At 42.2% G+C, this 144,179-nt stretch overlaps 1 protein-coding gene across 1 annotated transcript; it reads left to right on the top strand.

Annotated features, from left to right (window-relative positions):
* The first annotated feature begins 36,260 nt into the window (after positions 1–36,260).
* On the top strand, positions 36,261–141,166 carry CSRNP3 (cysteine and serine rich nuclear protein 3). Its single transcript, XM_030209485.1, has 5 exons — positions 36,261–36,312; positions 78,716–78,886; positions 130,047–130,306; positions 136,373–136,669; positions 138,518–141,166. Exons 1-5 carry the CDS (start codon positions 36,306–36,308, stop codon positions 139,589–139,591), a joined length of 1,809 nt encoding a protein of 602 aa, XP_030065345.1. The 5' UTR covers positions 36,261–36,305; the 3' UTR covers positions 139,592–141,166.
* Positions 141,167–144,179: the final 3,013 nt, after the last annotated feature.

Raw genomic sequence — 144,179 nt, 5'->3', positions numbered from 1 at the left:
GTTCCATCACCCACCCATTCTCCTTCAGTTTTCCTCCAAACCTGTTCTTCCTTCCCAACTCCCACCCAGCTCCCCAATTTAATTTCCCTTCTTTCTTTCATATTGCAGCTGGGAAATAATAGTCTTTCAGAGTCCTGAACTGACAGAAAGTGGATTCATGTTGGAAATTGGCAGTCTGGGAAATGCAGTGAAACAACAGTAAGGGTTTATGTACAGACAGACAGTTAAACAGTGGAACCAACGAAACAAAAAGTCCAGATGTTTGTGGACAGTAGTTTAGAAAGCGGGAAGAACAGGAGGAAAACAGAGGTGAAATGCATTGGGTCTAGGAGCTTGATGGAAAGAATGCAGTTGCAGAGTTTGTTAAGGAACTAAGAAACTGATTAGAAGCCATAGAGAAGCATTCACCTAGTAGTTTGTTCTGGGGAAAGACAGATTTTAGATGGGTATGGGAATTCCCCCTGTCCTGACTTGGAGATGGGAATTCCCCTTATCACATTCTATTTTACAAGACATTCTGTCAGAGTCTCTTGTAAAATAGCTGCAGGACTGCGGTAGAACGAGAGGACATGAAATGAGATTGAAGGGGGGCAGACTCAAGAAAAATGTCAGGAAGTATTTTTTCACGGAGAGAGTAGCGGATGCTTGGAATGCGGGAGGGGTGGAAATGAAAACGGTAACAAAATTCAAACACGCGTGGGATAAACATAAAGGAATCCTGTTCAGAAGGAATGGATCCTAAGGAGCTTAGCCGAGATTGGGTGGCAGAGCCGGTGGCGGGAGGCGGGGATAGTGCTGGGCAGACTTATACGGTCTGTGCCCTGAAGAGCACAGGTACAAATCAAAGTAGGGTATACACAAAAAGTAGCACATATGAGTTTATCTTGTTGGGCAGACCGGATGGACCGTGCAGGTCTTTTTCTGCTGTCATTTAATATGTTACTATGTAAAAGCCCCTCCATGTACAGAGTAAGCAACAATGTTATAATCATAGAAATCCCCCAAAACACACACACATGAAGCAATCTCTGCTCACTCTGGAAAGGGTCACGATCATCATTAGCCTCTCTGTGGCCACCTATGTGCTTTTATAAAACAAGTTCTTAGAATTGTGTTTATACAGAACTGTCCTTAACTGTGCACAGATTCTTTTACCCAAATTTACAGTACGTTTTTCATTTAAGTTGTCTTCTATAAACATGTTCCTTTGTCTGTTTTAGAGTGAGGCTATCTCAGCTCTGGCTATACAAGCTATGGTATTTAGAGGCTCTTTTACTAAACCGTGTTAAGCCCTTAACACCCGGTTTACCCCTCATTAACTGCTGGCACAAAGTCACATTAGGGAACATTCAAAACTCAGATCAAACTAGCCATTTTCTTATATGCCATGAACATTTAATCTGGGAACAATAAACGTGATAAGTGGGATACACTTTCTTCACTGTTATCCCCTCTGGTCAAATTGATACTGACCTTAGTGCAGCCTCCCTCTGAGAGCTACAAAAGTCAGTTTCTTCCTTGAAAGGGTTCCTCTCACATTTCACTCAGCTGTGTCATCATTCACAGGGGCAGTTTTAACTCCTTGATGTAACAGGATCATTCTGCTTTAACTATCAATGGCAGTATTTCTAAGAATGCCACTACCAATGCCAAGCTAAAAAGCCTCTCTATTTTTATTTCCTAACAGCAAGAATTCTAGTTCCGTTATGCACAGCCTGCCACCTCTTCCTGTTACCATGTTCAAATAATGGTTTGAGTACAAGCACACGTCTGATGTTGAGTCTATTTATCCATTTCCTCAGTGCAGCCTTCTTTTGTTGGCAGGTTAGTACAGAATCAGTCTCCCTGACATTCAGTGAACTCTCAGGACAGCTGCTTGATGCTGATTCCAGACTTTGCCATTGCAGCCCTCACAAAACAGGAACAGTGGCAGCCTGTGTCTGGCAGGCTTCCTGGATTATCTGTTTTCTGCCTTGCCATTGAGTGCTGTACAAGCAGTGGCTCTGCACTATGAAATCATGATGCAAACGGATGGTAAGCATCATGATTTCTTAGTGCAGAGAATTTGTACACCTTGCTGTGACAAAGGAATACCCTACCAATCCAACATAAATGCCTGATCTCTGCAACACATCAAAACTAAAGTACGTAATGGACATAACGATTCCCTAATGTGGCTGTGCCACATGATACTTTATATTACCACAATATCACTTTGTATTTGTTTACACCGGAGTCTGCAAACACCTCTCCGGTACTATGTAAGCCACATTGAGCATACAAATAGGTGGGAAAATGTGAGATACAAATGTAACAAATAAAAAAAATAAAATAATACAGTACTACTGTGCTTTTAAAATGTGTAATGGCCAGTTGTTATACTGTTCTTTTTTGACTCTGTCATTTCTCTTTCCAATATTAATTCAGACATAGTACATGCATTTAAAGGTATCTACTCATAGGGTTCTATGCACTAAAATAGTTTTAGCTTGTGCTTTGCAAAAAAATGTCATTTGCAAAAAGGGTGATACATTAACATTTTGTGTGTACAATAAAATTACCTTCAAAGGTGGTTTCTGTATTCTAGTCCTACTATTAGGTTTGTTTGCTGTTTTCAAGTTTATCATATTTATTGTATTTATGTTAAACTGTACCTTCTGTACACCGCCTTGGGTGAATCTCTTCATAAAGGCGGTTAATAAATCCCATGTTACTACTAAACATGAAAATCCAGGGCTGGCACTTCCATTAGGTGAACTAGGCAGTCACTTAAAGCATCAGCCCTCTGGGGGTGGCATAAGAGCAGTGAACACCGTTTTTATATTTACCTAGACCTGAAGCTGAAGGAGGAAGTGTATGTAAGAGTACATTACTTTCCTGGGAGGTGGGGGGAGGGGGGTCAGACCATAGTCTTATTGATCTCATCCTGTTAGCTAGGCCAAACCAATGTACCTAGGTGATCCCAAAAAGTAGATTAAATTTCTCATAGCTCATTTCAAGGGATAAATGATGGCTTTCCCAAATCCACATAGTTAATAATATTTATGTATGCATTTGTACACAATAAAAACAAAAAAGTGAGGACAAGTGTGGAGGCAATCCGAAAAACTTTATTGATTATCAAAAAACGACCTGATACGGCTGTGTTTCAGCATCAAAGCCTGCATCAGGGGTCAAACAAATCTTTTTTTGGTTGTTGCTCAATTAGAGATCAAAAGAAAATGTCGTTTTCCCTGAAACTCAAAGATTAGGAAGTCAATTGTCAACGCCTCCACAGCAAACTTGCCCAAACCTGTGCTAAGGATACCAATTATCAGCGCTAAATAGCTCCAACATTTTTAGCTCGCAGTAGAAATCAGCTGGCGGTAAACACTGAGATGCCCATTAAATTCCTATGGGCGTCTCGGCACTTACCGCTAGCTGATTTCTACCGTGAGCTAAAAACGCTACCATGGCTTAGAAAAAGATCTCCTAGGTTAGAAACCTTAAAGATGACCTCCAACAGGATTCATTCATCAGGGACATATTTACTAAAGTACTCTAAGCTGTTAGCATGGAATTTAGCACATGCTGTTAATGCCAGTCCATGCTAATGGCTATCGCATGCTAAAAACAGCTAGCATGCCAAAAATGCCACACTAACCACGGATTCTATATATGGTGCTTTAAATGGTTGTGTGCAAATTTGAGAACGTGCTCAAGTTGTGTGTGTGCAACTTAATTGAATAACGAGCTAATTAGCTCTGATAATTGGCATCCTAACAAGCAATTTAGCACTAATAGGATTTAATTGGTAGTTACATTTGTATATTTTACATGCGAGTCTGAAAAGGAAACACAGAAATGGAAGGGTCATGAGTGGATCAGGGGCGATCCTAGAATTTACGCACATAGTTATAGAATAAGGGGAATACACTTCCAATTTAGGCATGACGTTTTACATCACATTTCACTTGGAGCAAATGCCACCCTAAAGTTAGGCAGGATTTTACACACCTCACCTAACTTTAAGCATGGCTTATAGAATAGCGCTGAGCGTTATTTTTTTGGCCCTGATTTTAGGCGCCATATATAGAATCTAGCCCTAACTGTTTAGCTCGGGATGAGGCAGAGATTGGGTATGTGCTTCAATTTATTATTATTATTTATTGCATTTGTATCCTACATTTTCCCACCTATTTGTAGGCTCAATGTGGCTTACATTGTTCCGTCATGACAATCGCCATTTCCGGAGTGAGATATACAGTGGTATTACAGTAAAGGTCTTAATTGATATAGTAGATTGAGCAGTCAGGTAAAAGGAGTGCATGCTCGGAATAAGTGATAGGGTGGTATTTACAATTTGTACATGGTAATTAGTGTGTACAGTCAATTGTACAGGTAACACAGGTGCACTTAATATCTTAAGTGCAACTTGTCTAATTGTGAATGCACTTGGCCCACAGTAAGAAACTTTTCCGTGTGGAACTGCAGGCGACATGTTGGCCACTACTACTATTTACTATTTAACATTTCTAGAGCGCTACAAAGTGTACGCAGCGCTGTACAAACACAGAAGAAAGACAGTCCCTGCTCAAAGAGCTTACAATCTAATAGACAAAAAGTAAAGCATTTAAAGTTAAAATATTTAAGCAGTCAAGCACAAGAGAACAGTCACAGAAGGACAGAAGATGTTGAAGGGTGGTCAGTGTGATTAGGTGTAACTCTGGTTGGAGTAGTGGGAGAAGGTGATAGAAGAATAGAAATGGGTGAGGTAAAGTAATGAGTGGGTTGATAGGGAGGTTATATAAGACATGTCACTCTAGGGGTGGGTGGGTAGAGGGGTAGGGTGGGTGGGATTAAGTCTAAAGCAGGAGAAGGTATTCTCTGCAGCCTATCTGTGAGATGGAAAATGCTCTCTGAAGCACCCCTATCATTAATTTATGCTTATGTTTGGTCATTTTACTATTGTTATGCTGTTAATCAAAATTATAAGTTTTATGTTAAACTGTACCTGCTGTACACTGTCTTGGGTGAATATGTTCATAAAGGTGGTTAATAAATACCAACCAATAATTTAAATAATTAAATTAATTTTGTTTTACTCTTTCAAAAAGTACAAAGACTATGGGACACTCAATGAAGTTACATGGAAATACTTTTAAAACAAATAGGAGGAAATAGTTTTCACTCAATGAATAGTTAAGCTCTGGCACTCATTGCCGAAGGATGTAGTAACAGCAGTTAGTGCATCTGGGTTTAAAAAAGGTTTGGACAAGTTACTGGAGTAAAAGTGCATAGTCTGCTATTGAGACAGACATAGGGAAAGCTACTGCTTGTCCCTAGGATAGGTAGCATGGAATCTGCTACTTTTCAGGATTCTACCAGGTACTTGTGACCTGGATTGGCCTTTGATAGAAACAGGATACTGGGCTAGATGGACCATCGGTCTAACGCATTATGGCTATTCTTATGTTTTAAAAATAAAATAAAAAATTTAGGGGCCCTTTAACTAAGCGTGTGCTTCACTGCACTAAAAATGTAATTTTATATTTTAGCACTGGGGGGTGGATCAGGGGCAGAAAGTAGGTGTGTTCTGTGCTAATCCGTTAGCGCAGCTACATTGCTGCATGCTAACTGATTAGCACGTGGTTAGCGGTTGAGCCCTTACCACCTACTAAATAGGTGTAAGTGCTCATGCGCCAATGGCCATGAGCCAATGGGAAAATTAGCGTGTGACCATTAATGGTGGAAATAGCAAAATTGGCCATTTTATCCACGCAGTAAACATGGCCATAGAGTGTGGGAATGACACACGTAAGCATATGCTAAGACCGCTTTTTATTGCAGCGTAGTAAAAGGGCTATTTAGGCTGTTAAAGTGCGGTAAGTACAAAACCTTACTGGTCCCTTCATTTCTCTGCTATTAGCTTATCCTACTTGAGCACTTTGTACCATAACAGGCTTTTTTCCCCAAATGTACAGTACTAGTTTTTGCATCTGTGGAAAGTTTATTTTCAAAGTCTTTCTTGGCCTGACTTATTACTGTTTTATATCTATCTTGCCTGTACCTCATCTCTATTTTCTTCTTTAGGATCTATTTTACATTTTTTTTCAAAGATGGCCTTTTGACATTCTCTGCATTTTGCACCTCACCATTAATGACCATTTGGCATTCACTTTATTTTTCACCTTACCATCTAAGCATGCTGGCAGTCATGGAATGTATTTTATCTAGGCTTCCAAAATTATATTTTTTAAATAATGCAACGCTCACAACCCACCCATTCCACTCCCCCTTTTTAGCTGCACACATTAGAATTTACGCACACCACATTGTAGAATATGCCTAGAAAGTTGTGCACATAAATTCTAATTAAAGCCAATTACTGCCCTAATTGGTTCTTAAGTACCAATTATTGGCACTGATTGACTTGTTAATCAATTCAGTTGTACGCGCAATTTCACCATGCGGCCAAATTAGCGTGCACAACTTAAGGCGCCTTTTATAGAATTTGGGGGTATGAACATATACTGGCAAATATATGTGAAAAAGCCTTTATAAAATCCCCCCAAAATGGGATCTGTTGTAAATAATGCATGTTAATGTGCACTAGTATATGGTAATAGTTCATAGTTCATATTTATTTGACATACCACAAAATGTACCAAAAACGCAATAGTAAATAAATAGTAAATAGTAAATCTAGCCCCCCTGAGTCTGGCCACTTGCATCTTTATTTCCTGCTCCCTCACCCCCCCACCTCCCCTTTTCAGTTTGGAAGAGTAATGAGTCTGTGAAGGTTAAGGGAAGCAGTGGGAAGAACAGATGCCTCCTGCATAAAGTCTTTCCTTTCTGCTGATGGGTGGTATGCCAGAATTGGTAAAGCACTGCAGAAATGGTAGCAAATAAAGACGCGACAAATTAGACAGCTGGCCTTTTTTTCTCATTCCTACAGTCTCCAACTGAACAGGCATCTTTCCATTAAAAAAGATTATCTGTAAGAAAGCAAATGCAAATGAATGACATTTTTGCAGGGGTTTCAAAAATAGATTTCGGTTAGCAAAATATAGTACTCTGCTATTTTGTTTCTGCCTCTAGGCTGCACAAAAGGACATGGTAAAATTACTTCTCACTCACAATTCTTAAAATTAACTAAAAATGGAACCAATATAAATAGAATATAATGCACTATTCTTATTTAAAGCAGCACTACAAGGGAAAGGGGTTTTTTGGTTATGTTTTTTTGGCTCAGCAGTCTCCTTTAACTCCCTTGTGCTTCCAAACTCTATTGGGCGGGCTACAATGCTTTGAGCCTTCATTTGCAACTATCCTGCATTTTCCCCTTGTTTTTATATCCCTTTCTCCCAACTTCACAGCCATCACAGTGACATTCCTTGATATGGGGCCACAGGCCATTATTCTCCCCAGTATGTGGTATGTATACACTAACCTCCAAATTCTATAAATGGAGCTAAAAATTGCATTGGCAAATTTGGTCATGCATCCAATTTGCATATGTAATTTAATTGAATAGTGAGCCAATTAGCGCAGATAATTGGGCCCTAACAGATATTGCTGCTAATTGGCATCAATTTAAATTTACACACACACACATTTACGCGTGGCTCCAAGAAGGGGGCGTAGCCATGGGAGGGTCATGAGCGGACTGGGGCATTCTCACAATTCGTGCACACAGTTATAGAATAAGAGAGATTAACACATAATTTATGCTCATAGATTTACACCAGGATTCAGTTGGTGTAAATGCCCACGCCTACAGGTAGTCACGGATCCTAGTGCTAAATACTATTCCATAAACAGCACCTAACTTTGAGTGTCATTTATGGAACGACACTAAGCGCTATTTTTTTTTCAGCGCCTTTCAGTACCATTTATAGAATTTGACTATACAAAACTAGCAAGTAGCATCTAATCTGCAGAAGGTAAAAAATGCAAGGAGGAAAAAGGACTTCAGTGGCTCAGGTCATGTCTGAAATGGAACTTGGACTAATAACCCGCCTTTCTGCTTCATTAGTTCTGAAAAATCCTCCTGTACTTAGTTGCATGATTTTTTAATTTTTAACAATTTTTTTCTTTTTTTCAATAGAGTCCAATTATAATCAGATTCTCTCAGGTACTTATCTGAAGTGGACACTGCTATGCTCTACAGCATGGCTGTTTCATTCTGGCTGCATCAGGTGCGTTGTTGTCATGGAGCACTTTCAGTACTCCCACCATTCAATATGTTCAGAGAGTAGCAGAGTCCGTTTCAGATAAGTACCTGGGAGAATTATTGTGAAATGCTGATTTTTAAGCACTGATATTATTTTATTGTGTATTGTTTTACATACATTGAATTTTATGTATTAATTTTATGTTTATTCTGTATGGTTTTTATATACACCAAAGCAATAAATATTTAACTTTATTGATCCTGAGGGGTGTCTAGCCCTCCTACGTTCCCTCTTCCTTTGCGTATTACTGGACACGTAAGCTGCACTTTATTTAGAATTAGTGTGATGTGTACACCCATTGGACTAAATTCTATAAATGCCACCTAAATAAGTAGATGTGTGCTCAATGATGAGTACCGATATTTACAGCACCATTCAACAAAAGGCGACATTTATTTCACTGCCTATATTGAATGGGGGTGTAAATATCTGTGCCCAACTCGAGCAGGCATGTAGAATCCGCGCTGATCCGCTGTCACACAAAATTCCATGTGATTAGCTATAGCACAAAATTCCGTACCGATTGTTAAGCGTGAATTACAGCATCCTGCCGATGTCAGTGCATGATGATGTCATCTGCATGGGGACTGAGAAATATGGCAACTGGCAAGAGGCAGCCAAATTGTAGCAATGATAGCACTCTCCTCGTGGCCAGCCTGTTTATGGCCAATGAAAAGAAATCTACTATAATAAAACTCACCCTCAACATTCTGAAGACAACGTTCTGAAGTCACTCAGTCACTCACTGAAGGGTTCATGGATTCATGGTGGTGAAGCCAGAACACTGACCATGTCTCTCTGCCCCGCCCTCGCATGATGGACCAATCAGAAAAAAACACCCTCAACATTCTGAAACACAAAGGACCATCACAACACCGTTTCCCAGGCAACACTAGGCAACGTAAGACAGACCAATCAGAGGAAACTACATGACAATAAGGGAGGAGCATTCCCCAGCAGAATGGCTCATTATCTGTGCAGCACGGAGAGCACAGAACCACCGCTGGAACGAGAGAAGAATATTCCTGCTGTGGGTATGTGCAAAAATAGACCAGGGGAGGGGGGGGGGGGAATTTTTAAATGCCTAATGCCAGTACTGAAGAGTGCCAGAGGGCCTATAGCACAGACTATATTTGGGATCGCTTGACATGGAGTCAGAGGAGCCGGAAAACAACGTACCCGCCAAAAAATACCGACAGACAAAGAACGTGCTCCTCAACCTTCCGCCCATCTAAAACAACACTGCTGCCTCAGCATAACACAAAAAAAAAACATGGAAAAAAAAAACAACACTCAACAAAGGCTGACACCCCCTACAACCACATTTACATTTCACCAACAGAAAGACCCCCCTCCACAAACCTCCTTGACAGACAAAATCACACACACACAATACAACAGAAACACACCCTCAAAGCCACACACCAATCCAACCCACTTTGCCAGCACAGCACAGCACAGCACATTCCCCAACCCCCAAGCAAAAAACAAACAAAAAAAAGACACACATCAACAACCTGCACACACACCGCACCCTCACACACTCACACACACACACACACACACACACACACACACACACAAAATAACTTTGTGAAACATACACACACACACAAAAAAAACCACATGCTAGCGCCCGTTTCATTGGTTTCGGAAACGGGCCTTTTTTACTAGTTCTTTATAATTCCAGGGCACGGGAAGAAGAGCTACAGCTGTTACAGGAGGGAATGGCAGAGGCTGACTGAGCATGCCTCCCTCCCTAGGGAAGTAAGTACAAAATGCAAGCAGGGTACAGTGCAGCTCCTAATTGCAGCACAACAAAGCACTGTTTTGTTCATCACATACCTGTAGTAATGGGGAGTGAAGTGAACAGCTAAGGCGATAGCCACCACTTGTGGGATTTGAACTGGCCACTCCTAAATATCAAGTCACATCTGTTCTAACCACTGGGCTACCTCTTCCAATCTGCAACACTCTCTTTTACAATGAGCAAGCCTCCTTCCCTAGGGTAGTCAGTGCAAAATGTAAGCAAGCAATTATCAGCCGTGACCCCCCCAGCATAACAAACTGTGCTGTTTATCGTGTATCTATGGAAAGTGAAGTAAACCGCTCAGGACGATAGTTACCACTGGTGGGATTTGAACTGGCCACCCCTGCATATCAGCTCACCTGTCCTAACCACTAGAGCACCTCTTCCACAACACATCAGCTCTCTGTACAGATCCATTTGGAGCTGTCAACGTGTAAGATTGTCATTGCTATATATGTCATGTGTCCTGAAGGTAGCATTGTGTAACGTCTGCCACTCAACCTTCCTCTCCCTCCCTCTTTCCACCCTTTGTCTCCATATAGACTGAGGATTTGAGGAAATGTGGCCCTACAGCAGCACAAGCAGAGCTATCTCGGGGGGGGGGGGGGGGGGGTGAGATGGCAGCTGCAGGCACAGGCAAGTGTAACACTGCAGTGTCAAATGCATACACCATTGGCTCCTTTTCTACTTCTCACTCATCCTAAAGAAAATGAGCTACTGAATAAGCTGTCACCCTACCTGAACACTCTAACAGGGTAACTTTAAACAGGAGGTGGTAATGTATAACCAATAGGCAAAGGTTGAACCCTTAACCTCCTTATACCGTACTTAACTCCCAAACGACAATGTTTACACCTTCAAAGAAATGAAGCAAATTGGAGAGGCAAGGCTTCTCTTGCCTGCACCCATGCTGACTCTGTCCAATTAAACCATGTTTTGTCTATGTGTTCCATAATTTTATTTTTCTTATGACAGGTTACAGATCACTAACAACAGATTAGCAATTTCATGTTTGAGTTCTTTCAGTACCCTGGGGTGTATGCCATCTGGTCCAGGTGATTTATCACTCTTTAACTTGTCAATTTGGCTCAGTACAACTTCCAGGTTCACGAGATTTCTTTCAGTTCCTCTGCATCGTCACCCGCTTTGAGGGATAAGGAGTGCAGTTACATTGCCCTGTCTGATCCTTGTGTCACCTGCAAGGGTATCACTTGGGGATTTCTTTGGAACACCTATTATTCTGAGGGCTGCTATGACCCACCATGACACTTATGAGCCACAATACACAGTCACAATGAACCCTTGCCCTCCAATACTATACTCCCACAAAATGATAGAGCAAATACTGACTGAGTAAGAGGTAGTTAGTCCTTTATTAGCCTTCCACAATAACTTTGAACAGAATATGCATTGATACAAGACAACAGAGTCAGTGAAGCTCAACAATGGTATGAGGCAGATAACAATACAGCCTAACTGGTACACTAACACATAATCTAGCTTGAGAATAGAACAATGATGCTTAGCACAAATTGATCCCCCACTAGCCACAACCACAAGATTGTTCCATGGCATAAGGTACAGAGTTAGTACATAAGTACATAAGTAATGCCATACTGGGAAAAGACCAAGGGTCCATCGAGCCCAGCATCTTGTCCACGACAGCGGCCAATCCAGGCCAAGGGCACCTGGCAAGCTTCCCAAACGTACAAACATTCTATACATGTTATTCCTGGGATTTGCAAACATTTGTTTATAAAGGCACCTTCTCTGTCCCTGGTGGATGCAATGTTAGCTTTGTCAAAGCTTAAAACATTACAGGGTTAAGTGAACCAGTCACCAGTTGCACAGGTGGGAATTAAACTCAGTTCTCCCATCTCCTAGGCAGCTGCCCCAACCATTAGGGAACTTTTCCAGCCAGAGCTCCAAATATTTATAATGAGGGACCCTGAGCAATGCATAGGGTAGCTATGCAACATCTGTGGCCAATCACAAACCACCCTGTTATGGGACGTGACGTGCAATACAGACTCCAGCAGATTAGGATACCATTACTAACAATCATGGTGATGGGGGGCATGGTAAACAAAGTAGTTTGGGATTTGTAGCAGCTGATTCTACCCACTGCATATCCTATAATACATCAGAGATCGGCAAAAATCCAGGACTAACCACAAACCTCCCTCCTGGAACAGGTTAATTTGGAAGCTCTGTTACTGCCCCAGCCTAGCATGTGTTATGCTGTGCATCGTTCTGCCCCCCTCACTTACAGTAAACAGGGGGTAAGTGTACCATCTACAATTCTGAAATCAACTGCACACAAACCTAGGTTTCCTTCAGCCAAAGATTTCTACCTAAAGACAACTTATGATATGACTGCTAGCCAGCTCCATATTATTGCAACAAATGATGTAATGAACTCAGATTGATTTGGGGTTATATGTCCTTCAGATGGGCATGTAAGGACCTGGCTATTTCAGAAATATTTGTGCATATTGCATATATATATATATATATATATTTTTTTTACTTGCTATTCTTTTGATTTAATGATTGTATGGTATTTCTTTCATTGCATTTTTGGAGCATTTTCATAATCTTGTTATTGTGCTGTGTTACTTTATTGATGCAATCTTTGATTAGACAGATTTAAAAAAAATCTAAATTAAAACTGAAAACCAGACAACAGGGGTTCATCAAAGATTAAATGGAGAACCATTATTGTGAGAAGTCCTTCAGTTATCTTGCTATATTTTATTTGACGTTCATGAAATATAAAAACAATTCATGCAGCAGTGATTAGTCAGTACAGTATTTATTGTCCATAAATCTCTTTTTTTGTTGTTGTTGGGCATAAAGATTGCCGTCCAATGTTTTTCTGAGTTTGTCTGAACAGCTTGCTTAACAGATGTTCATAGTGTCATTGAAGGTGAAGCAGGTGGGATAGAATGGAAGAGATGTATAAAATGTAGAAAGCAAATCCAGTAAATACATGGACATTTTTCAATACTGTACATACTGTGCTTGTTTGGTTGATAACTGAAGTCAGGGTTTAAGGAAAATATACACCAGTAATCCGTTACATGAAAAATTCAAACCTCATGTGTTTCCAGGGAACAATTTTGAATAATTCACTTAATTGCAAAGTACTCAACCATTTTGTATCCCTCTTCCTTACAGTTGATTTTCAAAGAGAAAGTACTGGGGCAATTTTTCTTTGAAAATTAGCTTCAGGTAGGAGCATCATCCAAGCAACAGCACTGACACTTAGCTAAGGAGCCACTTTCCTTATACTGGGTCAGACCAATAACCCACCTAGCCCAGTATCCTGCTTCCAACAATGGCCAATCCAGGTCACAAGTACCTGGCAGGATACCAAAGAGTAGTGGCTTTCCCTGTATCTACCTTAACAGCAGTTTATGGACTTTTCCTCCAGGAACTTGTCCAAACCCTTTTTAATCCTAGATATGCCATTTGCTTTTACCACATTCTCTAGCAACAAGTTCCAAAACTTAACTATTCGCTGGGTGAAAAAATATGTTTTTCTCCTATTTGTTTTAAGGCTATTACCATGTTACATTATGGAGGGCCTCCTCGTGTTTGTACTTTTTAAAAGATTAAACAATCAATTCACTTCTACTTGTTCTACTCCACTCCGGAATTTATAGACCTTTATTATATCCCTCTCAGCCATAGGAGCCAACTCTGTGGGTGCTTGTGCACCCCCAATATTGAGAGAATTCCTTGTTTGTATCCAAGGAAGGGTTATTTTCACTGGGCTTAGCACCTCCAATAATTTTGAAAAGTCGGCTCCTATGCTCTCAGCCATCTCTTCTCCAGGCTGAAAAGCTCTAACCTTTTAAGCCTTTCCTCATATGAGAAGTATTTATTTCTCTACATGTTGTACAGAACAATAACTTGACTTATCTATTTGTAATGCTATTCCTCTGCTTTTTTTTCTCATCTTACTATATCCACTTTTCTGGCTTCAAGATTTTATTGGTGGGGTTAGGAACGTTCCTGCTATTCATAGTTTCTTCATTCTCCCCATTTCTGTCAGGTCCCAGTAGTTTTCTGCTATTGTAATGTCATAGGTTCAGTATTCAATCTGCAGTGGTAAGCAACTTAGAAGCCACTTCCAGCTGCAGGCTGACATAACCTCGGAGAGTCAATGCCAGGGCATATGCGGCTCCCAGTACTGAATTATCATTGGGCTTTACAGGCAACCAGTGTAAAGTTCTCAATAGGAGAATAGCAAGCAATCAACTAGTTGCACCCAGTATTATCCTTGCCTTCATATTCTGAATAATCTGCAGTCAATGGACTAGCTCACATACAATTTATTATAATAGTCTAAATACAACACAACTATTCATTTAATAATGATCTTAAATAGGGGCTCATTCAACAATCATTGCAATTGGGAGAGCATTCCAATTTTGAAAATGATTTCTTAAGCACATGGGATATCTGGGATTCCTAAGACAGAGAAGGATCCAAAAGAATCCCCAAATTCTCACAGACTGAGCCAGAAGAAAGGTAATAGCCGGATTCATAGGTGTAGTTTGGGGGGAGGCATAGGGAGATGCCCCCCTCAAATGTTTCAGGAACCAATGCTACATTGGCTCCTCTGCCAGTATGACTTTCTTTTTTTTTGCCTCCCCCCCCCCTCCCTCCTCCAAGTATTTAGGCAAGCTATATCTTTCATTGGACTGGGAACAAGAGATTCATTTTCCCCTACAGTCAAAATCTTAGTTACAAATGGCCAGCAATCCCCAATAATGATTTTGAAAGGCCTGTTCCTTATACCTCAAAGTTTTTACTTTCTTTCTTTTTTAAATTTATTTATTTATGCAATTTTACATTTTAGCATTCAAAACAGAATGCATAGGAATACTAGGGCTGCAAGTTAATTGCAGTGAACAGTGCAATTAATGTATTAATTAACTGCAATTGTAAAAGCTGTGATTAAAAAAGATCACATTGCAGTGTCTCCTGTCTCCTCCAAACATCTCTTCTGCTCTCTTCCACTCCCAACCCCTTTCCTTGGCACGACACAGCATCCATCCCCCCACCTGTGATTCAACATTAGCAGCAGCACCACCACCCCGCACCAATCTACCTTAAAAAATAGTCTTCTTTTGGTCCCTGGCAGTGTTCCATATATGCTGCCTGTGGACTGGTCCAATGCGTTCCCTCTGACCCATCCTGCCCATGTAGAAACAGGAAATGATGTCAGAGTAGGTGGGATGGGCCAGTTTGGAAAGCTTCAGAGCAGGCCACAGGCAGAGTATATGCAATGCTGCCACTTTCGGGGATCAGCAGAAGACCACCTCTAAGGTAGACTGGAAGGGAGGGATTGCGAGGGGGCAAATGCTGAACCCCAGGTGGAAGGAGGGAAGTGAGCTACAAACCTGCAAGTAGAACTGGAGGAGCCACTAGTGGAAGCTATGGCTGACGCAGTGAGTTCCAGCAACCACAAGAAGAGCTTGGTGCTACTATTCACCAAGTATGTGTCACTGCTCAAGGGGGTGAGGGAGAGGTGCTAGACAATGGGAGGGAGGGAGGAAGGAAGGAAGGGAAGAGAGAAAGATAATGGATCCTAGGAAAGAAAGATAATGGACCTTGGCGAAGAGGTAAGAGAGGAAAAGAAGAGAAAGGGAGAGATTTTGGATCTGGGGATGAGAGGAAGGGAGACAATCAGTCCTTTAGGGAAGGGAAGGGGGATGGGATTTGATATACCATCTTTCTGTGGTTATAAATTGGTTTATATATTATATACAGGTACTTATTTTGTACCTGGGGCAATGGAGGGTTAAGTGACTTGCCCAGAGTTCGAAGGTATCGCAGTGGGAAATAAATAATTAAATAAATAAAATACCTTTGTGTGATTAATCATGATTAAAAATGTTAATCGAAATGTAGCCCTAAACAATACTCATTTGAAAGATTAAATTAAATAAAGTGATAACTATCAAGCTTTAGCCCATAATTCAGGAACCAAGAGAAAGGAAATTAAAATAAATAAGCTACATAATCAGAGAGGACCTATAGTAAGCAGACAGCAACCGGTTAAGGTACATTATAAGGAACTCAAGTCATGGAAACATTTTGTCTACTACAAGGAAATATGAAGCCTGCTTAAGGTCAAAAAACAAATAGTTATTATCAGCATAGGTTACAAACAATAACATGCAAATTTAAAAATAAAAGTACCTCCTAGTACCAGAATGCTTGACTTTAAAATCAAGAATTCCTTTTGCCTAGTCTGAGTACTCAAATAAATCAGGAACTATATGGACATATGACCCAAAAAACCTGCTCATTTATCTAGCTAAAGTACAGTCTCAAAACAGTGTTCTAGTCTGGTATGTGATTTGTTTTGTATGTTTTATCAACATTAGGTTTTCAGCAATTGGTTAGTGTTACCTACTCACATTAATGGCCATATACTGCATTTGATTTTCTCTGACAACTCTACAGGTAAATCTTTGACTAATACTGAGAATATATGGAGGGGCATGTTCAATAAAATGGCTAAGTCTGATTTTGGATGTTAAATTTGCTAGAAACATCGAAATATTAAGTGGTGAACACAATCATTTTGGAACCTGAAAAACATCCATCTTATTTGCTCAAACATTGCCTTTTTCCTAGTCAATTTTGTGCCCAGTGCGCATTTCTTTTGGGACCATTTTGGAAAATAAAGTGCCAAGAGAAAGATATCCAACAACCAGCCATTGGGATGTATGGGGGCCATCATTCTTAGTAGTGGTCACATAGACATTGCAGTACAGTAATGGGACAGCCTAGGGGGCATTGCAGTGAACGTCACATAAAAGGTCCCAGGTACACATCTCACCATAACCCCTTATATTGTATGGTGAACCCTCCAGGAACAGAAAAATATCTACTGTACCTCACTGTACACCACTACAATCGTTCTCAAGCTTGCAGGTGTCACCTATACATAGGTACAATAGGTATTTTGGAGGGTTCACTATTCCACCACAGGTGGACCAGTTAGAGTGGGATATGGGCCTGGGTCCCCTTCACTACAATCCACTGCCCTGACCACTAGGCTATTCCTGGATCCTGCTTGTTGTTCTACTAGAAATGGTCATCAGATGTGAAGCAGTCATACAGCCTGGTATGTATTGTCACATCTTAGAGGACTGGGGGGGGGGAGTTATGCCTAAATCCTTCCAAAGGTCATTTAGAGCACATTTTGCTCATTTAGTTGTGATTGAAACAGGTCTAGACAAAAATGTCTTAATTTCGTTCCATTATTGCAGAAAAACATCTATCTCTTTGGGCTGCCCATGTCCCACCCAGATCCTGGCCAAAACATGCCCCCATCATGCCCTCTTGAAATTTGGATGCACTGTGGAGCAAAACATCTAAAACTGGGTGTCAAAAATCACAACTTGGACATTTTTGAGAGAAAAATGTCCTTCTGCCATCTTATAACATTTTTTTTTTGTTTTGAAAATGAACATCCTAAGTGTTTTCTATGGATGGATCGTTTTTTGATCTTTCTCAAGACAAATCAAGAACTTAAAAGTAATTCTTCTAAATCAAGTTTTTCATGTAGAGGGAATTTTTCATTAGAAAACCTAGCAAGTAAATCATTTCACTTGCAGTTTTAGACATTGTTGCTTCCACTGATTTAATACATAATTCACTTTTCGAATCATGAAATAAAATTATACCAATAGTAGAACATCATGTCAAAAGGTCAAATTATGCACCTTGGTTTAATGCTGAGGTGAGAGATCAGAAACACCGTATAAGACATATTGAGCATGAATGGCAGAAGATTTGTTTATTTGTGACATATCTCACATTATCCCAAACAAGTTTGAGTTCAATGTGGCTTACAATAAACAGTATAGGATACATAACAAAGAATAATGTATAAGAAAGTAATTTGTTGGAATACAGTATCATAAACATACTGGGATACCTATGAATATTTAACATTTAGAAAATCTATTATGAATGTACATGAAGCAAAGAGAAGGTAAATAAAGTAATGACCAATTCAGGTAATAATTAGTTGTTTGAGATATGGTTGTTCTTGAATAGGAACGATTTGAGGATTTTGTGGAATCTAGTATAATCCTGTATATTTCTTTTTTTGGATGGTCAGGAGTTCCACCATTTGGTTCGTAGGTAAGTGAAGTCTGCAGAGTAGACAGCTTTGTAGATCACTTAATTTGCAATTTGGGAGGTGTAGTCTGAGATAGTTTCTTGCCTCATATTTAGTGTTTCTTTGAGGTAAGTTTATTAATAGTACCATATAGTCTGGAGCTGTGCTATTTAGGATTTGAAACATAAAGGTACATAATTTGAAGGTGATTCTCGCTTTGATGGAAAGCCAGAGTAAATTTGATTGGTAAAGGGGAGGCACTTTCAAAACAAGAGATTTTGATTATGAACCTTAATGCAGTGTTTTGAGCTGTTTGGCGTTTTTTCAACAGGTACTCCTTACAGCCAGCATATATGGCATTACAGTAATAGAATTGGGATAATGTTAATGATTGTACCAATAGTCTGAATGTTTCTGATGAGAAATAGAAATAGAAATATCCATCTAGACCATCTCAAGAGTAATATTATTTAGCAGCTCAACTGTGTCCCGCCCTCGAGGAAATAGGAAGTTATGTCAGAGGCAGGACACAGTGAGGGAAGGGCCGACGACGAGGCAATTTTCTTCTTTTTACAGCAGCGCTGCAGATGCGAGGCGCCATGCTGGGGTGGACAGAGCTGGAACCTGGTTGGCAGGTGGGGACTGCATCGGGGGGGGGGGGGAGGCGGTTCCATGCTAAGGGGGGGTGTGAATGGACGGAGCGGAGCACCCCCCCACCCGTTGACACTCAGGGCGGACTGCCCCCACCGCCCCGCCCCTGCTACGCCACAGGTGGGTAGTGGGTTTTGGGGAGTTTAGGGGGCTCAGCACACAAGGTAAGGGAGTTATGTACCTGAGAGCAATTTATGAAGTCCACTGCAGTGCCTCCTAGGGTGCCTGGTTGGTGTCCTGGAATGTCAGGGGGACCAGTGCACTAGAAATGCTGGCTCCTCCCACGACCAAATGGCTTGCATTGGTCGTTTCTGAGATGGACGTCCTTGGTTTCGATTATCACCGAAAATCAGAAACGACCAAGTCTAGGGACAACCATCTCTCTAAGGATGACCAAATTTCTGGATTTGGTTGTCCCTGACCATATTATCGAAACGAAAGATGGACGTCCATCTTGTTTCGAAAATACGGGTTTCCCCACCCCTGAATGGGGACGTTTTGCGAGGACGTCCAAATTGAAATGAGGAAGTCCCTTTCGATTATGCCCCTTTTTGCTAAAGGTTTTTGTGAAGATTACTATGGGCCTCTTTTACAAAGCCATGCTAATCATTCCTGTGCGGTAAATGACAGGAAGCCCACTCAATTCCTATGGGTTTCCTCTCATTGCCACACGGAAATTGCTAGCACAGCTTTGTAAAAGAAGCCTTAATATTTTTAATATTTTTGAATCAGTTCCTTACCCTCTAGAAACTTTTTTTGCAATAGACTGATCTTTTCTGGACTGATTTTATGCCTATGATAGATAAACAATTACTAAGCTGTTCTAAAAGGGGCCATGTGCTATGATTAGCATATGACTTTCCCCATGCCCCAAGGCCACTTTTAGCGTGGTTGTAAAATGGCAGCATTTCCTACATTAATCAAGCTTCACTAGTTGCCAATAGAGTCACAAATCAAATATAAAATATTTGTCCATAATAATAATGGCCTGGTTTCTTTCACTTCTAGTTTACATACATACACACCAACCTTCCAGACCACTTAGGTTAGCATCAGGTTCTTTCATTTTGTCAGGTTAGATTAGATGAATATTGGAACTCTATTTCTTATAATGTTGGCCCAAATTATAGAACAACTTACCTTGTAATTTGAGATCAATTAAAAGTCTAGAGGCTTTTAAGAAATCTCTCAAAACATTTTTGTTCCAACAAGCCTATGATGGTATTCGGTAAAGGAGTTTCTCCGAGGACAAGCAGGCTGCTTGTTCTCACGACTGGGTGACGTCCGCGGCAGCCCCCACCAACCGGAAGAAGCTTCGCGGGACGGTCGGCACGCAGGCCACGCCCACCGCGCATGCGTGGCCGCCTTCCCGCCCGTGCGCGACCGCTCCCGCCAGTTACTTTTTTTCCGCGACTGAGAGAGTGGTGCGTTTGCCTCTCTCTCTGTTCAGCCGCCGGATTTTCGACCACGTTTACGCGGATCGTCGCTTGGACCGTTCGGTTCCCTCTGTTTTTGTTTGTATTGTTTTAAAAAAAAAAAAAAAAAAAATTTTTTTGCGCGTGTGGAGCACGCGCTCCCCTTTTTCCCTCGCTTTCTAGCGGGGACGCCACGTTGCGGCCTAGTGGCCGCTCGGTCGGTTGATTTTTTCGTGGTGTGATTTTAGCCACCATTGCCGACTTTGACTTCGCCGACGCGATTTTTCCGTCGATGTCCTCGAAGGTCCCGAGTGGATTTAAGAAGTGTGGTCGCTGCGGCCGGCCGATCTCGCAGACCGACACCCACGCTTGGTGCCTCCAGTGCCTCGGGCCGGAGCACAATCTCAAGTCGTGCGCTTTGTGTCTCGGTCTCCGGAAACGGACTCAGGTTGCGAGGCAAGTTCTGCGGGACCGTCTTTTTGGAACTTGCGCCGGCCCCTCGACGTCGACCTCGACGGCATCGGTATCGAAGGCCGGTTCTTCGGTACCGGTATCGATGCCCGAGACATCGGCACCGATGGCAGCGACCCCAGGAGAACAGGTCCCGTTGGCCCGCCGGTCCGCCGGTGAGAGTGGGGTTGAGAGGCCGCGTGGGCAGTCGGCCCCGGTCACTCCCTCAACTCGTGAGCCACGGGACCGAACCCTGTCGGACCCGGTACCTCGAGACCGAGGGGGATCGACCTCCTCCTCCTCCATGCCCTCCGGCGCCGGTGACGTGCACCGGAAAAAAGATAAGAAGCGCCGTCACCGGGAGCCCTCGGTGCACCCTGAAGAGGAGTCGACGCCGAAGCGTCATCGCAGAGAGGAGAGATCTCCGTCGGTGGTGGAGGTACCGACGCGTCGGGGTTCCGGCACCTCGGTGCCGTCTCCTGGCCCCCAGCAGCTTCTGGCACCGACACCCTTACCGGCCCCACCGCCTTTCCCGGCAGCGGGCCTGGACGAGTGCCTCAGAGCCATCCTTCCGGGGATCCTGGAAGGGCTGATGCGCCAGGCTGTGCCGGCGTCGGGGGTGCTTGCGCCCCCGGCGCCGATGACTGTGGCGCCGGCGAGCTCTAGCCCGGCGCCGGGGCTGTCGACACCGCCGCCGCTTGCGGTGCCGGTCTCGACCGCCACGCAGGTGGAGTCCCCGTCGACGTCGATGGAGGGAGCTCCGTCCCCGCCGGCGCGGGAGTCCACCGCTCGACGACACCGAGACCTTGGTGCCTCGACGTCGAGCCGGGCCCGGTACCGGACTCAGCTACATGAGCTAATGTCCGATACCGAGGATGAGGACTCGTGGGGGGAAGAGGAGGACCCGAGATATTTCTCCTCAGAGGAGTCTACGGGCCTTCCCTCGGACCCCACGCCGTCACCGGAGAGGAAGCTCTCACCTCCTGAGAGTCTCTCCTTTGCCTCCTTTGTGCGGGATATGTCTATAAGCATTCCCTTTCCCGTGGTCTCTGTGGAAGAGCCGAGGGCCGAGATGCTCGAGGTCCTCGACTATCCATCACCACCTAGAGAGTCCTCCACGGTACCGCTGCACAATGTCCTGAAGGAGACGCTGCTTCGGAACTGGGTGCGACCACTAACTAACCCCACCATTCCCAAGAAAGCAGAGTCCCAGTACAGGATCCACTCTGACCCAGAGCTCATGCGGCCCCAGTTGCCCCATGACTCAGCGGTCGTGGATTCTGCTCTCAAGAGGGCACGGAGTTCGAGGGATACCGCCTCGGCGCCCCCGGGGCGGGAGTCTCGCACTCTGGACTCATTTGGGAGGAAGGCCTACCAATCCTCCATGCTCGTGACCCGCATCCAATCTTACCTGCTCTATATGAGCATCCACATGCGGACCAATGTGCAACAGCTGGCGGACCTGGTCGATAAGCTCCCGCCGGAGCAGTCCAGGCCTTATCAGGAGGTGGTCAGGCAGCTGAAGGCGTGCAGAAAGTTCCTGTCCAGGGGGATTTTTGACACCTGTGACGTGGCATCTCGTGCTGCGGCCCAAGGTATAGTGATGCGCAGGCTCTCATGGCTGCGCGCCTCTGACCTGGACAACCGCACCCAGCAGAGACTGGCTGACGTCCCTTGCCGGGGGGATAATATTTTTGGCGAGAAGGTCGAGCAGATGGTTGACCAACTGCATCAGCGGGAAACCGCTCTCGACAAGCTCTCCCACCGGGCGCCTTCAGCACCCGCCCCCGCGGGCGGGCGTTTTTCCCGGGCTCGGCAGGCTGCACCCTATTCTTTTGCGAAGCGTAGGTACAACCAGCCGGCCCGAAGGCCTCGTCAGGCACAGGGACAGCCCCAGCGCGCTCGTTCCCGTCAACAGCGTGCGCCTAAGCAGCCCCCTGCGCCTCCACAGCAAAAGCCGGGGACGGGTTTTTGACTGGATCCATGGGAACATAGCCGCCCTACAAGTGTCCGTACCGGACGACCTGCCGGTCGGAGGGAGGTTAAAATTCTTTCACCGAAGGTGGCCTCTCATAACCTCCGACCAGTGGGTTCTCCAAATAGTGCGGTACGGATACGCCCTGAATTTGGCCTCCCTGCCTCCAAATTGTCCTCCGGGAGCTCAGTCTTTCAGCTCCCATCACAAGCAGGTACTTGCAGAGGAACTCTCCGCCCTTCTCAGCGCCAATGCGGTCGAGCCCGTACCACTCGGGCAGGAAGGGCAGGGATTCTATTCCAGGTACTTCCTTGTGGAAAAGAAAACAGGGGGGATGCGTCCCATCCTAGACCTGAGAGGCCTGAACAAATTCCTGGTCAAAGAAAAGTTCAGGATGCTTTCCTTGGGCACCCTTCTGCCAATGATTCAGAAAAACGATTGCCTATGTTCCCTGGATTTAAAGGACGCATACACTCACATCCCGATACTGCCAGCTCACAGGCAGTATCTCAGATTCCGCCTGGGCGCACGGCACTTTCAGTATTGTGTGCTGCCCTTTGGGCTCGCCTCTGCCCCACGAGTGTTTACAAAGTGCCTCGTGGTGGTAGCGGCCTACCTACGCAAGCTGGGAGTGCACGTGTTCCCATATCTCGACGATTGGCTGGTCAAGAACACCTCGGAGGCCGGAGCCCTCCGGTCCATGCAGTGCACTATTCAACTTCTGGAGCTGCTGGGGTTTGTGATAAATTACTCAAAGTCCCATCTCCAGCCAACTCAGTCTCTGGAATTCATAGGAGCGCTGCTGAATTCCCAGACGGCTCAGGCCTACCTTCCCGAAGCGAGGGCCACCAATCTCTTGGCCCTGGCTTCGCAGACCAGAGCGTCTCAGCAGATCACAGCTCGGCAGATGTTGAGACTTCTGGGTCATATGGCCTCCACAGTTCATGTGACTCCCATGGCTCGTCTTCACATGAGATCTGCTCAATGGACCCTAGCTTCCCAGTGGTTCCAAGCCACCGGGAATCTAGAGGATGTCATCCGCCTCTCCACCAGTTGCCGCACTTCACTGCTCTGGTGGACCATACGGACCAATTTGACCCTGGGACGTCCATTCCAAATTCCGCAGCCCACGAAAGTGCTGACGACGGATGCATCTCGCCTGGGGTGGGGAGCCCATGTCGATGGGCTTCACACCCAGGGTCTGTGGTCCCTCCAGGAAAAGGATCTGCAGATCAACCTCCTGGAGCTCCGAGCGATCTGGAACGCACTGAAGGCTTTCAGAGATCGGCTGTCCTGCCAAATTATCCAAATTCGGACAGACAATCAGGTTGCAATGTATTACGTCAACAAGCAGGGGGGCACCGGATCTCGCCCCCTGTGTCAGGAAGCCGTCGGTATGTGGCGTTGGGCGTGTCGGTTCGGCATGCTTCTCCAAGCCACGTACCTGGCAGGCGTAAACAACAGTCTGGCCGACAGACTGAGCAGAGTCATGCAACCGCACGAGTGGTCGCTCCATTCCAGAGTGGTACGCAAGATCTTCCGAGAGTGGGGCACCCCCTCGGTGGATCTTTTCGCCTCTCAGACCAACCACAAGCTGCCTCTGTTCTGTTCCAGACTTCAGACACACGACAGGCTAGCGTCAGATGCCTTTCTCCTTCATTGGGGGACCGGCCTCATGTATGCTTATCCTCCCATACCTTTGGTGGGGAAGACCTTACTGAAGCTCAAGCAAGACCGCGGCACCATGATTCTGATAGCGCCCTTTTGGCCCCGTCAGATCTGGTTCCCTCTTCTTCTGGAGTTGTCCTCAGAAGAACCGTGGAGATTGGAGTGTTTTCCGACTCTCATTTCGCAGAACGACGGAGCGTTGCTGCACCCCAACCTTCAATCCCTGGCTCTCACGGCCTGGATGTTGAGGGCGTAGACTTCACTGCGTTGGGTCTGTCTGAGGGTGTCTCCCGGGTCTTGCTTGCCTCTAGGAAGGATTCCACTAAAAAGAGTTACTTTTTCAAGTGGAGGAGGTTTGTCGTTTGGTGTGAGAGCAAGGCCCTAGAACCTCGCTCTTGCCCTGCGCAGAACCTGCTTGAATACCTTCTGCACTTATCAGAGTCTGGCCTCAAGACCAACTCAGTAAGGAATCACCTTAGTGCGATTAGTGCTTACCATTATCGTGTGGAAGGTAAAGCCATCTCTGGAGAGCCTTTAGTCGTTCGATTCCTGAGAGGCTTGCTTTTGTCAAAGCCCCCTATCAAGCCTCCTACTGTGTCATGGGATCTCAACGTCGTCCTCACCCAGCTGATGAAACCTCCTTTTGAGCCACTGAATACCTGCCATCTGAAGTACTTGACCTGGAAGGTCATTTTCTTGGTGGCAGTTACTTCAGCTCGTAGGGTCAGTGAGCTTCAAGCCCTAGTAGCTCATGCTCCATATACTAAATTTCATCACAACAGAGTAGTGCTCCGCACTCACCCAAAGTTTCTGCCGAAGGTGGTGTCGGAGTTCCATCTTAACCAGTCAATTGTCTGGCCAACATTCTTCCCCAGGCCGCATACCCGCCCTGCTGAACGTCAGTTGCACACATTGGACTGCAAGAGAGCATTGGCCTTCTATCTGGAGCGGACACAGCCCAACAGACAGTCCGCCCAATTGTTTGTTTCTTTCGACCCTAACAGGCTAGGGGTCGCTGTCGGGAAACGCACCATCTCCAATTGGCTAGCAGATTGCATTTCCTTCACTTACGCCCAGGCTGGGCTGACTCTTGAGGGTCATGTCACGGCTCATAGTGTCAGAGCCATGGCAGCGTCGGTGGCCCACTTGAAGTCAGCCACTATTGAAGAGATCTGCAAGGCTGCGACGTGGTCATCTGTCCACACATTCACATCTCATTACTGCCTCCAGCAGGATACCCGACGCGACAGTCGGTTCGGGCAGTCGGTGCTGCAGAATCTGTTTGGGGTGTAAATCCAACTCCACCCTCCAGGACCCGAATTTATTCTGGTCAGGCTGCACTCTCAGTTAGTTGTTCTTCGTAGGTCAATTTCTGTTGTACCCTCGCCGTTGCGAGGTTCAATTGACCTGGGTTATTGTTTTGAGTGAGCCTGAGAGCTAGGGATACCCCAGTCGTGAGAACAAGCAGCCTGCTTGTCCTCGGAGAAAGGGTATGATACATACCTGTAGCAGTTGTTCTCCGAGGACAGCAGGCTGATTGTTCTCACCTACCCTCCCTCCTCCCCTTTGGAGTTGTGTGTTTCATCTTTTGCTAGTCATTCAACTGGCGGGAGCGGTCGCGCACGGGCGGGAAGGCGGCCGCGCATGCGCGGTGGGCGTGGCCTGTGTGCCGACCGTCCCGCGAAGCTTCTTCCGGTTGGTGGGGGCTGCCGCGGACGTCACCCAGTCGTGAGAACAATCAGCCTGCTGTCCTCGGAGAACAACTGCTACAGGTATGTATCATACCCTTTTGTAGCAAGCTGAATTGCTATATAATGATGGCCTAGTTTGTTTTGTGGCATTTATTTGTTCTGTTTAAATTTTATTGTGCATGGCTTTTTTTTTTGGTACCCTGCCTAGAATTTTAGATAGTGCAGGTTTATAGATTTTAAAATTAAATGAAATCTAATTCCAGTGCAAATGAGACAAGCAATGTAGATCTTCCGATCACCAACTCTAATGATGATTCTAGGAATTCAGGACCATAGGATTTTCTTGCAGACATCCCGGAGACTCAGTCACAGGAATGTCTGTACCAGGCAGTGAAAGATATACAGTTCTCAATATAATGGTGAAATGCAAGGGGATCTGGGAAAGTTCAAAAAGTGAAGGTTATTTCTTCTCCCATGATTATCCAAAAAATCCATTCTTCTTAATTGCAATTCATTTTCTTTCACTAATTCCACCTCTGCATATCAGCCAACTGACCCTCTAACCAGTCCAATCAAGTTACTTGGTGTGTCTGCTCTAAAACTTGGCCACAGGGCCATGAACATATAATATCCAAGTGATTAGAAAAGTAAGCAGTTGAAACATGCATGGAATTGTCCAGTACCTTAAGACATTCCCATAATGAGTCCAAGGTGACTGTTGCTGGTTTATTTGGCAAATGAACCACAACCATGAAGGAAGATTGAACTGCAGGTCTCAGGGAGGAGCTTCTCTCTCCAATCAGGGAAGATACCACTAATGCGGGTCCCTCTGTAGCTAGCAGTCCGAATCCACTCTCCAGCACTGAGCATTCTGCTGACCCTCTCACAGAATCACTTTTGGGTTTGGGATGGCCCAGCAAGCACTACGAGGCTTAGAGTCACCCCTTCCAAGCTGCACCTTGTGACGTCCCTGGAGCTGCCAAAAAAATGTCAGCTTGCCTAATTGCGGTCAACTCCAGGTACAGTCTAGAGTGGGCTGGATTATTTTGGGGAGTCCACTAAGTTTAGTGTGATAAACATGCAGTTTGGCTTTCCTTTTTCCAGTCTCAGTCTCAGAACATGCCAGGCTAACCAAGAGTTCCTCAACAAAAGTCTCTTGAGATACCATCTTGGTTCCCAGAGTCAAAGGTTTTTTTTTTTTAATTGTACAACATAGATATAAAACAGTTGCAAAGGTAATCAAAATAAAGTTTGCATACTGTTTAATAAATAAGATATGGAAAAACCTAGAAGGCAGAGAGTCACTATGGTCTGTTGTAAGGAACTGCTGTTACAGAAAGAACGCAATACATTTCAAAGCATGAAAGTGGCAAGAAATGTTATTACAGCTATCAAGAGGTAGGTTCCCCCAATAAAAAGTATATGGCATGTAATCCTGAGAGATAAGGTCCCCAGAAATGAATCCTTAGCAAGTCCTCCTGACAGAGGGTCCCTGCAAAGTAGTCATAACTTTGTAAGAGAATATCACAGCAGATAAATGCCAAAATAGAGGCCAGTGCAGAAAGTGAGTGTAAATTATCTGCATTAAAGCTCAGCACATGGATCCCTAATGCATGCCTAAACGAAAAACAAATTGCCCCCTCCCTGATACAGTAAGCAAACAAAATGCAAACGAGCTGTGCACAAAAATGTGTACTACCATGGGAGAGTATGCCAAATGCATGCACACATGGGTCAATGCTAGCAGCAGCTATATTTGACCCACAAGATTGGCTCCAAGAATTGCATGTGCTTATATCGTCACATGTGCTGGAATGCTATTCTATGCAAACAGTTTTGCATTACTAATACTTACAGGCAATCTTTCATCCATTTGTTAATTCACAACTTGGGCAAGTCACTTAACCCTCCATTGCCCCATGTAAGCCGCATTGAGCCTGCCATGAGTAGGAAAGCGCGGGGTACAAATGTAACAAAAATAAATAAAATTACTATACTTCCATCCTAGATGGACTCCCACAGTATTCAATTAACTTACAATCTGTACAAAACACTGCAATACATATCCTATTTCATCTAAAAGAAAACTGAGCACATCTCTTCCTATCTCTTTCAACTCCACTGGCTCCCCATGAAATACCATTTTCAATTTAAAATTCTTATGTTAACTCATTTTGCTATCTTCACAGGTCTTGCCTTATATCTTGCATCAGCAACAGTCTCCTACAGACCTACCCACCACCTCCAGTTCTCCTGAGTTTCTTCTCACTCTCTCAAGCGTGGCTTGACTCCACCCATCAATAAATTTCTTTTACTTAGCCCCCTCTCTCTAGAACTCTCTCCTGCAAACCCTTCACACCAAGGCAAATATAATTAAAATTTTAAAAGCACTTAAGACTAAATTTTAAAAAGCACTTTGAAGAGGTATTCAACTTAACTTCTTAGATAGCACAGGTAGCCTGGAGAGTGCAGTTGTGACACTGTCCCTCAGAAAAAATTCCCTGTAAGATTTCTGACCTCTATTCCTAATGTAGTCACTTATTGGGTTTGTCCCTCACCTGTTATCCTTTTGGTCCACCTGCTCTTAGAATTCAGTCTTGTATGTCCTCTGACCCCGTTCATTGTCTCGTCTTATCTATATTTGTCCCTGCTATCTCTTTCTGATGAATGGGTTCAATTTCTATGTTATTTATATTTTTAAAGAAATTGTAAACCACTTTGATGTGTTGCAAAAGGTGACATAGCAAAAACATAGTTAACCATAATCCATGTATTTGCAGAAGCGCATTCCAGCACATGAGGACGCATGCACATGCATATGACATCGGGTTGCAAACAGACTTCCTCTCTTTTTGTAAACAATTGAAGACACATTTGTTTGGGAAATTTCTTAGGGTCTGAATTTTCTTAATAGATTGTTACTGCTGCTGTTTTGTTGTGGTAATTTTAAATAACTGTATATCCCAGAAATGTCTAGACATATTCTTTTGTAATCTGCATTGCACCCTTGAATAATTTGTATTGATATTTTTATATGCATGCAAGTCAAAGTACCAATACACAATTTTTGCAAATACCAATTTTGTCAACAGTCTAGCATTTCTTTGTACCAGCACACCTCCCCTCTGACAGCAGCTCCAAAAAGGTTGTGGATCCTGATCTCACAGTAAAGACTCATCACTAGTGCTGACCATAAAAGAATAAACTAACCCTTCATTCCTCCTCAGACCTTGCATTAAGACCCCTTCTTCTGCACACTTCTCTGCATCTGTGCTGAATAGCTAATATCTTCATTACCAAGGGATTTAAATGGGCTGTGCGCTGATGTCTACCCAACGCTTTGTGCATAGTTAGCTCATGTGAAAAATTCATTTTTACATTGGGCGCACACAGAATTCAGCACTTAAACTGAGCTAACCTGTGTGCAAATCCTAGAGTGCTTTATTGCGTTGCCCCCCTCCAACCCATGTTCAACAATTATGCCCCTCATTCCTCTTGCAGTATCTCTCCTTTCCTCCCCCACCCCACCCACAATTCTCCTTCATGCTACTAACCCGGGGGCAGGATGCAGCAAAGGGGAGGATCTGAGTTAGCGGCAGACATCATGTCCGAATCGCTGCTGCTGCCGGGGACCTGTTGAAGCAGAGGGAGAATTATGGGTGGGGTGGGGTAGGGGAGAGAAGGAGAGATACTGCAAGAGGAATGAGGGGCATAATTGTTGAACATGGGTTGGAGGGGGAGGAAGGGAGAGATACTGCAAAGAGATGAAATCTTGTATATGGGGGCTGCGAGATGCTGCATGGAGAGGGGCCAGAGATAGAGAGGTGAAGGAAAGGGAGAGATGGTGCATGGGGGACAGAGGGAAAAATATTGGACATGATGTGTGGTGGGTGGGGAGCAATAGAGACCTGTGTGGTTGGGGAGGGGGTGGAGGCCTGTGTGGCCAGTGGGAGGGATAGACTTGTATGGCTGGGGGTGTGCCATGAACCGAAATAGTTTGGGACCACTTGTCTAGGGGGTAGGACACATTGTCAATGGTAAAATTATTATATACAGCACAGTCAAAGGGGTTGGTTACCACATGAAATTTAGTCTTATCTGTATTTAACTTAAATTTAAATTGAGAAGCCCAGGATTCCAACAAATCAAGACCAAGCCTAATCTTAAGGACAATTTCTGGAACACTAGTCTTGAAAGGGTTATAGATTATGACATCATCTGCATAAATGAAAGTGCAGAACCCCACTGCCTCCAGTCTTTCATCTAACGGAGCCATCATAACATTGATAGTGGTGAGCCCTGTGGCACCCCACAGTCAGGAGACCAGGATGGTGAGAGAGAACCTGACAACTTCACCTGATATGATCTAGATTTTAGGAAGCCACGTATTTTCCCACAGAATCCAAACTGATCAATAGGCCTAAAAGCAACTCATGATAAACAAGGTCAAAGGCACTTGACATATCGAATTGCATCACTAAAAACTTAAAGCCTAAACTGACTGCTTTCCTAAAATCAGATATTAAGGAGGTCAAGACTGTCTCGGTACTATAAAAGGTCCTAAAGTCTGACTGGGATTTATGCAACACCTTAGTCAACAATGGGATAGAAGCGACAGGCCTGTAATTAGTAACATCTCCCAATGAAGCCGAGGTGCTCTTAGGGATTGGGGTAAGTATTATGGAAACTTTCTGCTGATGAAAAATAACCTGAGTCAGCATAAATGAGATATGAACTTGAAGAAGGTCAATGAATCCTGTCAGTGCAGTTTTTAATAAATAATTCGGAAATGCATCCAGAAGGCAATGTGAGTAAGAATATTTTTTGAGAAGGATTTGACAGTCTCATGAGTGGGTGGCAGAAAGGAAGACCACAGTCGGTCAGCTGCAATACCAGCATCCAGACTAGGCTGCTTTATGTAAGATTGAATGCTAATAGTCTCTAGTTGAAGTACAGCCCCCCTAATTTTAGTTACTTTTCGTTTGAAGTACGTGGCTAATTGATTAGCAGAGGGAGTGGCTATAGTGACTGATAAGTTCTTGGTCGACAGAAGTCTATTAAGAAGCCTAAAGAGCTTATGGGTATTTAAGTGGTTGCAACCAATTTGCTCTTTATAGTAGAGGATTTTAGCTTCTACAATCTTTTTCTTATAATCCTTGATAGCCTTCCTCCAAAGCATTTTTTTTCTCAATAGATTTATGTCTGAACCACTTTCTCTCTATTTTTCTACACTGCCTCTTCAGGAGGAGAATATCTTGATTGTACCAGGGTGGCATCCTATGGGTGAGTTTGGGTAAAACTTTGATGGGAGCCATACTATCCAGGGTAAAACTACATAACTCATCCCACTTACACAAGAAATTCTAGCTGTCTGCATGTGGAAGCTATGGACTATCAAAAATTCCAGACCAGAATTTTACAGGATCAATTCTGCCTCTCGATTTAAAAGGAGGAGAGGTGACAGTGGACTGAAAAGATCTAGTAGCTTCCCTCCAGTAAAGAGTGAACTCCAGAGTCTTATGGTCTGACCAAGGGACATGGCACCAGGATGAGTCATCCAGGAAGAAAATTCTCCATATGTACAGTTCTATAAGCTAACAGATCCAGCAGATGACCCCTAATGTGGGAGGATTGGGAATGTGGCAGAAGGAATCACAAGGAGGCAAGAAAATCAAGTAAGCTCTTTGTCTCAACATCTCTAGGGTTATCAAGATGCAAATTAATATCACCTACTAATAATACATTAGCAAACAACACAAATATTTGAGAGGAATTCAGTAAAACAGCTTTCCGAGGTAGACCAGCTTCCTGGAGGGTGATAGAAGAAAACCAGGCGTATGGGTTCCAACAATGCAGGATCACTTGATTTGCAGGCAATAATCTTGAGTTCAGTTGGGACCATAGTTCTATTTTGAAGAAGGCCTTATAAATGATGGTGATTCCATTCCCTCTCCATTTAGCTCTAGTTTGATGAAGGACCTTGTAACCCAGGGGACATAAAGCATTGAGTAAAGGATCATCTGTTGAACGATGCCACATTTCAGAGACCAGCAACATCCCAAACTGTTTCTCCACCAACCAATCCCTAATAACATCAGTTTTAATGACTACTGACCTAGCATTTACATACCCAATTGGAATAGGGAGGGAGGTAGGAGGTGGAGACTGAACTAATTGAAGATAAAGTGATTAAATGGCATCTAGAGAAGGAGGTTCCTTGCCTCGCATGAGCGTGAAAGAACCTTGACTGGATCAAGGTTCTGCAGGCAGCTACTGAGCGATAAATCCTATGAGAGATTATAATAGTGACTGAACATGCAACCTCCAGCACAGAAGAATGAGGACAGAGCAACAGCACACAAATCAATAAGAAGCAGAGCCAAGCAACAAAGTTCACACAACACAGCATGATAAAAATCACACTCACAGATTGTCCAGGGCAGACAAAGTTAGTCAAGAAACGTTTTTTAGTTTAATAAATATACATTTTTCTCATTTATTTAAACTTTATTGCAAATCCTTAGATGTATGTTTTTACAAGGGTTTTGTACTTCCACTCATAATTTAGATGAGCCATTCCCAACCCAGTCCTTGGGGCATACCTAGTCCCATCGGGTTTTGGGGATATCCACAATGAATATTCATGTTTAGATTTGCATATGCAATTGAGGCAGTGCATGCAAATCTATCTCAATTCTTATAAATGCAAGTAAATTGTAACCAACATCTAGAACAGCCATTCCCAACCCAGTGGTCTATGGACTTTTCCTTTAGAAAGCCGTCCAACCCTTTTAAAAATCCCGCTAAGCTAACTGCCTTTTTGCTTGATCTTGAATTAAAAAAAATAGAAGCATTTGAATAATGATGTGCACTTATATTCCAATATCTGACTCATTACACTTACAGATGTTATCAACTGAGCTAAAAGTGATCTGTTGATGAAATATTTCTTAGTATCCACACACCCTATGAACATGGCCAGAAGGATCCCTTTTATTTTAAAGAATAGTTCAGTGGTTCCCAAACCTGGTCCTGGAGGCACCCCCCAGCCAGTCAGGTTTTCAGGATACCCACAATGAATATTCATGAGAGAGATTTGCCTGCAGTGGAGGCAGTGCATGCACACATCTCTCATGAATATTCATTTTGGATATCCTGAAGAAAACCTGATTGGCTGGGGTGCCTCCAGGACCAGGTTTGGGAACCACTGGCAACAGCCAGTTTGCACAAAGGGAACTGTTTGCCTATCACAGGGAGGCACAGTTTTGGAGTCGAGAAATACTGCAGCTCTCCGTTGGTTTCTTGCTTGAGTTGTCTTACATTGTAGGCTTGGCAGTGACTGGCATGTTTCCTAGCAGCGTTCAGACTTACTCTTGGCCCTGTGCCTAAAAAGCACACAGCGGTGACTTTGCAAGCTTTTCCAGGCAGAGGTTTGATACTCTGCTGAGCAACTTTCAGTAGCACCATAATTAATGTTAGCTGATGGTGAAGATGAGCTTAATTACAGTGTAAGAAATTCTCTAATACCAATCTCGAGTGAAAAAAGTATTCTAGGGTTGCATAGTAAATGGAACTGCCTAATTTAAGGTGGTATTTGTACTGTACATACTACTTGGGAGTCTCAGGGACCATAACCTGCCACAAATCGCAGAAAAAGGATTAGGAAGAATTTTGCATTCTTCTGCAGTGCCTCCAAGTTAACCTTTCCGTGCACTTCCCAACTAAAGCAACTACAAGCCCAGAAGTGTTTCCTTCTGATCTGCTAAGGATCATTAATATACACAGCAGCCAAGTCCTTCAACAGATAAGCACTGGCTTGCATTTGAAAATTTCCACTGCATCTGGAAAAGCCTTCTCAGTTCCTTTGGCATGGCAAAATAATGTTATGCAAGAATTTCCATAAGGTGGACTTCAAGCAGCTTTCCAGTGTGTACCTCCGGCTCCTTCCTCATACTGGAGCCCAGCTGATAAAAATATCCGTAGACAGTGGCCGTAGACATGGCCGGCTCTCTCAGACGGCAATCCCATGTGATCCCATAGGCAGCCTCAGTGAGACTGAAGCTGTTCAGCAGGCAGTGCACTAGGTAATGAGTCTTTGTGCCGAGCGGAGCTCTTGTCGTTGAACAATAAAACATACGGTAGCAGCAATAAAACACAGTGCCGGGAAATGTTAAAAAAAAGATTCGGCTGGAAGACAGTGCCGTCAACGAATATGCCACACGTTACAAAAGCAGGTCCCAATTAAAAGTTACACTGCCAAAGAGTGCATGGACTGAGAAGCAGCTCTTTGAACAGGTCAGTTATTTTGTGACTTATTTGTGTCTGTAAAACTTTGATATGAATTCAGTCTGTCTGGTGACGTGTTTCAGAACAGGGATCCAGGTTGACCTAGTAGGCGTCAATTAAGGGTGAAAATTGGAACCAAATCTGGAAAGTAATGATGCACGTTTGTATTGGATAACTGTACTTTTTTTCTGCTCCCTGTTGGTCACCAGAAAGTTAATCCATGCTAAAATGAGGTGGCGAGAAAGTAGAACCAGTGTTAAATATAGCATCACTGGTATTGACAGTAACTAACCTGCTGCACCTTTGATCGAACGACATAGTTGTTCTTTCGAGGCAGAATTTTACAAAGTGTGGTGCGATATTATAGGTTTAGCTGTTTTATGTTGAATTAAGTCCAAATTCGTACAGATGTGATTATTGCAAAATGATTATAAGTAACGGATATTCATTGATCAGGTATACAGAAATATAGATAGATATAAATGTCTAGTTATACATAGATATAAAGATATAATACGTCATATCATGTAATTATTCCCAGATAAAAGGTTCTGAGTGGCTTTGCTATGCCTTCACAAAGTGCAATGTATGTCTGCCTTTCTGCAGACACAAGAACAACAAAAGGGAGAAGGGAAAAAAACCAGTCTGTTGAACATTGTTGCATAGAAATCCTGCAGCCAAACAAAGCAGACTTGATGATTTCTGGGCTCCATCTTTAGTGTTTTTCCAGTAACAGGGACGCTAAACTCTTGCCACAAAGTGCCAGGGGTATTGGGGTACAGTTAGCCTTTCAGTGGGCCACAAATGGGGGTCCTGCATGGTTCTGACAGCAGAAGAGGAAGCAGCAGGTGAATGTTACTGGCTGACAGCTCCTGCCCACTGGAAGGCAGAGCACAGGGAGTTAGGGAGGACCAGTAGACCTCTGCATTGTTTTTCCTACCACTCACCCCCCCCCCCCATTATTTTCCTACTAGCAGATGACTTACCGAGACAGAAATCTTCATTGATTAGCACATCTGAGAAGGCCCCTCCTAAACATGTGACTGTTCCTAGTTTGCCTTTGACTTTTTTTAATCCTGCCTCGAGGAGGATGTTGTCTGTGTATACAAACAAGGATGGAAGTGTAAAGGAAAATCAGCAGCTAATGACTGACCTTTCTTTCTTCTGCTATACATACTGATTAACTTAGAATCCAATCTGACTGGAATTATTTTGATATGGTATTTTCACAGGATGTTGCTCAAACAAAAGAACTTTTGTCATTTTGTCTATCTTTTTTCTTTTTTTCGATGTGTGTGAAATCTGGATTAAGGTGTGTCTCAGCAGTTTCCCTCCAATGTTAATTCATTTGACATTTTCCCCATCACGTCTCCAAATAGCAAAACACAAAACCAGATCATACTGTAAGATGTAGGTAACTGGTGCTCGGTCAAAATGTTTTCAAATCATTAACACTGTCAGATGTCAGGTTTTCAGATGAAAAGTCAGTTTGGCATTTATTCCAGCAAAAGTGCTCTTGAAATTAAACTGCCAATGCTTTGCATAAATTTAAATGAGTGTGTTTTCTATACAAAAATTGTGGATCAGCTCCTAAGGAAGGCTTTTTTTTTTTTCCGCCCCTGGGTTTCAAATGAATAAGAATTAAAACACTCACCGTGTACCTTGCCTTTAATGGCCACAATGTATTCCAGCTCAGCCTGGCTTTTTAAGTTCCCTGGTGATTCAGGTATTCTGGCGAAAGAGCAGAGCTACAATTTCTTACCCAGCATTCCCTCTCAGCTGCTGGCAGGCCTTCACAAGCCTTATGCAAATGAGACAAGCACAGTAGCTCTGACTGCAGACACAAGAGAGGGAGTTCAAAGGTTGCAAGGCTGGTGGAAGGCTGTAACAGTTGACTGGGGGAAAAAAATAACCGGCTTTTATGTGATGGATTAAACTCTTTTTTTGATGAAAGATTCCGAAGACCTGCGGGAACAGTAGAAGATTACTATATGGCTGGTATGGGTGATAGAGAATATAACTTTTGCTTCTATAGATATATCGATTTGGTTGCTTGATCCATTATTTAATTACTGATGAATGAGTTCCATGGAGCATTCTTTTGAGTTGTTAACATGTGCTGCTCGCTATGCTGTTTCTAAATTGTGCAGCCCTAGCATGCATTCCCTGTTTTCCCGTTTCAAAAAGGAAGTGGTCTGAGAAAAAGGTATCTATGATTTAAGAATGTACAATTCCCTGGAAAGTACAGAAATTCCAGTACCTTTCTGTCTTGTATTCTGAGCATTGCAACTGATGCAAGTATTTTAAGCTTTTAAATTCGACATCTTTCCCAGTTCGGCTCCTCTCTAGATTTGCTTCCGATTTGATGCATTTTAGGTAGGGGGTTTGTTTTGCAAAAGGAAAAGGATATTTTTTCTTTCTCTTAAATGAAGAGAGGGATCAGAAAGGAAGCATAGAAGCATGAAAATAAGCATCTATTAATAGCAACATTATCCTGACCTTTTGTTATTATTTTTTTTAACTACGCTTGTTTGTAGTTTTTCTGTATACTCTACTTGGCATGTTACCATGCACTTTGGACAAAAGCATCATTGCAGGACTGCACTTCAGCTCTAGGTTTTTTTTGTCCTTTAAGCTAATTTTTCTATTGGTCGGTTTTCCGTTTCTCATTTGCTCTGTTTAGTTGGCACCAAGTTGTCTTGAACTTATGCTAAACCAATTATGCCTTTTTTTTTCTTTATTTGGCGTTTGTTCAAGGGTAATCTGTTTGCTTTGATTAAAAACGTATGAGAATCCATGCAGTGTGGTTAGCTATTGCTCAGAATAACTGCGTTTCAGAACACACACACACACATATTATATATATATATATCGTAACAATGTTTGTTTTTATTTTACACAGTAAGATTATATGTTTTAATAGTGAACGAAAAGTACTCTTTAAAACATGGGGTGAGATAGATGGGCATTGCATTTTGTATTCTAGGCATGAAAATCGTTAGGGATATTTCTGAATTAACCATAAAAACAGATTTCGTACGAACTGTGAATGTGCAATATTAATAGCATTAATGTTCATCCATCATAAATCATGTACTTAATTGGAAGCTATCTCTGTTTTGAAAGGTAGACTATAGCTCTAAAGTAAAACACAGCTTTAAAAATTTATTATTACTGCACCTGGAACACAATTTTTTTTTTTTGCAGATTTTTTTTCCCCATTATGTTTGCATGAAGCTCTTGCTTTTAAGTACACATTGGGGAGGTAAAATTGTTGGCTCTTTCTACTGTAGTGATAAAGGGGCGGCTAGGTAGATTCTTACTATTATAACCAAACCAATTTGTGCCAGTGGCACGTGTCCTTTCTTTTCGGGAAACGGGAGGCTGGCGATCCATTGAAAATAAAAGCGAGACATCTCGTCATCTTGTGTTCTCTGGAGCTCAGTCTCTGCCCTGCGTTTTGTCTCCCGATGCTCAAGCTTAGAGAAAGAGATTTTATTTTAGAGCAGACCCAACAAATAGGTGCAGTAGATTGCTTTCTTCATGGGATATCTTGGAAGGTCTGCATTATGTGATTAGTCTAATAAGCAAGTGTTTAGCATGCAGGTATGTGGGTGCTAACCCTCTAACACCATAATTACAAATGGTTCACTAAAATAACCTCTCTGTAACTCTATTTAAAAACAAAACAGGTTGGAGGGGGAAAGGAGACCAGGCCTCTTGACTTTATTATTATTTAAGCTTTCAACATTTCACTAATTCCCAAACTAGGTAGTTTGATTAAACAAACCAGACAAACTTACTTAAGAAACATCTGTACCACTTCTCATGGTTAGTCCTATCTTCTGGAAGATATCGACCTTAGGAGAGAGCTGGCAGTGCCAAAATATATTTTACACAGATGCATCTGATTTACTGGGCAGACATCTTCTGTGCTTGCTCACATAAACTGGAAACTTACATTAGCTTTGGGTTTTTAACAGGTGAAATTCTAATTCCCCCTTTGCCCTGCACTCCTTTTAAAGCAGATATCCTGCTGCTGGAGTTGATAATAAATCAAGTTGAAGAGAGACAGCTGTAATCCAATCCAAAATAAGAGAAGCTTTTGAAAGATACTTTTTGTTGACCTTATAGAATTATCCTGCATTTTCTTTTCAAATCAATTAGATACACTTTGATTTCAATTAGACACACTTTGAGCTGTAACGGTATTAAATATGTTAAGAGTTAAAAGATGGTGATGCTATTCATATGCATATAGTTTGTGACTTTTATTGGAGGTTCTTCTGTGGGTGACTATCAATGAAACACAGATAATCAGATTTCACAGAATTTTTCAAAAAATGCATTGTGGGGGAGTAGCCTAGTGGTTTGTGCAGGAGCCTGAAACCTAGGGGAAGAGAGTTTGATTCCCACTGCAGCTCCTTGTGACTCTTGGTAAATCATTTATCCCTCCTTTTACAAAAATAAGTACCTGTGTATAATATGCAAATCACTTTGATTGTAACCTCAGAAAGGCAGTATATCAAGCCCCATCCCTTAGGAAAGGCACCCTAGCAAGTGCACTGAAAGCACTGTGACCAACACACCAGGTTATTGTTAGCCCATATATTTATTATAAGATATTAATAAGGACCCAAACTCATTTTGAGTGATTGGGTGTGCTACTTAATCAAAAAACACATCTATAAAATCTTCTTGCTTTCAGTGAGTTTGAGTTTGCTAGCATACATGAAATTATCATCATTTTTGTGGCAGACGTTCAAAAGAAAATATGTAAACTGCAATTGCTTTGAAGGCAGCCAGGACTATTATTACCTTTTCTCTATAACTAATTGTTCTATTCTGGATACATGACTAAACTTTTTGTCGTGGGGATAAAAGAAAACTGTCACTTTATAGCAGTAGTTTTCAACCCAGTCCTGCAGGCATAACCAGCCAGTCAAATATCCTCAATAAAAAGCATGGAGGAGCAGCCTAGTGGTTAAAACATAGTAACAGTGAGGGGCATAATCGAACGGCGCCGGCCATCTTTGGGGCCCGCTCTGCAAAGGGGCGGTGCCAACCGTATTATCAAAAAAGATGGCTGGCCATCTTTTCTTTCGATAATATGGTTGGGGCTGGCTAAATCTCAACATTTAGGTCAAAAGTTGAAGATTGCCGGGTTTACAGATGGCCGGCTTCAAAACAAGTGGAAAAAAAATCTAAGTGCTCGTCACCAGTGGGATTTGAACCAGTGCTCTAACCACTTGGCCACAGCTCTACTCACTTGGATGTCCCTTCCTTTTGATTATGCCCCTTCAGGTCTCTCTCAGCCAATCACAGACAGGGGTCTCTCTCAGCCACTCACAGACAGCTAAATGCGCTGTGATTGGCTGAGAGAGACCCCTGTCTGTGATTGGCTGAGAGAGACGTGAAGGGGCATAATCAAAAGGGAGGGATAGCCAAGTAAGTGGAGCTGTGGCCAAGTGGTCAGAGCACCGGTCTTGTAATCCAGAGGTGGCCGGTTTAAATCCCACTGGTACTACTGAAAAAGCAGAGCAAAAATAGTTTTGATTTAGGAAGTCCCTGACGAGCACTTTGATTTGTTTTTTGGGTGGGAGGGGATTGGTGACCACTGGGGGAGTAAGGGGAGGTCATCCCCGATTCCCTCCGGTGGTTGTTTGGTCAGTTGGGGCTCCTTTATGAAGCTTGGTCGTGAAAAAAAAGGGACCAAGTAAAGCCGGTGAAATGCTCGTCAAGCCTGGCTTTTTCCCCCCCCCCCATTATCAAGCGAAGCCGGCCATCTCATGAGCACGCCCCTGTCCCGTCTTCACTACCCTACTGACACGTCCCCTTGAAATTTCACCGGCTCCACAATGGAAAACAGTTGAAGTCGGCCAAAATCGGCTTTTGATTATACTGATATGGCCGGTTTCAGGAGATCGCTGGCGATCTCCCGATTTGTGTCGGAAGATCGCCGGCGATCTCTTTCAAAAATAAGCCTGATAGTAACATAGTAGATGATGGCAGAGAAAGACCTGTACGGTCCATCTAGTCTGCCCAACAAGATAAACTCATATGTGCTACTTTATGTGTATACCTGACCTTGATTTGTATCTGCCATTTTCAGGGCACAGACTGTAGAAGTGTGCCCAGCACTAGCCCCTCCTCCCAACCACTAGCCCCGCCTCCCACCACCGGCTCTGCCACCCGATCTCCGCTAAGCTTCTGAGTAGCAGGCTGAGAACCAGGACAGCCACTTTTCAAGTTCCACAGCTCCCACTAAAGCTTCTTGTAGCTTTAGACAAGTCACTTCATTCTCCATTGCTCAGATACAACTTAGATTGTAAGATCGAAAATAGATATTGCTCCTGAATGTAACACCCCATGAGCTTGGATTTGGAAAAGATAAATAATTACATTCAGAAATCCAAATGAATATGCATAAGATAGATTTATATGCAATGAGGCAATGCACACAAATCCATTTCATGCATATTAATTTTGCATATCCTAAAAGCCTGAGAACTGGGATGTAAACCACAGCTTTATAGGATTTCACTGAAAATGTATTTTATTTTATTTTTACAATTTTACAATGAATTACAAGATTACACTCTTGATACAGCAAAGTGTTTATACAAGTCTAAATTCCTATATGGAACTAGTATAAGGAAACTAATAAAGCTAATTTTAACACTCAAGTCCACTATAAGTAGATCCAAGATTTCCAATTACAGGAAAATTTAAAAGAAAATATTAAAGTTAGTCAACATTTAGTACTGGACAGAATAATATTAAATTAAACTCCAACTGTTCTTTTAGAAGATATGAATGATGACAAGTGTGAAGGATCCATGAAAACATACTTAAACGAATTAAGTCAAATTATGCATTTACAAGGAAATCTTAAATAAAATATTCCTCCAAGCTGGAGAATGGCAGGCTTTAATAACAGAAACTGTTTTCGCCTTTTCTGTGTCTCCTTTGAAATATTTGGAAACAAATTTATTTTTAAACCAAGAACATTTTTCTCCCGATTCTTAAAAAACAATCGGAAAAGCCATGATTTATCAGGAGTTAAGGCAACAGTTGCTACCAAAGTGGCTGCTTGGACTTGGTCTGTTTCAGAAGTTTCTAGAAATGCTGACAAGTCTAAAGAATCTTTTCTTTCTTGTTGAGACAGTGCCTTCTGCAGTATATAATACACCTGATTAAATGGTGGCAAACTTGCTTCAGGAATTTCTAAATTTTCGCGAAGATATCTCTTTAACATATCAATAGGTTTTATCATGTTTATTTTAGGAAAATTAATAAATCTCAAGTTATTATTCTTCATAAAATTATCATATAGTTCTGTTTTTCTTCTTAAATTAGTAATATCTTTCAGCATTACTGCTTGTAAGTTTCCCATCACTAACAGTCTTTTCAATATTTACTTGTTTTTCACTTAATGATTTTATGTCCACTTCAGTTTTCAATAATCTCTGTTCAATTACAACAACTTTCTCAGATGTAGCATTTACTTTTTGAGTAACAGTTAATATAAACTGGGAAATCAAATCCCATAAAGAGTCGAGTGTTACCTCTGCCGGTTTCTCCAAAATCTTTAGAGGAGTATCACTCAAATTTTCATAATTCTTCACCGATTCCATATCTTGCAAACCCGGACTGCATTCCTCGAGCGAACTCAACTGATGCTTGGGCTGCCCCTCGAGTTGGAATGGAGCTTCAACCGCGAGATTTCCACTCATTGGAGGAAAAGCCGTCGGTCCGTCAAAGGGTGAGCTAGTCGACTGCGGCTGCGGGGTTGGAGTATGATGGTTGAGACTCAAGGTGACAACCTGTCCCGAAGATGCCGATACCTCCTGCATCGTGCCGGCGCCCTCTAGGGATTCGCCCACCATCTGCAGATTCTGACCCGAGGAACTCACAAATTGGTCCATAGGACCTGAAGGCAAGGAGGAAGGTGGCAGCGAAGCTCGAGCTGTTGCCCTTCCGCGTCTTCAGCATTCTTGGAAAAAAGAAAATGTGAGCTCCTCTCAGTGTCTAGATGCTGGCGGCCATCTTGTATTTTTAAAATTTTCCTTTCACTGAATTTAATAATCTTGTAAGCATTACTATAACCATGTGTAATAAATCATCATTCTCTCTAGGTTTTATCATTTTAAAATGTATTTTACCTGTATGTAATTTGTTGTAAAATGGGTGTGTTTTAGGGCAGTACTCCTCCACTCTCTTTTGGAGGCACACCTAGCCAGTTGGATTTTCTGGATTGCTACAGAGAATAGGCATGAAATAAATGTGCATATATTGGAGATCCATTGTAAGCAGATCTCTCTTGTGCGTATTTACTGTGGTAGTCTCGAAAACTTGACCAGCTAGGGGCCTCTCTTACTAAAATAAAGTAAGGTTTGGCACTTACCGCACTTTGGGGTCCTTTAACAAAGCCACGGTAAAAAGTGGCCTGTGGTATTTTGGGGTGTATGAAATTGCCACACACCAGGCCACTTTTTACCACCACGGGAAAAAGGCCTTTTTAAAAATGGAGCATTAAGTGGCTGTGCACTAATATTAAAATGTACATGCAGCCATTTACTGCCTGAGCTCTTACCACCACCTATTTAAAAGGCGGTAAAGGCTCAAGCACTAACCTGGTGGTACTTGGGCAGTGCTTGGCAATGTGGCCATGCTGCCGATTACCACCGGGGACACCTCTATGGTGGAAAATGATTTTGTACTGCAGGAAACTGCACGCACTAAAATCAGGACTAATCCGGGTGCCTGGGAGTATCCGACGGTAGTGCTGTTTTGGCACATGCTATCTTCACGGTAGCCCTACCGCACCTTCGTAAAAGGGCCCCTTTAAGTGTAAAGCCTATGCAGTAAATGCAGGGGGCTTGCCCTAAATCTTCCCTGCAAATATTTATTGCACAGGGCAGATTGTTACCACACAGGCACCACATTACATGCAGTACCAGTTAGCACGGGAGCACATGTACATCAGATGCTACATGTAACAGTGCAAGCCCACTGAAAATAAATTATTAAAAAAGACACACCAGTCTTGATGGCACACTCCCCCCTTCTCTCCTGATTCCCCCACTCCATTCATATGCCAACACCCCCCCTCCCCACACATACACACCCTTGAACATCCTTGAATGGAAGGATGTCCCCTTGCAGTAGTAGTGCTAGGGGTCATGGCGGTCATTTTGTATCATGACTGCAGCCCAGGTGGAAGAAGAGGTGGACAACTCCCATCCAGCACCACTCGCCATCACTTACAATGCCCACGTAGGTCCCAAGGGAGGGATGGGTGGAGGAAGGGCCAGGCTTTGAAGGGGCCCTTGTGTTCTGATTTAGGATGAGGGAACATTTTCAGGCCAAGGGGATTATACAGGGTATGTTTTTTTTTTTTTGGGGGGGGGGGGATTTGAGACTGAGGGGAATGTTGGGGAGGGGATTGGATACTGGATACTTGTTGAGAGGGAGGTCTGTGACCAAGGGGGATGGCGGAGAGGGAATCAGATAGTGGGAGATTGTCAGGGGAAAGAGACCTAAGACTGAGGAGGATATTGGGTGGGGGGAATCAGACACTGGGCTCTTGTCAGAGGGATCTGAGACCAATAGGGATGTCGGAGAGGGAATCAGATAGTGGGTGCTTGTCAGGGGAAAGAGACCTAAGACTGAGGGGGATATTGGGTGGGGGGAATCAGACACTGGACTCTTGTCAGAGGGATCTGAGACCAATAGGGATGTCAGGAATGGGATTTGATGCCACCACCTATTGTGACATCAGCTGACTTACAAATCTTGAGCTGGTGTTAACTGTGGCTGTGCTATCAGTGGTCAGGACAGCTGGAACATGGTACTGCTGTGTGTGCTAGCGTATATAGCCAACCACTCATCTGCCCATCCATGTCACACCCAGCTCTCGCCCACTCCCAGGTTAGGCAGGTAATGCAGGAGTTTTACCACCCTGGCTTCTTTTTTTAGCACAGAAGACATTAGTGTGAGCCTGTGCTAATGCCTACCATGCAGTTAAACTCACATTAGCTGCTTAATGCAGCTTAGTAAAAGAGTCCTTAGGTGTGTATCCAGGAGAGATTGAGAAACATTGGCTTAGGGTTCTACATATAGAAATGTATTTAATTAAAATGTTTATAATCCACTCCATCTGCAACTCTGGGCAGAGTACAAAGAAATATATGTTACACTAGTAAAAAAGGCCCGTTTCTGACACAAATGAAACGGGTGCTAGCAAGGTTTTCCTCGGAGTGTGTATGTTTGAGAGAGTGTGTATGAGAGTGAGTGTGTGACAGAGAGAGAGTGAGACTGGGTGCGAGTGTGTCTGTGAGAGAGAGAGTGTGTGTGATTCTCCTCTCTCCCCTGCCACCACTGTAGCCACCCAGCGATTCTCCTCTCCCCTGCCCCCCTGCAGCCACCCAGTGATTCTCCTCTCTCCCCTGCCCCCCTCCAGCCACCCAGTGATTCTCCTCTCTCCCTTGCCCCCCTCCAGCCACCCAGCGATTCTCCTCTCTCACCTGCCCCCTTCCAGCCACCCAGAGATTCTCCTCTGTCCCCTGCCCCCCTCCAGCCACCCAGCGATTCTACTCACTCTCCTGCCCCCCTCCAGTCACCCAGTGATTCTCCTCGCTCTCCTGATTACCTCCGTCAAAGCGGCTGCATCATTGAAAGCTCTGCCCGTCTCCAGCCTTCCCTTTGAGTTTGTTCCCTCAGAGTCCCGCCCTCTGGCTGGCTTCCATAACGTTCCGTTCATAACATCTCCTCACATCAGCCAGCCTCCAGCGTTCCCTTCCCTCTCACTGTTCCGCCCTCTGATGTCATTACGTTTTGACGTGAGGGCGGGACAGTGAGGGGGAATGGAACGCTGGAGGCTGGCTGATGTCAGGAGATGGTTACGAACGCAGGTAGACACATTGGAACGTTGCAGGAGCAAATTATTATATAGATTATGCAGTTGATAAAATAAATGATTTTGATGTAATGTATATTTGATTTTCTCTTGTAGAAAGCAAATCTTGGTGTTTTCTGAAGACCCTAGACTATAGGTGTATCAAATCCTAAGAAACATATGGTGTCTTTTACTATCAGTGCATGTTATCTGCCACAGGACCTGTTTTATCCCTCTGGGCCCTGCTGCCATTAACATGCGGTAATCTGTAGTAAAAGTCTCTTACACTGTTCAGAGCGGAAAATAACAGTGTTCAAATTTATGCTTACTCTCTCTTCCACAGAAGTACTGGTAGCAAAGAAAAGAAACTGAATTGAATAGAAAAAAAATCCAAATCAAAGCTAGACAGAGGCACCTGAAAATAGATCTTTCAGAAACATGTTTTTAATGGTGGTCCACAGTATATCATGTATTTTTCACAGAAGGGTTCTATGAGGAAATGTTATTTGATAATGAGCTGATGGAGTAAGGCACTTGTAGGTTGGAAGCACTTCTACCTGACTTAGCTTCCCTTTGTTTCCATGCACCGTCACACATTTGACAGACGTGTAGAACAAATCTGGAGAGGGAGAGAGAGAAAAATGCACAGTTGCATCAGAAGGTAATGATTAGTGTCCAGTTTCTCAGCTGGCTTCCTGGAAGTTAATGTGTAAGGGTCTGATTTACTAAGCATTTTCTTCCATAGACATAGAAACTGAGAGAAACCAAACCAGATCAGGTCATAAATATCCTAAATTAAGAATCTGTGAAATTAAAGCTTAGTATGCTTAATGCCATATAGAAGACTAGATTCAATAAACGATGCCCAAATTTGGGCACCAATTAACAATTACTAGGGATTGTGCCTTTTTTTTGTCGTGGTTCCACTTTACGGAACCAGCTCCTTTTTTTGAGGTGTTTGAAAGCTTGTTTTTTCAGATGGCTTTCGGATTATGTTGAGTAGGTCTTAGGGAATCTGCAGTGAGTTTAACTGCACAGTTCTGGTCACCGCATCTCAAAACAGATATAATGGAATTAGAAAAGGTACAGAGCAGGGCGACGAAAATGATAAAGGGGATGAGATGACTTCCCTATGAGGAAAGGCTAAAGTGGCTATCTTCAGCTTGGAGAAGGGATGGCTGAGGGGAGATATGATAGAGATCTATAAAGTACTGAGTCAAGTGGAACAGGTAGATGTGAAATACTTGTTTAATCTTTCCAAAAATACCAGGACTAGGGGACACGCAAAGAAGCTACTAAGTTGTACATTTAAAAAGAATCGGAGAAAATATTTCTTCACACAATAAGTAATTAACTACTACTACTACTTATCATTTCTATATCTCTACTAGACAGAAAATGTGGTAAAAGCAGTTAGCTTAGCAGTGTTTAAAAAAGGGGGGGTGGCCATGGGCGTAGAATGGGCGGGTCGTGGGTGTTTTTAAAATCTATGCCTAATTTAAATATCGGGATTTACACCAAGTTTTACTTAGCGGAACTGCCCGTGACTTAATTTAGTCATGCAGATGGGAGCTCAGTGTGTTATTCTATAATCAGTGTGGAAATTTAGGCTTATTCTAAAAAGTATGTCAAAATGTAGGTGTTCTTTGTAGATTATGCCTGTTTCGCAATCTCTGCCTCGTGAGGCAGTGAAGAGGCACTTTAGACAATTTGGTGTTAACGTCCCCCCTGAGGAAGCAGAGATTGCGAAACAGGCACCTGTCGGGGCTTATGGGCACGCCAGTCTGATAAGATAAGTGTCACGCAACCACAAAGTTACCTATGCATTGTTATGTTTAAATAAGTAACTGTATGAGTGATTGCAGCATAGGTAGGTTGGGGGAAGAGTCTATGATTAAAAAAACATACACGAGCACAGATTCACCGCGGGAGTGAAGTGACAGTAGCCGTGTTGTGCTATATGAGACTCTACCTCATTTGACCTAAGAAGATTTTGGTGTTACTCTTAGTACACTCTCTACTATATTTTTTGTTTTGTACTATTATTTAAAGAAACAGTAGATGAGAGCCGGTATTTTTTGACAGTATTTAAAGGAAGGCAGGACTTAAATTGGGCTTCACTATGGCCATGGATTCCGCTCCTTAAGAAGCTTGAAGCGAAACAGAAATTTTCTGTAGAGCGCAAGCACTCCCAGCCGCAGTTGTTGCTATAGCCCAGATAAGTGCCGCCGGTTAAATTGTGGTTTAATAAATAATAACAAAATGAAAATATAATACATTCTGGTAAAAAACTATTAGATTTTGGAGGTTTTTTTTAGACTCATGAGGAGCTTTAATATCCACATTGGGAAGGAATTTCTGTTAATAGTGGATACAAGCATTCAATCATTCACTGTTAATCTGATTCAACAGAGAATGTTGAGCATCTGAAGTCTTTTTCCTCCAAGTATAAACTAATTTATGAATAAGAGAGATATACTTGCTTATTTTAGAGTTAAACTTTGGTTTGTCAGCGAGTACCATTGATACTTTGAATTACTATTCTACAATGGCAATTGCAGACTGAATTTCCTTTATAGAATCCGTGCCTAGCACGTTGTATCCTGGAACCTAACTTTAGGTGCCCTTTCTTGAATCTACCCCAGTGTGTATAAGCATGTATACGGAGAGATATCTGATATAAATGAGGATTTAGTGGACACAAGAAAATAATGTGGTTTGCTGACCTTCGTGCACTATTTATCATGTGCTCATTAAAATGAGCCCTTGCCTCAGACGTGTTAACTTCTTAGCCTGCATGCTGTTTCATGGGCTCATCTATCAGAAAACATTGGGCCTTACAGATGAAGGAGATGTGCAGGAGATGACACTGTAAAAGTTTAATCACAGGCCCTTGAACTATATTAACACATCCTCTCACACTCTCTTTGGAAGAAATAGCAACCTTTCTCAACACAAATCCACATTTATTGATAACCTTTTGTGTAGAAAGATATTGTTGTTGTGACACTTGACAAGAAGTTGTTAAACATGGTTTTACATCCCACAATAAACGGTTGTATTTTTTCCAACAGATTCCTATAGAATGATGTGATTATGATGATTATTGCTGCTCTTTGCTATGGGTGGTTCATCCAAAAACCGTTACAGGAATTCTAAGCCTTGAACTAGAACAGTAGTCTGGGTGACAATGGCTTCTTGGAGGTCAACAATTCTTTTTGTTTGGCTACTGAATTATGGAGTTGCTCAGTGTTGGAGCCTTTGCCAGGGAGCTGCCTGATGCATGGCTTTATTCTGAGGCAATTGGCTTTTAGTTCAATTCATCCCATACTTATCTGTTGCCAACTGGCCTGTTCTCCCAGGTCTTGAAGCTCTAGGTATTTATTAACTTCTCAGTCTTATTGGTGGTTATTATTTGTTGTTTTATATTCTTTATCTGTCTGTTTTATGACCTGTTGGTCTTGTTAACATTACTACTGTTAGTTATTTTATATTGATTTGTAAACCACCTAGGCCCATCCTTGGCTACGCCACTGCCTGTCTCAAATGAATGCCATTAGCAGTCAAATCCACCCTAATCATTGGCATAATGCTGACATCATATCATACCTGTGGTTTGAATGTTCTTCCATGCTATTATGGTATAGTTTGTATTGTACCGACATTTATCATGTTTCTGTTATATGATTGTTCTATAGAGCTGTTAAATGTGTTTATTTCTGATACTGTTTCATGGTAGCCCTAATAGTAGGTTTCAATTTGCCATTTCCCAGTTTACTTCATTGATTGTATTTATGCTTATGTTTGGTCACTTTACTATTATGCTGTTAACAAAATTGTAAGTTTAATGTTAAACTGTACTTGCTGTGCACACCTTGGCTGAATCTCTTCATAAAGTGGTTAATAAATCCCAATAAATACATAAAATTAGATTTCTATAGAAGACAGTATATCTGCATGTGTAATGCAGCCAGAATACCATGGCAGTAAGGCGTGAGCTCATTACCACAATTTTTACATATTTTTCATAGGTGACTAAAAATCTTTAGCAAGCATAAATTTTAGTATAACATAATAATCTAGTAAATGACTGCAGATAAAGACCTGAGTAGTCCATCTAGTCTGCCCAACAGTCATACTCATTTTCAATTTGTGATTAAACCAACAATGAATGTGATATAAAATACTTGATCATGATCTTTCTTCAGCATTTCTGGGGCATAGGCTGTAGAAGTCCACCCAGCACTGTCCTTACATTCCACTCCAGCCTTTCCAAATCCGTCTTGTCATTTGCGGGACATATACTGTAAAAGTCTACCTGGCACTGTCCTCATGTTCCAGCTACTGATGTTGCTGTCAAGGCAAAAATAACAGTTTTAACTAGGCTCCTTAGTCCATTCAAAAAGCCTTAAATTTGCCTTTACTTATGTGACAACTGGTCCTATGTTTTAATATTCCTTACAGTAACAAAAACATCTCTCTCACCACTTTAAACTCATCAACAGAAATATTGCTCATTGTCTCCAGTCCTCCTTTTAGGAACATCAGAAAAGGTTTTAATGGCTAATGGGGGCTCTTATTTTGACACCTGATTTCCCATGGTCTAAGGCTCTTAAATACAGTAGCTCCTCGAAAATACTAAGTTTTGTATAAAGAGAGCAGAAAGCACCTGAAAAGATATAAAAAGGTAGTGAAAGGTTATTACAATATAATTAGAAAGATGTCATTCTAGTGGCTCTTCAATATTTAGGTTTCTTAGGGAAAGATTCAGTAAATGGCACTCAAATTTAGGTACTGGGGAGAATCCACACTGAGCACTACTCTATAAGGGGCAGGGCCACCGAGGGGGGGGGGCAGGGGGGGGCAAAATTCAGGCCACCGGTGCTGCAGTCCCCGGTCTCACCTGCCTGCCTCCTCGGCTCCGGGCCCCCTGCATTCGAATCGGCAGTCACAGATCGCCTCCCTTCGGCCCTTCCCTCCCTGTGTCCCACTCTCGCGGAAACTGGAAGTTACACCAGACGAGGGCGGGACACAGGGAGGGAAGGCCAGAAGAGAGGCGATCTGCGACTGCCACTTTGAATGCAGGGGTCCAGAGCCGTGGAGGCAGGCAGGCAGGTGAGGTGGAGGGAGTGACGGGGGGTGGCAGCAGCGGGGTGAGTGATGGGGGTGGTAGTGGAAGGGGGAGCGATGGGGTGGCAGCGGCGGTGGGCGGGGCGGTGGGCGGGGCGGCCTTGCCCCGAGCCTGGCCTTGTCTCTCGGCGGCCCTGATAAGGGGCATTCCACTGTTTATAGAATACCACTTAAGAGTGGATTCCTGCACCCAACTTTGCATGTAAGGGCTTGTGTAAATCCTGGCATGCAAGTTCTAGAACACTGTGCCTAAATATTTGGAATGCCCCTGACCCACCCGTGCCTTTCCGATGGCCACGCTCCCTTTTGGGTTGTTCTCGAGACATTTTGGGCATGCAGTGTTATGTAGCAGATGCGTGTGTGCAAATCCAAATTAGTGTCAGTCAACTCCAATTAGTCAATAACTGGTTGTTAGCACCCAATTGACTAATCAATTTGCAAGCGTATCTGGGCACCACACCCAAATTTGGGCACCCTATGTAGAATCGGGGGGGGGGGGGATTAACGCTAATGGTAATAACACCCAAATCTGCAGTGGAGGAGTACCCTGATGGTTAGTGCAATGGATTGGGATCCTTGGGAACCAGGTTCAATTCCCTCTGGAGCTCCATTTGACCTTGGACAAGTTACTTAGCCCTGCATTGCCCCAGGTACAATATATAACTTAGATCGTGAGCCTATTAGGGACAGTGCAAAGTACCAGTAATAGAAATAGTAAACCACATGATTCACCTCAGGGATCACTTGCAGTATATCAAGTGCTGGAAAAAAACAAGTTCAGGATATATTCATTTTTAGCCCACATACACGGGCATGGCAAATTTTAGAAACCTGCTTTCTTTTCAGAAGCAGGTTTCTAAGATTTGCCATGTCCATGTATGTGTGTGTCTTCCATATTAGCTAATCCATTTGGTGTCCTATCAACACAGAATTTGGAGGACATGTCAAGAGATACTTAAGATTTCTGACTGGATAGTTTTGTTCCAAGGTCGTCACATATGCAGAAGCCTCACATGTATGCATTCTGAAAAAACCCGGCTCCATTATTTCTAGGTGGAACATCTTGTTACTAACACTCAGAAAATGTGTGAAAGTGATTAGCAGGAGGAGAGCTATTAGCCTAGAGAAAAAGCAACAGACAGGGAGAAAGAAAGAAAGAAAGAAAAAGGGGGATCTGTAATTAAAATCCCTTCCTACCCATTAACTATGACTTGCATTATGATTTTCTGCAACAAATTCATACCATTAGTTACAAATGTTAACATAACTAGACAGAAAAGTAAACATGTACTTGTTTTATGAACATTTTCTCCTGCACTTCCATGAGGAAAAAAGTAGATTGATATAGAAGTCAAGTTATTATTATTCAATAATATTGAAAGATGAAAGCAGAGAACAGCAGGCTTACAGTGATGTAGACAGCAAGAGGATTACTTCAAGGTAATCCATAGATCACAGCAACTCTCTACAAAAGTTTGACTTATCCGAGAACATTTAGAAATGAGAGTGACAGTATAAATATATCTATAAAGGATAAATGGTCATGGACTTGATATACTGTCCTTCTGTGGTACAACCAAAGCAGTTTTTAAATTTATTATATGCAGGTACTTTAACAGCATGCACTAAAATATTTGATGGATTCAACCTCATTTAAGACTCAAAGGCCCAGCATAGGAGCAGAGGAGTAGCCTAATGATTAGAGCAGTGGGCTGAGAATTAGGGAAGCCATTTTTAAATTTCACTACAGTTCCTTGTGATCTTGGGAAATTTATCTCAGGTCCAAACTTAGATTGTAAGCCTCCCAAGGACAGGAAAATATCTGCTGTACCTGAACATAACTTGCCTTGAGCTATAACCAAAAAGTAACACAATACCATAGTAGATGAAGGCAGATAAATACCTGCATGGTCATCCAGTTTCCCCAACAAGTAATAACATATGCCTGAGCTAGATTCCCTTCCCTTCTATCTAAGCAAAGGATAAGCTGGGCTTTTTATACTTGTTCCTTCTTGAAATCACATCAAAAACAGAAGAAAGTGGGGATGGACAATGAGTCTTCACAGATGAACTGGGATTCCAGAGATCTCATTTCAAGCAGTTTATTAAAGAAAGCACCTTATATGTTTTGGTGGGAAAGCTACATGCCTCAGGGACCATAAACTCAGGTGTTAGGAGGTTCTGCTGAGACAATGGTGCTCAAAAGCAATGTCAAATCAATGGATGCCACAAGGTAATCAAGAGAGGTGTTTAGGAAGTCACTGTTTCAGTCCTAGAGCTGCTGTCAAAGCCGCAAATGATTCCTATTCAGAAGATGTACAAAAAGAGACTTCATGACCTGAACATGTGTACCCTGAAGGAAAAGAGAACCAAACAAAACTTTTCCAGAAATGGGAAGGTGGTAGAACTAGAGGACATGAATTGAGGTTGAAGAGAGGAAGACTCAGGGATAATGTCAGGAAGTATTTTTTCACGGAGAGGGTGGTAGATACATGGAATGCCCTACCACGGCAGGTAGTGGAGATGAAAACTGTAACAGAATTCAAAAATGTGTGGGATAAACACGTAGGAATCCTGTTTAGAAGGAATCGATCCAAAGAAGTGTAGTGGAAACTATGTGGCAGCACTGGTAATTGGGAAGCAAAGCCAGTATGAGGTGGACTTCTGTGGTCTGTGCCTTGATCATGGCTGGATAGATTTAGTTGGGCTGGAAAGGAGCTTATCAAGGGCTTTGATAACAACTTCAAAAGTTTTTGAACAAGGACAGTGCCGGGAAGACTTTTATGGTCTTTGCCCTGAAAGTAGCATGGACAAATCAAGTTCAGGTGTATATATGTTGTATCACCTTGTATCACCTCATACCTTATGTAATGAGTTTATCTCTTCTGGCAGACTGGATGGGCCATACAGGTCTTTATCTGCTGTCATCATCTACTATGTTATACATGAGTAAAACCACTACCTGAGTAACCTGACACTGCCATTTTTTTTCAGTTGACATTTAACTCACCCTGATTATTTAATCTCTGCTGGTGGGTCTCTGAAGCAAGAAATTTGAAGATACATTTTATTTGTACTCATTTTTACTGCTCCCCATTTGAATGCCTGATACCGTGCTACCTTGTGTGAATGGTTTGGTCGATCTTGGAATCGATTTTATGTATCTTGTGTGCTTTGTTGTAGATGGAATCTGCCCTGTAATTTTAGGGAGTTCCTTACCTACTATTATTTTTTTATATATTGAAAACCATTCTGATTTGCCTTGCAAATAGATGCAACATAGGAAAAATTAATAAACAATAAACATTAACCAGTTAAGTGCCGATATTCAGCTCTTAGCCAGTTCTGTTAGCTGGCCAAATTGGACAGCATAATTAGTAGTCCTATCTATGTCTGGTTTAACTTAACCAATTAATGCTGAATATCAGCACTTAACAGGTTAAGTGCCGGCTGGTCTCACATACCCAGATATTCAATGCTGTTGCCTGGACATGGCCCAGCATTAATATCCAGACATAAAGCCGTTGGTGGTAAAATAATATAGTTGACTGCTGCTAGCTGTATATTTACCCCTTAGTGCTGAAGATCAGTCTTACAGCAAGTTGTGAATCAATTGCAACTGCCAAACGGAAGAAGTGAGTTGCAATAATCCAATCAGCTGATCACAAAAACTGTCTGATGATGTGACCTGTTTATCCATTCTCTCTCCCTCTACACTCTTCCATTCAATCTTGAGTCCTTTCTGTCCTCCAGTACCAGAATCTATGCTCATGAGAGAGATTTGCATGCAGTGGAGGCAGTGCATGCAAATCTCTCTCATGAATATTCATTGTGGATATCCTGAAAACCTGACTTCCTGTGGAGCCCCCAGGACAGGTTTGGGACCCACTGCCCTGGGGAAAGTAGGTATACATAATTACACTTACTCTGAGGTAGCTGTTATTATACTGGAAAGAATAGCACATAGGGCAATCCTGTTCCCTACTTTTTATATAAGTATTCCCCTGGGCAATTTAATAAGAGTCTACTTAAGCATGGAAAACACTGTTCTCTACACTTGAGTGCCTTATAAAATGACCCCTTTATTGTTTTGCATGTTCCCTACCCAGTGGCGTACCAAGGGGGGGCGGTGGGGGCGGTCCGCCCCGGGTGCACGCCGCTGGGGGGTGCCGCAGCATGCGCCTGTCGGCTGCGAGTTCGAATCGCTATGCTAAATTCTCTCGTTCGCTGCAGCTCCCTCCTTCTGCCCTGGAACAGTTCCTGTTCCGGGGCAGAGGGAGGGAGCTGAAGCGAACGAGAGAATTTAGCGTAGCGATTCGAACTCACAGCCGACAGGCGCGTGCCGAGGCACCCCCCCCCCCCAGCGGCGTGCACCCAGGGGGGTGTCATTTCGCCGGGGGGGGGGGGGTGTGCTGCACCCGGGGGGGCACATCAGCGATCCGCCCTGGTTGTCGTCGAGGCTAGGAACGCCACTGTCCCTACCCCTTCTTATCTTTGGTTTTACATCTCTGTTTTCCATCCCACCTCTACTTCCCTCCCAGTCCTTAATCGCTTTTTTTTTACTCCTTGCCTACATACTGGTTTTCTATTTCCCATTCTCTTCCCATTTTCAGCCCATCTTCCCCCTTTGCCTCTATTTACCATCTTCACTTGGAGGAAGGAAAGGTGAGTAGCGGAGTGCCTCAGGAATTGGTGCTGAGGCCAATTCTGTTCAATATGTTTGTGAGTGACATTGCTGAAGGATTAAAAGGTAAGGTTTGCCTTTTTGTGGATGATACCAAGATTTCTAATAGAGTGGACACCCCAGAGGGAGTGGAAACATGAAAAGGGACCTGCAAAAGTTAGAAGAATGGTCTAACATTTGGCAATTAAACTTTAATGCAAAGAACTGCAAAGTGATGCATTTGGGGAGTAGAAACCCAAGGGAGCCATATATCCTAGGAGGTGAGAGGCTGTTATGCACAGCAGGGAGAGGGACCTTGAGGTGATGGACCTTAAAGTGAAAAACCAGTGTGACAAAGTGGTGACCATAGCCAGAAGGATGCTAGGCTGCATCGAGAGAGGAGTAACCAGAAGAAGAAAGCAGGTATTGATGCCCCTGTACAAGTCGCTGGTGAGGCCCCACCTGGAGTATTATGTTCAGTTTTGGAGGCCGTATCTTGCTAAGGATGTAAAAACACTAGCAGTGGTCCAGAGGAAGGTGACAAAAATGATATGGTAAAGACATATAAGAAGAGACTGGAAGACCTGAATATGTATAGCCTAGAGAAAAGAAGAGAGGGGAGATATGATACAGACTTTTAAATACTTGAAAGGTATTACTATAGGAACAAATCTTCCAGAGAAGGGGAAATGGTAGAACTAGAGGACATGAACTGAGGTTGTGGGGTGGTAGACTTAAGAGTAATGCCTTCCCAAGGGAGGTGGTAGAGACAAAAACAGTGATGGAATTCAAAAAGGCATGGGATGAACACAGAGGAAAATAGATAGTATAAAACAAAAATTTTTTTAAAACCTTAAATGGTTATAGGTGGGATGTGTGAGTCATGCTTGGACGACGACTCCAGCTATGAAGAACTAAGGCCGGTGCTGGGCAGACTTTGTAGGTCTGAGTCTTTATATGGCAATCCAGGTTAGGATAGTCTGATAAGGGTGTCAATGACAACTTCAGTAGCTGGAACCAAGGACAGTGTTGGGCAGACCTTTACAGTCTCTGGGTCCCACAGATGACAAGATGTATTTGGATAGGCTGGATTGGGCTTTGATGGCACCAAACCTTAGATTGTGAGCTCTCTAGGGACAGAGAAAGTACCTGCATATAATGTGTACAGCACTGCGTACGTATAGTAGTACTATAGTAGTAGTAGTAACTCCAGAACATAAGGGCAGAATTGGGTTGACTTCTACGGTCTATGTCCCAGAAACACCAAAGGAAATCTCATGATCAAGTATATAATATCACGTTCATTGTTGATTTTAATCATGAATTGATAATGAGTGTGACTGTTGGACAGATTGGATGGACCATTCAGGTCTTTATCTGCCGTCACTTACTATGTTACTATATTACTATGTGCTTAACAGTGAGTCTCCACCCTCTGCCCCCCAATAGTGAATATCTCCACTCTCCGTTACCACCCAAATCAACGAGTCGCTGCTTTACCCTCTAGCCAACAGACAAGTTCCTTAATTGCCCAGTTACTAAATCTATACTCTCTGCATAGTCAATTCTCAGCTCATTGTCTCCCCCATTAACCAAGTTCCTATTTTCCTCCAGTTACCCTCAGATAGTTAAATTCCTGCTTTTCCTCCATCAAATATCCAGATCTATGATCTCTTAGCATGGAGCTTCAAAGTGTACCTCCTGCTACTGCTTTAGCCACTCATCTCCTTATTCCCTCTTCTTAGTCTCCCCCATATGAGTCAAATATCCTCAGTGTCTGCCCTCTCTCGCTTTGTCCCCTCAGCCCATCCAGCACTTGCACCCTTTTTTTCAACCAATCTAGCATCTGCCTTCTCTCCTTCTTTGTCCTACATTTGTGCTGTCACCCCATCCTTGATTTACCTTCTCTTTCTTTCCCCATTCAGTGTCAGTCCTCTATCCCCCCCCCCCCCCCCCCCCCACACACACACAGACACACAAAGAATGTGGGTGAATCCGTCTGTGACAGAAAACATTTTGCACTATGTAATAAGTATTTAAAAGACTTTTAGAAATATACATGGTGTGTACTCTATTCCCACTGACAAGTCCAGCACTCTCCCTTTTAATGAAAATTGCAGGACCCAGGTGCAAAGCTCTGAAAGAAGCAGCTGTGTTTGCAGAATTGTTTTCTATCAGGGTTTCAAGGGCTTAGGCTACTCATTTCCCACTGCTGATTCTAAAGATCAGTGAAAAACTTTACCCTTTACCTGAGCATTCACATATCAGTTCAGTGTATTGGAGGAGAACTGCTGATTCCAATTACAAAAATCCAGGAAACTGAGGTAAAACTTATATTTTAGATCTGAATTTGACACACTTCTTTTTTTGAGGTGACTGCCTAATTAATCAGAGTGGTTTTAGATAATTGGATAAGTTATCCCAGATATTCAAAAATTTAGGAGGGCAGTTACTAACCAGTGGTATAACGCATTATCTTTGCCATTTAATAATTATTGAGGGAGTAATATTCAGCTGGCAGCAATCAGGGTTTTGCTGACCACCGCCAGCTGTTAAGCCTGTATATTCAGTGTCAGGCTATGTCCGAGTTATTGCACTAAATATTCGGTTTTGTGGAGCATAGCCGCTTAAGTCTGATATTCAGCACTTTACCACTTATGGTTTACCACAGGTAGGACTGGGTTTTATGTGATTAGCCTGGCTGGTTAAGTACTGAATATTGGCACTTATCCGGCCAAGTGCCGACTCCTCCCCCCGGAACGCTCCCAAAATAGCCGGTTTGCAGTCGGATGCTAACCGATTATTTTCAGCAGCACTAACCAGTTAAGTGATGCTGAAAATAACCAGTTAGCCCCAAACAGGCGATTTTAACTGGCCAGAAGCCGTTTCTGGCTGTTAAATCTCTTTGAATATCAACCCCTAAAAGGCAAAAGCTTGCATTTAGACTTAATGCACCTTTTGGCAGCATAGCATGAGCAAACTAATAATGAGTTGCAAAGCACCTCTTTATTATGTAGACTTAATACTATACTATAAGTGTTTTATATACCACTTGCATTCCAATTAGGTTCGCTGCGGTGAACAGACCACGGGGACTGAACAATTGAGGAATAAATAAATATCATACAAACAACTCAATTACTTTTAAACAGTTACATTAAGATCCATTTCAAACAAATATGTTTTCAAAGCTTTTCTGAAGTGAGATATGAAGATGAACATTTTATCCCTCTTGGCAGTGCATTCCAAACTCTTGCTGTTGAATTGAAAAAGAATGATCATAAACAGATTTTAAATTATTTATTTATTTGGATTTTGCTCACACTTTTTCTGTAGTATCTCAAGGTGAGTTACAAGCCCACCTTGCCCCTCCCCCATTCTCTATTTCAGTAGATGGCACCCTCATCCTCCCTTTCTCATCTGCTCGCAACCTAGGAGTCATCTTTGATTCCTCCCTCTCCTTTTCCGCTAACATCCAGCAGACGGCCAAAACCTGTCGCTTCTTTATCTACAACATTAGCAAAATTCGCCCCTTCCTCTCTGAATACGCTACCAGAACCCTTATCCAAACCCTTGTCACCTCTCGCTTGGATTATTGCAATTTGCTTCTCACTGGTCTTCCACTCAGCCATTTCTCTCCTCCCAGTCTGTCCAAAATTCTGCGGCACGACTTATTTTCCGCCAAAATCGTTTTACTCACACTAGCCCACTCCTCAAGTCACTTCACTGGCTCCCTGTCCGCTTCCATGTACAGTTCAAACTTCTCTTACTGACCTTTAAATGCATCCATTCTGCAGCCCCCTGTTACCTCTCCTCTCTCATCTCTCCCTACATTCCTCCCTGTAATCTCTGCTCGCTGGGCAAATCTCTCTTGTCGTCCCCCTTCTCCTCCACTGCTAATTCCAGGCTTCGTTCCTTTTCCCTTGCGGCACCTTATGCCTGGAATGGACTTCCTGAGCCTGTACGCCTAGCTCCATCTCTACCTGTTTTCAAATCTATGCTGAAAACCCACCTTTTCACCACTGCTTTTGGCTCCTAACCACTACTCAATTCCCCTATCCTTGTTCCTTCTCACCCAGTACTTTCCTCGCCCTTAATTGTCTTGTCTGTCTGTATTTTTAGACTGTAAGCTCTATCGAGCAGGGACTGTCTCTCTGTGTCAGGTGTTCAGCGCTGCGTGCATCTGGTAGTGCTATACAAATGTTAATAATAATAATAATACAATCAGGTACACTGGGTATTTCTCTGTCCCTGGAGGACTCACAGTCTAAGGGCCCTTTTTACTAAGTGGCGTTAAGACAAAGCGGGCTTTCAGCTCGCTAAATAGGAAGTACATCTGGGCTACCAAAGCAGCCAGGTGGTACTTCCCACCCCTAGCTTGCCGTCATATCCGGCGCTACAAAAATATATTTATTTTTGTAGTCCTGGAGTGTACTGCCCGGTTACTGCCGGGTTAGTGTGGGAGCCCTTGCTGCCACCTCAAAGGGCAGCAGTAAGGATCCCCCCCCCCCCCCCTGAAATGGCTGTGTGACAAGTGCTTTACTTGCTGCATGGCCATTTCCTGCAGGAAAGAGAGACTTCCCTTTTACCCGCTGAGTAAAAGAGGGCCTTGGCGAGCATGAAAAAAACACACAGATGCCAGCGCAGGCCCCCTTTTACCGCAGCTTGGTAATAGGGGCCCTAAGTTTGTACCTGAAGCAATGGAGGGTTAAGAGGCTTGCCCAAGATCACAAGGAGCAGCTGTGGGATTTGAACTGGCCACCTCTGAACATCAAGACAGGTGCTCTAACCTCTAGGCCACTCCTCCAGGAATATTCTTAGGAGAAGGAAAACCTATTTGTAGGGTACAGAAAAAGCAGGAATGACATCCAGATGAAGGAATCAAAAGTAATTCTGTAAGACCCTCTGAATTTTGACCACATAGTGACTTGAAAACCAAACAAGCTAGTTTAAATTTAATGCATTTCTGAACTGATAACCAATGAAGATTTTCCTAAGCAGGGTAAATCTCCCTTTACCAAAAATCAGTCTACCAGCTGTGTTCTGTAACAGCTACAACCGTTTTTATAACTTAAGTGAGACATTTTGGTACAACGAATTGCAATAATCCAATGTGGTATTTGAATCGCCTGTGCCAGAATCCTAAAATTTTGCAAATGCAAAGAAGATGTAATAGCCCCAAGCTGTCATAATCTAAAAAAGAACTTCTTACTCAATGCATTAATTTGTTTGTCAAAGTGCAACATAACAGAAAAAAAAATCATCTGCGTACGATAAAACTATAATCCCCAAATCTGAGAAAAATGTACTCATTGAACTAAGATACAAATTAAAAACAGAAGTGGGGATAACAGAGAACCCTGTGGCACTCCACAACCAGGGTACCAGTAGGATGGCGTGATGTTCTTCCCTCTTACGCAATATGTCCTTTTAGTCATGCAAAACTACAAAACACTTTCTCCGTAACACCTAATTCACTCAACCAGTAAAGTTTGCAGCATTGAAAATCATTAGCTAAATTGAACTGGTTAATTTTAAGACAGGAATTGTTTCCAGCCAGACTTAGGGACCCTTTTACTAGGCAGCACTAAAAAGTGGCCTGCGCTGTTCCCTGCCCAGGTCTTTCCCATGCGCTAAGACACTTTTAGCAGTGCCAGGAAGTGGCCAATTTTTCTATTTCAGCAATAATGGCCACAGGCTAATTTTCCCATTAGCGCATGAGCACTTACTGACATCTATTTTGTAGGTGGTAAGGGCTCACACGCTAACCACACACTAATCGGTTTGCGCATGGCAATGTAGGTGCACTGATCAATGTAGAACACACCTACCCTCCATCCCCAGACCCACCCCCAGCGCAAATTTTTTTTTTATTTTTGGTGCGTGGGTATTGTGCACTCATGCAAAAATTACTGTGGGACACCTGAGCTCACCCCGCAGTAGTACATTTTAACCTGCTTACCGCAGCTTAGTAAAAGAGCCCCTTAACCTTTTACTAAGCTGCATTAAGTGCTAATGCGCGCTTAGCACAGGAAAAATGGATTGCATTGTATGATGATTGTCCAAATTGTATGTTTATGATTTTCTGTATTTTATTTTGATTATGAATTGTAACATTATGTAACATAGTAAATGATGGCAGATAATTGTAGACCACTTTGGGCAACTCTAGAGTATTGGGGAGGAAGTCTATAAATATTTTAACCAAAATGATACTATCGATTTCAGAATAAAACACATTTAAAAAGAAAATCCGCATCAAGTATAACTTTTACATGTATGTGCCGATCTAGCAACGTATGCGTGTCAAATGCCATATTTCACAAGACTCACATACAAGAGGGGCCAAATAAGGAGCTAAGTAAAATAATTCTTTCTTTGGAGGGGGAAGGGATTTTTTCAATTCATGCTAGACACCACATAGGTAAGTACAGTTGCCATCTCAATCACTAGGGGAGGGAGACCCCAGGGGCAGACTGGCAGTGGTCTGAGACCCCGGGCAATAAGGTCATGGGCCCCTAACCACCTATGAAAAGTGATTAAACAAAATGGAAGCTAAGGGAGAATGGGCCCCTACTGCCTTGGGCCCTTGGGCAATACCCTATTGTCCCAATAGTCAGTGCAGCCATGCCCCATATTTAGACAAACAGGTAGCTGACACTTTCATGTGCCTCAGAGCATGTGTAAATGTCAACGGAGACATTTTAAAAAATATGTGTGTATTGCTATTGTAAAATGGGAAATGCATGTATAGTTCTTTTGGCCCAGAACTTGCCCATTAAAATCTATACATCCCACAAAATCTATTGATGCAAATAGCAGCACTGAAAAATTGGTATTTACAAGTGCAAAAGAGAGAGAGGATATACTGGATAGGGTGAGAGAGAGAGAGAGAGAGAGAGATACTGGTTGGGAAAGGAAAAGGTAATAGTGAATTGGAGGGCTGGGGTGAAGGAAAGAAAGCTGTGGGTAGGAGCTTGTGAAGGAGCCATTTTAATGAAGTTTGTGAATGTAGTACATCAAAGTGAAATTTATGAGTGCAGCACTTGATTTCAAGTGGGATTAAATTAGAGGTTTATCAAGTGTGCCAAATAAATAAATAAATATGCAAATTGTTAGTTTGTTTGAACTCCGGAAGCAGGTAACTTTGTTTGCCGAAAAATCTAGGTGTCAGAACTAATGGACTTCTTAGCTTTATTTTTTGTGGAAGAACATATGTTTGTGGGTGTCGGGTGATGGAATTCCCTCCTGAGCAGTGTTGTTATGGATAAGTAGTCTCTTGATTTTATACAAATACATATCAGTGGTATTACTATATGAAGTGTGTGTGTTGTGCATTCATGGAAATTGTCAGCATTCACAAATTGGGAGGTAAATGATTTGATTATACTCTGTCTGGTCTGGATTCTATTGAGGGATTGATTCCCTGATAAAAGTCCTTTGATTCTGACTTTAGTGACCTTTGAAAATTTTGATATGTCTCATTTAAATATCTACATATGTTATATATTTGCTATATAAGTTGGAATATACTGAAATATACTTATGCGCTCTATTTAAACAATTTTTCTTCATACTTAAATCGAGCGCATAAGTATATTTCAATTCTGTCCATTGTTCCTTTTTGAATATGTGTTTCCCATTCTCTTGTTAGTTTGGTTCTATTGTGAGATGGGAAATGTTTCCCCTTAGATATATTTTGATTTATTTACAAATGCATGAATAAATAGTACCATTTAGGGGTAAAGTTATCAACATGGGCTACTGTTAAGATGGGTTATTTTGTTAACCCAGGTAACTACTAACTAGGTCTCATTGCATAAAATGGGATCTGTGCTGAAACAGCATGGGCTAGGGTAAAATGACCCACCTTAATGGTATCCCGTGTTGATAAGCATGCCCCTTATTCGTGTAGATGCCACACAACTGTTCTAAAATGATATCCAATGTCTTATTGTGGCTTGGGAACTGGTTAAAAGATAGAAAGTAGGACTAATCAGTTTTCTCAGTGAAGAAACATTAATTGTAGCATGTCCCAGGGATCTGTACTGGGACCGTTGTTTTTAACATATAAATGATCTGGAAAAGGAAACAAATGATATGATCAAATTCACAAATAGCACAAAATTATTCAAAGTTGTTAGACCAGTAGTGTACTGTGTAGAATTGCAGTTATGGAAATGGGGGACTGAGCATCTAAATGGGTAATACATTTGATTATACTGCATTTCTGTGGTATAATCAAAGTGGTTTACATATATTATATGCAGGTACTTCTCCTGTCTCTAGAGGGCTGACAATCTAAATTTTTGTACCCGGGGCAGTGGATGGTTAAGAGGTCCTTTTACTAAGCTGCATTAGGCGCTAATGCTCACTTAATGCAGGCTAAAATGGCGTACTGTGAGATGTGCTCAGGGCAGGCTTCCTGTGGCATAGGAGCCGGCTCTGTGGGTGCTGTGGGTGCTTGAGCACCCCCAATATTGAGCAAATTCCTTGACTGTGTCCAGGGAGAGGTCATTTCTATTTGGTTTAGCACCCCCAATAATTTTGAAAAGTTGGCTCCCCTGTCCTGTGGTAACTGCCAAATATGTGTACGCTAACCACATGCGTGTCAGAGGGTGCAGAGTGGGCATTCCTGCATTAAACAGCTCATCAACATTACCATGCACTAACGTAGTACAACAATATCGAATATGGCCATCGATAGAAAAAATAGAAAATCAGCCATTTTATGACTGCAGTAAAAATGGCCTCAACACACAGGAAAGACCCGCATAAGAATACGTTGCATGTACATCTCTCTCATGAATGTGCATTGTGGCTATCCTGGAACCATGATGTCTGAGGAATTCCCCAGGACTGGTTTGGGACCCACTACACTAAGCAGCAATTTATATCCTGTAAGAAATTTGCCTCCCTAGCATTTCATGAAGTGATATTTATCCACAAAACAGCAGAAAAAGGACTGGAAATAGTCAAAGAAGAAACAGATCATTCCCGGCACAGGCAGCTCCTTGTGACTCTGGGCAAGTCACTTAACCCTCCATTGCCCCATGTAAGCCGCATTGAGCCTGCCATGAGTGGGAAAGCGCGGGGTACAAATGTAACTAAAATAAATAAAATAAATCTAGAGGTAATCATCTGAAATGATCTCCAAGTAGCCAAATATTAAAGCACCTAGGAAAGCTAGCGGCCATCTGTGCAAAAGCACTTATCCATGTAGCAGCACCTGTTACCCAGGCATTATCTGGATGATGATACTGAATATCTTTGCAGACCGTGAGGGCAGTCCTACATTTACTTGGTTAGTTATCTAGATAGCAGGCTGAATATCTCTGCCATATGGATACTGCTAGGCCAGCCCAAGGGTATCTGACAACCTAGGTCAGGGGTAGGCAACTCCGGCCCTTGAGAGCCACAGGCAGGTCAGGTTTTCAGGATATCCACAATGAATATGCAGGAGATAGATTTGCAAGCACTGCCTCTTTGGTATGCAAATCTATCTCCTGCATATTCATTGTGGATATCCTGAAAACCTGACCTGCCTGCGGCTCTTGAGGACTGGAATTGCCTACCTCTGCCCTAGGTGAATCTTCAGCTGTCCAACCCCCTAACCCCTCCCCTGGGGTGGCTCAAAGCCCTATCCCCCTGTAATTCCTTCTCATCCCTAATTTTCCTACCCCCCCCCCCATAGTCTAGCATCCCACTTTCTCTCTTTACCCTCACCCTAAATGACCACCACACCCCTAAGTTGCCAGCATGACTCCCTCCCCTCCCCAGGTGGCCAGCATTCCACTTTCCCCTCCATTTTCCCTCAGATGGCCAGCATCCCATTTTCCACTTTGTACACCCCCCTCAGCATCTCCTCATCCCTTTCCTAACACCAGCCCCCCCCCCCCCACTTTGTCCTGCAGCTGTCACCTCTTCCCTGCCACTGACCTGCTGCTCTACCTTTCCAAGACCCATGCCAAATCTGAAAGCAGACTCAGCCATAAAATACAGACCCACACTGAAGCACTGCAGCATCCCACCACCCTCTGACACAGAAGTTCCTGTCAATGGGAGAGCAAGGTGCCTGTGTTTAAAGGCTCTGCATTGGTGCTGAATCTGCTTTCAACTTTGGCCTGGGTCCAGGAGAGGTAGGCCAGCAGCAGCAGAGACAGGGAAGAGGGGAGAGATGCTGGACAGAGACTGGGGGTTGGGTAAAATAGAGCAGATGCAGCTCTCTTGGCACCCTTTTCTCCCCTAAATTCAACCACTCTTGGCATACTCCTAGCCTATCTTGTGGCAGGGCCAGCCCTGAGGTACCACCAGCATTGACTGCCCTATCCAGATATTCAGCGCCTGTGCTGAATATCTAGACTTATTTCGGCTATGGCAGATAGCATTTAAAATATACAGCGTCTACCCTGGCTGAATATTGCATAAATTGCAATCAGTAGCATAAGTATCCTTAGCAGGAAAAGTGAGGTAATAATGTTTATCTATAAGTCACCATTGAGATTTCTCTCTGAGTAACATATTCATTTCTGAAAGTTATACTTTAGTGAAGATATTGAGAGAATAAAGTAGTTTAGAAAGGGGCTACTAAAATAATATAATGCCTGCAACCCTACAAAGTGGGGCTACAGAGAGCAGGGAAAGAGGAATGTAATAAAAACATTCACATACTAGACATTTCAGTAAAATATAAGAGAGTAACACATCCAATAGAAAAGGAAATTCAAGGACAAGAGTTCATGTTCTGAAGTTGCAGGGAGGAAAGGAATGGAAAATAAAAATAAAGGAATGAAAAACAAAAAATGAGGATGTTATAATGCCTTTGTATCACTCCATGGTGCGACCACACCTCGAATATTGAGTTCAATTTTGGTCACCGCATCTCAAAAAAGATATAGTAGAATTAGAAAAGGTACAGAGAAGGGTGACGAAAATGATAAAGGGGATGGGATGACTTCCTTATGAGGAAAGACTAAAGCAGCTAGGGCTCTTCAGCTTGGAGAAAAGACGGCTGAGAGGAGATATGATAGAGGTCTATAAAATAATGAGTGGAGTGGAATGGGTAGACATGAATCACTTGTTTACACTTTCCAAAAATGCTAGGACTAAGGGGTCATGCAATGAAGTAGTAGTAAATTTAAAACTCAATGTGTAATTAAACTCTGGAATTCATTGCCAGAGAATGTAATAAAAACAGTTAGCTTAGCGGGGTTTAAAAAAGGTTTGGATGGATGATTTTTTTGGGATCAAGATGGTGACGTGAGCGGAAGTCGGGTTCACCAGCTCCTGAATTGCTCACTGATGATCTGGCAAGTGAGAAGTTTCTCTGACCTAGCGATGGGGAAGAGAAAAGGAAAGATAGCGGTTCCTACCTCCGGGGTCCCACAATCAATTTCCTCCACATGCCAAACGACTTTGGATAACTTCAGGATCAGGGTCCCTGGAGAACAGTCACCCACTTCAATTAACTCGGCCCCGTCGAGGGCTGAGTGCAGCATTGAGGGAGTTACGCTCACCCCTCCCTCTCACACTGCACCCCCACGACCCGGAACCGATTTGTTACATGCGGGGTTACAGCCTTTGGACGCCGTGGAATCTTCCGGCTCTTCAGTGTTTGTTGCAGGAGGACCCGCGAGTACCTCTACCCCGGGCAAAGGAATATCGATGCAGGACTCGGTTCGAGGATCTGCACTAAATGCCCTGGAGATCAGCACCTTGAGTACTGGACTATTAGAGAGACCTGCAGTGGTAACTATGAATGCCTTATGGGACGCTATTCAGGGTGTGAACAATACCTTGCTTTTGCTACCCAAAACCCTGAAAACCATGAACAATCTAACCAGCTTCCGCAAAGCTCTGAAAACACACCTCTTTAACAAAGCTTACAATAACCACCCTCAATGATACAATTCATGCCTCAAATTACCCAAACACACCTAAAACATTTCTCATACAACCTACCCAACATCAGCCCATCTATCACCTCTCTTACTTCAGCTTCTGACCAACTGTATTTAAATCATGTACTGACTTTATCATAACCTCACTCTGTAAGCCACATTGAGCCTGCAAAAAGGTGGGATAATGTGGGGTACAAATGCAATAAATAAATAAAATAAATAAATACTTCATTTAAAAATGAAATAACTGATTTAAAGAAATCTAATCACTTAATGTCTGAACAAATTCAGGAGCAGAAAGTTAAATCTCAAAAAACATTTCAGAGGGGATTCCAGAGGAGGCATATCCTCCTATAACGAGAACCCAGTATATCACAGGGATATCTTCATTGCCTAAAGATAAAGCCCAAGCTGCTCCTTCTACTGATTTGAATCTGACAGAATTCCTGGAATCCTCCCTTGAATTTATTTCTGAACGCACTACATTGCTGGTGACATTTGCACTTGAACTTGACCGTAATAACATCTTAAGGTCATACTTCAGGCATATACAGTAAATGATTTATTCATGGGACATAAAATTCAAGTTTTCCCTGATCTGGCGCGAGCTACTCAAAGGAAAAGAAAGGAATTTTTGATGTATAAAGCTAGGGTTCTAAAGTTAGGTGGTACTTTTATCTTGAAATTCCCTTGTAAGTGTTGTATTACCTTGAATTTGATAAACTACCTTTTCTTTAACCCCAAGAAATTATTATATTTCATTGAAGCAAAGGAAAGGAATGTTCCACCCTTGGAACAGAACCCATAATGATCTCCCATCCGCTCTTTATTGTTATAAATCTGGGGTTTTTTTCCTATGTTAGAATTTCTTAGTTCTTGATCCAAAAATTTGTGGACAAATGTTGAAAAAGAAAATTCTTCTTGTGTTATATTCTGGGTAATGTATTACTCTATAGTATTTTATTTTCTGTATTTCATCACATTTATGTTGTATAGATATAAATGCAAAATCTAATAAATAAAGAATTAAAAAAAAGGTTTGGATGGCTTCCTAAAGGAAAAGTCCATAGACTATTATTAAATAAACTTGGGGAAAATCCACTGCTTATTTCTAGAATAAGCAGCATAAAATGAATTCTACTGTTTTGGGACCTTGCCAGGTACTTGTGACCTGGATTGGCCACTGTTGAAAACAGGATGCTGGGCTTGATGGACCTTCGGTCTGTCCCACTATGGCAATACATATGTACTTATGTGATAGAAAGCTACTTCTTTATTGAGATGGTAGTAGAAGGATGCCTTCCAAGTAGAGGTAGACGCAATCAAACTCATGACAGAATTCAAAGCTGCTTAAGACAGATACATCAAGTTCCATCTTTAAATGTGAAGCAGAAAACTCTTACACAAAAATGTGCCTTGTCAAGCTGTTGACACCTTAAAGTGGAAACTCCTTTCCAATATCTCTTCAGTGGCACACTGCATAAGCCACATGCTCTTTATCTGCCTTCATGTTTCTCTGTTTCTATGCTGAGAGGTTATCAATAGAAATCAAACAAAATAAAACATGGAAAAGAAAATAAGATGATACCTTTTTATTGGACATAACTTAATACATTTCTTGATTAGTTTTCGAAGGTTGCCCTTCTTCGTCAGATCGGAAATAAGCAAATGTGCTAGCTGACAGTGTATATAAGTGAAAACATTCAAGCATTACTATGACAGTCTGACAGGGTGGGAGGATGGGGGTGGGTAGGAGGTATGCATGGGGACATCAAAGCATATCATTGATATTCTAACAGGGTGGGTGTGGATAGGTGAGGGGAGGGTGATCAACAGAGACATACAGCTTTATGGTTTATAATGGGCTAGGAACCCCAGATCCTTGTTAAGTCCTTTCTGTTGGGTGTTAAAATACTCATGACAGAATTCAAAGATGCTTAAGACAGATACATCAAGTTCCATCTTTAAATGTGAAGCAGAAAACTCTTACACAAAAATGTGCCTTGTCAAGCTGTTGACACCTTAAAGTGGAAACTCCTTTCCAATATTTCTTCAGTGGCACACTGCATAAGCCACATGCTCTTTAATGCTGAGAGGAAATTTCACAAGGGGATCAAGCAGATGATATTTAATCAGATTATGCAATAGGGTTTGATTGTTTTATATTCTGTTACCAATAATTTATCTTTTTCTTAAACTGCTTATTGTCTAATGGTTTAACCTGTCCTCCACTTAGAAAATTGTAATAGGCTTATTATAAATATTTTAAAATAAATACATATATAAGAACAAAGGTTCAGAGAGAGCAGTGTGGAAACAGCATACCTTTCACTCCCTCATGAGCAGAAGTAAGGGAAGAAGAGGCGATAACTAATGTGTACACAAGCTGCTAATAAAGGAAATGTGTCCTAGTAACACTGCAAGCCATGGGGTAGCCGGGTGACTATCAGAAACCTACTGCTCCACAGAAACAGAGCAAGTTAATACCAGTTTGAGGATGTTCATTTGGGGGAGAGGTGGTCCATATGTAAAGGGCTTTTTATTTTTCATTATAAAACTGTCCCATAATGTACTTTTTGACAGAAAGGGTGGCGGATGCATGGAATAGCCTCCCAGCAGAGGTGGTGGAGACAAGAAAGCATGGGACAAACAGAGAAGAGGGAATTGTAGAGCTTACGAATTGGTATAGATGGACATAGGTGCCACCAATATCCCTGTGCCTAGGGAAAGGACATTTTTATAAGTTGAGCACCCTCAGTAAATTTGAAAGGTTGGCTCCGTGGATGGGCAGACTTGATCGGCCACATTCCGCCCAATATTTAAAATAAAATGGCCACTAAAATGGCACTTACAGTGGTGGAAATAAGTATTTGATCCCTTGCTGATTTTGTAAGTTTGCCCACTGACAAAGACATGAGCAGCCCATAATTGAAGGGTAGGTTATTGGTAACAGTGAGAGATAGCACATCACAAATTAAATCCGGAAAATCACATTGTGGAAAGTATATGAATTTATTTGCATTCTGCAGAGGGAAATAAGTATTTGATCCCCCACCAACCAGTAAGAGATCTGGCCCCTACAGACCAGGTAGATGCTCCAAATCAACTCGTTACCTGCATGACAGACAGCTGTCGGCAATGGTCACCTGTATGAAAGACACCTGTCCACAGACTCAGTGAATCAGTCAGACTCTAACCTCTACAAAATGGCCAAGAGCAAGGAGCTGTCTAAGGATGTCAGGGACAAGATCATACACCTGCACAAGGCTGGAATGGGCTACAAAACCATCAGTAAGACGCTGGGCGAGAAGGAGACAACTGTTGGTGCCATAGTAAGAAAATGGAAGAAGTACAAAATGACTGTCAATCGACAAAGATCTGGGGCTCCACGCAAAATCTCACCTCGTGGGGTATCCTTGATCATGAGGAAGGTTAGAAATCAGCCTACAACTACAAGGGGGGAACTTGTCAATGATCTCAAGGCAGCTGGGACCACTGTCACCACGAAAACCATTGGTAACACATTACGACATAACGGATTGCAATCCTGCAGTGCCCGCAAGGTCCCCCTGCTCCGGAAGGCACATGTGACGGCCCGTCTGAAGTTTGCCAGTGAACACCTGGATGATGCTGAGAGTGATTGGGAGAAGGTGCTGTGGTCAGATGAGACAAAAATTGAGCTCTTTGGCATGAACTCAACTCGCCGTGTTTGGAGGAAGAGAAATGCTGCTTATGACCCAAAGAACACCGTCCCCACTGTCAAGCATGGAGGTGGAAATGTTATGTTTTGGGGGTGTTTCTCTGCTAAGGGCACAGGACTACTTCACCGCATCAATGGGAGAATGGATGGGGCCATGTACCGTACAATTCTGAGTGACAACCTCCTTCCCTCCGCCAGGGCCTTAAAAATGGGTCGTGGCTGGGTCTTCCAGCACGACAATGACCCAAAACATACAGCCAAGGCAACAAAGGAGTGGCTCAGGAAGAAGCACATTAGGGTCATGGAGTGGCCTAGCCAGTCACCAGACCTTAATCCCATTGAAAACTTATGGAGGGAGCTGAAGCTGCGAGTTGCCAAGCGACAGCCCAGAACTCTTAATGATTTAGAGATGATCTGCAAAGAGGAGTGGACCAAAATTCCTCCTGACATGTGTGCAAACCTCATCATCAACTACAGAAGACGTCTGACCGCTGTGCTTGCCAACAAGGGTTTTGCCACCAAGTATTAGTTCTTGTTTGCCAGAGGGATTAAATACTTATTTCCCTCTGCAGAATGCAAATAAATTCATATACTTTCCACAATGTGATTTTCCGGATTTAATTTGTGATGTGCTATCTCTCACTGTTACTAATAACCTACCCTTCAATTATGGGCTGCTCATGTCTTTGTCAGTGGGCAAACTTACAAAATCAGCAAGGGATCAAATACTTATTTCCACCACTGTAGGTGGGTATCCAGCAATATTCAATGCCGAATAGCTGGCTATCAGGCACTGAATTTCACTGGGTAGCAGCTTAAAGATAGCCGATTATATCGCACGATATAACCAGCTATTCCCCAATTTTTAAAAGCAGACTGGCCAAGTTTGGCGGCCATATTTGGCCACCGCATTAGGTAGAATAACTTTGGCCAGTCTGACTTTAACCGGCCAGCGCTGAATATCAGCTTGGCAGGTGAAAGTCGGACCAGCCAAAGTTAAACTGGATATTCAATGCCACTGACCGGAAATAGCCTGGCACTGAATAGCTGGATTTAGTGGGGACCGCAGGAGACAGCCCAGCTATCTCCCCTGGTCTGAATTTCAGGTGTATTGTCTTTATCTGCTGTCATTTTCTATTTATATGTACATTGAAGTATTGCATGGATTTATTTGGGCACCAAGTTTAGGCATTCCTGGAGTCACAGTTTGGGCAGAGCAGGAATGGAGTTGTGATGTCCCCATATTTTATAAAATACATGAGTATGCTTGTATGCACACGCCAACTTTGGAATAGGTTTAAATATATATGCTGACATTTGTATGCTTTTGGGATGGGATCTGGGTCCCTATTTTATACAAGCACAAGGCACCTATGTTGTCTTTATAAAACAAACTTCAAATGCAGACTTCTGTGCTTCTCCCATGGGTACTTGTTATAACATCAGTTTCATACATTCCAAAAAGATTACACAGACATTTTTTTTTTATTTAAGTGTTTATGTACCACCTAGACCTAAGCATTTGACAATTCTTTACAGATACTAGCACTTTCCCAAATGTGCTCATATTCTAAGTAATATATTAAACCTGGGGCAATGGAGGGCTAAGTGACTTTCCCAGGGTCACTGCAGTGGGAATTGAACCCAGTTCCCCAGGATCCCAACCCACTGCTGACCATTAGGCAGCAGTGGGAATTGAACCTAGTTTCCCAGATCTGCAGCCTGCTGCACAGACCATTAGGTCACTCCTCCACTCATAGGCTGCGAGATGTTAGGAAACAACCGTCATAGCTTTGATAGATGTTTTGATTATTTCAAAATTAGTGTGAGAGTATGGCTGTGGATTAAGTATGCTTATTTACTCAGGATAGTCAAGAACACAAAAGAAAGACCAAAAAAAACCCCTGACTTGGAGAAGAAACATTCTGTAAGCAGTCAAGCTGCTCTGACTGGCAGCTGAAATAAATCATAGCATGTAGATCACAAGTATACTTGATCATTTTTATATGCCCTAAGCTACTGTGTTATTTTTTATTTATTTTATGCATTTTTCTTTCTTGTCATTTGTTACACCACCCTTCTTACTCTGTTACCATGTTATTAAATAGTAATGTCAAAAGCTTTATCGTCTTATATAATGTCTGAGTATTTTTTGTTATCTGAAATAAGTATATTATTATTATTGTTATTGTATATCAGCATGAAAATGACTGTATAATTAAAGGAAAACAATGTTCTTAACCTATGGTTGGTTTATTTTTGCTTGGTTTGTTGTAAGTCAGAAGGGTTACAATTCGGCTTCAAATAAATCCTGTTTTTCTGCATGTTTTCTGTGGACTGCTTGGCAGATAAAGATGATTAGCTGCAGATGGTCAATTTAGGGGCTTCCCATAGACACAGAGATATTCACCATTTTAGTTCATGTGCTTAACAGGAAGAAACCCATTAGCAGAGGAGAATGCTCTAGAACAGGAGGTTACAGCTCCAGGAGTGATAGGCTCATTAGCTGTATTTAAAAAACGGTTTCTCAGAGAATGAGTTGTGGTCTGGTGTGTCCATGCAGAAACAATAATGGAATTGAAAAAAAATGTGAGATAGGCAAAAAAGAAAGGGGTTAATCACAATTTCAAGAATAAGGAATAATTAAATAAGACAAGGATTATCAATAATAAAGCTGTTTGTTTCAAAGACGAAAGGGCATAGTTATCAATGTGGGCTACTGTTAAGACATGTTATCTTAGCACAGGTCCCATTTTATGCAATAAAGATGGACTTAGGAGGAAATTCATCAAGCGGCATTAGGGCCTTAACCTACATTAACCACCAGATTCTATAAATCGCACCTAACGTTCTGCGCCAAATTCCAAGCGTATTCTGTAACAGCGCATGTAACTTAATTGGCTTAACAAGCTAATCAGCATTTTAAACATCACTTAAGCAATAATGAGCACTAATTGTCAATAATTAGAACCTAAACACATAACTCGCTAAGCGTATTCTGTAACGCACAGCACCTCAATTCTAATGCATGGAGCCAAAAAGGGGCATGGTTACAGGCAGGGAAATGGGCATTCCAAAATTTACACGCACCGCCTCCTGCGCCTAAATCTATGCACTGGTATTTATGTCACGTTTCCCTTGGTGTAAATGGAATGCGCATAGTTCTAGGCACTGGGATATATACCACGTCTAAATCTAGGCACTGCTTATAGAATACGCTTATGCGGAAATTCATTCTTCAGGTGCCATATATATAGACTCTATCCCTAAATGCTAAGAAACCCATTTTATACCTATTGACTTCATAGCATTTAGTGCACATTAAGGCCCCATGCACACGTGAAGGCCCTATCGCTGCTTGATGAATCTCCCGCTTCGTTTCCAACAATTGGGGTTAACAGTAAAATAACATCATACTTGAACGTGTGGCTCTGTTCTTCTCAATCATAAGAAGCAGTCATTGAAGTTATGGTTTGAAATAGTGTAATTACATTGCTATTGCTATTCTAGAATTGTTTGCAAGCTAAGGCTCCAGCTAAAAAGCTATCCTCTATAGACACAGAACTCCAGGGAGATTTGCATCAAGTAAGACCTATGCCTTCTGCAGACAGTTTAGCTGTTTATTGTGATAAGAAAATTTCAGATTTGCAACAACATTTTAATTCACTTTCTCATACATCTGATAGTTTAAAAGACTGATTTGGACATTATACATCAGGCTCATTGGACTTTCACGTATAACTTGCCTATATTGACATCACATTCTAAATTATTTGCTTCAATAAATGTGACTTACTATGATTTAGACCCTTGTCCTTCTCAATGGTTAAAAGTTTCTATGCATGATTTGTTACTACTAGGCTTATTAATGATTAATCAGATTCTAGGTGTGGTACCCTTGAGAAGAAGAAGGCCTAATTAAGACCTATTTTGAAAAATTCTACTCTGGACTATATGACTATGTATAATTATAGAAAGTACAATCTCTTCCCCCACACACGTGAGTATATTAAACATTAATATCAAAACGTATCAAAAAATGCACAAATGGGAGGAAAAAGCCTCAACAGACTCCAAATAAATGCTCTTATAACAGCAATGGAGTTCTTACTGACATCACTGGCTGAAAAAACCTCCCAAAGCACCAAAATGTTTAACTGAATATTTTTCAAAATTGCAAACACACTTAACTTAAATGTAGTATGATGCTTTCTACTGCTGTTCCATGGCCAATGGTGGCCAGTGTTTCCACTTGCTGCATCAGGGTCCATGGAGCAAATACTTCAAAAAAGAAAAAAGGAATTAGAGCACAGTAAGTTACCTCAAAAATATAAAAACAAATACCCAAATACAGGAACTCCAAACCCATGGCGGTTGTTTAACAGTTTATTCACAGTCTCGTGTTTAGCTACAATTAAAGCACAAATGGATTTTCCAGTTAAGGACATTAGAACCACAGGAGTTGAATTCTAAGATCGAGTGGTGTCATTTTCATTAAATTGCAATGCAAAAGCATAGTATTTGAATGATTGTGATGTGATTGGTAGAGTTTTTTCTCAGCGTCTGATGTCACCTTATAACTATGGGAGCCATTTTGAGACTGTGAATAATCTGTGGAAGAACAGCCACTGGTTTGAAGTTCCTGTATGTTGGTATTTGTTTAAGAATGTTTATTTGGAGTCTGAAGGCTTTTTCCTTCCATTTGTGAATTTTTTTGATATTAATATTTAATATACTCACATGTGTAAGGGAAGAGATTGTATGTTTTTTATATGGACAAATATTGTTTCTCCTAAAAAAAATTCCTATTTGGTCTATAGTGTATAATTATAGACCTGTTTCTAATCTGTTCTTTCTGAATAAGCTTATGTAAAAGGAAGTAGTAGATCAATTAACCTCATTCATTGAGTGAAGCAATGTTTTACATCCTGGACAATTGGGTTTTCTTGCTGGCTATAGTACAGAAACAGCATTGGGGGCTTTTATGAATGAGGGTTACTGTACATTCGAGGCAGGAAAAATTGGTTTGGCTGTATCATTGGATTTAAGCTCTGCATTTGATTTGGTTGATCATTGTTTATTATTAGAGAGGCTGAGATCATTGGAACTTGGAGGTACAGCATTGGAGTGGTTTTCATTGTTCTTATCTAAACGGACTTTTGAAGTTATGATAGGATCTAATAAATCAGCATCATATGAGCCTAGGTCAGAGGTTCCACAGGGATCAGATTTATCCCTGATTTTGTTTAATATTAGTCCTCTTCTTATGCTAATTCAGGAGTTTTGTATTGGTTTTTGTGTATATGCGGATGATATTTTGTTATTTAAGGTCTGTCCACATGGTTTAGATTTTACGAATTACAAAATTGTCTTTCAATTGTTAGTAATTGGTTACAGGCATATAAGCTTGTTTGAAACACTTCAAAGACAACTGCTTGTTGATTAACTGGTCATTTAGAATCTCCATCTGTAGTTCCAACTCTTTTTGAGGCTCCAGTCAATTAAATATCTGGTAGTTATTGTAGATTCTCATCTTACATTTTATGAACAAGTTAGTAGTGTGATGTTTGAAAGGGTTTTTTTTCTATTCGTCTTAAGACTCTTAGATCATTGCTTAATTAGTCATCATTACATGCATTGATACATGCCTTTGTTATTTCTAAATTGGATTATGCCATGTAGTTTATGTGGGATTATCAGCATCTAACCTTAAGCGGTTATGGACTCTTCAAAATGCAGCCATATGCTTGCTTGGTAAGGCAAGTAAATTTGATAGAGTGACTCCTCTATATTTGCAATACCATTGCTTACCAGTTCAATATAGATCCCAATTTAAGTTGTTGACTCTTGCTCACAAAGCATGGTAAACCAAGATTCCATCATATCTAGCATAGTACCTTAGGTTCCAGGAAGGGCACTTAGATCAACTATGGCACATAAATTTGTGATGCCACCTCGTTCTAAAGCATGATGGGAGTCTACTAGAGAAAAGGCATTTTTCTAATTAGTTTCTCCCTGTGGAATCAATTTCCTATTGATATAAGAGCAGAAAGTTCCCCTAAAAACTTCAAAAAATTAATAAAGACATATTATTTTATGCAGACTTTTGGGTTAGAAGAATACTATGGGGCTCATTTTCAAAAGAAAAAAAAGACATCCAAAAAGTGTCATAAAGCACCATTTGGACATGTTTCTTCTCAAAACGTCCAAATTGGTATTTTTGAAACCTATTTTGCAGATGTGTATCTATGCAATTCGTCTACAATATGTCCAAATCACAAGGGGGCATGTCAGGGGCATTTTGAAGGCAGGATTGGTTGTGCCTAACACTCGGACGTTTTACAGCCATAATGGAACAAAACAAAACCATACAGGTCTAGACCTGTTTTCAGAATGAATAAGGCACAAAACGGTGCCCTAAATGACCAGATGACCACTAGAGGAAATCAGGGGTGACCCCCCCCCAGTGCCCCCAATGGTCACTGACTCCCCTCCCACCCCCAAAAATGTGAATAAAAGTATTACTTACCTGTCTCTATGAGAGCCTCAGATGTTAAAGTAAGGTCTATTAAAGCAGCATGCAGGTCCCTGGAATAGCGTAGTGGTCAATGCAGTGCACTGTGGGGGAGCCAGGTCCCTATCTCCCTCTACCTGTCACACTTGTGGTGGAAACGGTGACCTCCCTCCAAAGTCACCAAAGCCCTACTGTACCCACATATAGGTGTCCCCTTCACCCATAAGGGCTATTGTAATGGTGTACAGTGGGGGACAGAGTGTTTTGGGTGGGTTTTGGAGGGCTCAGGGGACAAGATAAGGGAGCAATGGTGAGATATGCACCTGGGAGCATTTTCTTGAAGTGAACATTGCTCTGCTGGCATGTCTGGGGGATCAGTCTACTAAAAATGCTGGCTCCTCCTCAGGGGCGTAGCCAGACTTCGGCAGAGAGGCGTGCAGAGCCTGAGGTGAGGGGGTACATTTTAGCTCCCCTCCCTGGTGCTGCTGATCCCCCCACCACTTTTGACCCCCCCAGCACCACCGCCACCACCTTTGACCCTCCTGCCGCCGACCCTTTCGACCCCCCTTCCCACTGCCGCCAACCCTCCCCTGCCGCCAATGGCATCGTTGGGTACCTTTGCTGGTGGGGTTCTCCAACCCCCGCCAGCCGAAGTCCTCTTCAGCGCCAGTCTCCGGTGCAGCCGCGTTGCTGATCTGCAGTGCAAGGATTCTGTTTCTGTGAGTCTGTCTGACATCCTGCACATTCCTAAGTGCAGGACGTCAGACTCACAGAAACAGAATCCTTGCACTGCAGATCAGCAATGCAGCCGCGCTGGAGACCAGCGCTGAAGAGGACTTTGGCAGCAGTGGGAAGGGGGGTCAAAAGGGTCAGCAGCAGGGGGGCAGGGCCAAATCTATGGAGGTCCATGCCCCCGTGGCCCCACGTAGCTACGCCCCTGCTCCTCCTACAACCCAATGGCATGAATCTCTACATTTTGCACTTATTTGGTTTTCTTTTTTCGACAATGGACCAAAAAACAAAACATCCAAAGCATAAAACCTTGTTCAAAACAGTATTTTCAAAAATGACCTTATTTCCTATTTGGATTTTGGATGTAATGTGCAAAATGCCCCTCTATGGTTGTTAGGTTTTAATTGAATAGAATTATTGTGATATTTATTATTTATTTTTGTATCTGGGTATCTCAGTGCTGCAGATTTGTTTCCTAGGAGGTTTTATTTTTAAAGTTTTACTTGATTATTATGTTTGGTCTTGTGTGTATGGCTTTTCTTTATAAATAATTGGAGTTCCTTCTTATTATTTTTATTATTGTTACATTGTAAACTGCTTTGATATGTTCTGTGTTTAGCAGTATAGCAGATTTGAAATAAATCATAAATCATATTGCATTTAAGTATACAGAAAGGTCAGCAAACATGATGATTCTTTTGGATTAACCTAATATATTTGTAAATAGCTTTTAATATTTAGCCCCTTTATTGGGTTTGCAAACTGTCAAGTTATGTACAAATAGCACTATGAAACATTACCTTCGAGACCTTGCTTGTGTGGCCTGGTGTGAAATGCTTCATTGCTTTGTTTCCTGCTATAGGTGCATATGACAGCATTGCAGCTATGAGTGGAATTTTAAAGAGGAAGTTTGAAGAAGTGGATGGTTCTTCACCCTGCTCTTCTGTACAGGAATCAGATGAAGACGTTTCTAGCAGTGAAAGTGCAGACAGCAGTGACAGTGTTAATCCATCTACCTCAAACCACTTTACTCGTAAGTAACCGCCATGTGATCCACAGAAATAAATAATATGGTAAGAGCCCTATATTTAGGGCTAAATTTAAAGGGTACTTACCACATTACCATGCATGTTATTTACTGTGGGTCACATTTCATGTAGTGGGAGCATTTTAATAGGTCTTAAGTGCATTAGCACGCGCTAACACAGTAATGCACTTTACAAAATCTAGCCGTTAACTCACTATGCAGTCACTAATATCTTTAGAATGTTTTGTATTTAGGGTAAAATGCATTTAACAAAAATAGTGGATTTTCATTGAGCTAGCAAAGGTAAGTCATTTGAAAGTAATGTACACCATTGAACATGAGTTAATGCTTTCTTGATTGGGTGAGATAGGTTTAACAGGGCAAGTGAGAAACTGGCTTTAGTCTTTCCTGCAATAGAGATGGCTTAAGGTGGTGAATGATGGAGGTGAGTCAGCCTGCAGGTTATCAGAGTACAGCATCCCACAAGGCTCTGTATTTTCATCTATGCTGTGTACGATTTACATTTTACCTCTGATCTCTCTCTCAAATTCACTAAGGGGTCCTTTTACCAAGCTGCGGTAAAAGGGGTCTGTGCTGGTATCAGTGTGTGTTTTTGACGCATGCTGAGGCCTTCTTTTACTGCAGCGGGTAAAAGGCTGTCTTTTTTTTTTAAAGAAATGGCCGTGCGGCAAGTGAACCATGGTAACTCGTGCCGGAAGTGGTGCATGCTGGGGTAGCAACTACTGTCAGGCTGCTGCAGTAGCCCGGTGGTAGTTCTGGATTAATGAGCGGTAAGTCTGCATTGGGCTTACCGCAGCTTTGTAAGAGACCCCCTAAGGACCCTGTTTACTAAGCCACACTAGCATTTTTAGCACGTGCTAACCATGTAGATACCCATAATATTCCTATGGGCATCTACACGGTTAGTGTGCACTAATTTTTAGCATGCGCTAAAAATGCTAGCGCACCTTAGTAAACAGGGTCCTAAATTTGATAAGTATGTTCTTTGCTGATTACATTCATTTTCAAGTGCCAGAAGCAGGGGCATAGCCAAAGTTCGGCGGGGGGGGGGGGGGGGGGGGGGGGGTCCAGAGCACGAGGTGAGGGGGCAGGACATCAGACTCAAACAAAACAAAGCCTTGCTCCGGAAGAAGAGGACCTCGGCTGGCGGGGGTTGGAGTCCCCCGCCAGCAAAGGTAGGTGACGGCGGGGGAGGGTTGGCGATGGGGGGGTTGAGACGGTCGGCGGCAGGAGGGTCCAGGGCCAAATCTACGGGGGCCCAGGCCCCCGTGGCCTCACGTAGCTATGCCAAAAGTTGCGACCAGTGCCATTGAGGAGTGATTAATTGTGTGTTAACTGCTACTAGAAATTAGATGCAGGATAATAAATTAGCAATTAAGGGGCCATTTTAATAAAGTGGGTCAAGCACTTAACGCAGATCTAACACCTGAAAACAGACTACCGTGCGACCGCATTAACAGGTTTTGTAGTAATTTGCCTGTTACCACATGTTAAACCATGCATTACTGAATTTTTCTGTCAGGGGACATGGCGTGGGTGGAGAGAGGGTGTGAAAGGGTTAACCGGCTAACATGTTACATTTATCGCGTGCTAATTGGTTAATACAGAGTTAACGCGGGAGCACTTAGCATATCCTAAATAAGAGGTGGTAAGTGGTCCCATATTAACTCTCAGCAGGTACTGCAAACTAATGGAAACAATAATGCAATAAAGAATCCTGAGAATGCCCCTACTTGATGCAACATTAGTCCTGGGCTTGCCACATGTTAAAATCCTGTTTTAAAGGGAAGGGGAATGGGACTTGATATACTGCCTTTCTGTGGTTTTTGCAACTACATTCAAAGTGGTTTACGTGGAGAGGCATTTTCGAACGGGGACTACCATCTCTAAGGGTGCCCATCTCTGAGGACGTCCTCGGGAAGGGGCGGGGCAACCCGTATTATCAAAACAAGATGGGTGTCCATCTTTCGTTTCGATAATACGGTTGGGGACACCCAAATTTAACATTTAGGTCGACCTTAGAGATGGTCGACCTAAATGTTGAGATCGCCGACCTTAGAGATGGGCGACCTAGGTTTTCGCTGATAATGGAAACAGAGGACGCCCATTTCAAAAATGACCAAATCCAAGGCATGCCAGGACACCAACCGGGCACCCTAGGGGGCACTGCAGTGGACTTCACAAATTGCTCCCAAGTCCATAGCTCCCTTCCCTTGTGTGCTGAACACCCAACCCCCCCCCAAACCCACTCCCCATAACTGTACACCACTGCCATAACCCTTATGGGAGCAGGGGGGCACCTACATGTGGGTACAGTGGGTTTGGGGGGGGGTTTAGAGGGCTCAACATTTACCACCACAAGTGTAAGAGCTAGGGGGGGATGGGCCTGGGTCTGCCTGCCTGAAGTGCTTTGCACCCACTAAAACTGCTCCAGGGACCTGTATACTGCTGTCATGGAGCAGGGTATGACATTTGAGGCTGGCATAGAGGCTGGAAAAAAATGTTTTTTTAATTTTTTGGGGGGTGGGAGAGGGTTGGTGACCACTGGGGGAGTAAGGGGAGGTGATCCTCGATTCCCTCCGGTAGTCATCTTGTCAGTTCGGGCACCTTTTTGAGACTTGGTCGTGAAAAAAAAGGGACCAAATAAAGTCGGCCAAATGCTCGTCAGGGACGCCCTTCTTTTTTCCATTATCGGCCGAGGACGCCCATCTGTTAAGCACACCCCCATCCCGCCTTCGGTACACTGCCAACACGCCCCCGTGAACTTTGGTCGTCCCCGCCACGGAAAGCAGTTGAGGATGCCCAAAATCGGCTTTCGATTATGCCGATTTGGACGACCCTGAGAGAAGGACGCCCATCTCCCGTTTTGCTTCGGAAGATGGGCGCCCTTCTCTTTCGAAAATTCACCTGATAGTATATGGGGGTTAAGTGACTTGCCCAGAGTCACAAGGAGCTGCAATAGGAATCAAACCCAATTCCCAAGGATCAAAGTCTGCTGCACTAACCACTAGGCTACTCTAATATTTAATGCTAGCAAAAGGGCCCCTAATTTAAAGAAAACTGAGGTTGTGGGTAAGGCATTCCTTACCTCCATGTACCTCCTAAAAATCCAATAGATAAAGCTGATGCCTCATGCCTTTTTTGCAAAATTTGATAGTATTAGTAGATGAATGTTTGTTAATGAAAATGCAATTGGGAAGTATATTTTGATCTGCATTTTTAAATTTGAATCTGGTGATATGAATTTGGCAGTTATTGTCGGCTGCAGACTCACATTATCCTTCAATTGATGGTGCTAACTACCTTAGACTATTGCAATGGGATTTATTTGGGTTTGCCATCTGTGTATTTGTGTTCATTACAACTCATTTGAAATGTGGTAGCCTGTCTGATAACAGGCTGCTGTAGGCAGGAATTTATCAGTCTCTCTCTGATTATACCCTATTGGTTGCCCATTAAACATTGTACCAAATTTAAAATCTGTTGGCTGTCCAAATGGCAGCTGAATTTCGCTACTGTCCAGCTAATGCCTGCAAATCACCACTCTGTTCTAATGTTCAGTGGCACCCATTATCCAGATACTACTGCTGAATAATCAATGTTTTTGCATGTTGCAGGCAGCATCAGGGCCTCAGAGAGGAGGGGGGCAGAGGGGACAAGATTTTCTGGGCCCAGGCTCCAAGGAGGGCTCGGCTCCAGCAATCAAAAGAGACTGCTCTACCGTCCACAGGTCCTTCTTCCTGCTGCGTCCTGCCGTTGTGTAAACAGGAACTTACTTCACAGGAAGCAGGATGTAGCCAGCAGAGCACTCTCTCGTTCGCTGCTGCAGGAGGGAGGTGGCGGTGACGGTGGGGGAGCAATGGCAGCAGTGGTGAGGCACCGGCGGGGCCTTGAAGATTGTTTGCCCTGGGCCCAGCTTTGTCTCTCAGCGGCCCTGGCCAGTGTTATAAATATAACACTGCCTGCCACAGGCTCATTATTAGGGGGCATGGCTCTATAAGTCAGCTTTTAGTCTGAGTGGCCCACAGACTTGGAATCACATTTTCAAAAGGAAGCTTTCAGCGAAGCTCACTTTTGAAAATCCAACTAATAGGGACCATAAAGTTTACAAGCACAAACTTCTTGCTAGGAAAGAAACATGGGGGTCCTTTTACTAAGCCATGTAAGTGTCTACGTGCGCCCAATGTGTGCCAAAATGGAGTTACCGCCCGGCTACTGCGTGGCTCTTGCAGTAATTTCAATCAGTGCTGATAATTGCCAATAAGCAATTATTGACACTAATTGGCATTAGTTAGAATTTACGCAGACAATTGTCTAGGCATATTCTGTAACGAGATGCATGTAAATTCTAAGCAGCATAGTTGAAAAGGAGGTCTGGCCATGAGCGTGGAATAGGTGGGTTGTAGGTGTTACAGAAATCTATGTGTGTTGTTATAGAATATACCCAGTCTGCACCTAATTTAGTTGTTGAGATTTACACCAAGTTTTACTTGGTGTAACTGCCTACGACTAAATTTAGTCGTGCAGATGAGCGCTTGGCATATTCTATAATCTGCGTGGAAATTTAGGTTTATTCTATAAAGTATGCCTAGATTTAGGCGTACTTTATAGAAAATGCCTAGACGTATTTTTTTTCACATGGATTTTCCAGGCACCATTTATAGAATCTAGTCCTATCTGGATAGTGGCCAGCACTGAATTTCTAGATAAGGCAGTCAGTACTGGAGCTTATCTGGATAGTGGCAAATATTCAGTTCGCTATTTAGATAACTTATCCAGATAACTTAGGAGAGCCTTCTATATCAGACTGAATATTGCCACTATCCGAATAAGTCCCAGGACCACCCTGTCTCTGCCCATGCCCCACCATGGCACTATCCACATGAAGGGCAATTTTATAACTGGCATCCATTGACATTCCCCCTGCATGTTTAAATATACACTTACTCATGAAGAAGCTAGCATGGAGCTTGAGCGCTATTCTGTAAAGGCATGCGAAAGTGGCATAGGGCTAGATTCTATATATGGCACCTGAAAAATCCACGTAAAAAATATACCCAGGCATATTCTATAAATATGCCTAAATTTACATGTACTTTATAGAATAAGCCTAAATTTCTATGCAGATTATAAAATACACCGAATGCCCATCCGTGCAACTAAATTTAGTCATGGAGAGTTATCCAAGTAAAACTTGGTGTAAATGCTGACACCTAAATTAGGCATGGACTGGGTGTATACTATAACAACGTGTACAAATTTGACCCACCCCTTCCACACCCATGACTATGCCACCTTTTCAGCTATGCAACTTAGAATTTACGCATATCACGTTGCAGAATACGCTTAGACAGTTGTGTGGGTAAATTTTAATTAATACCAATTAGTGTCAGCTGATTGGCTTGTTAACTAATTATGTTGCACATGCAAATCCAGAATATGACCGGATTTGCGCATGTAACTTAAGTCACGCTACATAGAATCCAGTGGATAGTGTGTGAATGCAAGGGGGTTATATATTGGATGGAGCATAAATGGAACATGGGCGGAGCTTCCACTTTCACATGTAACTTACAGAATACAGTCAGTTACACATGTCACTGCCACATTTATGTGACCATGGTTACACCAGGTCTATGGCTGGTATTACTGCAGCTGTGTAAATATTAGACATGCCAGTACCGGGTTAGGTTTGTATTCTTTACTTTAAAAGCTCTTTTCTTTATGGGACTCTGACTCTAATTGATGTACTGCTCACAGAAATATACAGCTTTTTAAGATAAGTACTGTAAATACAATTTTGCTGAATCAGTCTTCTTTGTCACCCTATTACACAAGTTCTTTGAGTGGTTATTACCTTTTTTTTCTTAAGAAATTGTGCAGTGATTTTTTTTTCACTTCTGGTGTTGGTGATGGTGTTTTATGACTCGTAACCATGCCCCCATCCCGCCTTCCGTACCCTGCTGAAACGCCCCCTTTAACTTTGGCCGGCCCTGCGATGGAAAGCAATTGAAGCCGGCCAAAATTGGCTTTCAATTATACCGATTTGTGTCGGAAGATGGCTGGCTTTCTCCTTCGAAAATAAGCAGGATAATTATTCTTTAAAAAACATTGCTGACACAGAACAAACAGACAGATGAACAAATGTTTACAGAAATTAGGAAAGCTGGCAAACTGGACAACATTATAATGGTGATTTCAATTACCCCAATATTGACTAGATAAATGTTACATCAGGAAATGCTAGGGTGGTAAAATTCTTAGATGTAATAAATGGCTGCTTCTTGAAGCACTGGTCCAAGAACTGACAAGAAGGTTCAAATCTAGTCCTTAGTGGAATGCAGGGCATGGTACAAGAGGTAACGGCGTTTGATCCACTGGGAAACAGTGATCATAACGTTCAAATTTGAGCTGATATCTGGAGTGAAGTCACTAAAAAATTCTACTGTAGCAGAATTCCATTTTCAAAAGGATGACTATGACAAAATGAGGAAAATTGTTAAAAAGAAGCTGAAAGGGTCGGTTGCAAAGGTTAGGACTTTAAATCAGGCATGGACATTGTTGAAAAATACAATGGAAGCCCAGACCAGATGTATTCCACATATTAACAAAGGTGGAAAGAAAAGCAAACAACAGCCAGTGAAAGAGCCAAAAGAGCATCCTTCAAAGAATGGAAAAAGGATCTGAATGAAGAAAATAAGAAGCAACATAAGCAGTGTCAAGCTAGATGCAAAGCACTGATACAGAAGGCTAAAAGAGAATATGAAGAAAAACTTGCCGCAGAAACAAAAACTCATAGTCACACCTTTTTCAGGCACATCAGAATCAGAAAGCCTGTGATGGAATCCGTGGGACCATTAAATCATGAAGGAGCAAAAGGGGCACTCAGGGAGGACCATAGCGGAGAGATTGAATGAATTCTTTGCTTTGGTCTTTATGGAAGAAGATGTAAGGGCTTACCTGTACTAGAAATGGCTTTCAAAATGACAATGTGGAGGAACTGAAAGAAATCTCAGTGAACCTGGAAAATGTAGAGTACTGAACAAACTCAAACATGAAATTGCAGATCTGTTGTTAATGAAATCATCTGTACTATGTGAAAATTGGAGGGTGGCCAATATAATACCGATTTTTTAAAAAGTGTTCCAGGGGTGATCTAGGAAATTACAGACTGGTAAGCCTGACTTCAGTGCCGGGGAAAATAGTGGAAGCTATTATAAAGAATAAAGTTACGGAACAGGTAGACAAACATGGTTTAATGGGACAGAGACAGCATGGGTTCAGCCAAGGGAAGTCTTGCCTCACCAATTTACTTCATTTCTTTAAAGGCGTAAATAAACATGTGGATAAAGGGTGCTGGTTATGTAGTGTATCTAGATTTTCAGAAAACTTATGACAAAGTTCCTCATGAGAGTCTCCTGAGAAAATTTTACAGTCATGGGATAGGAGGCAAGAAAGTACCTTCTTGTCACTGTGTTCACCAGGGATGGACTGACCATTGCGACAATAAGGCAGTGCCCGAGGCCCCATAACAGTAGGGGGGCCCACTTTCCTCTAGCTTCCATCTAGTTGGTAATCATTTTTGATAGGTGATTAGGGCCCCATGACCCTTAGTGCCCAAGGGCCCAGATCACTCTCAGTCCGCCCCTGCTGTACACTCTTATGCACATAGACCATGGATTAATTTTATAAAAGTCATTATCCAGGGTTTACACACGCTGGATAACATGGACTTAATGCAAGAGCAGTTAGTGCCTCCTAAATAGAAGGTGTTAAATGCTCCCATGTGCTAATGGCAAAAAATAATATTTAAAAAGCCCTAAATACTATTGCAGAAAATCAGGGCTTAATGTATAGGAAAGTCCCATGTTAAAATGTTTTTAAGTCCAGAATGTCTTTGTTTTAGTAAAAGGTAGGATTATTTTTCCCTACAAACTTCATTTTCCACTTCTCTACGTTAAATTTCATGTCATTTAGATGCCCATTCCTCAGTCTTACAAGGTCCCTTCTGCAATTTCTTACAGTCTGTGTTTCAAATATTTTGGAATTTGTGTGTTATCTGTAAATTTGAGTGACCCCCCTTTTCTAGACCATTAATTAATGTAAATAACACTAGTAGCAGTACAGGTCCCTGGGGCATGCCACTATTCACCTCTCTCTATTGGGAACATTGATCATCATGAATAGAGAAAAAAAATGAAACTGGAACTCTATAAAAACTAAGCAATAGAAGAATGATGAGCTGTGCCCCAACTCCTCCAACACTACATCCTTTTGCCTCTGGACAGACAGTCACACAGTTGCTTACCAGGGCCGCCAAGAGGGGGGGCGGAGGGGGCAAAATTCCCTGGGCCCGGGCCTCCAAGGGGGGCCAGGCGCCGGGGTCTTTCTCTCCTGACGGGACCCGGGTGATCATGCCCCAACAGGAGCAAAAGAGAGAAAACTCTGGCGCCAGGCCCCCCTTGGAGGCTGGGGAGGACTGGGAGGGTGAGTAGTAGTAATGTACTCACTCTGCTGCTCCCCAGTATCTCTCCACACTCGTCCTTCCCTACACCCCTTCCCGTGCACTCCGTTCCCTGGATAAATCCTTCTTATCTGTTCCCTTCTCCGCTACTGCCAACTCCAGACTTCGCTCCTTCTGTCTTGCTGCGCCCTATGCCTGGAACAGACTTCCTGAACCCCTACGTCTTGCCCCATCCTTGACCATCTTTAAATCTAGATTGAAAGCCCACCTCTTTAACATTGCATTTGACTCGTAACCACTTGTATCCACTCGCCTCCACCTACCCTCCTCTCCTCTTTTCTCTTCACATTAATTGATTTGTTTGCTTTATTTTTTGTCTACTAGATTGTAAGCTCTTTGAGCAGGGACTGTCTTTTTTCTATGTTTGTGCAGCACTGTGTACGCTTTGTAGCGCTATAGAAATGCTAAATAGTAGTAGTAGTAGTAGGAACAGACACAGCAGGTTGCTTTTCTTCACAGTCTGCCACAGTGCCTCCCCCTGCAGATGCTTTTCCCCTCAGGCCGTGCATGCATGACCTGAGAGAAAAAGCAGCCTCAGGGGAAGGCCACGCGGCAGAAGAAAGAAGAGCAGCGCTGGATGATGTATTCTTATGCTGGTGGGGCCTTGGGATCCCCGCCAGCCAAGGTACCAAATAGGGCAGGCAGGCGGCAGCAGCTATCGGGGAGGATGGGGCAGTGGATCCTGGGGGGGGGGGGGGGCGGCAGTGGTGGTGTTGATCCTAGGGGGGGGGCGGTGGCGGCGAAGATCCTTGGGGGGGGGGGGGGCGGCCTTGCCCCGGGCCCGGCTTATTCTCTCAGTGGTCCTGTTGCTTACTTCTGCTACTGACACTGCCCCTGGTCAATCTTTTTTTTTTTTTTGTTACATTTGTACCCCGCGCTTTCCCACTCATGGCAGGCTCAATGCGGCTTACATGGGGCAATGGAGGGTTAAGTGACTTGCCCAGAGTCACAAGGAGCTGCCTGTGCCGGGAATCGAACTCAGTTGTAAATTTCCAACACAATACACAGGAATTGGCAGCAGATGTAAAAAGAAAAAGACCCCCCATTCAAGTCCTAGTCCTTGTAAATTGTTTTTTCAGTATTGAAGAAGAGCTTGTGTCATTTTTGAGGATGAGTTGTCAAATAGCAAGAAAATAAGTTTCAGACTTGCAGATGCCAAGATCAATAATACCTACCAGAAGTATGTATTTGGTGACATATAATAATACTGCATTCTGTATTTCAGCAATGGTGATACAAAGCTATTTTGAGCAACTCAGCTCTTTTCTTGAACATATCCTTACACACTTTTGGAAAAAGGCCAAACATCTAGCTATTCAAACAAGAAAAATAAAATGTTTTAAGAAAGAAACACTTTAGTGACACATTGTGCATGATGAATGATATATCATATATGATTTTTGTTTACGAGAAACTCTGCAAAACTTTTATGGATGAGCCACCGGGTTTGCATTTGACCCATTTTCTTCCTCTAAATGTCACATATATTCTTAATTTGCCCCATTCTATAAATGACTAGTTTTGGAGGGGAAAAAGCCAAGTTATTCATGTCAGAAAGCTTATATTCTACTGGTTTGTTAATTACCCAGCATTTTATTTATTGAGGTTTCTGGAGAGGGTCTTTCTAGTCCATACAAGAGAGAACGCTTGAGTGATAACAAAGCAGGTTTTGTGCACATTGCCCTGGAACAATTCTTCCTTTTCAGCTTGCTGGTCTTGGGCTTGAGATTCCTGCTTTGACCTCGACACATTCAGTAGTTTTTACTTTGCTCTCAGCCAATCACCCATGTGAAACAAGAGGATTAAAACGGATGAGCACTTTATTACTTCCAGATGTTCAGAGACTTCCACATTCTGCTTGTAGAATTTTTAAGCATGGGATGTAGACAAGTAGAAAAAAAAACCAAGTTATTTCTTTACATTGCCTGAGCCTTTTCTATTGGCCAAGATTGACTCAATGTAATTAGCTGTTGAAACCCTCAATTGAGCACATTGGTGAAACAATTTGCTAAACAAAACTACATCCCATATAGGACCTGTAAACATCTTTAAACTAGATATTGAAAGATGCTTAGAATAATGTTGATATAATGCATTATAATTCTTTATTGTCAAATATAGCTAACATAATTACTTTTAAATCATTTATTTATAATTTTTCATTTTACAAGGGTCACTTGCAAACAGTAATACAGAGATGATTGTACATTAATATAATATTAGAGGAAAACAATCTCAACTAGATAAATGAATTATATACAATCTTTCTCTTTCTTAGACCACAAAATAAATAGGGAGAGTGAAACAAGACAAGGAGATCAATTAAACAACAGTAAACAAAGAAAATGTGGTATTAACCTGATTATCCCCAGTTATTATTTATCTGAATCATTATTCCACATTGATCGTCTGGTTGGCTTCTTCAAACCCAAGACGGTGTATAGTCAATTAATTTTGTTGGAAACATACTTATTGTCCAATATTAGTAGAAATAATACACCTGATTTCATTTTTTCTCTTTTAAAACCAGAAATTATTTAACAATACAAACACTTGAATCTCTAATCCAATTCCCACTGATTAAGGTAATCCCAGTTTCACAGGCTTCACTCCTTTTGAATTAATATACTAAGAGGAATCATTTCAGAGGAAAAAACTTTAGGAGTCATACCCGGAACTCTAGGAAAACAACAATCTTGATATTAATCGTCTGTAATAATATTCATTTTGTTCAAATTTTTCTGGTCTATTATCATTTTCAAAATCTTAACCGTTTCCTACTCCTGTAGAACTTCATTTGCTGTATCAATTTTTCATTCTCAAAGGATTTGATTCGATTATCCATGTGGCTCACTAATAAGATTATATCTGAAGCAAAATTATTTACTACCACCATTAGGTCCTGGAGCGCCTTCCAGATGATATTCAATGTAACCTCCACGGGAGCCAAAAACTCCAAGCTGATAGCTCTTACGGGTTTAGGAGTGGCATCGCAGACACGGGTTCAGCTGTAAACGACTTCCGTTTCAGCATACACTCCTAACTCACTCCTCCACTCCTTTGGACATGGTGGTTAAATGACTCAGGAGCGATTAAGTTGTTTCCAGGTCCAAGAGCATCGACGCTCCTTCGCTGGTGCTAATCAAAGGACTCATCAACCCAGTCATCTGTGGGCAGCTCGTCGCGCAGCGGTCCCACACTTTCTGCACAGGGGACAAAACGCTGGTCATCGGCAGCTGACCCCCCATTGTTCCCTTCCTCTCAGTTAAGGTAACTGCAAATGCAGAGAGGAAATTCCAAGTAAACAAAGACAGAATTTCAGAGGACAGCTGGGCCATTGAGCGCATGAGCTTCAGGTCACCATCTTTCCACTCTCCCTAGTTTGGGACACTCTTTGTCTGGTTTCTCCTCAGAGGCCTGTCTGATATGGGTAACCCTTCCACATAGCCCTCTGAGTCATTGAAACACAGAAGCCCCTCCACCACTACAAGGTGGTGTCCCTTCGGAGGGGTAACATAATTACTTTTAAACAAAATTCTGTTTATTACTCGGAGGCCAACAAAGCTGGCAAACTGCTTGCGTCTTATCTTAAAGGCAAGAGAACTAAGGAGCGTATATCTGTTATCCGGTCATCTGTGGGTTCCTCCTTGACCTCCTCTTCTCAAATCCTTGAGGCTTTTGAATCCTTTCACTCGTCGCTTTACTCTTCAGAAGTCGCAGCTAATGACTTTGAAATTTCCAGTTTTCTGTCATCATTACATTTGCCTCATCTCTCAGAGCAACATATCCACCTACTTAGTCAACCCATCTCTCATGATGAGATCATCTCTGCAATCAAAAATCTTCCTCTAGCCAAAGCACCTGGCCCAGATGGTCTCCCAGCGGAGTTCTACAAGTCCTTCTCTTCTTGCATATCAACTCATTTAAAGACATATTTTCATGCTTTAATCGCATCATCTTCTGTAGGTCATTTTCTAGATGCTAACATTGTTGTACTACCTAAGCCTAATAGAGATTGCACTCTTGTACAAAACTATAGGCCAATCTCACTTTTAAATATGGATTACAAAATTTATGCCAAATTACTGTGCCGTAGAATAGAAAACATTGTTCACTCATTGATACATAGAGATCAGGCTGGTTTCATTAAATCTCGATATGGTGCTGATAGTACTAGACTGCTGTGTCATGTCATCCACTTTGCCCGGTCAAAGGATTATACTATCCTATCTGTTTCTTTAGAAGCTGAAAAAGCCTTTGACCGTGTAGAATGGAAATATTTGTTTAGTGTTCTTGGGCAGTTTGGTTTCCCCGGACCTTTTTCTTCGAATGTTACATTTACTGTACTCATCACCCTCGGCACGAATTGTAATTAATGGAGAATTCTCTAAATCATTTGTTTTGCATAGAGGCACCAGACAGGGTTGCCCCATTTCTCCATTGTTATTTAACCTAGCCCTGGAACCCTTTTTAGTGGCTGTTCGCAATTCTAAAAGTATAACCGGCATTTCTCTGAGTAGTGAGGAGTTTAAATGCTCAGCTTACGCAGATGATATATTGCTGTATCTCACTAACCCACAATCATCTTTGAATGCTCTCATCAGCTTAATTTCCAAATTCTCAAAGATTTCTGGTTATAAGATTAACTGGGACAAAACAGAGTTGATGCCTTTGAATGATGCCTGCATCCCTTTTTCCTCTTAAGTGGACAATCTCCTCTCTTAAGTACCTGAGTGTCTTTTTTGACAGAGACCTCTCAGCTACTATTAAAATTAATGCTGATAAATTACTTACTAAAACTGAGGCCTCCTTAACAGCATGGTCCCCACTTAATCTAACTTGGTGGGGAAGACTGGATACTATTAAAATGATGGTAGTACCTAAGATCACGTATGCTTTGAGTATGATACCTCTTCTGTTCCATTGCTTCTTTTATAGTAAGCTGGAGAAACTTCTCTCTAATTTTCTATGGAACCTTAAAGTTCCCAGAATCTCTCTACACAAATTAAAACTGCCTAAGTCCGAGTCTGGTTCCCTGACCTTCTGCTATATCACAAAGCTTTTATTATGCGTCAAGGCATGGAGTGGATTTCCCCTTTAAATGCTGTCTCCCTGCCCAGATGACTAGTATTTGAGAAATCCACTATTGACCCACTTTTGCATTTTCACTTAATTGGCATGCGTCTCTCTAAAAATATTGCCTCTAATCCGATCATCAGTGCCACTTATAAACTATTGTCATCCCTTGGACCACTACAACGCGCATGCCTATATGGAATAATTCTAAGTTCCAAATTGGTAAAAAGCAAGTTTCTTGGTCCCAGTGGCAGTGCATAGGTATATGGTCCCTTAGTGATTTTATTGACATTAAAACTCAGACGTGGAAATCTTTCATGAATATGAAAACTGAATTTTCACTGTCAGATTCACTGTTTTATCAATGGTTGCAGATTAGCTCTATGCTTAAAAAAAAAGCAACCTGCAATTTCAATATATGCCTCAAACCCCAGAACTTGCTGACATAAATTTGCAGCTGCAGCATTCAGGCCACGTTGCTTCCCGTATATATAAGTACTACTACTACTACTTATCATTTCTATAGCGCTACTAGACGTATGCAGCACTGTACACTTGAACATGAAGAGACAGGCCCTGCTCGACAGAGCTTACAATCTAATAAGTATCTCCTAAGTAAGCTTCCTGTTGAATGCTCAGGTCTTCGTAGGTGTTGGGAGGAAGATATCCAGCAACCTATTTCAGATAAGCTATGAGAGCAGATATGGAGCTCTTTGTTCAAATCAGGGGCGTCGCTGCTATGGGGCCACGGGGGCCAGGGCCCCCATAGTTTGGCCCTGGACCCCCCTACCGTTGACCTCCCGCCCGCTCGCCTGCCCGCTCGCTTGCTGTCGCCTACCTGGGCTGGCAGGGACTCTATCCCCCGCCAGCCAAAGTCTTCTTCCTTCTTTTCAGGTTTCTGAGTCTGACGTCCTGCACGTTGTACGTGCAGGACGTCAGACTCAGAAACCTGAAAGGAAGGAAGAAGATGTCAGCTGGTGGTGGATGGGGTCCCTGCCAGCCCAGGTAGGCGACGGCGAGCGAGCGGGCAGGTGAGCAGGCGTGGGGGTTGAGAGGGTTGGCGGAGAGGGGGGGTTTCGGCAATGATGATGGCGGTGGCGCTGGGTGGGGCTAAAATGTGCCCCCTCACCTCGGCTCTGGCCCCCCTACCGCTGAAGGTCAGATACGCCCCTGGTTCAAATGCTCCAAATCTTCAGCAATTTTGCAATCTCTGTACTTCTCTATGCATAGGTCTTTGTGGATGCCCCTTAAGTTGATCCCTCTAACTCAAATCTATGTTGGTCCTTTCTATCTCAACAGGGTCATTTTAAACACCTTATATTTGACTTATCTCTTTGACAAGATATACCACAAAGATCAACACATGTAAAAATCTCCAAATATATCCAAAAATGTCTTATAATGTCTTCTGCTTTACCACTATCATGCATTCCACTACCATACAACCCAAATCCTTCTGTAAAACCAAATGTATATTCTCTTCTTATTTCCAGTATCCATGATGTATTGTAAGCCACATTGAGCCTGCAAAGAGGTGGGATAATGTGGGATACAAATGCAATAAATAAATATATTCATCCAAGGGTACTAGAAAGACATATGGCTGTTAATGGTAGATATGGTCCACCTCTCTGTCCCATAAGCTTATAAACATGTAATACTTAAAGGTCTGTGTTTTAAAAGCACTTTAAAACCTAACGAATGTATCCTTATTAACACTATGCTATCTCTAGCTTTAACAGTAATTTTCTTGCATTGGAAGTCCTTATATCAAGCTACTTACCAAGAGTGGTGAAATTTGCTACTTCAAACTTATAAGTATGAAGCTTATTATGCCAATAAAGCATTTCGTTTTGCATGAGAAAAAATGGTTTCCGCTTGTATCCTATCTTAAAACTGATTAGTGTAAAATGCTACGCCCGTGAGTTTATTTCATGCATTTCATATGCTCTTCGGTCTGTGCATAGCATGTACTCTGTAGCATATTTTCCCTTTTTTTTTCTTTATTGACTTTTTATCAAATTTGTACAATGTTACAGTGTTTTCCTGTTTTAAATTGTATTGTATTGAAAATTAATAAAAAAGAATAATAATAATAAAAAAAGAATAATGTTGATAAACTTAAAAAATATTTTTCACAATAAATATACAGTATAATATATAGCTAAATATTTAGATGGAAACAAACTAAAAATAACATTCTAAAATTACAACTATGTACATTTTTTATATATTTTACTCCTGGTGGATCCTACGCAAAAACTTTGAAAATTCTACACAAAATTGTTTTTTAAATTCTGCACACAATATTTTAAAATTCTGCAAAGTTTATTTGTAGTGTTTTGCGTAGCATTCTCCTATCTTAAGGCCTGAAATCCCTTCCAGCCTTTCCTTTCTCAAGCTTCAGCCTCCTCAGTTCCCTCTCTCACTCCAACTGCAGTTCTGTCTCCCTCTAAATCCCAACATGACCCCATACTTCTTTATGCCCCTAAAGTCTTCTCCCACATGCAATACTCCAATCTCTCATTCTTTCTACTCACCTTCCTAGCTTTTTCATTTTCAGATGAGTGACATGTCTTTTTTTTTCTTTTTTAATTTGTTTTTATTAAAAAATAATAATAAGTGAACATTCTTGTACCAGAGATACAATGCGGCACACACACACAAAAATAGTGCATGCTTTTCTGCCAGTTAGTTTTCTTTAAGAGGTGATTTGCATGTGTTCCTGCTACCTGAAAGGAAGTGATTTCTTATAGCATGTGTGCTGAGTTGAGCACCTCCAATCACTGTGAAAGATAGAGATGCAAATTGAAGTTACAAAGACTCCGCTGTACAACATAAAGATAAACCAATCAGTTTGTATTTTTTTTGCTGCTGCACCACAGTGCAGAATGAAAATTACACCAAAAACTGATGCACAGCTGTAACTAGTATGTTGCCATTTTTCCCAATATGTTTTATACAGAATCTTAATTTGGACATAAACTAAACTTGGAACTGAAGGCTTTTCCCATACACTTTGACCTTTTGTTAGGAAAAGCGGTATATCAAATTCTACAATAAACAATACGTAGAATACTTTTGGAAGCTTTTTAGTTTCATTTTCCTCCACAGTACAAGAGAAAAAATATGCAGATTAGAGGAATAGGATTTCCCTAATCAAATAAGATCCATCAACCTTCTAGGATTGTTAACGACAATCATCCATTACAATGGTGCATACCATAGCTTGCATTCCTTCACATTTTTATGAAAAACATGAAAAGAAGCACAAAAGAAATAAGGCTTTTACTGAAATGGTGTAAAATAAAAATAGGATACAAAGATCCTTCTCTAAGCTGTTTTCTTTGGGGTTAATTTCAAAACCGTGTGCATGGCTCAAAAGTATGCACATACATGCCGCTTTGCTGAATTCACCAAATTTTTAAACTGGAACTATGTACCTATTTCCATTTTTTTTTAATTATCCCAGGATGGTATACCTCTTATTGGGGCATATAATTTTTCTAGTTAAAATACTGATGTATGTTTGAATTTTCAAAAGTATGTGCATAATGGCAAACCTCACCTTCAAGAAACACCTGTTCAAATAGTGGGTAAACTTAGGGATACAGGTTATCACAGTTCCCTCTAAGCTGAAGTGAGGGACAGGCAAGCTCTGCAGGAGTCCAGCGAACCTGCCTGTACCTAAGGACTAACATCATAATATTGAAGCATCAACCCCCCCCCCCCCCCCCACCCCTACTGGCAGCAATGCAGATGGAAGTCTCTCACTCAGTTTAGAGGGAACAGTGCTAGTTATACATTGTAAGCTTATTTTCTGAGGTGTTCATTTTTTTCTAATTCTTGGAGTGGCAGATGATCAAAAGCAAATGTGGGCTGTAGAGGTCAATAGCGCCCTACAAGCGCCCACGTTGGCTTCCAGCCGATGATCAGAGCTGGCCAGCGCATTAAACAATGTGCTCGCAAGCTCTGCTCACTTATTGCATGCAAATGAATGCAAACGAGGGTCTCCCGCATTCCTCCCTAATGGTCAGTGGGCAGCGCACCAAACAAGGGTACTGCTCCTCCTGCAAATCCTATGCCAGCTCGGAGCTGACATTATGGTTTTCCAGCAAGGGAGGAATGGGAGAGACCCAGAGCTGTCAAACCTAAACCCAGCCCCCACCAAACACAAGGCCTAGAAGTCCAGTGGGCCTCCAGGCCCCTCCACCCCCAAAACACAACAACACTGGTAGTCCATTAGCTTCCCCCTCCCACTCCCCCACATTGAACAAAAATGTCCTGAGGATCCAGTGGGACCACTAGATTCTCTCCCACCAACCCACCCCACATTGACCAAAAATGCCCTGGTGGTCATGTGGGACTACTATCCCTCCCTCCCTCCCTCCCTCCCTCTTCCACCCGCAACCAATCTCGTCGTAGTAGTAGTTGGATGAGAGAGGGACTAGCAGTCTCTCCCTCCTCTTTGGGCTCCTTCTCAAAATGGCAGCACCCAACTGTTTGGAACAGCGCAAGGCTTCTGATCATCAGCCTGTGAGAGTAGGGACCTTTTAGAGCTGGTGTCTCAAAGAATGTTTTTTCCCTGCTGTGATTTGAATGGTGTGCACAGGGGAAAATGCACTCATCTACACTAATACACATTTTAAGAGGCACCTATGAGTGCCTTCATAAGATCTTTCAGATGTTGTGACTCCTGACACAGGCATTATTGCCAAAACACAGACCCGTGCCAAGTCTCTTGGTGAATGTTATATGGTTTCTAACCACATTAAACTGATGACAAGAGAATAAATTATTTCTTCAAACTTTGGAAGAGTTGTCTTCTTTTGTTGGAAAGAATGTTTCACCATCCAGTTAGACTGTGTTTTTCTCCACTCATAGGCAAGCCAGTCTTTGCCTCGTAAACTTGTTACAGCTATTCTGATTCTCATTGGTTGAATGCTCACATTACTGCACTTCCTTAAAGTGGTACTGGGATTTTTTTTTGTAAAGATGGCACTAGTCTCTGCTCGAAAAGCTAAAAATATGTGTTGTGCCTGGTCATCATACTCCCCCCGTTCTGATCATCCTCCCCACCAATGGCATGTACCATAGCTCTAATTCTTCACATTTTAATTAAAAATCCCCCCCTCTCCCTCATTCCTTTAGGATTACCACCTTGCCAATCCCCAACCCATCCATGTCCATCTCAATAACAGACTATAGACTTTTCCTCCAGGAACTTGTCCAATTTTGTCCAAAAATGTTTAGACTGGGCAACTCTGCAACCCTTAACAATTCACTTGTTCTAAGCTGTAGCTGCTCATATAATATGAATCTGAAAAGTGTATGAGCTACCAGACAGCTCCAGGTCATCAATGGCAACCTGATCCATTTCTTCTGTACTCCCACTGCATGCAATTAAGATAAAGCCAGGACTGACTCAGCCTATCCCTGACTGACCTGGATCCATTATGCAGATTTGTATTTTATAGTATTAATTTGATCCCATACTCCTTGCCAGTTCATAGCAGCAATTGGCACTTCTTGTGATTTTGCTTCTGTTGCATACTGTTGGTTTAAGACCATCTAATATTCATGCTCTGTGTATAGAGTTGTGACTGAGGTGAGGTATTCTGCTGAAATGTAGCTTATGTGTAGAAAAGCTTGTTTGTTCTCTTAGGCATCCATGGTTTACATCATGATTATTGCAGTTGTCTGGGTCTTGCTACACATCTGAGTAAGTGGAACTGACCTTTCAACCATCTTGCTGTGGTTTTGGCAAGACCTGGACAACTGCAACAATCAAAATCCTGTTTGTTCTGTTTTCCCAATAAGAGATACATTGATATTCTAAGGACTGGTAATAGCAGTTAGCATATCTGGGTTTAAAAAAGGTTTGGAAAAGTTCCTGGAGGAAAAGTTCATATTTAATTAGATGGACATGAGGGAAGCCACTGCTTGCCCCACGATTTGTAGCATGAAATGTTGCTTTTGATTGGGTTTCTGCCAGGTATTTGTGACCTGGATTGGCCACTGTTGGAAGCAGGATACTGAGCTAGATGGACCATTGGTCGACCCAGTATGGCTATTCTTATGGTCTTATTTGCAATGCCTTATGGCGTTTGCAGGTGTGGCCACTTGCCCACTAAGGTTGTCTCTGTATGAGTTCCAATGCCTTTTTATTCTAGAAAAAAAGCACTGTTTGAGAGTATGTCCACAACTAAGCTTATATTCAAATCTCATAAACAGGTCAGTTCTGTTAGTAAAGCCCTGCCTTTGAAAATGATCCTCATTGTGTCACTGTAGCATTGGGCACATGTGTGACATATAAAAATGATGTCCTGATATTCAAAGTGATTTAAGAGGGTAGGAAAGGCACCGGCCTGCTTAAATCACTCTCAGCGGGCTGGCTGCTAATATTCAATGGCACTTAACCAACCGTCTTGGAATCGGACAGGAGAGGGGCATTATGGGGCTGAAGTTAGGGCTAAGCCAACAGCAGTATTCAGTGTCAGTGCCCGCATAGCTAAGCGGGCAGACAGAACTGCCCCCGCAAAAGTCCTAACTATGTCTTTCTCATAGAAACATCCAGTTTTGGACGTCCTTAACTACCCATTGCAGAACCGTCCAAAATTTGGACGTCCTCAACTGCCCTCTCTGGCAGGTTTGCTGTAGGGGGGAATGGGGACCTGCCAGCATGCAAATACATGCTGGACAGGTCTCACCATTCCTCCCCAATGATCTGCAAACCCTAACGCCAGCTCGGAGCTGGTGTAGGGTTTGTCGCGGCCAGCAACCCAATCTTTGGCGCGCTGGTTGCTGATCATTGGTGATGTATGCATTAAGTGCTGATTAGCATGCATTTGCAAGCTACTTGCGCTAAGAGCCCTCGAGCGCGTTGTTTCACGCGCTCGAGGGCTCTGATCATGGGGCGGTAGCAAACACCGGCGCTAGTATGGTGCTAACAGTCTCTAGCACCAGCGTTTGCTTTTGATAATCTGCCTGTAAGTGGGTTATGGGTAAGGATAGCGCTTGCAGTTGGTACATGGTAAGTTACCATGCCTGTCACAGCTGCATCAACCATAATATGATTTAACTTCAACAGTCCCCATCCCCCGACACCGCCTCTAGTTCTTACCAGTGGGTGGTGTCATGGTGTCTAGGTGGGCATCAGGAGCAACCTCCATGTGCACTCCCTATTTGGTGACATGACCCTCTAGTGGTAGTACCTCAAGACAACCACTGGGGGTCATAGGCACCATTCTAAACCCAAGCCAGCAACAGGGAAGTAGCATTCAATGAATACTCTTGTCCTGAACTAGACACTATGGAAACTTTGTTAAGAGATATCTTACAGGAATATCAGTGAGGGGCTATTGGGGGTGGGAAGGTACTGTTCTGTACCTGTGACCTTTCATTGTATTGCTGATAGCACAATTGCAGTCACTCTTATCAGCAATGTACTCAGCCCTGTGTGACAACTGCATGGGCAGACGCTGGCCACACACACAACCTTTGCAGTTACCATGCATTGATTTTTGCAACTAATGTATAGTAACTGTAAACTTTTTTCACACTTTGTTAAAACAGGCCCCTAAATTTAATTAATATTTATCAAAATGTCTATTTTATTTAGGTCAAACAGCTACTATATGGCTGTAGTTTGAATAAAATGCTGCAATAGTTATTATATAAAATCCTTTTATGTGTATAGTACCCCATCAAAGATGGTGGTCATAAATGGAAAAGTGAAGAAAACTAATGGGCTGAGATCTGAAATCATATTTTGTTGATAAGATGTGGAATTTATTGGCACTTTTCATTATTTCTTGCTTCTTAATTTATGTACTGTTCACTTTCAAACTTGGTTATGAAAGTTCTCAGGAAACTGGCCACCTCAATGCCATCTGTGTAGATGTGGTAGGCAGACTGTTTTTCAGTTGCTGGAACTTTGTGATTAGTGAGTCTTTGCAGACATGCAAAATATTGCAGATTTGGTCCATATTCTAAACTGTCATCTTTGAGTAGACAAGTCAAACTTGTTAATGTAGTTTTGCAAAAACCTTCATCATCTTCAAGCCTTTTTCCTTAAATGGGGAACTTTTCAGACTGGGTATCTTGTAGGCCCATGCAGAGATTTCTATTGAAAATTTGGGCTGGCAGGCATCACGCTTACAAAAGTGTCTGGGGACTCTGCTTTTGCCTTATGGCAAAATAAGCATGTGGAAAATCCCTGCATAAACTTTCCCTTCTCTGTCCTAACAACACCCCCAGGACAACACCCATCCCCCATCGTTTCACTGTACATGTACTATAAAAGGGCACACTTAGGACAAGGCAATTTTCACCAACAGAGGCTTATCTGGGTATTTTCTTTCTCACACAGGCAAATCCCTGTGTAAATTGTCTCTAATGGAGCATGTACATCTCTAGTGAAAAAAGCAAGCACACTGAAATCCATTGTGCCCTGCAGACATCCTGCTTATGAATTATTTATTTCATATTAGCAAAGATTTATTTTACAAAATGTGTCATCACCTATCTGAAATTGCTGCTTAACTTTCACAGAATTAGATAACAAAACATGCTGACTTCTTGTCAATTTGGCTTCTCTTTTTTTCTACTTTCTTCTGGGTCTATGAAGATTCCATCTGAAACACAAACAGGTTTGTGAAAGAAGGAGACCATGAAGGTTCCCCGACCAAGAGCCAAATGTTCTCATTGAAATGATTATGGTTTGAAGCAGGTTGGAGTCCAAAAACACCAAAGTAGGGACGTCAAACAGCCTTCCAAACAAATCCAGGAGAAGACCACAAAAATAAACACAAAAGCCAACCTTTATTCAAACATCAAGTTAAACCAGGACTCGAAACGGAGCCGTGTTTCAGCTTGAAATGCCTGCATCAGGATTTAAAGCTTCTTAGTCACTCCTCTGTAAAATTATTGCTGGTAATGCAGTGAAAATACTAGCAGGCATTACAACAACTCAACTTAAGTTACTGCTTTTTTTTGTCACAGCAAAAGTTTTGGACCTTATTGGTCTTTTATTATCTCTTATTATCTTTGTTGTTTAATACGATACCTATACGATCACTACCTTACTTTACATTGTTTAACTGTATTTTACTGAACTGTAGTCTGCCCTAAGTTATTCCTGTTCCGGGGCAGAGAGAGCAAGGAACCAATGGAGCCGACGCAGCTCCCAGCGACGTGGACTCGGGGGCGGATCGGCCCTCCCACCCGTCCCTCGCTTCTAAAGCAAGCAAGCAAGAAAGAATGCACTCCGGGGGGGGTGCACGCCGAGGGGGGCGCCGTGCTGCACCCGGGGGGGTGTGCAGCGGCAACCTGCCCCGGGTGTCAGCCGCCCGGCACTGATATGGGGTATAAATGTGTTAAATAAATAAACAAGAAGGAGCAACGTGTGTGTACATTGGGTTCACTGGTTCTCTCCAGAGACCCTGTGCAGAACTCAGCGTCCCTCACAGCCCTTAATGCAAGTTGGTAACCTATCCTTAAGGATGATCATCTGAGAAGACAATGCTATAAAAGTGAAAAACAACATAGTATGAGAGTTAAATGAAAAGTAATGCCTCCACCTCCTTACCTTTTGTTTAAATGGATAAAAAAAAAACAAAAATACTGCTTTGAAACTTGCACTTTTATTACACGTACTTACTTTTCTACATTGTTGCCGCCATTCGCCACACATTTCTGCTTAACGATGAACACGTTTTTGAAAGCACTTTTTGTTAAATTGCATGGCACTGAGGGGGTCTTTTACTAAGGTGAGCTAGTGTTTATAGCTCATCCTAAAAATCAGCAGGTGCTAAATGCTGAAATGCCTATGTCTGGGCTGTATGGCAGATAGGGTAAGCTTGCGAGACCCATCTTCACAATTACCTATGTGGTGTTTCGTGCTACGTGAGACCTTGCAGCTATTGGTGAAGAAGGGCATATTATTTTAGGTCTGGGAACTCTTCTGGGTCGATTGTGTGTGCGCACTGGCATGCTGTAAGACAGGTTTGTCCAACTTTTTTTTTTTTTTTTATCAGGGACCACATTTAATATTTTTTAACATTCGGAGAACCAAGACACGCATGTTTGCACATAAGCATACTCACACACTCTTCCTCTCCCATGTCCCCCTGTCTTTACCCAGTCTCTCTCTCTGTCTCTCTCTCATATGCTATTCCCCCCCCCCCCCCCCCCTTCACAGACAGGGTTTAACTTAGAATTAGCAGCACTGAAAAGAAAAGAACTCTTCAAACCATCACCAAGTGACTTCTTTCAAAATATATTATATATTTTTAAATGTCGATGTACATAGAAATGAGCAAAGTGCTGAACACACAACTAAAGAAAACTAGAAAATAAAGTACTTTCAAAGCATAACTACTCTTAGAACTACTTTAGCACTAATGCAGGCTTGTCTCTCAAATGTTCCCCCCTCCCCCTTCTCCCATTCTCTATCTGCCTTCACTGTACGGAATAGGAAAAAAAGAGCCGAAAAAAATGAGCAATCCCCTGTTTTTGTTTGGACTTATGGTGCCTTACTTGGATTCAGCTGCAGATTCCTCCAGCAGGATCCCTGCTTCCCTCCCGTGATTCTTCTAACCATGAGCTTAAACCACATTGTGTGGAAACTCGGGCTGGTCTTGCAGTATCAAGTCTCATGAGACTTGAAACCACAGGATCAACCCAAACTTACGGTGCCACATGGCTAAAGCTCATGGTTAGATGAGTCATGGCATGGAACCTACCAAAGGAACAGTGGCGTAGGAAGGGGGGGGCGGTGGGGCGGTCCGCCCCGGGTGCACACCGCTGGGGGGATGTCGGCTCCGCTGGTTCCCTGCTCTCTCTGCCCCAGAACAGGTTACTTCCTGTTCCGGGGCAGAGAGAGGAGGGAACCAGCGGAGCCGACGCAGCTCCCAGCGACAACGTGCACTCGGGGCAGAGCGCCAGTGGTAAGAATGCGCTCCGAGGGAGGGGGTTCGCGCGCCAAGGGGGGGTGCGCCGTGCTGCACCCGGGGGGGGGGTGCACCATGCTGCACCCAGAGGGGGGGTGCGCAGCGGTGACCTGCCCTGGGTATCAGCCGCCCTCGCTATGCCACTGCAAAGGAATCTGTGTTTTCACTGCGTTTCTGTGGGACAGAAAAATTATGCTGGTGGGCTGGATGTTGGCCATGAGCTGTGGGTTGTAAAGCCTGCTCTGAGACACGAGTTGGATCTTCTGAGGCAATGTGGTTAATCTGGCACTTTCTACCATCCTTCCCAATAGATGCTTCAAAGGCCTTGCCTCTTTTTTTGTTGCAGCATTTCCAGTACAACACCCAGATGAGACTTTTGTTTGCAGCGGCAGCAGCTTCCACAGCAGCATTGACTGCAGTTGTTGCAGCAGCATGAGCATCAGCAGTCTGTTCATCTTCTGTTCTGATTCTCTCTGACTTTAGTATGGCCTCTTGATTGCTATTAAAAAAAAAAAAAAAAATAGAGGCACACGCCTTTTCTGCTTCTGCTTCAGCACATATCCTTGTAGCAGCTGCTCTTGTTGCGGACTGGTTTGAGTACACTGACTTAGCAATCTTGAGGATCTTGATATACGACTAAAAGCACTTTAATGTTGGGATATTTTGATATTACCTTGTAATTTATAACACATATACATATACAATTAATGTAAACATGCACACACAACTGTAGGTATAGAACAAACAGTTAAATGGTCAAATATAAACATAAATACAATCAAGGAGGTAAAACTGAAGATAAGCAATTTGAATCTTAATAATAGGAATAACATGATACAGTATCAGAAATATACACATTAAACCTGCAGATTAGAACACTCATATAGAAACACGACAGCAGATAAAGGCCATATGACCCATCCAGTCTGCCCATCCTTTGTAACCCCTAACTCTTCTTTTTCCTAAGCGATCCCACATGCTTATCCCACGCCTTTTTAAATTCTAGAACAATCCTCGACTCCACAACCTCCACCGGGAGGCCATTCCATGCCTCCACCACCCTTTCTCCTTAGATTACCCCGAAGCCTATTCCCTCTCAACTTTGTCATATGTCCCCTCATTCCAGAGCTCTCCTTCAGTTGAAAAAGGCACTCTTCCTGTACATAAATGCCCTTGAGATATTTAAACGTCTTTATCATGTCTCCTCTCTCTCTCTCTCCTCTCTTCCAGCGTATACATGTTGAGGTTCATAAGCCTGTCCCTATAATTTTTGAGTTCAAGACCGCTTACTAATTTTGTAGCCGCCCTCAGGACCGACTCCATCCTTTTTATATCTTTCCATAGGTGCGGTCTCCAGAACTGTATGCAGTACTCTAAATGGGGCCTCAATAGAGACTTATCCAATGGCACTATCACCTCCTATATCATATAACAGAAATATGATGTTAAATGATAAATGTTAGCAGAGTACAAATGGTACAACATAATAAGCAGCATGGAAGAATATTCTTATAACAGAGATACAATATTTATGATGTCAGCACAATACAAATGAACACCATTAATAGACATACAGCATTCAGATAACATAGATAAGATGCTTATAATGTCAGTATGATATACTAACATATCTTAATAGGCATCTGAGAGGTAAGTGCAGTTACATAAGTACATAAGTAATGCCATACTGGGAAAAGACCAAGGGTCCATCGAGCCCAGCATCCTGTCCACGACAGCGGCCAATCCAGGCCAAGGGCACCTGCCAAGCTTCCCAAACGTACAAACATTCTATACATGTTATTCCTGGAATTTTGGAGTTTTCCAAGTCCGTTTAGTAGCGGTTTATGGACTTGTCCTTTAGGAAACCGTCCAACCCCTTTTTAAACTCTGCTAAGCTAACCGCCTTCACCACTTTCTCCGGCAACGAATTCCAGAGTTTAATTACACGTTGGGTGAAGAAACATTTTCTCCGATTTGTTTTAAATTTACTACACTGTAGTTTCATCGCATGCCCCCTAGTCCTAGTATTTTTGGAAAGCGTGAACAGACGCTTCACATCCACCTGTTCCAATCCACTCATTATTTTATATACCTCTATCATGTCTCCCCTCAGCCGTCTCTTCTCCAAGCTGTATAACCCTAGCCTCCTTAGTCTTTCTTCATAGGGAAGTCGTCCCATCCCCGCTATCATTTTAGTCGCCCTTCGCTGCACCTTTTCCAATTCTACTATATAGACAGATAATATGGGTAGAACAAATAGTATAAATAGATGGGTGCATAAATTGAAGTCTAATTATATGGTATGTGGAATGGATCTTAGTTACAAGGTGTTAGCAAGCTAGTCCAGATGTTGAGTGAGTGGATAATTAGTCACCACATGTATTAAAGGCTTGGGAGACCCAGGATATCACCTGCTTCTTGTAGTCAAGGTAGTCTTTAATTAGGTGTAGCCCCTCTGGAACTGAATTCAAGATTGTGGGAGTTAAAAGCTTGCTGGTTGGTATCACATTGTGCAATTTCTTTTGATGAGGGAACAGATAGTCCTGCTCCTCGAGGAGACCATAGAAGCCTCAAAGTCATCTAGAAGGCTAACTTAATCTTTAAGTATTCTGGCCTAGAGAGTTTTAAATTTGACACTGTGTGGTACTGGTAGCCACTTGCAACCCTCTGCAGCATTTTGAATTAGTTGCAGGCATTACAGTAGTTTAAGCATGACATTATCATACATGGACTACTGTGATGACTTGTCTTTTCTATATAAGGAGAGAATGTTAAAGTTACTACAAATGATTGAATCAGTTTTTAAAGGTTCTTTAAATTTGATGGATCAAAGTAATTAATGGGTCTAGTATCCCAAGATTCCTGACCTGAGATTTTAGGGATGTTCGTACTTCCCAAATAGCAATTTGAAGTGAAAAACCTACCTGCTTATGTTAGAAACCCATAGAATCTCTGTTTTGCATGAATTCAGGCAGAGTTTGTTGCTTTTTTGTTCATTCCTAAGTTGTTCTTAGGCAGTCACTTTAGTCAAAGCTGTTGGTAGATCTGGCTCGATGAGTATGAGTAAATGCATTTCAGCAGTATAGATGTACAATTTGTGTTATTTAACCAAAACAGCTCAGTAAGAAGCTTGACATACAGTAAATATCAAATAAAATAGGTGACAGTATGGATCCCTATCAAATCCCACAGTTTAGTGTCCAAGGTGATGACATGCTGTTGTTAAACCATGCAAATACTATACCACTGATACCTGTTTTGTTTCTGTTAGCTGCATAAGCATGATACAATGGTCCACAAAGGCTGCTGAGAAATTCAGCAGCACTAGAATTAAGGTGTATCCTCTGTCACACTGTCTGTGGAGACAGTCAAGCAGGGATAGAAGAATTGTCTCTGTTCCATACGGAAGTCTGAGGACAGATTGAAATGGGACTAGCGCAGTCGTTCCCAAACCTGGTTCTGGAGGTACCCCAGCCAGTCAGGGTTTCAGAATATCCATACCAAATATTCATGAGAGAGATTTCACAAGAGAGATTTGCATGCACTGCCTCCACTGCATGCAAATCTCTCTCATGAATATTCATTGTGGATATCCTGACAACCCGACTGGCTGGGGTGCCTCCAGAACCAGGTTAGGGAACCACTGGACTAGCCAGTTTCTTTCATTTAGCCAATCAATGGATTGAATACAGGCTGTCTATTCTAGAATTTTTCCAGGTAAGGGATGTTGGATACATATTACACCATTGAATACAGGAATAATTTGAAACATCTAGATTAGACCTTTCAAATTATTTTCCTCGTTTTACTCATAATTGACTTAAATATTTTTGTCCTTTTGCCTTTCTGCTTCTTGTTTGTTATTTGTTCCAGTTTAGGTGAGCTAAGTTTCCTTTATCTATCAGTACTTTTTATTTTACTTCTGGTGTTCTGCTCTGCTGTTTATTCTATTATTTCCCCTGGTTAGAGCAATAGGCATCTAGATACAAATATTTATGTATTTATTTCTGTACATTTATTATGCTGTCAAATTGTCATAAGACATCAAGGCAGTTTACGATTCAGTAGTTTAGCAGAATAACAAAGACCTGACAATGACCCAAAAAGACAGGAATAAGCTGGAGGGGAAGGAGGGGTAACACAGCAATAATTAACCAGTAATAAATGACAAACAGCAGGCAATACTAGGGGGAAACATAGAGAAAGAAACCATGGGAAGCTTAAAGAGCATTAAGGTCAGGATAATTAGCCATGGAGGAAAAGGCCTCTTTAAAGAACAGGGTCTTAAGAACTGTTTTAAATTTGAGATAAGAGGAAATTAGGTAGAGTTCAGATGGAAGACTGTTCCAAAAGGATGGAGTCATTCAACAAAATACTATGTCATGAAAAGTCACTGAGCAGGTCAGGAGGATATATTTAGTGGCGCTATCATCCTCTGATCACTGTGGCACTAACTGGTTAATGCTGGTGGAGTCTGGGTGGAGCAGGGAATTATACAGACACCAGGGATCTTCAATAGCAGTGCCCACATACTAACTAGACAAGCAGTCCTAACTTTGCCCGGCTAGCTATATGGGATGGCTCTGAATCTCGACTCTGAGTACTGCTGAGCACCTGGATAGGGTCTGACCTTGAATATCTAGGTCTAATTTACATGGTGATGGTCAGCGTTTATAAAATCGCTCATTACCATAGGCTGAATATTGACTCTTGTACTTTTCAGATCCTGCCAAACCATGCTCCTTTCAAGAATGAATATATGAATATACAGTAATTGGCAGCTTTTCTACTGTTGTTACTTCTCCTCATTTTTTGAAGCATGGTGCAAGACATGAATTTATTCTTGTGGATCTGCTGGGTGCTGCCTTGAGACCTGATCTGGCCACTGTTGAAGAAAGAATGCTAAGCCTGTTATTTTGCAGCTGCAGCATTGGCTTTAACCATTCTAAAATCTCCATAGTAACACAGTAGACGGTGGCAGAAAAAAAATTCAGTCTATCCAGTCTGCCCAGTTATTCTGTCCACATCGTTAATATTGTACCTACGTCGTCCTCCTCCTTCCAGCGGCATCAGGTTTCTCTATTTTGTTCAAGCAGTAGTGTGTCAAAAAGATAGTCATCAGAGGAAGGACATCTTTGGATTACTAGTAAAAGATGGTGTATCGGTACAGGATAATCTATGCAGTACAGAAGGAAGGAATCCACCTATAAGGCTAAAGAAGGCATTTCCACATTCAGCAAATTTACAGAACACAAGCATATGGTATTATTTCAGTTCAGGGTCTGCATCCGAGCATACTCAAATTGGCACTGTGAGGGCAATTCTATAAGGAAGATGCCAACAATTAGGCACCAAGAACATATGTAAATGACTAGAATACAGGCACATACATAAATATGCATTCATATATGTGCATAAATGCCAATATTCCTGCTATGTATTATTCTATAGCATGGCATCTAAATGCTCATGCTTTTGAAGGTGGGCATACACATGGGTGGAACATGGGGGGGGGGCAGTGGCATAGCCCCAGGGGGCCTTGGGGACCTGGGCCCCCTCACCTTTTGGCTCAGGTCCCTCCAAAATTGCAGCACCAGATGAATAGCTGGCAGGGATGCCCAAGCCCCGCCAGCTGAAGAGATTCGCTGGCTGAGCCCTCATCCTTGCTGTCTCAACAACAAGGAAGCTGGCGGGGTGCTTTCATCCATGGATGCTGACACTTCCATGTATGCTCAGTTTTAAGCTTAGTTCTGAGCACGCACAGATGTGGTCATCCGTGGCTAAAACACCCCAATGACTTCCTCACTGCTGAGGCAGCAAGGGCAGAGGCGTTGAACCTTTTTCTATTTGATAGATAGGATCTCAACCAGGCACGTATTATAAAGATCATCTAACAGGGATAGGAGGGCTGTCTCCATTCCATAACTGGGTCTGAATCCAGATTGACTCTGATCTAGCCAGTTCCTCTTTTCTTGCCAATCACTGAGCTGATTGCAGACTGTCCATTCTAGAAGTTTTCCTAGAAATGGGATGTTAGATGCTGGCCTGTAACTTTTGAGTTTATCCTGGTCAATTTTGTTCTTCTTTAGTAGAGGGCACACCACTGCCCTTTTTAATGCTGTTGGAACTGACCATTACAAAGGGAGGAGTTCATGATTTTTGTTGCTCCTTCTATGAGGTCCCTGTTTGCTTGCTTGCAGCACTACATTTGATGGGTATGGGTCGAGGGAACAGGTGGTTGATCAAAGGCCTTCTCAAGACCTTCCTCTGTTATCGAGTTAAAAGTGTCTCACACTTTTATACCCTTGGTTAACTGGCAGAAAACTGGATGACCCTCACCTGTAAATCCTGGTGAATTCCGTTGGCAAAGTATAAAGCAAAATCACTGCAGCTCAGTTTTGACTGGGCAGACTGGGACTATTGTGGGGGATGCTATTACTATGTTTGAATTGGCAAATTATTCAGTGCATTGAGAGAAATATTGTTTTTTGGCTGCCTTTAAGGCTTGGCAGTACTTGTCATGTTTCTTACAGTTTAGCTTGTCCTCATGCAGATGAGATCTATGCCATTTCCTTTTCATTTTCTGTCCTTGGTGCTTAAGGTAGACTGGTGCAAGAGAGGGGTGATGTTGAAGTGGGGGGGGGGGGGGGGGGAGGAAGATGCCAGATTGTGCTGAGGGCAGGGATTGGGAGAGGAAGAGAGCAGAAAAGATATTTGGAGGAAACAGGAGACACTGCAACGTGATTACATTTTAAAATCTCGATTAATAATTAATACCTTAATTGCAGAGTTAACTGTAATTAACTTGCAGCCCTAGTAAATACTACTGCTACTTATCATTTCTATAGCGCTACTAGACGTACGCAGCGCTGTACACTTGAAATTATATTATCATTTCTTTGTTCTCCTGTACCTCAAATATCCTATAAATGTATAATGAAATTTCAAAGGACATTTATTTTTTCTGATTCCAAATGGTTAAATAATTTTCTTAAGGATAAATCACTCCTGAAATGACATTAGTCCTGAGCTATAAATAATACACATAGGACCAAATTCTATAAATACTGCCAAAAAAATAACGTACTAAGTGCTATTCTATAAACTGTACTGAAAGTTAAGCACTGCTTATTGAATACGCTTAGGGCTAGATCTATATATGGCACCTGAAAAATCCATGCTGAAAAAAATATGCCTAGGTGTATTTTATAAAGTACGCCTAAATGTAGGTGTACTTTATAGAATAAGCCTAAATTTGTGGTGGATTTAGAATACACCCAAGTACCTATCCGCATGACTAAATTTAGTCACAGGCAGTTACGCCAAATAAAGTCTGTATAGATGCTGATGCCTAAATTAGACATGGACTGGGTGTATTCTATAACAACGCACATAGATTTGACAAATGCCCAGGACCCACCCATGCCACGCCCATGGTCATGCCCCCTTTTCAACTATGTGACTTAGAAGTTACACGAACCACATTGCAGAATAGGCTTAGACAGTTGTGAGTGTAAATTCTAATTAATGCCAATTAGTGTCAATAATTGCTTAAGTGGTAATTATCGGTGTTGATTAGCTTGTTAACTAAGTTGCACATGCAGATCCAGAATATGACCAGATTTGCGTGCGCAGCTTAAGTTGCACTATATAGAATCCAGGGGTTAGTGACTAACTTTGAATGCGAGGATTTACACCAAGTAAACCCTGGTGTAAATCTTCGTGTCTAAATTAGGCGCAGATCTCCCTTATCCTGTGACAGTATGCATTAATTCTAGGAATGCCCTGATCTGCCCATGACCCTCCCATGGCCACACACACTTTCCAGAGCCACGCATAAAATTTACATGTGTATCCACGCAGCTACAAATGCACATATACATTTCAATTAAGGTCAATGAGTGCCGATAATTGATTATTATCACCCAATTATTAGCAGTAATTGGCTCACTATTCAATTAAATTGCATGTGCACCTATATTTGCATGCACAGTTTTAAACACCATTTATAGAATTTGGGGGAATAATACATAATAAACTACATTTGTACATGCTAGTGACTAAAACTCCTTGTAATTAGGTTAACCTTATTTTTACTTATGTAAAAGACGCATAAGCCTTTGAAGATTTATCTTACTTTGTGTGACATGAATTTTACTCTGGTGGCCTTGTGGAATCGCTGTGTGGGAAAGTCATGAGTCAAGTGAAGTATGGTCGTAATCCTCCTCGTAAGTGCAGCTCCACCTTTTAGTGAACCCAGAATATATCAGATTCTATTGAAATTTATTTATTTTATTTATTTATTAGGATTTATTTACCGCCTTTTTGAAGGAATTCACTCAAGGCGGTGTACAGTAAGAATAGATCAAGCATGAGCAATAGACAATTACAGCAGTAAAAATATTCAAAACCAATACAAAGTATGGCATGGTGTACATGTCAAATTATGTTCAAAACAGTCATATTTGTAGCATTTTTGTATAATACAATACCTCGCCTTGATGTGAAATGAAAAAGTGAAGCATCAAATTTGAGTAAATATATATAAATAGGAACATAGGTTACGGAGAATTTAAGCACAATCAATTTTCCTCCTGTCATTTCAATAAACTTTTTAAACAAACTGTCTGATGAATGAAGTTTTTATCCAACCATTAGCGCTTTCCCTATCTCCAAAAACATTTTCTAGGTGCTGGTAATGAATTTCAGTGCCCTCTTGGTCCTGAGAGTGCTGGTATTCCCACTGAACAGCCATATGGTTCCCATTTATTTTATTGTGCCTGAGGCAGGGGGAGAATAGCTGAGAAAGCAGAGAAAAGCGCTTACTCCTGGAATGCAGCCAGAACTAAGATTATTTCTGTACGGTGACAGCAGAACTATTCCTTCTTTATTACAAAACTGTATTTTGAAACATTATATATAGGCTTAAGATGTCATTCATGATGGGATTTTTGTTAAACTCTAACACACGTTTTCTCCTCCCTGGAAGGATGTCATGCTAACTGAACAGAGATTTTGTTTCCCAATACAGAATTCATATATTTACATGTGTTTATCAGTTCCTGTCTTTGTGAAGAAATTGCAAAGCTGGGATAGTTGGCACATCTAACACTGACTTTGGACATTTTGCACAAAATGTCCAAAATCCAAATAGGAAAGAGGGCCATTAAAAAAAAAAAAGGAAAACGTCTATTATTTTTTTGTTCAAAAATACCATTTCAAACAAGTTTTGTGCTTTGTACTTTTTTTTGACCATTTTTGAAAAAAAAAAATGTCTAAGTGAAAGACGTTGAAAATCAAGCCATTGGAACGTAGGATGGGCCAGCATTTTTAGCAGACTGGTCCCCCAGACATCCTAGGAGAGCAATGGGACACCCCTATAGGAGGCACTGCAGTGGACATCAAATAAATGCTCCCAGGTACATATCTCACCATTGCTCCCTTATTTTGTCTACTGAGCCCCCCCCCCCCCCCAAAACCCACTGCCCCCAACTGTACATCACTACAATAGCTCTTATGGGTGAAAGGGGAACCTATATGTGGGTACAGTAGGGTTTGGGTGAGTTTGGGAAGGCTCACATTTTCCACCACAAGTGTAGCAGGTAGAGGGAAGTATGGGCCTGGATCCATTTGTCTACAATGCACTGCACCCACCACTAGACTACTTCAGAGACTTGCATGCTGCTCTAATGGATCTGAGGCTGTTATAGAGGTTGGTACACGGTGCAGCTGGGGGGTGGGAGGGAGTGACCAATGGGGAAGTAAGGGGAGGTTATCCCTGATTTCCTCCCATGGTCATTTAGGGCACCTTTTTGTGCCTTATTCATTATAAAACCAGGTCTAGCTCCAAACATCTTAGTTTTAGTCCTGGACGGTTTTGTTTTGTTGCATTATGGCTGAAAAACATCCAAGTCTTAAGAATGCTCAAACCCCATCCCCCACCCTTAACATGCCCCTTACACTCCACCTTGAGATTTGGACACACTGCAGACGAACAGCATAGAAAATGTCTAAAAATAGGTTTTGAAAATACCAATCTAGGATGTTTGTTCAGGTCCTGAAATGTACAGGTGGGTTGCAGAACATTTTACACTGTTAAGTAATTTCTATTCTATCTTCATCCTTTTGTACCTTTCAGTCACGCTTGACTCCTGCTGAGGAACTCCCCATGTGGTTTTCTGTGCATGATACAAGAGTGGTTTACTATTGCCTTCTCCTGAAGCATAAAGGATTGAGTAACTTGCCCGAGGCCATAAGATCTGAACCTGGGTCTTCTTCTCTAGCCATTAGAGAAAGGAGATGGGATTTGATATACCACATTTCTGTGGTTACAACCAAAGTGGTTTGCATATTATATACAGGTACTTATTTTGTACCTGGGGCAATGGAGGGTTAAGTGACTTGCCCAGCATCACAAGAAGCTGCAGTGGGAATCAAACCCAGTTTCTCAGGTTCTCCAGCCACTGCACTAACCATTAGGCTACTCCTCCACTCATTATTCCATCTCAGACCACACAACTATCTAACCTTTGCTGTCTATGGTTTGATTTTGATAGCTTACATGGTAACATAGTAAGTGATGGCGGATAAAGACCTGAACAGTCCATCCAGTCTCCCCAACAGTCACACTCATTATCAATTCATGATTAAATCAACAATGAACGTGATATGGTCTTTCTTCGTTTTTTCTGGGACATAGACCATAGAAGTCCACCTGGCTCTGTCCTTACGTTCCAACTACTGGAGTTGCCGTCAAAATCCACTCCAGCCTATCTGAATCCAGCTTGTCTTTTGCATAAATGTCTGCCCAGCACTGTCCTCGGTTCTGGCTACTGAAGTTGCGGCTGAAGCCCTTTCCAGCCCATCTTAAACTGGATTGCCATATACAGAACACAGACCTACAAAGTCTGCCTAGCACCAGCCTTAGTTCTTTACAGCCGGAGTCGCCATCAAAGTGTCACTCACACATCCACACACATGCAGCCATTTAAGGGTAACTGGAGGAAAGATAATGGAACAGGGTAGGGGGAATGGATATGGGATAGGAGAAAAGGAAAGAACATTGGAAAAGAGCAGAGAGAGTGGCTAATCTGTCACTTTCTTATTCTCTGGTCTCATCTGTTCTTTTTTTTTTTTTTTCCCTCTCTGGTGTTATCTTCGTTTTTATTTACTCTTACAGCTCTTCTCCTCCATCTTTGTTTCTTTTCTTCAGCAGTGGATATTTTAACACTCTTTCTACCCCTGATTCCTTCTAGCCGTCCTCATCATTTCTCCTGTTCTTTTTCTCTCCTCATGAGCTCTCTCTTCCATTTATTATCTTCCTTCATCATTTTAGTCCGCTATTTTCTCCATTCTCCCTTGAGTACCTTCTTCTTTCTTGTTCTCTCACCAAAGTAATTTCTCTTTCTCCTCTCTGGTGCCTTCTGCCCTAATTTTTCATCAACCTCTGCTACCTGCTCCTTCCCCAATTCTACTACTACTACTACTGATCATTTCTATAGCGCTACTAAGATGTACGCAGCACTGTACACATTATATGCAGGTATTTTCTCTGTCCCTAGAAGGCTCACAATCTAAGTTTTTGTACCTGGGGCAATGGAGGGTTAAATGACTTGCCCAAGGTCACAAGGAACTGCAGTGGGAATCTAACCCAGGTTGCCAGGATCAAACCTGCTGCACTAACCATTAGGCTGATGCTGCTCACCCTTACCTCCAGTGGAATTCTCCTCCTTTTTTTCCCTTTACATATAGTTTTCTAGCCCCAGCCCATCATACAGTTCCCTTCTGCCCCAGTTTTATGTCACTCCTCCCCAGTTTAGTCATCCCATCCTTAACCACTCTCTGTCCTTTTCCAATGCTTTTTCCTTTTCTCCCACCCCAGATCCATTCCCTCTACATTGTTCCATTATCCTTCCACCAGTTACCTCTCACTAGTTCCAATGCCCCCTCCTCTTGCCCTTGTTCTATTGCATCATTCCCTCCTTAGTTCCACTGCCCCTACTAGTCCCTAGTCACCTCTTCCTTAGTTCCACTGCCCTTATGCCAGCAGCTCTGCAGCTCATCTGTTTCTTCTCTGCTTAGGAATTGGACCTGCCTCAGTCATTTCTGTCTCCTTTCTGCTAGGTGGAAGAGGGTTGGAGCATCTGCTCCTCCTTGGCACAGACTAAAGGGCTCTCCCTCACTGCCTCTTGCCAGCAACAGAAGTGACATTTAATAGCGCCTCAACTTCATGTGTCTCATGAGACTTATTCCATCTAGCACAGGAAGCTGACACATTATTAAGTGCTGCTCCTGCTGCCAACATGGAGGGAGGGATCATGAAGACAGGGGTTAAAGAGTCCTGTGCCTCTGTCCCCACCGAAGTTGGAAAGCAACCAGGGAAAAAGAGGGAAGCCAAAGCACACAATATGAAGCAACAGAAAAAAAGCACTAAGGGCACTCAGAACTGGAACAGCAAGTAAATCTTTATTAAAAGACAAAACACGGGCCATGTTTTGGTATCAGCGCCTGCGTCAAGGGTTTGCATAGTTTACATACTGCAAGACTATCTACAATAAAAGTCCAAAAGATCTCTGTTCCAAATTAGTCACCAGTTCTTTCAAAACTGCATCAAAAGAACGATTCTCAACAGCGTTGCTACAGTGGCTTACATACAGACCGCGCAGTCTGGCAGCAAGCTACTGTAGCGATGCTGTTGAGAATCGTTCTTTTGATGCAGTTTTGAAAGAACTGGTGACTAATTCAGAATGGAGATCTTTTGGACTTTTATCGTGGATAGTCTTAGTGAACTGTGCCGACCCCTGACGTAGGCGCTTTTTGTCAGGTCTTTTAATAAAAATTCACTTGCTATTTCAGTTCTGAACGCCCCAGTGCATGTTTTCTGGTTTGTTCCCACTGGAGTTGGAGCCAGGGCTGCCAAGAGACTGAACCGGGTCCGGGGTAGGGCCGCCACCGGGCCTGGGGCAGGGTTGCCATCCCCCCGATTGCTGCTGCCCCCCCCCCCCTGTTCGCTGCCACTGCTGAAATAACTTGGCTAGCGAGGATCCCAGGACCCACCAGCAGAAGACTTCTTCTTCCTCTAGCGCTGACTGACTGCCCCTGCTGCAGGTTTTCCTCTCAGGGCATGCTCGGTTTCAAAATCGAGCATGCGCACCTGAAAGGAAAATGGGCAGAAGAGCAGCACTGGAGGAAGCTACGGGTCCTCCTCAGCCTCCAAGGGGGGCCCGGTGCCGGAGTTTTCTCTTTCCTGCGCCTGTCGGGATGTGATCACTCGGGTCCCGTCAGGAGCAGGAGAGAGAGAGAGACCCCGGCATCAGGCCCCCCTTGGAGGCCCGGGGAATTTTGCCCCCCCCCCCCTCGGTGGCCCTGGTTGGAACCAGGAGGCTGTTGTACACTGTGGAGCTAGGGTCACAGGTTTAACATAGGGGTCAATCCTTGAAAACTGGGGACATCTGGTAACCTTACCTCCTTCTCTGCTGGCTTCAGCCTGAAATCTGAACATGTAAAGTCAGTGGGTCATACAAGACTACAGTACCCTGTGTGGTTCACACTTCAGAAAGCAGAGACAGGTAAGAAGTGCTGTTCTTGTTCTAATGGAAGGAGAGTACTGTGGATCAGTGGCGTAGCCACAGGTGGGCCTGAGTGGGCCAGGGCCCACCCACTTAGAGCTCAGGCCCACCCAACAGTAGCACATGTTTAGCGGTAGCTGGTGGAGACCCCAAGCTCTGCCAGCTGAAGACTTTCCCCTGATAGTAACAAAATTCTCCACAATATTGGCACCTGCGCATGCTCAGTTTTCAGTGCATGCCTGCTGCAGACTGCCAAGGTGGAAAGAAGCATTTTCCTGCCAGCTGAGATATTTTTTTTGGGGGGGGGAGAACATTTGGTGCCCACCCACTTCTTACCTAGGCCCACCCAAAATCTGTAGTCTGGCTACACCCCTGCTGTGGATGAGTGTGGAGACAGAGAAAGCACAAGTTGGAGCAGTGGAAGTTGGGCAGAGAAAAAGGCACAATTGTAAGTGGGGCAGAAGAGAAAGAAAAAGGCACAACTGTGTATGGGAGGAAAGGTAACAAATAGGATGGAATAGTGAGGGAGAGATTTGGAACCAAGAAGAATTGAAATGTAATAATGATGTATGCATTTTATTGGTATTTTTTTGTATTTTATTTTGTATATTTTTATTGTAAACCACATTGATTTAAGCAGTCTATAAACGTTAAACATAAATTAAATAAATAACTAATAAACCTTTTCTCTCTGAGATATATTATTCAAGAATGCACCTTTTCCTAGTTAAAAAATAAAATCCCTTTCCTAAAATTGTTTGAGAGCTTTTATTAGGGGTTCCTTGGGAATTTTTTTGGCATTTGATCTGTCCAAATGGACTAAAACTTTAGGACTAGGACTAGGGGGCATGCGATGAAGCTACAAAGTAGTAAATGTAATACAAATCAGAGAAAAAGTTTCTTCACTCAATGTGTAATTAAACTCTGGAATTTGTTGCCACAGAATGTGGTAAAGGCGGTTAGCTTAGCGGGGTTTAAAAGCGGTCTGGGCGGCTTCCTAAAGGAAATGTCCATAGACCATTATTAAATTGACTTGGGGAAAATCCACTGCTTATTTCTGGGATAAGCATCATAACACCTCTGATTTGGCAATAGCCTATCAGTGCATTGTAAGCCACTTTGCGCCTGCAAAACTGTGGGGGAAAAGTGGGGTATAAATGTACAAAAATAAATAAATAAATAAATAAAATGTATTGAACTTTTTTGGGATCTTGCCAGGTATTTGTGACCTGGATTGGCCACTGTTGGAAACAGGATGCTGGGCTTGATGGATCTTTGGCCTGTCCCACTGTGTCAATACTTATGTACGTAAATAAATAAGAATCATATTTTTGAGTTGGGAAAGAGAACTGTGCCGGGGAGAGGGAGGAAGAAAGAACTGCACATGTTTAAACTGGCCCTCATCCGAGTATATAGGTGTTTTCCCAATTAACAACTGTTCTTCTATACCACTGATATTTAATGTTTAAACTTTTAACTTAGGCACACTGAACTATGCCACTGATTTCAGTGGCACAATGTTTGAACCCTATTTTGGTTCTCCAGTGGCTCAGTTTGCTTGATAGGTGCTTAAAATGGTTCTGTTTCTCAAACTGTATATGTATGTCAAGTCCTTTCCAAGCCTTCTTATAAACAATTGAATGAAAGCCTTGGGCAAGCATTTCAAATTCCAAAACTATTACACATGCTTAGCATCATTCATAAATCTGGTGTCTCACTTTCAATAGTCTTGCAAAGCAGCCGCGAGCCTTAAAACTCCAGCCCCATGGTTTGCGATCCATAACATAAGCAAGCATGATATTATTAGTCTGCAAAGGGATTATATTCTCTGGAAACATAACTTCTGTTTATTCTCTTGTATACTGTGTCCAGTTAACATTATTGCTGTTGCTGTATACTATTCACTGCACATGCTGACATGCATTCTGCAAAACTCTTGACTTCTGCAAATGACCAAATTTCAGGAGAAACCTGACCCAAGGCATTTTTACTCCTGCTAGGTTAAAAAGATAATTGGACCAGCCTGGGGAATATTTAGCTCAGTCTCGCAAAGATTTCCTCCTATGAATCATTTTTGCATATGTCAGAATTGTGCAGACTAACACTGCATACTTCATTTTCTGCAGCATCTAGCCTACCTAAAACAGATGTGAGTATATAATACTGTTATCATTCTACTTCCTCAAAGGGTAATATTACAACATGATGCCTTGGCTGTCAAGGCACATATGTTGTGCATGTTTTATAACTGCAAGATGTGCACCTATATACCTTTATAAAATTACCCCAGGGAAAGCAGGCAAACAAATTTACACCTGCACTGAGGCCAGTATAATTTTTGTGTGTGTGTGTGTGTGATCTCTATTCTCAAGAATGCTTGTACATATCGTCATTCACCTATTTTTGATACCTGCAATTTTATCTTTTACCTACTTAAGCAGGTAAAAGATCGTCTACATGCTCAAAAGGCTTATACCATTACCCTCTAAAGAAATAACATTATTTTAAACAGAGTTGCTTTTGAGATTTTGCCAGGAAACCATTGCCTTTTTTGTTACGGTCTCTCTGCCCCTTGATGGAATCTTGCAGGAATGGGCTGCTAGAATTCTTTGAATGGATCCTGCCTGAACTTAACCAATGTTAGAAGCACCACAACTGGCAGCATCAGTGAGCTTTAATTAAGCAGCATTTTTCATAAATGTGGAGGAGGACAAAATGTCAGGCTTTGAAGATGGAGGAAAGCAGATTCTGGAGAACGATGACGAAATTCTACTTTCCAGAAAACATTGGAGGACTGATAGCAGCAAGTCATCCTCCAAGGCACAAAACAAGGGATTGACTTTCCCCAGCTGTATCTCACCTGACCCTTCAAGGGAGGGAAGGACCTTTAAGGGTTCTAGATAACTTGCAATATAGATGAGTCAGGGTCTAACCTTTCCTGCTTGACTTTGTGTCTGGTCACACCAACACATTCTCTAAGTAGAGATGATCATGTAATTGTATACAAAATGTTGATTACATTATATACCAGAATCCCATAAAGTATCTTTGCATGCAATGACTGGAGAGTGCCGAGTCATTCCCTACTTTACATTAGTTCTTCTAGAGGCATGAGGGTTCCAATTGTGCATACCCAGTTCTGACCTTGAATAACTTGATTGAGCCTGTCCAATATCATTCTTCCAGCAGAAAGGACAGTTACTTGAGAGGTGGCCTAGAGTACCTATAGAGACTGCAGTAACAGAACAGAATAGTGATGGAATTCAAGTAGAGTGCAATACAATGGGCCATAGAGTCGTAGTAAGCATGCTTGACTAGACAGATTTTGTGGCTTGAGGGCAGAATTTACTAAGCTATGGTTAAATATGATATTTTAATGCAGCTTAGTTTACCTTGGGAGTCACCAAACTGCAGTAACTCAGTATGACAGGTTAGTGACTCCCACAGTAAATGGATAATGCAACTTGCAATAGTGGCCCCATCCCCAAACACAGACTCTCACTACCCTTGCATGTATCTTTCCAAACCATAGTACAAGGCTCTCTACCGTCTGGTGTTTTGTATGCATTTTCAAGCTTTGAATGCTTTGCATCTCATTATTATATAGTCTGTGGTGACTTCTATTAACATGCTGTTTAATGTGTGCTAAGAGTCAAATACCATATCCTATTCCCTTAATGCACATTAACAATAACTCTCCCCCCCCCCCCCCCCCCCCCCCCAAGTCAGTGCTCACTAAATTCCCAGGTTGTAACCCCAAATGCTGTTGTGATCCAAAGTCAGAGAAGATCTGCCCTAAGTGGATGGAACCTGGTAACAACTACTGTGTTATAGAAATGGCCCATAGAATAATTAATGAATGAAAATGCTAGCATACAAATAAAACTGCCTGTACAGATGTATTAAATACAGCTATTCTGTTGTTAAATTTCAACACAACTTTTTTGTCAGCTGGATTGAATACAGTTGAAACAGTGCCATAACAAATTTCATCGTATCTTGCCTGATTTAAGAAAAAAAAGTTAATAAAAGCATTGGCAGTACAGAGCCCAATACTTGGCAAAATAAAGTTTTTATTCTTTGCCTTAGGGTTTTGTAATCCAAGCACATTCTTAGAGATGTCATGCTGTGTTGTATTTTGTAGAATGTTCTAGGCCCTCTGAAGTTCTGACATGAGCTACAGAGGATTCTCTGCATATTCATGAAATGCATATTCTTCATATCATGAGAAACATAAGGCAATATATCAAAATCCCATTACCCATTACATGGTGCTGTCTGCTAGCTGCCTGAGGTATTAGAAGCAGCAAATGCTGTTGCTTATGACTGAGGAAATATGTGAAAACATAGACTTGGGATGTAAGACGAAAGCAATTGCTATAAACTTTTCCTAATAGGAATCTTTTACTTAGGAGGTAGCCTTGCTATTTGACTAAATTTCAGATCACTGAACTCCCACCCTTAGCTTATGCCATACACGTGATCTGCGCCTAACTTAGGCACAGGTTTTTAGGCCTGGTTTTAGGTGGCCTAAATGGGTGTGCCTAAATTTTAGTTGCAAGAACTGTGCTTGAGCATATTCAATAAACTATGTCTAACTTTAGGTGTAGTTTATAGAATTACGCTGACCGTGTGGTTTTATGGTGCTGATTTTTAAAGCTCCATATATAGAATTTCCCCCATGACAACTAGATCTTTTTCCTGAGTGGGTGACTCCTAATGTGGAACCTAGCATCAAGTAGCTATAATTCTTCCCAATATGCATCACTTTTCCCTTGGCCATATTACATTTCATCTGTTATTTTGATGCCCAGTCTTCCAGTCTTGAAAGATCCTGCTGTAATTTCTCATAGTCCTTATGAGAAATTGTGTGGCATTTACAAATCTGATCATGTTACTCATCATTCCTGTTTCCAGATCATTTATAAAATATGTTGAAAAAGTATCGGCCCTGGTACAAAGCCTTGTGCCACTCCACTATTCACCTTCCTCCATTGAGAGAATTGGCTATTTCTCCTTACTTTCTGTTTTCTATATTATAACCAGTCCCCAATCCACAGAAGAACGTCACCTTCTATCACGTAGCTTTTTAATTTCCTTAGGAGTCTCTCATGAAGGATTTTCCCGTAAGCCTTCTGAAATCCTAGATATACTACATCAGCTGGATCACCTTTATTCATATGCTTATTCATACCTTTAAAAAAAATGTAGCAAATTGGGGAAGCAAAAATCCCCTTGGCTAAGTCCATGTTGGTTCTATCCCATTAATTTATGTTTATCTATATGTAATTTTGTTATTTTTAATGGTTACTACCATTATGCCCATCTCTGATGTTAGTCTTACTGGCCTTTATTTTCCCAGATCACCCCTGGAACCCTTTTTAAGAATTAGCATTACAGTGGCCACTCTCCAATATTTTGGACAGCGTGCTCTTTCTTTCTGTCTGTACTGTTCATGTATCTTTGGGGGTTGGTTGTTTTTTGTTTTGTTTTTTTAATTTAATAAGGTCAAGGTGTAAAATAAGAAATTCATAAAACAAATGTATTTTTATTTAAAGACTAGTAAAAGAGGCCCGTTTCAAAGCAAATGAAACGGGCGCTAGCAAGGTTTTCATCGCCAACACCCCCCTCCCTGGCCAACCCCTTCGTTGTTCTGTCATTGCTCCGCCCCCAACGTGATGACGTTTGACGTGAGGGCGGGGCCCGGAGCGATTTCCCACCCCCACCCCGCCTCCCTCCCAACCCCTTCGTTGTTCTGCCATTGCTCCGCCCTTGAGGGCAGGGCCCGGAGTGATTTTGGTGGCTTCACCACCACGAACCTTCGAACCTTTTTGAAGGAAGTCAGGGCTTGGCTTCACTGACGTCAGTGTCCTCAGAACGTTGAGGGTGAGTTTTATTATAGTAGATGAAAGAAATTGAGGCTGCCAGTTAAATATTTTAAGAGTGACATGATGATAATATTTTTATGGGAAGAAAATTATAAGACTGATGTCTTGTTTATGAATTCATTGTAAATGTGTAAAAGTTTTATACTGATTTAATATTTTGTGTATGTTTATATTGTTATCCACCTAATATTTTGAATAGAGCAGATTACACAATTTTTAAATAAAATAAATCAGTTTATACAATCCTGAAACTTCAGGTTGCAGAACTATCTTGTGTGCAGTAGATCATCTTCAGCTTGGAAAAAGAGTTCTGTTAAAGGATTTAGGGGTCCTTTTACTAAGCAACATTAAAAAGTGGCCTGCACTAGCCCCAAATGTGGGTCTTTTCCACGTGCTAAGGCCACTTTTAGCAGTGATGGTAAATGGTTGATTTGTAATATTTCTCCAATAAATGTTAGCATATGGCCATTAGCACATCAGCATCTAATTATGTAGGCAGTAAGAGCTCATGCATTAATCCTGCACTAATCAGCTAGGGCCTTTTTTATACTAAGGTGCGCTAGCGATTTTAGCACACGCTAATATTTAGGACACGCTAAACATTAACGATGTCCATGGACATCGCTAAAGTTTAACATGCTCTAAATATTAGCATGCACTAAAAACATTAGCACAACTTAGTAAAAGACTTCCTTAGCACATGACAGTGTCCACAAACTAACCACTAAACATAGCCATGCACACTCTCTGCCCCAAACATGCCCCCAGTGCTACAAAATAAATTTTATTTTTTTAGCACATGGGTAGTGCATGCACATGCAAACATTACCACGGGATGCCTGAGCACACCCCGCAATAGGTCATTTTAAGGTGTAATAATCACATGTTAGGGCTTGCTGCAGCTTAGTAAACACCTCAGTGTAAGTCTATCAGACTGCTGCATGCTACAGACTCATGGAAATACAGTAGTGTGTGGGTCTTGCTATGCTTAATACCAATTGTATCTTTCTGTAAATCGCACAAGCATCACAGTACTCTAGACACCAGAACAACTTTCCTGGCCTGGCTTAAACAGCATAGAAAGAAACAGAAAGGCAACTGCTGTTCAAGGTCCTAGAATTGTGCAGCTGGAATCGTTGCTCTTCATGCCTCCTGTGATGCAAACGTTTCTTTTTTTTTTTTGTATGGGCTAAGTATATCTTGGTCACTCTAAATTTGAGAACTTACTATTTAAGGGGCCCTTTCCCAAAGGCACATTGTCGCCTGCATGCATCCAACACTTGTCAAATTGGCACTACCACCTGACTACAGCATTCCCTGGGTGATAATTCCATTTTTGGTGCTCACCCAAAACACGCAGTAGAAAATACCGCAGGGCGCTTACCTGGTGGTAATTGGCAGTTGGCGCACGCTGGGCTTACCACCTTGTTAGCGTGTGATACCTTACCGCTAAGTCAATGGGTGGCATTAAGATCTCAGGCTGAAAATGAAAGCGCACTGGTTTTCATTTTGTCACACTTCCATTTTCCTGCACATTAAAAAAGTCCATTTTTTTCCAGTCGAGCTCAGGAAATGGAACAGCGCAGGCCACTTTTGGGCATTCCTTAGTAAAAGGACCACTAACCACATAATCGAAAGAGAAAAACGCCCATATTCTGACCTAAATTGGAAGATGGACGTCTTTCTCTTGCGGGCGCCCAAATCGGTATAATTGAAAGCCGATTTTGGCTGTCTTCAACTGCACTCCGTCGCAGGAACGAATAAAGTTGATGGAGGCGTGGTGAAGGCGGGACTTGGGCGTGGTTATCAGCCGAGGAGAGATGGGCGTCTTTAGCTGATAATAAAAAAAAGGCGTTTTTACCGCGATTTTGGGTCACTTTTTGGACCCTTTTTTTCACGAACAAGTCCCAAAAAAGTGACCCAACTAACCAGATGACCACTGGAGGGAATAGGGGAATCACCTGCCCTATTTACGCCTAGCAAGTTGTGCGTGTAAATTCTAATTAATGCCAATTAGTATCAATAATTGTTTGTTAAGTGGCAATTATCAGCACTGATTGGCGCATGCAATTTAAGTAATTAAGCTGTATGCACAAATCCAGAATACACCTGGACTTGCATATACAATTTCGGTCATGCTATACAGACTCCAGGGGATATTTCATAAACGATGTGTATAAATGTTAACCTCTGCCCAACCCTGCCACTAGGAATGATGCCTTCATTCAGTCCGGGTAAACTTAATGCACATGTAGGTTCTAGGCACATAGGTTTAGGCACATGGGGGTAAACTGGATGATAAGCTAGTGGTCTATAACAGAGTTTCGCACAAAATCTGTTATAGAATGCAGTACATTGATATAAACACAGAAGAAAACAGTCCTCGCAAACACAAAGACAAATCAACCACAGTGAGGATCACTCAAATATACAATCTGAAGACGATGTTTTAAAAAGTCCAATTTTATTCTGTTGCTCAATAAGCACGATAAAGTTCAAAATAATCAAGGAGACTCGACACAGATAATTTATAATAACATAAAGACTCCTGAGGCAGGCCGCTTGACCGAAACACAGCCGTGTCTAGTCTCCTTGATTACCTTGGCTTATAATGAAACAGTAGCAGCATTCTATGCTACCAATCTCAATAGCAGACTATGAACTTTTCCTCCAGGAACTGTCCAAACCTTTTCTATTTTTTATTCAAAATTTTTGAGCAAATAAGCACTCAAGAAACAATTAGTCCACATCCCAAGAGGAGAAGAAGGAACATATAGAAATAATGGAGTCCTTTTACTAAGGTGCTCCAAAAAAATGGCCTGCGCTGGGGTAGATGCATGTATTGGATGTGCGCAGGTCCATTTTTTAGCATGCCTACAAAAAAAGGCCTTCTTTTGGGGGGCCGAAAATGGATGTGCGGCAAAATAAAAAATTGGCGCGCATCCATTTTGGGCCTGAGACCTTACCACCACCCATTGACCTAGCAGTAAAGTCTCACAAATTAACCGGGCAGTAATGGTCTACACACATACAATGCCGATTACTGCCTGGTTAGTGCCACATGCAGGAAATTTTTACAGCATGCCTAATGGACACACGTAAAAAATTAACTTACGGCCCAGGCCACACGGTTGCCTGGTGGTAGTTCATATTTAGTAACTTTTATTAGATTTTAAGGGTAACAAACATCCAAATTCAATACAAAGTACAATGTTTTATAACTTCCATTCCATAAGAGAAACTATATGATAACAGGCATTTAACTGGATAAAAAAATTAAATAATGTTGTAGTTCAAAAGCTTGAATTGAGTGAATACACAAGTATACAGATAAATAAGCTTATATACACTTTAATGGAAGTTATAGGAAAATGAATAGTAATTTGGAAGAATAAAAGGGGGGGATTTAGATATTATGGTCAGGTGGCTATTTAGTTGGGTTTGATTCAAAGATTAAATGGAGAAGAGTATCTTGATGTTCATTACATGACCAGCATAAGTTATCTTTTGACAGACCTGCAACCTTCATTTTTTGAGGAGTCCATAAGACTCTATGATGTAGAAAAAAAAGAGATTGAAAGAAGGTTGATGAAGAAATGGGTTTACTTGTTTTAGCCCAAAAAGTACTCCATTGATGATTAGTAAGAGAACAATGTAAATCAGATTCCCATACTGAACGAAGACCTGTCTTTTCTTTAAAGGTTGATTTAATTAGAAATTTATAAAGTTGAGATGCAACATGTCCTTTCTGTTGAGCTATGATGATAAATTGAAATAGGGAAGGTTGAAGTGTGCATAGTAAACTTGGATAACGATTGGACATCATAAAATGTTGTAACTGTATCCAACGAAATTGTTGATTTGGATACACCCCAAATTGTGTTTCTAACATTGGGAAAGATTTCAATTTATTATCAATCAAGATTTGATCAAGGGACCAGATTCCTTTATTCATCCATTCCTTCCAGAGTATTGACTTATTATTAAAATCGTTGAATTATTCCAGATCATTGAATGAATATTAAGATCATATGAAACTTCCATTAGTTTGTCCAACTGTTAAAGACAAGTAAAGGAACAGGAGATTATGGATACCCTTTAGAGTATCTAATAAACTAAAAGGTATATGATGATGTAGACAAAATGGTTTCCAAAGTTCCTTTTCAATTTGTAACCATATTGGAATATGTTCAGTGTCACTCAGTAGCCATCGAGATGCTTGTTGTAAAATAAAATACTTATGATATGTAAAAAAGTCAGGAAAAGAGACTCCTGCTTTACCTTTCAAATTTTTGAGTGTAGTAAGCGCTATTTTCAAAATCTTATTTGCCCATAGAAATTGACTGAGAATTTTGTCCAATTGTTTATAAATGTTTTTGGTGACTAGAACAGGGCTGATGCTTAGAATAAAATTAATTTTTGGTGCAATTATTATCTTGATAGTGTCTAGACGACCCCACCAAGAAAGATGAAATGGAGACCAAGATTTGAGATGGATTGTATTACATCAAAAATGTTTTTGGCGTTAATTTCTATAATTTCTTCAAGAGATGAATTTAATTGTATACCTAGTTATTTTAGACCTTTGGATGACCAAATCAGCCCAAAAGGAACTGCTATATTTGGAGTAGCATAAATATTAAGTGGTAAAATTTCAGTTTTCTGAATATTAATTTTGTAACCAGAAAAAGTAGAGTATGTTTCTACAAGATTGAAGAAGTGAACAAGAGATTGTTCAGGATTCTTGAGAAAAAGCATGATATCATCCGCATATGCCGAAGCTTTAATCTCCTGTGATCTATTTTAACTCCAGTTATCGAAGATGAGGATTGAAGGGCTAATAAAAAAGGCTCTAAAGCAATATTAAAAGCATTGGTGAAAGTGAGCATCTTATCGAGTTTCTCTCTCGAGTATAACTGGGTTCAGAGAGAAAATTATTAGCTATGATTTGCGCTGAGGGAGAATTATATAGGATCTTAATTTTGTTGACAAACTCCTCATGATTTCCAATCCATTGTAAGACATGAAAAAGATACCACCATTCGACTCTGTCAACTGCTTTTCAGCATCTATTGATAGAGCAACTATGGGGTTTGGATCCAATTTAGCATAAATAGAAACATGGTGGAAATAGAGCATTATCGGTTATTATCGTTGAGGCATAAACCAACTTGATTGGGGTGAATAATTTTAGATATTACTTTAGTCTATTTGCTAAAAGTTTTGCATACATTTTATAGTCAGGTACCGCAAACAGTTCAAGCTTCTCTTACTAACCTACAAATGCACTCATTCTGCAGCCCCTCCTTACCTCTCTACCCTCATCTCCCCTTATGTTCCTACCCGTAACCTCCGCTCTCAAGACAAATCCCTCCTTTCAGTACCCTTCTCCACCACCGCAAACTCCAGGCTCCGCCCTTTCTGTCTCGCCTCACCCCATGCTTAGAATAAACTCCCTGAGCCCATACGCCAGGCCCCCTCCCTACCCATCTTCAAATCCTTACTCAAAGCCCACCTCTTCAATGTCGCCTTCGGCACCTAACCACTATACCTCTACGCAGGAAATCTAGACTGCCCCAACTTGACATTTCGTCCTTTAGATTGTAAGCTCTTTTGAGCAGGGTCTGTCCTTCTTTGTTAAACTGTACAGCGCTGCGTAACCCTAATAGTGCTCTAGAAATGTTAAGTAGTAGTAGTAGTAAGTAAAGATATGGGCAGTAGTTCAAAATTGACGCTCATACATGCCTATGTGGCTTAGTAAAAGGGCCCCAATATTTATTTGTGAATTAAACAAAATGTGTATTATGCAGTAGGAAACAAAGAACATAAGAATAGCCGTACCTTGATCAGGTCTATCTAGCTCAGCATCCTTTTCCAACAGTGGCCAAGCCAGGTTACAAGTACTTAGCAGAAACCCAAATAGTAGCAAAACTCCATGCTCTTTAGGTTTATTGTCCTCCTTTTTTCTTGTTAAAACTTTTCTTAAACTGTTTGAGCTCTTGTGATCCCCCTTTTTGTGGACTAGGGATATAGAGTGAGGAGTATGTTGTTTGTTCTAGATGTATTACTTTTTTTAAAATAAAACTCATGATTGTTTTCATAAAGGAAATGATTCCTGTCTGTATATTTTTAAAATGCAATAAAGAATAAAATAATAAAAAAAAGCACCCTCCCTGTGTAATACAGAATTGTGGCCCTCCTAGTACACCCATTTCCCTACTGTTGTGACTTCAATCCATGTTTTCAGCAAAGAATAAAAAATATTCCATGTAACAGAATAAATTAAATCTAAATTCTCTATACGTTATATTTATTTATTTGTTACATTTGTATTCCACCTTTTCCCACTTATTAATAGACTCAAAGTGGCTTACATAGTTCCGGAGAGGTGGTTACAGACTCCGGTGTGAAAAAATATAGTATAGGGGTACTATTACAGTGACAAGTACAGTAAAGAAGTATCGGTAAATAGGTTGGGGTGATTCAGACAAAATATTAGGGTGTGATCATGCATCGGGGTAGAAAACTGTCCGTTTCCTGATTACAATGCCATATTTCATTGTTCGGTGTTTAAATCAACATCTTAGTTCTTTTCTTTGTTAGTCCTCTCATGCTAACTGCTCATCTCATTGTAGCTTATAGGGAAAAGGCAAGGTTTCCTACAGAGCTTGATCATTGTTCGTTTTCCCAGCTCCAGATAACCCACAGAATAGAATTTAAGTTGGAAATCAAATCCGCATTCTTTGCAAGATGTTGACATATTGTGTCATCGAACAAATAAACACACTCACCTTACATTTTTTGATGAGAATGTGTGAAAGTGAATTTACCTGAGCACAGGCATCATAAAAACCAGCCAACAGGTAACAGGTCAAGAGCCCTCCCTTTAGTATAAAAGCTGACGATACATACTTGTCTTCTAAACCAAATTCCCAACTTGTTAAGCACAGCTTCTTTCTTTCTCCTACACATTTAGGGCCCTATTTACTAAGGTGTGCTAGCGTTTTTAGCACGTGCACAAAATTAGCGCATGCTAAAAGCACTAACGCACCTCTAGCGTAGCTTAGTATACAGGGCCCAGATTGAAAAGCTATCATTGCATGGATATTCATGGATTTATTTTTGCTTTGATTCTAGCATGTTCAATCCTGAAGAGGGAGAAGCGCCTGAGGACGAAAAATGTTCGTTTTAACTGTGTTACAGTGTATTACTTCACGAGGAGACAAGGCTTCACCAGTGTCCCCAGCCAGGGTGGCAGCACCTTGGGCATGTCCAGCCGTCACAACAGTATTCGCCAGTACACCCTTGGAGAGTTTGCCATGGAGCAGAAAAGGCTCCACAGAGAGATGTTGAGGGACCACCTAAGAGAAGAAAAACTGAACTCGTTAAAATTGAAGGTAACTTTTCTCCTCCTATTGGATTTCATTACATCAGGCAATACAGTAGTAGCAAAAAGCCAAGACAAATTAGTTCAGTTTTTGTATTTGGTTTCCAAGCTTTGGATATTACTTGGGATTGTGTTATCACAAAGAAACCATGAGCAGATTTTTTAAATATGTATTTATTTATTTAGGGTCCTGTTTACTAAGCTGCGCTGTAGGCACGCTAGCGTTTTTAGCGTGCTCTAATGCTAGAGATACCCATAGGAATATATGGGTGTCTCTAGCATTAAAAACGCTAGTGCACCTTAGTAAACAGGGCCCTTAATTTCTTTATTTATTGAGATTTATTAACCGCCTTTATGAATAGATTCACCCAAGGTGGTGTACAACAGTACAGTTTAACATACAACTTACAATTTTGTTAACAGCATAACAATAGTAAAAATGACCAAATATAAGCATAAATATAATAAATGTAACTCTGCACATAATTACAGTATTGCTTAGAGGGGGCTCCTTTTTACTCCTACTGAAACTTCTTTACTTTTATTTTACTTTGTTTTACTTTTACTACTTGTATTCCGCAAATACCCAAATGCGTTCAATGTGGATAACAACAGAAGAATATCAGCGAACTAACAAATACCATCATATATATGAAATGGTCTTACAGTGTTACAGTAGACAACATGATCTACAGGCAATTCAAGAAAAGAATTTCTGAAAGAAATACGCTTTCAATGCTTTACAAAAAGCAAAGTAATTATGGGGCCCTTTTACTAAGCCGCGTAGGTGCCTATGCACCCAATGTGCACTGATTTAGAACTACCACCCAGCTACCACATGGCCTGGGTGGTAATTTCATTTTTTACATGCGTCCAGTAGGCACGCCAGAAATTTTCAGGCACGCGGTGCTAACTGGGTAGAAATCGGCAGTGTACGCACATTGATGATTGCTGCCTGGTTAATACGCGAGACCTTACCGCTAAGTCAATAGATGGCGGTAAGGTCTCAGGCCCAAAATGGATGCGCGCCAATTTTTATTTTGCTGCACGTCCATTTTCAGCAAAAAAAAGCCTTTTTTGCAGGTGCGCTGAAAAATGGACCTGCACGCGTCCAATACACACGTCTACACCTGCGCAGGCCACTTTTCGGCGTACCTCAGTAAAAGGACCCCTATATATTTTTCACAGGTGAAGTGGAATAGAGTTCCAAATAGCTGGAGCTTGATGTAAAAGACTTGAAGAAAAAATAATTTTATTTTTCAACCTACTCAGATTAGGGAAATTAAGTAGGTGATTATCACACAAGCTCTACTTTTAGCAGAGATTTGTGCCCAGTTAGACAGATAATCTGGTGCAACCCTAAAAAGGATCTTAAAGATCATAGTACAAATTTAAGAATGAATACATGCCTCTACAGGCAACCAATGAAGTGCCACCAATAAAGGGGTATTCTATCATTTTTATGGGCACAAAAAAAAAAAATCAAGCGAGCTTCTGTATTCTGAACTAATTGAATTTTTTTTAAAGGTTCTTTTGACATCCCACATAGATGCTGTTGCTATAATCTAAAATGGACAAAAGTAGACTTTGGCCTACTAGTCGGAATATATCAGTATCCAACAGGTTACAAATTCCCTTCAATTTTTTCATCAAAAGAAAAGATCTCTTAACAAGGGAATTCACCTGAGCTTCAGATTTTTAGATTGTTTAATAGGTAGATTCTTTATTTCATAAGCCTCCTTGAAAATATAACAGACAATCCTTTAACTAAGGGCTCCTTTTACTAATCACTGTGGTGATTCACAGGCGGCAAATGCAATGAAGCCCAAAGGAACTGCATTTGCTGCGCCCGGAATCACTACCACAGCTTAGTAAAAGAAGCCCTAAGTGCAAGCAGTTATGTATGTCTTGGGCACATAAGTGAACAGAAAAGTGTCACGCAACATAAAAGCACTACATGCTATTCTATAAGGACATGGGTAAGTGTTATAGGGCAGCATTCTATATATGGCACTCAAAAATAGGCAGGAATAAACAGGAGACAAAACCACTGCACAATCAAATCAAACAACCCAAAAGCAGTAGCGATCCAAAGAATGACAAAAAGTCAAGAGTTCATTCAATAATGGACTATTTCCATTAAAGTTTTTATTGGATGAACTCTTTGACTTTTCATCATTCCTTGGATTGCTGCTGCATTTGGGTTGTTTACTCAGAAATGGGTGCCAAAAAAAAAAAAAAATCAGTGCTCATCCCCTAATTCTATAAAAGTCTCCAAAACTTGTATACACAAATTTGTGCATTCGCCCAATTAGCATACACAATTTAATTGCATGAGCCAATTAGTGCCAATAATTGGCTTTTTAACAAGCAATTATTGGTACTAATTGAAATCAATTAACATGTATACATGTAAATTTAGGCGTGTCATCGATGCCTACATTTTACACACATCCTAGAAAAGGGGGCTCATAAATGGGAGGGTCATGGGAAAATCAGGCAGAGCATGGTTATGGATTCAAAAGTGCAATTATAGAATAAGGGGGTTCCACTTGTAAATTTAGGCGGGGGCATTTGCACCACATTTTCGCTGATGCAAATGGATGTACCTAAATTTATGCATGACCCCTGCATGTAAGCGCTATTCTCTAAACTGCACCTAACTTTAGGCGTGGCTTATAGAATAGCACTTAAGCGGGTTTTTTGGCACCGATTTTTTAGGTGTGATTTATAGAATTCATTCCTAAGCGCTATTCTATAAAGGATGCCTGCCCTTTATAGAACAATGCTTAATGCCAATTCTCGTGCTCTTACTTTAGGCACCAGACTTATGCATGCTGAAACCTGGAATAAATGCTGGCACCCAAGTGGGAGCGCGCTGACTCATTATTCTGTAACTAAGCGTGTGACTTTCTGGAACACTCCAGACATGCCCTTGCCCCTCCCCATGACCATGCCCCCTTTTGAGATACACACTATGGGAGTTGAGCACCCTCCCTTATAGAATAGCGCGCAGCTAGATGCACACAAAAATTTTATGTGTGCTAATTAACATCAATGATTGGTTGTTGGCACCTAAATATTGATGGTTCAGAGCTTGTTATTCAATTAATTTGCACATGCATCTCAGGCGTGCACACAAATCTGGGCGTGTAAATCTGGACACAATATACAGATTTCAGGGGATAGTGTATAACTGCAAGGGGACATGAATATAGGCAGAATATGGGACAGGCATGAGCGAAACTGTCATTTGTGCGCACAATTTACACTTACGACTGCTATCAACATGGCATAAATGGGCATGCCTATATTTAGGCACAACAATGTGGGTTTACGCTAATTTTCAGTAAAGGCATCTGGGCCCCCAGATGCCGTTTTAGAATAGATGCTTCTCATTCAGCCTTGGGAATGCCCAATTATAGAATTGCTCCCATAGGCCTAGATTCAGTAAATGGCACCCAAATTTGGGCACCGATAACATTCACGTGGAGTACTATTCTATAAAAAGGCTCTGAGTTGCAGGCTATTACAAATAGCACAAAGTGCTGGGATCCACCCCCAACTTTGGGTGTGAGGATTTATACCAACTGAAACCTGGTAAAATCCTTGTACCTAAATTAGGCATGGATCTGCAATATGCCATAACACTGCGCAAATTGCAGGAACACTCCCTGACCTGCTTATGCCCCTCCCATGGCTATGCCCCCTTTTCAGATCCACATTTAAGAATACACCAGTGCATATTTATAGAATACCGACTAGATGTCCATGTAAATTCAAATTGTTTCCAATTAGCATCAATAATTGATTTTTAGCGACCAATTTTGGTGCTAATTACCACATTATTCAAATTAATTATACATGCAAATTGGGCATGCACCCAAATTTGCACACACAGGGTACTGACATAAAATATTTCTTTTAACATTCTATACCAGTTATTTACATAAATTAAATTTATATAACTACTCTAGTTGCCAATTCTTCTCATTTGTCTGTAAGTATAAAGAATTTGCAAAACATGTGGAGGGGCATAATCGAATGGGGGCGCCCAAGTTTTCCTGAGGATGTCCTTGCAGGACGTCCCCACGAAGGGGTGGGGAAACCCGTATTATCAAAACAAGATGGGCGTCCATCTTTCATTTCGATAATACAGTCGGGGACGCCCAAATCTCAACATTTAGTTTGACCTTAGAGATGGTCTTCCCCGGTTTTTGGCGATAATGGAAACCGAGGACGCCCATCTCAGAAACTACCAAATCCAAGCCATTTGTAGTGCACTGGTCCTCCTCACATGCCAGGACACCAACCGGGCACCCTAGGGGGGCACTGCAGTGGACTTCAGAAAAAGCTCCCAGGTGCATAGCTCCATTACCTTGTGTGCTGAGCCCCTCAACCCCCCCCCCCCCAAACCCACTCCCCACAACTGTACACCACTACCATAGGGATGAAGGGAGGCACCTAGATGTGGGTACAGTGGGTTTCTGGTGGGTTTGGAGGGCTCGCTGTTTCCTCCACAAGTGTAACAGGTAGGGTGGAGATGGGCCTGGGTCCACCTGCCTGAAGTGCACTGCAGTACCCACTAAAACTGCTCCAGGGACCTGCATACTACTGACATGGAGCTGGGTATGATATTTGAGGCTGGCATAGAGGCTGGAAAAAATATTTTTTAAATTTGTTTTGAGGGTGAGAGGGGGTTAGTGACCACTGGGGGAGTAAGGGGAGGTCATCCCCGATTCCCTCCGGTGGTTATCTGGTCATTTAGAGCACATTTTTGTGGCTTGGTCATATAACAAAGGACCAAGTAAAGTCACCCAAGCGTTCGTCAGGGACGCCCTTCTTTTTTCCATTATCGGCCAAGGATGCCCATGTGTTAAGCACGCCCCAATCTCGCCTTTGCTATGCTTCCGACATGCCCCTGTGAACTTTGGTCATCCCCGTGACGGAAAGCAGTTGAGGACGCCCAAAATCGGCTTTCGATTATGCCAATTTGGACAACCCTGTGAGAAGGACGCCCATCTTCTAATTTGTGTCGAAAGATGGGCACCCTTCTCTTCCGAAAATAAGCCTAAACGTGATATAAGTTTAGTGGGACAATATCCAAATAAACAGGACTTTGTACATGGATCATATTTCTGATTTTAATTTGTTTAAATAGTTGGTACCTTTGTAAGCATTAGGCCCCAAATCCTTTTCAAGATTCAAATCAATTATTTTCCCATCTGTCAACCAGGTTGTCAGTATGGGAGCAGTTTTATAAAGCTTATTTTGTGTTTAAATCCTGTTTAACACACAGGAACGGGTTTTCATAAAATTGTGTGGATGAATACACTTGTAAAAAATAGGCAAATGGAAAGAGTCCATGTAATTTCTACATAGGATCTGTGCAAGGCATTCCCAGGGGAATAGTTTGGGTAGAGCAGAGATTAAGTTGCAGTGTGCATACATATCTTATAAAATACAAGGGTATACATATAGATTACACATACACATTTGCCTCTGCTTCAGAACAGGTGTACACGTGTGCATCAGTATTTGGGTGCTCTCAGGAGTGAATCTGGGAGCTTATGTTGCCTTTATAAAATAGACCTTTTCAGGACCTCTCACACTGACATCCTGTTATATGAAGCTCAGAGGCGTAGGTAGGTGGGGCACCAGGGGAGCGACCACTCCCCCAAACAGACTTCTGACAGTGCCAGCACCTATTTTTCAGTAGTCCATCATGCCTACGTAGTGCACACACCTACACAGTCCACTCTCTGCTCCTTTTGACGTCACAATCTAGCTACACTTTTGATGAAGCTAAACCCCCCCCCCCCCAAAAAAAAAAAAAAAACACGCACGCACACACACACACGTGACTATCTAACCAAATGCTTAGAAGGTATAATAGCAGGATCCATTTTGGAAAATATATCTCTTGGGTTGTTTAGCTATTCAATCAAACACTTACCAGCATTTTCCTGCTTGCAATGTTAAACAAAAAAAGAACAACTTACTGCATTTACATGTGGTGGAATTGAGTGAGCCCCTAAATTCACTTCAAATCTCTTGTTCACATTCTGGATTACAGATGACCAAGAACGGTACAGTGGAGGATGACAAAGCCACAGTCCTCACATTGGATGACATTTCGGATGAGGACCTTGATTTAGACAACACAGAGGTCGACGAGTACTTTTTTTTGCAACCCCTGCCAACAAAGAAACGGAGGGCACTGCTGCGAGCTTCTGGAGTCAAAAAGATTGATGTGGAAGAAAAGCACGAACTGCGGGCTATCCGTCTATCGAGGGAAGATTGTGGCTGTGAATGCAGAATATTTTGTGATCCAGAAACTTGCACTTGCAGTCTTGCAGGCATAAAATGCCAGGTAAACAGCAATATTCCTGCAATCCTTAAAACAGTACAGAGAAAACTAGTCATTATGAAATCATGCAATGCATGAAATTTATCGGCAAGCACAAAAGAACAAAAAACCTCTCCACAGGATAGTGCAAGCAAGCAAACACAGCAAAGGTGACACAAAAGGTCCAATGGGCTCAGAGAGTTCACATCAGACATTTAATTCAACAAAATATGCAATGGACTCGACACGAATCGTGTTTCAGCCATGAGAGCCTGCCTCAGGAGTTCCTGTATAGTGCACAAGTGGAACTTCTCTACGTGCTATGGCGTCTAAAAGAAATAGCCTAATATTTAGTGTACCAGCCACTGCACAGGCACTGTTATGCAACTTAAGTGTGCATAACAGTGCCTGTTTGGTGTTTGATACACTAAATATTAGGCTATTTCTTTTAGATGCCATAGCATGTAGAGAAGTTCCACTTGTGCACTATATAGGGACTCATGAGGCAGGCCCTCACGGCCAAACTACGATTCGTGTCGAGTCCATTGCATATTTTGTTGAATTAAACTTCTGATGCGTACTTTCTGAGTCCGTTAGATGTTTTTATATCATGCATAAAATTTATGCTATCAGAACTAGCTGCATGATTTAACATCACCATAGGGCATCAGTCTGGGTGGATTTGATATCCAAATATAACAATGGGGGAGCTGTATTTTTGTTAACCAGTTGAGATGACTATCTTCTGCTAATAGAGGAAACCTGGAGGGGCATTTTTGATAATGCATCTAAGTCCGATTTTGGGACGTTTTGTGAAAAACATCCAAATATCAAGTAATTGAGTGATTTCGAACCAGAAAAATGTCTATTTTTTGTTTCAAAAATCACCGTTTTCTAGACGCTTTTATGCTCAATACCATCTTTCTTTAGGTACCACACAATACCAAGCCACTGGGATGGCTGGGGGGCAACGTTTTTAGTAGACTGGCCAAGCAGGCATCCCAGCAGAGCAGTGCTCTTCACATAAAATGTCCCAGGTATAACTTTCACTGTAACCCCATTACGTTGCATTGTGAGCCCTCCAGGAACATAAAAAAGCCTACTGTACCTCACTGTGCACCACTACAATAACCCTCAAGCTTGCAGGTGTCAACTATATGTAGGTACAGCAGGTATTTAGTGGTTTGTAGAGGGCTCACACTTTTCATAAAAAGTGTGCCAGTTATAGTGTGATATGGCCCTGGGTCCCCTTCTCTACAGTCCACTGCACTGACCACTAACCTACTCCTCGGACCAGCTTGCTGCTCTAATAGGAATGGCCATCATATCTGAAGCAGTTATAGAGCTTGCTATGTACTATCATCTTTGAGGGGTGGGAGGGGGGCAAATGACCACTAATGGATTAAGGAGGAGTCATGCTTTACTCTCACCAGTGGTCATCTGGTCATTTAGGCACCTTTTTTTAACTTGGTCATGCTTGAACCAGGTCTAGCCAAAACTATTTCACTTTGTAACTTGGTCGTGCTTGAAACAAGTCTAGCCAAAACCATGTCAATTTTTTATCCAGACATTTTAGTTTTGTTCCATTATGGCAGATAGACATCTAACTTTTGGAAATGCCCAAGTCCCGCTCAAAACACGCTCCAACACGCCCCCTTGAAATTTGGACAAACTGCATAGAAAAATGTCTCAAATCAGAGTTTTGAAAATCACAACTTAGACGTTTTTGTGAGAAAAACATCCTTCTGTCGCTTTATGATGTTTTTCAGATGTTTTTCGAAAATGAGCACCCTGATGTTGCAGGAGATGTATGGTTGTAATGTTTCTGGTATAAATGTATGACTAATGTAGATATTCTTGACTTTTATTAAGGTGGATCGTATGGCTTTCCCATGTGGTTGTACTAAAGAAGGCTGCAGTAACACAGCAGGCAGAATTGAATTTAATCCCATTCGGGTGCGGACTCACTTTTTACACACAATAATGAAGCTTGAAATAGAAAAAAATCGAGAGCAGCAAACCTCTGCGGTAAATGGTTGCCATGAAGAATTAAGTGCTCACAGTATTTCTCTGACTCAGCCCGCACATCCGGTAGAATATACGCTTGCAGAGAACTTTGAGATTGGAACTAAACCTCAGACTACAATGATGCACTTTCAGTCAGCTGAAGATTTTGACTGCCAAGGGGAAGATGAAGAGGAGGAGGAGGAGGAAGACGATGGCAGCAGTTTTTGTAGCGCAGTTACTGATTCCAGCACACAAAGTTTGGCACCCAGCGACTCAGATGACGATGATGATGAGGAGGAGGATGAGGATGAGGATGAGGAGGAGGAGGAAGATGAAGAAAAAGCTGAAGAGTTTATAGAAGGAATGGCTAACCATACGGAGGTCGTTCCCTTGCCTTCTGTCCTTTGTTATTCCGATGGCACAGCAGTACATGAAAACTACTCTAAAAACGCACCGTATTATACAAATTCTTCACCTCTGTACTATCAAATAGAGAACCGTCCCACTGCTTCTGCTAACCAGATCTCTGAGGCATTCCCAGAGAGGAGCAGTGTCAAAAACAATAGCCTTTCTCTGGTGCCTTTCAGCATCGCTACAGAACAATTTCTTGACTACACAAGGCAACCAGAAGAAAGTTTCACCACCAGTCCTCACTTCCCAGCTCCAAATCCCTCTGTAATAGTGTGCTGCTCCTCTACGGAGGGAGATAACAGTGTTCCCTGTCATAGTTTATACTCTGAACGCACGACAAGTCATTCTCAGATGGAATTTCACTCCTATTTAAAAAGCCCTTCTCAGGATGGATGTGTTTCCAGTTTAAATGGAAGCAGTCATCACCTATCAGAGCATCTCACCGAGACTTCTCTAGACCTTTCAGGAACCAATAAACTGCACAAAGAGTGCATCAAATCATCGGTAGTGGAAACAGTACCAGTTTAGTGATCACATCAATTGAAGTTTAACTTCTTCTATTTAAGTCTACTGCGACCAATATGTATTTCCTAAAATAATTGTATTTTTGACATGTGGGCGGAAAAAAAAGACACCTATGTTTCGGCTCAAAGCTCAGTTTGTTCATCTTTCATTTCTTATTTTCTTTCAATAATAGAAAATGCCAACTTTTTTTTAAGTATATATTTCAAAATAAGCCAGTCATTCAAGTATGTGAAAACTGCCAAACCAGCTAGGTCAGCTCTTCATATTTCCGAGTATTGGGTCAGTTCAAGATAGCCATCTGGTATATTAAATAATCAAAATCAGAAGCCTAGTTTTTACCATATCAGAAGAAATTCTCATGTAAAAGTGATTTTATTTGTGAGAAAAATACAAGTTTACTTGTTCCGTATGTGATTTATTTATGGACGTTCCGTGTATGTTTAGTGTTTATATTTTGAGACAAATGAACAGAATGTTCATTTCTAAGAAAGCGAAGATTCAGAGTTAATTCTGCCGAGCATGCCCACATAAATTGCATCTGTAACACCATATAGAAGGTTTTGTATGTGATACGCTTAGACAAATCTTTAATTGCATTGTTTAAATATATTAGAATTATTTTTCATATCTCGACAAAGTCTATAAATATAGGTATATTAATATTAATTGCTATTAATATTAATAATAGGCTGACTATTACAGTGGTAACCAGCATGAAGTTCCTCCCTCACACGGAATTATTTTCTTAAATGTGAGATCTCACAGAAACCTGAGGAATTCTGAGCAAGGAGAAACTTCGCCATGGTCATCAGTGTATGCTTTTTTGTCGTCTGGGAAAATCTTGCACTAGTGTTTGAATCAATGTTTTCCCAGTTACTCCTAAAAGGAGGTTCCTGGACTGTGCAAGGAAGCATCTTTTTGAAGGACAACTGACTAACTATGGAATGCTTGCAGAAACTTTTAACCCTTCACTTACATACGTATGCACTTTAGTGCCCCTTGGCAGTACATTGCGCTTCTGAAATTTGATCGTTTTCATTTAGGGAAGCGTGCAGGTCCTTTTGAATTTACAGACCCATATACCACTTGGGGGCATCTTACAATTCTGCAGAACGAAAGAGATACAGTGATTCTTAGGCTAGTTCAGAAATGCGGTACCTAAATGAAGCAAAGACCTGACAGTAAAGCCAAAGAGTCTTGCTACCAGAATTTTAAGTAACACATGGAAGTAGTATCAGGTTTTAATAACTACTTATAGCCCTCTTAGCACAGTAACTATTCTAAATACCTTTTAGAACTATTTCCAAACATATCAGCAGCCTGATATGGCACTGTTATCCATATGCTGTGTGCAATGACAGAAAAACCTGAGGTTGCATCATTCTACAATCTCTCTTATTTTGTAGTCTGTAGGAAAACTGAAGATGGATTTTCTGATGTTTTTCTTTACCCTATCTCATGTTCTTTTAGCACCAAAAAACAGTTAAAAAGAAAAAAAGAAACACACGCTCCAGTATTTGTGTTTGCTAAAAACAGTTCCTGGAAATATTTATATGTACATTTTTAAATGCAATCTAACACTCCTTTATCTGTTTCAGTATTTTGTTGTCTTTATATTGCTATGAAGTATATGTTATGTACCTGTTTGACTTGTAAATTTGCCTTGTTGGTGAACTTTCTGCATCTGCTTCTTCATTTTTAGATCTTTCAGGTGTAAATGTCTGGGATATGATGCAGTGGTGTAGCTACGGGGGCCTGGGCCCCCCCAAAAAAACTGGATCTGTGCCCCTGGTTTGGATGGTGGGGGTCCCCAACCCTCACCAGCTGAAGCGTTTTTTTTCCAGCGTTGGTCTCCTGAACCGCTGCATTTCATGCCCTGCTCTCTTCCCCTCACATCCGGCACGCATGTTTAGTGAAACTGATCATGCTCAATTTCATTTTAAAACCAGAATGCCAGACATGACATAAGGGGAAGAGAGAGCAGGAAAGGAAATGTGGCGGAGCTAGAGACCAGCGCTAGAAAACGCGCATCAGCTGGTGGGGGTTGGGGACCCCCACCAGGCATGGTATATGCGGCAGTGGAGGTGGCGGTGCTTCAGCTGGCAGGGGTTGGGTATCCTCGCCAGCCAAGGAATGTGTAGCAGCAGTGGGTGAATGGAGGGTGGCAGTGGGTGGGGGCGGCAAGGTGGCAGGGAGGAGGGACCAAAATGTGCCCCCTCGGGGTCTGGCCCCCTCCCACCTCAAAGTCTGGCTATGCCCCTGATATGATGCAAAAATATATTAACACACCTTAGCAACATACTTACATAGAAAGAACATCCTGGAATGAGGTTATAGCAAGATGTATTAAAGGGCTTTTCCAGTTTTGGAGGTCATTTTATAAAACCTAAGTCTGGGTAAAGGAAAAAATAATGAATAATTTTTTCTGTACCCAAACTTAGGGACTTTCCAATTTCAGCAGTAATTTTACACAGTAAGGGCTAGATTCTATATATGGAAGCAAAACAAATCAGTGCTGAAAAAGTGCTAGTCTATAAACCATGCTTAAAGTTAGGCACAGTTTATAGAATAGCATTTATTAGTATGTCTGTAGTTTTATTTAACAGATTTTACATACATCCCCTTGAAAAAGCTTGAAAATGTGAAACATGGCTCCACGTTGGGGATAACCACAGAGAGCCCTGGCACCACAGCGCCAGCTCCTTCATCTCCTCCAGTAGTGCCACTCTCTTTGCTGCCTCTGCCCAATGCAAGTGGCTCAGGCCAGCGGCCATCAGTGTCACCCCTGCAGCTGCCCAAAGTGATGCTGTCCCCCGCAGCCTTTGTTGCTTTCCTCCAGTCCGCCAACCCCCAGCTGCAGAGATCCAGTGTGTGGGCCGGGCTCTGGGCACCGCGGAAGTAAGGCAGGAGGAGTCAGCGGGGGAGAACATCTGAAGAGCCTGGCTGCAGCCCTTCCGCAGCCCACAAACTAGCAGCAGAGACATTGGGAAGCCTCCAGCGTTCCCTTCCCTCTCACTGTTCGGCCCTCTAACGTCATTACATCTTTACGCGAGGGCAGGTCAGTGAGAGGGAAGGGAACACTGGAGGCTTGCTGACATCAGGATGTTACGAAGCCAGCCAGCCAGAGAATGCTGGAGGTACAAATGATATACAGTGGGGGAAATAAGTATTTGATCCCTTGCTGATTTGTAAGTTTGCCCACTGACAAAGACATGAGCAGCCCATAATTGAAGGGTAGGTTATTGGTAACAGTGAGAGATAGCACATCACAAATTAAATCCGGAAAATCACATTGTGGAAAGTATATGAATTTATTTGCATTCTGCAGAGGGAAATAAGTATTTGATCCCTCTGGCAAACAAGACCTAATACTTGGTGGCAAAACCCTTGTTGGCAAGCACAGCGGTCAGACGTCTTCTGTAGTTGATGATGAGGTTTGCACACATGTCAGGAGGAATTTTGGTCCACTCCTCTTTGCAGATCATCTCTAAATCATTAAGAGTTCTGGGCTGTCGCTTGGCAACTCGCAGCTTCAGCTCCCTCCATAAGTTTTCAATGGGATTAAGGTCTGGTGACTGGCTAGGCCACTCCATGACCCTAATGTGCTTCTTCCTGAGCCACTCCTTTGTTGCCTTGGCTGTATGTTTTGGGTCATTGTCGTGCTGGAAGACCCAGCCACGACCCATTTTTAAGGCCCTGGCGGAGGGAAGAAGGTTGTCACTCAGAATTGTACGGTACATGGCCCCATCCATTCTCCCATTGATGCGGTGAAGTAGTCCTGTGCCCTTAGCAGAGAAACACCCCCAAAACATAACATTTCCGCCTCCATGCTTGACAGTGGGGATGGTGTTCTTTGGGTCATAGGCAGCATTTCTCTTCCTCCAAACACGGCGAGTTGAGTTCATGCCAAAGAGCTCAATTTTTGTCTCATCTGACCACAGCACCTTCTCCCAATCACTCTCGGCATCATCCAGGTGTTCACTGGCAAACTTCAGACGGGCCGTCACATGTGCCTGCCGGAGCAGGGGGACCTTGCGGGCACTGCAGGATTGCAATCCGTTATGTCGTAATGTGTTACCAATGGTTTTCGTGGTGACAGTGGTCCCAGCTGCCTTGAGATCATTGACAAGTTCCCCCCTTGTAGTTGTAGGCTGATTTCTAACCTTCCTCATGATCAAGGATACCCCACGAGGTGAGATTTTGCGTGGAGCCCCAGATCTTTGTCGATTGACAGTCATTTTGTACTTCTTCCATTTTCTTACTATGGCACCAACAGTTGTCTCCTTCTCGCCCAGCGTCTTACTGATGGTTTTGTAGCCCATTCCAGCCTTGTGCAGGTGTATGATCTTGTCCCTGACATCCTTAGACAGCTCCTTGCTCTTGGCCATTTTGTAGAGGTTAGAGTCTGACTGATTCACTGAGTCTGTGGACAGGTGTCTTTCATACAGGTGACCATTGCCGACAGCTGTCTGTCATGCAGGTAACGAGTTGATTTGGAGCATCTACCTGGTCTGTAGGGGCCAGATCTCTTACTGGTTGGTGGGGGATCAAATACTTATTTCCCTCTGCAGAATGCAAATAAATTCATATA

Source organism: Microcaecilia unicolor, chromosome 7 (genome assembly GCF_901765095.1).
Source record: "Microcaecilia unicolor chromosome 7, aMicUni1.1, whole genome shotgun sequence".
Lineage (NCBI taxonomy): Eukaryota > Metazoa > Chordata > Amphibia > Gymnophiona > Siphonopidae > Microcaecilia > Microcaecilia unicolor.
Note: the sequence above shows the minus strand (reverse complement) of the source record. Positions and strands in the feature narration are given on the sequence as shown.

Excerpts from the sequence above, each read along its gene's own strand:
- CSRNP3 (XM_030209485.1), top strand. Across the intron at positions 78,887-130,046 it reads TACCTCAAACCACTTTACTC|CATGTTCAATCCTGAAGAGG; the intron begins GTAAGTAACCGC and ends CTTTGATTCTAG. Across the intron at positions 136,670-138,517 it reads TTGCAGGCATAAAATGCCAG|GTGGATCGTATGGCTTTCCC; the intron begins GTAAACAGCAAT and ends ACTTTTATTAAG.